The sequence below is a fragment of the Leiobunum rupestre genome, chromosome 1 (genome assembly GCF_980474605.1).
Source record: "Leiobunum rupestre chromosome 1, qqLeiRupe1.1.hap1, whole genome shotgun sequence".
In the NCBI taxonomy this organism is placed as follows: domain Eukaryota; kingdom Metazoa; phylum Arthropoda; class Arachnida; order Opiliones; family Sclerosomatidae; genus Leiobunum; species Leiobunum rupestre.
Genome location: NC_143384.1, coordinates 13,670,210 through 13,814,388, shown reverse-complemented (window position 1 = coordinate 13,814,388; position 144,179 = coordinate 13,670,210). Strand labels below are relative to the sequence as shown.

At 36.6% G+C, this 144,179-nt stretch overlaps 4 protein-coding genes and 1 long non-coding RNA gene across 8 annotated transcripts; 3 read left to right on the top strand and 2 right to left on the bottom strand.

Moving 5' to 3' along the window:
• Window positions 1-4,592: 4,592 nt before the first annotated feature.
• Window positions 4,593-6,537, top strand: LOC149961143 (uncharacterized). Its single transcript, XM_090168895.1, has 5 exons — window positions 4,593-4,718; window positions 5,376-5,399; window positions 5,526-5,546; window positions 6,180-6,203; window positions 6,260-6,537. Exons 1-5 carry the CDS (start codon window positions 4,650-4,652, stop codon window positions 6,473-6,475), a joined length of 354 nt encoding a protein of 117 aa, XP_090025021.1. The 5' UTR covers window positions 4,593-4,649; the 3' UTR covers window positions 6,476-6,537.
• Window positions 6,538-29,714: 23,177 nt separating this feature from the next.
• Window positions 29,715-93,893, top strand: LOC149961141 (uncharacterized). Of its 3 annotated transcripts, none has more exons than XM_090175073.1 (5): window positions 29,715-29,855; window positions 91,847-91,971; window positions 92,464-92,577; window positions 92,633-92,836; window positions 93,733-93,893. In XM_090175073.1, exons 1-5 carry the CDS (start codon window positions 29,798-29,800, stop codon window positions 93,835-93,837), a joined length of 606 nt encoding a protein of 201 aa, XP_090031199.1. In that variant the 5' UTR covers window positions 29,715-29,797; the 3' UTR covers window positions 93,838-93,893. The 3 variants fall into 3 exon arrangements, with proteins under 3 accessions (XP_090031199.1, XP_090031182.1, XP_090031191.1); XM_090175056.1 differs by lacking the exons at window positions 91,847-91,971; window positions 92,464-92,577; window positions 92,633-92,836; window positions 93,733-93,893 and adding exons at window positions 30,577-30,701; window positions 31,224-31,337; window positions 31,394-31,597; window positions 32,187-32,351 and having other exon boundaries at window positions 29,727-29,855; XM_090175065.1 differs by lacking the exon at window positions 29,715-29,855 and adding an exon at window positions 90,742-90,862.
• On the bottom strand, window positions 43,768-44,957 carry LOC149961142 (uncharacterized). Its single transcript, XR_016479899.1, has 4 exons — window positions 44,941-44,957; window positions 44,794-44,814; window positions 44,064-44,087; window positions 43,768-44,007 (listed from the first exon to the last, which is right to left on the bottom strand). It is a non-coding gene; the product is annotated as an uncharacterized LOC149961142 (long non-coding RNA).
• Window positions 93,894-96,084: 2,191 nt separating the features above from the next.
• LOC149961139 (uncharacterized) lies at window positions 96,085-121,368 on the bottom strand. 2 transcript variants are annotated; one of them, XM_090175098.1, is made up of 5 exons: window positions 121,242-121,368; window positions 120,361-120,466; window positions 119,725-119,838; window positions 119,466-119,669; window positions 96,085-96,195 (listed from the first exon to the last, which is right to left on the bottom strand). In XM_090175098.1, exons 2-5 carry the CDS (start codon window positions 120,379-120,381, stop codon window positions 96,103-96,105), a joined length of 432 nt encoding a protein of 143 aa, XP_090031224.1. In that variant the 5' UTR covers window positions 120,382-120,466; window positions 121,242-121,368; the 3' UTR covers window positions 96,085-96,102. The 2 variants fall into 2 exon arrangements, with proteins under 2 accessions (XP_090031224.1, XP_090031232.1); XM_090175106.1 differs by lacking the exon at window positions 96,085-96,195 and adding an exon at window positions 118,652-118,798 and having other exon boundaries at window positions 121,242-121,367.
• LOC149961140 (uncharacterized) lies at window positions 105,128-107,843 on the top strand. The gene is made up of 5 exons (XM_090175086.1): window positions 105,128-105,230; window positions 105,957-106,081; window positions 106,624-106,737; window positions 106,793-106,996; window positions 107,697-107,843. The coding sequence occupies exons 1-5, from the start codon at window positions 105,173-105,175 to the stop codon at window positions 107,781-107,783; spliced, it is 588 nt and encodes a 195-aa protein (XP_090031212.1). The 5' UTR covers window positions 105,128-105,172; the 3' UTR covers window positions 107,784-107,843.
• Window positions 121,369-144,179: the final 22,811 nt, after the last annotated feature.

Genomic DNA, 144,179 nt, shown 5'->3' with positions numbered 1-144,179 from the left:
AACATTTTTTTATATTTAATATTGGAATATTGGTCACATGGTAATTAAATATTATGTTTTGCAGGAAAGGCTAAAAAAGATGAAATTGCCAAGATATTGGGAGAATATTGCCCCGAGGAAGGGTGGCCCCTTGAAATTGCTATATGGTCTAATTAATTATTTCACAAAATGTTACAGAAACTCGCGCCAATGAAGGCAGGCTACGAGAAATGCGGTACCGACTTCAAAGTACGTAATTTAATTTATTGTAATTTGAAGTTATTACGATTTTAATTTAACGATTAACAAATTTTAAAGGTGGACAAGGACTTTAAAAAGGTTTAAAATTTAACCTCTTTAATTAATGACATAATTTAAGGACAAATAAACCGTTATCCTAAAACCTCTGAAGCCAAAAAAAAACCATAAGATAATACACATCCCAATTATACATTTTTCTATTTATTATTTCTTAACTAATATATTTTTGATATTTAAAAAGCTAAGAAATAACCGCTTAGATAAAATTTGTTCGGCGATTTGCCTAGAAGTAGTAATACAGAGAGCCAGGACATAATTGAAACTGCGTTATATTTTAAAGCGCGCGCCTCTTACTATTTCAATATAGAAGGGTTCGAACCATTTCGTACGCGCCCCCTGAAGGAAAAAACTGCGCGCACATAAACACGTGACATTTTTTATTCGGTGACTAGCGCATGCGCCTAGGGGTGGAAAGAAAAAGAGAGCGGAATTTATTGAAACGCCCATTGATTTCAGCTCTGATTGGAAACGGAAATATTTTTAAACGGAATTTCCTTTTTACAGAGGGATTGAAATTGGTCTAAGTTGAAGAAGAATTAAAATAAAATTGTATAACTTATAACAAATGGTTCCACAATAAACAGTGGCGTCCGAACGTTTTTAGACCTGGGGGGGGGGAAATTTACACATATCGGCCTCGCTCGCTTCTCTCGCTCGGCGGTGTGCGTGTATTCACGTAATTATCCTACGTTATCCAAAAATGTAAAATGTTGCTTTATTTGAACTTTTGAAATTTTTATGTATCGTACTTTTCGTTTATTTATTTTATTTAAAAGATTTTAATTATCGTAACGTTTAGGCATTTATTCACTTTTCCAGTGTTCCTGTGTTAAAACGGATTCGCTAGCAAAGTGTTCCCTTCCACCCACTTTTTATTACGGTCTTAAAGTATTCCGTAAGATGGCGCATTTTTAGTTGGCGATGATTTATACTTTCATATTGGTTTTTTCTCAGCAACCGTTTCTACTATATGTATAATAGAAAGTTACGTGTGTCGACGTCAAACAATCTTGTAGAGAGTTCGGCGGATAACTCGTCGTAAAATGCGATTTTTTTGCAATTCCCTAATTTCAAACTCTTCACAAGGATTATTGCCCAGTAAACACAAATACATTCTACAAACGTCTCCAGGACAAAGCATTGGATATTCATTATATCTCCAAGATGACCAAATATAAATAGTTTACAGTTCAATGATACATTCTGGATATCCAGATGTTACAGATTTGAACATCTCAAAATCATCTTAAAACACTCAAAATGAGCTGTTTGGAGAATATGTTTACATAATAAAGATATTTAATTGACATTCAAAACTTGACATTTCGTTATTAGGTTTATTTTAAATTTATTATTTTATAATTTTAGAAAATTCGCTATAAATATGATATTTGAAACGTAAGAAAAACGCAATAGGAACGTATGTTATACATGAATACTTTTTATTGGATATTTAAGAGGCATTTAGTTTTTTTATTTTCCGCCTTGATATCGACCTTTTGAAATTAGCTAAGGTATCCTACGTTAAGTGAGTATGTTTAAAAATATAGCAATATTATTTATGAAATTTATCGACAGTCGATGGTATTGATGTTTCTTCCGTTTCATACGAAAACGAAGGAAAAGGTTTACGAGTGCCATTGATATTTGAATTAATCATGAACATCTATAGAACGAACTATTTTGGATAATTAGATATATAATCTACCAGAGATCCTTGGACAAATACTTGATATCTAGGTAAAACTTTGCGCCTTGAATTTTTCGATCTTACCAAGAAAAGACTTTTAGTCCAAAATAAGATATACCTGTGTTTGCTGGCTGAAAGCTACGCTGTTTATAAACAGGACTTACCCGTTTTTTGTCAAAACAAATAAGTAACTCGAACAGGAAATCCGAGGGGGCGCTGCCCCTAGGATTTCATAGTCGAGGGGGTGATCGCCCCCCCTGCCCCCCCCCCGGTTCCGACGCCACGGACAATAAAAGTTAAATCTAGATATTGCGTTAACTCTTATCCGCTTTTGGCGATTGTAGTTTTAGCGAAATGAAAATTTCAAAGAACGCGTTTAAATTGCGAATGAAACTTATTATGCACATCAAAGATTCATATTGCATAGTTTGAGTTTATTTAATCACGACCTCCCAAATAAAATCAAAGAAAACAATAAGAATTACAATAACAATTTCCAATAAACATTGGTGTTACGTTTGTTTTGTGATTTGTTTCAAATGGTTTTTCGCCTTTGCAGGAAGATTTTTGGGGTCGATGAAAAAATGCATGAAAATGACAGTTAATAAAGTTTACCACTGAAGTAGTTTTATTAGTTATAATATGGAGAATTTATCCCCAAATTATTCGGGGAATTTTTCTTCAAATGCCCCTTGAGAAGATTTTCGGGGTCGATGACAAAATGGATGAAAGTTACAGCTAACTAAATTTACCACCGAATTAACAGGTCCAACCGGTACATATTTTACGAAACTTGCAATTTTTAGTTCAACTCCCTCCTAGTATCTAAATATTCGAAATTGATTTAATACCCAAAACGATAATGTACTATTCAGTTTCGATGCAAGTCTAAGTCAAAACTGGTGGCAAGTGTCATGTAAATGACTTAATGATACGTAAGTTATTAAATATGGCTAATGAAAAATAAAATAACACATTATTAAATAACCCTGTATCAACTATAGTAAAGAAATAAAATTTTATTTGTTCTTACAGTTAAAAACTAGTTAAAAGCGATGTTAATATTTAAGGTCAGACATTCACAATACAGAGAATATAGATTTTGCATAATCTTAAATTTTCGGAAAACTCACCAAAATGGAAACGGAAGATCTAAAGAAATGTCATCGTATCAACGGCCATCAATGCTTATATTAGGCTACTAATCAGTAATCTTCTATTTTATTTTAATTTTTTTTCTATAGGAACAAGATTTAGGGTGATTCAAGATACACCAAATTAAACTATTTTAATTAAAAATAATGGTGGTTTGCCGGATTTTTACCCCAATAATTAAGTTTATAAAGTAACGTAGCTTTCTTGTTTAGATGTGGTTCTTACGTCACAGTCTCTTACTTTTACAAGACGTGTCTTGTGACGTAAGAGCAACATTTTAACAAGTTGGGCAAGACCACTTTTTATTTTATGAAAACAACTATTTTAGTTGATTAATAATTTTGTACATATAATAATAAATTCCCAATATTTTTGTACAGATTAAAATTCTGTTAAATCAATAATTAAGAAATTAAAGATAGGAAAAACTCATTCAATTGGCCGCCTTTGCACGAACTTTCATTGTAAGTGGCGCCGTGAATATGCAACGAAGCATTGCATTTTATACACCATTGCATAGGCAATTACGAAATAAATAACATGGCTCTAAATAATAAACAGTGACGTACCTACGTAATCAATATAGTTAGAGCAAAAACCGCATATTTTGATTTATCGCCCAAAAGAGTGGAAAATCTAGAGTTAACATTACTTGATAACTTTAATTTCCCTCATTTTCACACTTGTGTGTTAATTTTATTTATTTCAAATTCAAATTGGTTTAAAGCTGAACAAAGGATTTATATATTTGACGTTAAGGGCCAAGTTAGCTTTCCGCTTATAACCCTTCCACACGTCATTAGAGTAAAAAGACTGCTTACCAAAAACATAATTTTTAAAGATTAAATAATTAAATAATAAACGAAATATAATTGAAAAACATATACCAAGAAAAGCGCCAAAGAAAATTATGTAATCCAAACAATTGAGGGTAGCTAAATTTTTATATTTTTGACAAACCAATGCAGCCTTTCATCTCGAAAATCGAAAGATTTCACCAATGTCGTTATTGTCCGAGGAAATGTTTTCGTGACAGCAAAAACCATTCTCCGTTTTACAATTCCTTAATATATTAAACTTGAAGCACTCATAAATATATTAAAAATGAAATTGAAAAGGTGAATATATCATAGATAAGAAACGCTCCAAAACCAAATCGAATGAGATGCAGAATGAATCTTCTTGGATGTTTAAAAGATATTTTCTGCCACAGACGTTGAAATAATTTACCTGCTCTACACTTTATTGTCGGCGACTACGAAAGCGAATCCTTTTCAACATAAATATTTGTGACATTTTATGACGAGACATTTCAAACGATCATAAAGATGCTAAATTTACAGCCTTTCATAGTGTTGTAGCTTCCAAAATAATATAAATGAAGAAGCAAAAACGTTGTTCAAAATGTTACTATAAAAAGAGCAACTGCCATTCTAGCAATTCACAAAACAAACTCTCTCTTCACCTAGTTCAAAAACTTAACTAGTTCCGAATAAACGAAACGATGAAATATTTTAAAGTATTTTTGTTCTTAGCCTTGCTAGTCGCTTACGTTCACGCTGACGATGAAGAAGTAAGTAGATGCTGAAAATTTCTCCAACTACCTTATGCTAGAAACATTAACGATATCTCAATAACGCAATTCCCAGTACCAGGAACATATTAAAGAACATTGAAAACAAATGAATCCAATTTAGTTGTTTTATAACGTCAACTATAAGTCTTCAAAACAAAAATTAATTTTTAATTACGACAAACAAAGCCCTCTCAAATTAAACTTGATTACAAAAGTATAAGAGCTTAAAAACATTTAATTTGGAGTAATTTTCAATTAATTGGTTGCAGTTGTGTGTGCCATAATCATCAAAAGAATAAGTTTGAATAAATAAATTTCCAAATATTTTTTCTATCAAACTAAGCATTGTAAGGAACCTTTTTAGGAATTCATAATCAGATCAATGTTTGTTCTTATAATATGCAAATTAAATGAAATAGTTTCATTCCTTTATGAAAATCATTTGTAGCTTTTCAAATTGTTCTCCAAAGAACATAAAGAAATATAATTTTCGATTTCAGTAATCTTAAATACGCTCTTCAATTACTAAAAACCCATAGAGTGCGTGAACGTTAACTTAGAACTCTAGTTTCATTACTTAAATGTGTCAAAATGTAACGAATGCCAGAGATTTCTTTCTGTACCGGCGATAATTATTGTGTTTAATTTTTTTAGATAGATGATATGGATTTCCAAGAAGTAAGTACAAAACAAATTTATGTTTGAGAAAACAATACATTCCTTTATTTTGACCAAATTGAATTAACTTATAAATATTTTCGTTTTAAACGAAACTTTTATTATTGTTCTTATTCGTTATTTAAGGCCTGCTTTAATTTCTACAAAGTAAGTTCAATTATAAAAGACTGGATTTTATTTTATGGAATCATAGAGTGCACGAATTTCGCGTACCCATTTAGGATGCTAGTTTTAACATTAGAACGCTCTGCTTAAAGGAGCGCCACCAAACAATTCAATTTGTTAAAGGGGATATAACCTCGGTTTTTTTTAGTGTGGAACACCAACACTTCGACCATTTACGGTCCCTCCTATGGCTTCAGATAAGAGCCACGTAGCGGGCAACCCGATAAGTTCCTAAACAACAAGATTTTCATCAACTAAGCGGACGTTTTACTATAACATGACAAAAAGGGTCTGCTTGTCAAAACGAAAATCCAGTAGTTGAAGAGCTTCTCACGTTGCCGTCTACGAAATCTGGATAAGAAAATTTCCATTTAAAAATTCTTGGGATTAGGTGGGGAGGATTCCAGGGATATAATCGGAAAGATTTGGTGTTATTTTTTTTAATTTGGCCGTTTGAAACAACAGCCATCTCAAAATGAGGACTCTCAATTAGTCATGTTTTTATTAAAAACTTAAAATTAAAATTTTTCACTCTTAATTTCGAAAATAATTTCTGGCGTTACAACAGCAAGCTTTCTTCAGAATGTCTCATACACGTTTTTGGCATTTTTTTAGATTATGGATTTACCACCAGTTGAAGTAAGTACGAATTGATTCGTGATTGAGAACACGGCTAACAATTCATTTTGACATAGTGCCACGATATGAAAAAGAGGCACGTTAGAAGTACGGATGGCAGCACTGAAAAACCGGACAACTTTTTTGAGAAATTTACCAAATTAATCCCTGCCATGGCTAGTTTAGCCAGTGACGGATGGAAAAACATAGGTCATATGGCCGGAAATGCGGCTAGACTTTTGCCCAACCAAATGAGCGATGCAATGTCAATGTGGGGCCGCAAGAAGAAATAACTTTCAAATTAAAATTAAATGTTAATCAAAGGAAAAATAAAATTATATGCATTTAAAAAACACTTAGTTGCATTAATAAATATATTAGAACGGATGTTTTTCGATCTTTAAATATTGATCTAAAAAGTCAATTTGTACGGCGTGGTTGGTCAAGCGCATCTATGGTTCGCTGACTATCTGAAAAACCGTATTAACATCTTGAAATGTAATGGCGCAACAACGGACATTCCATTTCTAACTACACGCGGAGTTCCTCAAGGAAGTTCCCTCGGACCGTTGTTATTTAACATCTATACCAACGATTTGCACACGGTAGTGAAGCATTCCAAACTTAAGCAGTTCGCCGACGACACGAAAATCTGCCGCGCGATAACGACCGCTAGTGACGGCCATCATTTACAGACGGACCTCGATCGAATCGCGGACTGGTGCGAATCCAACAACCTGTTTGTAAATAATTCCAAAAGTATGGTTATTACGTTGACCCGCGAAAAGTCAACACAACCATGTACTCTTATAGCTTAAACGATAAAGCCATATCACGGACGACCATCCCCAAGGACCTCGGAATTTTATTGGATGAGGGGTTGTTCTTTCGGGAGCAAATTTCGAATGTGGTTGGCCGGTCCCGACGATTATTATACGGAATATTGCGACTATCCCGTGACTTCGGGTCTATAAAATGCTTCAAAACAATATACTTGTCATTAGTGCGAACAAAACTCACATATGGTATGCTCTCGTGGGGCGGGTGCGCGGGCTACTTACTCCAGAATGTAGAAAACGTACAACGCAAATTCATAAAGCTTGCCCACACCTATTTTTTATACAAAAAGCCATATATTTATAAATATTTATTAAACCTCTTGAGCATGGATACCGTTTTACTTTTTTTAAGCAAACGTGAAATCTTGTTTTAAAAAAAAAAACATATCAAATTTAAAATGTATAGATTTAACTAGTTCTTTAATGTGTCACGTCCCCAATCATATTAGCCGACAAAAAATTACATTATCTAAAGACTCCATAATCTCTCCTATTCTACGTATGCAGAACACCTGTAACCACTACTCTGATACGTTAGACATTTTTAGCTGTAAAATTTCCGAAATTTTGAAACTTACAGAAAACAATTAATCATATTATACTACGATTCTCACATTATTAATTTTTCTATTTTGTATATTTCTTTATCAAAATTGTTATTTTATTTGAACACTTGTAACATTTTTTTTTACCAACTGTAATTCTTCATCGAAATTTTAAAGTGTGTAAATATGTTTTATTCAAGTATCATTCATGATGTATATTTCTTTAGAAAAGTGTATTTAACCATTGTATATATATTTCAACCTCTGTGTGTAACCTTGCTGGTGTAATTTGCACTGTTGTTATGCACATAAAAATAAATATTTCATTTCATTTCATTTCATATAAACAGTACTAATGAATTTATTATAAATTAAATTTATATAAATTTTAATTATAAATACACTTATAATTTGATATGTATTTTAAAATTTATTAATTATCTACGATACATTTAAATATAAATATTATTTTAACAATAGTTGATTATAGTTCAGAAACTTTACACAAGCCGGCGCTATAGGCACGAAGTAGAATTTTTCAAATTATCTAAACGCGGGAGTAGCTCATAAGCGTCCATCTCTGAGCCGAAGTAGTGTAACCTGTGTAAATATATAAACCGTGGTCAATCTAAGAAAAACTAGAAATATGCTGAAGCAGACGACGCTTAGTTTAAGCTAGAAGCAACAAACACAAGGAGAACTCAGCTAGCCTTTAAACACGCTAACGCAGTGTTGTGTAAAAATTTCATTGGCGGGGGAAGACAATTTCCGAATTTTACCTTTCCAAAATATAGCTCTCTCGGGAAAATTAGCCCTTGGGTGTATCAACTACTGGACACGGTACTCCATGATATTTCGCCATGGAAAGCGTAGTGGTGGTTCAATGGTAGAACACTCGCCTGTCAGGTTGGAGGGCTCGGGTTCGATACCCGCTCGATGCGATCGCGAAATGATGCTATGACGTATACCGTAAACATTTGGTGGAAACCCTGCCATTTGGAAGTTGAGACGTTTACTGAACCCTGAGCACTCGGTCCTTGCCAACAGTGAAGATTTTTCACGTATAATCACAATTCGCAACCGAAAATTGTAATACACCCAATGACAAAAAGAGGGCGCTTTTGGAAAAAACGTTTCCCTAATTCTAAGAAACTGCCTACGCAGCGATTGCACTTAGCTCCGACAAACAGACGGACCCACACACCCACAGACAGACACGGTGATTGTAAAAAAAACCCGAAAGATAATCCACATCTTAACTATACATTTTTCTATTTAGTAATTCTTAACTAATATATTTTTGAAATTCAGTTGATGGAAAACCAAGGAATATTTGCTTAAATAAAACCTGTTCAGCGATTTGCCTAGAAGTAGTAATACAGAGAGCCAGGACATACTTGTAACAACGTTATGTTTAAAAGCGCGCGCTTTTTTATATTTCAATATAGAAGGGTTCGATCCATTTCGCACGTGCCTCTTGAAGGAAAAAATGCGCGCACATAAACACGTGACTAGCGCAAGCGCCTTTAGGTGGAAAGTAAAAGAGAGCGGAATTTATTGAAGCGGCTATTGTGCGGTGTAAGACGATTTGAAGCTCTGATTTGAAACGGAAATATTTTTAAACGGAATTACCTTTTTACAGAGTAATTGCGATTGGTCTAAGTTGAAGAAGAATTAAAATAAAATTGTATTACTTATAACAAATGATTCCACAATAAAAGTTAAATCTAGATATTGTGTTAACTCTTATCCGCTTTTGGCGATTGTAGTTTTAGCGAAATGAAAATTTCAAAGAGCGCGCTTAAATTGCGAATGAAACTTATTATGCACATCCAGATTCATATTGCACAGTTTGAGTTTACCGCATCGTGACCTCCCAAATAAAATTAAACAAAAATAAAAGAAATAAAATAACAATTTCCAATTGATATGGGTTTTTACGTTTCGTTAGTGATTTCTTTTCCAACTGTCTTCCTAAATATTTGAAGCCTTTGCAAGAAGATTTTTGGGGTCGATGAAAAAATGCATGAAACTTACAGAGGGACTTTTCCACCCAAATTTTTCGGCCTATTAATCTTCAAATGCCCCTTGGCGTCACAGGCGCAACCGATACATAGGGTACGTTCAGCAGAGCTCATCGGACTCACCGATTACTAATCGGTGACATCGGTTTCCTACTGTACGCTTTGTATGAATTTTTACGGTACGGGGGTATATAAATCCATTAATCCATGTACGCTTTGCCGCGTTTCCGGTTTTGACGTCACGATAGTCATCGGTTACTCACCGAAGTCATCGGCTGGAGGAGTCGGTTTTTCCGATGACTGACGTCATTTCTGACGTAAAACTACTATAAATGCTACGACATTTTAAAAAACACCGATTGATGAACAAAAGCGTTCAGCAACTTACGACGTCATTATGACGAAAAAGCTCATCGGTGGAAAATATCAAATCCATCGGGTTTTTTTCCATTGACTGCTGCTGAACGTAGCCATGGTTTATGCCCCTTGTAAACAATATTTAGTTTAACTCGGATTGACTCCTCCAAGTATCTAAATATGCGAAAGGTGAAATTCATTTATACCAAGAACGATAATGTACTATTCAGTTTCGATGCAAGTCTAAGTCATAACTGGTGACTAGTATAGTGTCGGTGTGAAGAGAACAGAAAGTGTTATATTAATGACTTAATGTTACCTAAGTTATTAGATATTGCTTATGAAAAATAAAAATAATACATTATTAAATAAAACTTTATCAACAATAGTAAACAAATACAAGATTATTTAAACTTACACGTACCAGATAAAAGCGTTGATAATATTTAACGTCAGACATTCACAAAGCAATGCCACAACACAAGTTTCGGAAAACTCACCAAAATTTATTGGGAGATCTACAGAAATGTCATTGAATCAACAGAAACCAATGCTTCTACCGGGCAAATAATCATACACCTTTATTTTATTTGATAATAATGATTTTGCTATAAAATAACTTTCATAGTATTTCTAAAATCCCCCATTTTCAAATAAAAATAACGGTGGTAGCAGGATTTTTGGCACAATTTTAGAAAAATAAATTTTTTGTTACATATTAAAATAAAAGCGCAACATTTTTTGTAAAGATAAAAGCTCTGTAACATCAATAATGAACAAATTAATGAGAGGAAATTAAATTAAATTACCACCGTTGTGCGATATTTTCCTGAAGGCGACGTGAAAATTCAAAGAATTCTAGTATTTTATACACCATTGCATAATACGGATTTACATCAATAGAGAAAAAATCGAAATTAAGATATGTCGTTCAAAACAGTTTAAAAACTAGAGTTTTCAATACTTAACATTAATCACCCTTTATTTTCGCATTTGTGTGTTCATTTTTATTTATTTCAAATTCAAATTCGTTTAAATCAGACCTAGGGTATTATATATTTGACGTTAAGGGCCTGATTAAGTTCCAACTTATAGCCCTTCAACACATTATTACACTCTTAGAAAAAAGGTTCTAAAGACGCTTTTGGTAGAACTTCGATGTTCGCTTTAGAACTTTTAGGGATCTTTGCCATTGAAGTTGTTCTACATTGAACCTAACGGACCTTTATTGAACCTCCCTGACCTTTCAAAATTGACTTTAAGAATTCTTTTAGAAGTTTTGGATTAAAGTACTACTAAAGGTTAAAATTGAAGCTTTAAGGTTTATCAAGGAATCCCAAGGTAATCTACAATGAACCTATCGCATCTTTATTGAATCTTCCGGATCTCTATTGAATTAGTTTTATGTAGAGCCATAGGAACTTAAACTGAACTTAATGATTCTTTTTGGAGCTTTTGAATTAAAGGTAGAACTAGTAAAGGTTAAATTAGAAACATTAAGTTTAATCCAGGTATCCCACTGTACTCTACTAAACAACGGTATTTTTAAGTACTTTAAAAACTTAAAATAACTTCGAGTTTCATATAAAACCTCAGGTAGAACGTAAATAAGTTCTTATTTGACGTTAATTAGGTAGAATTTTAAATTGGGTTTTATTAAAATCCATGTTTTAAAAATAAGTCATGGATTTATAATACGTTTTCCTTTTTTTCAATGATAATTTTACCACAGTTTCCACGCGTATTTCCAAATCAATAATATCTGCCTTATCAGATGCAGCTTTATGTTTCTGCCAGTTGCGAAAGACTAGCGGGAGCTTCAAATTTACATCCCAAAACATGAAACATATAAACTTCGTGCGATAATATAGACAGCCAATCGACGATCTAATAAGATGTTTCTTTTTTGCGCGATTAGGCCAATATTCTTGTAACTTGGAATAATTACGCTTTTATACTATCCAGTCACAAATAGTTTGTATATGTTGTCTAATACTGTTTTAATATACTTTAGGGCGAAAGTGATGTCATCACGCAGTTATTTTTAAATTTCTAAAGCAGACGTTTTATAAATTCAATATTATATTTTTTAATTTTTTGCTAATTTTAATTTTTAATGTAATTTCGTTTTTTAATTTTTTTTAACAATTTAGTATTTGTTTTGCATTTAAGCGAACGGTTAGTTAGAAATTTCAGATTTACGCGATTTCCAAAGTTTGCCTCTCAACTAGCATCCTCATTTAAAAGTAAGTAATATTTATTATTGTTTATTATTTATTATTTTGTATTGGTTTAGTCTAAACATACCCAATTAACATGAAACGTCTATTAAGATTGCGTGAGTCGCGCATGGGGTGGTTGTGCTGAATACCTCTTGGCTTCAATCGACGGTGTGCAAGGGAAGTTTATCGAACTTGCACATACGTTTTTTCTAATAAAGAACCCTATGTATATAACCATCTATTAATCTGCCTTGGTATGGAACCTATTCGTAATTTCGTCAGAAAACGCGAAATTTTGTTCTTATGGCGGTTACTGAACATATCCAACTTACCGACACTTGTGCCATCAATGAACTTTCAATGAACTCGGCAAAATGTGACTTTTAATGTTAACGCCGTTGTTGCGAATGCAACGAACGTATACCGATACCGCAAATAAAATAGATCTCTTATCGTGTAAATACTCCAATATTATGAATCTAAAACAACTATAAATTTAAACCCCTTTTTTTATTGATGTAATTTAATTTTTGTATAATTGCAAAATTGTAGCGTACTGCCTTGTAGGTGCTACTCGAACTGTTGTTGTCCATTCTAAATAAAGATTTCATTTCATTTATTAAAATAAACTTTACTTTTCAATTTAGTGGCACGATTTTTGGCAATCACTGTGTAATGAAATTCCTTGTTTAATTGTATTTTTATTTTTATTTTTTTTTACAATCTGCTTTAATTTTTAGTAAGAAGAAATTATTCAGGGTGTAGATGATCGCAGTATTACAGCACATTCAGGGTGTTACGGATAAGAGTACCGAAACGGTTTTATTGTATTCTATGGGTCCCTATGAGTTTTAATGTCAAATGAACTATGGTCCTAAAAAGCCTCGTTTCAGAGTTACGAGCTCTCAAAAATCGGCCTAAAAAACATCGAAATCAACGCAAATGTGAAATCTTTATTCTTCCTTGACCCCAATTGTTTTCATAAATTTATATTGAAATTTATTGAAATATTGAAAATCAAGTTGAAGAAACACAAACCAGAAAAAGCTGTAATTAGTGAAAAAAATGGCCAAAAGGTTTCACTATCGGAATGTGTTTGAGAAAGGAAATATTTGTAAATCTAGAAACATTTCCAGCTTTGGAAAAATAAAATGAGGTTCCTATAATTTTCTTTGGTAATTCCTATTTCTTTAACTATTCCTATTAACTGTTATTGTACAGTTAATCGAAGATCTCGGTAGAATTTTTTGGAAAACATGACTCATTATAGAAACCAAATCATTGAATTGGCTCAAGAGCAACGATCATCTTCAAAGAAAATATTACATTTCTGATATTCTTTATATTAATCATATTTTATTCAACATAGCTAGAAGTAGATGCGTCCTTTTTACTTTTACGCAACCTATTTAAGAAAAAAACCGTAAAACTGGTCAGAATGGACCAAATTATTCCAACCCGACACAATTTTTTATGAAACCAATATTTTTATTTTCGATGTCGTATTGAAAATAAAGATGAGTTGTCTATGGGCTACCTATTACATTTTTAAGATCGATTATCCCAAAAGTCAAATTACCATTAATGTTTCACGATAAAATAAATATTTTTTTCCTAAACTTTGCCGATTATTTTTATGATAGTTAGAATGCCTCAATCTTAATTCTTATAAAACCCGTTAAGGTCCTAAAATGAATAAAAAAGGTTTAAAAACGAACCCTTGATGGTGTTCATAGAACTGGAACGAGTTGCTTATGAAACTAGATTAAGTTTTAAAAAGAACCCAAAATGAATTATAAGTGAACTGTCGATGATGTTGATAGACACATCACGGGTTTTTTTATCAAACCCATTAAGGATTCTACGTAGCACGATTATGGGTTCAAAATAAGGCACGTTGGCAAAGAACCCATGTTCCCGCCATGTAGAACCTTAGAACAAAAACATAATTATGAACAAAGAAATATTAAAACAATGAATGAAATATAATAAAAATAATTATATTAAAAAAAGCACTGACGAAAAAAAATATAGTCCAAACAATTGAAGGTAGCTAAGATTTTTATATTTTTCATCTCGAAAATCATAAAGATTTCACAATTTGTTTCGAGCTATTATCAATAGTTCTAAACCTATGTCGTTATTGTCCGAGGAAATGTTTTCGTGACAGCAACAACCATTCTCTGTTTTACATTTCATTAATATATTAAAATCGAGCTTCTCATAAATATACTGAAAATGAAATTGAAAAGGTGAATTCAACGTAACGCTCATATTTCATGGTTAAGAAACGCTCCAATTTGAAAACGATTGAGACGATGAAATAATTTTCAATTTATTGTCGGCAACAACGAAAGCGAATCCTTCAGAATTCAAAAATGTGTGACATTTCAAACGACCATAAAGATGCTAAATTTACAACCTTCCGTAGTGTTATAGCTTCCAAATCAAAATAAATGAAGAAAAACCCGCCATTCGTGCAGTTCACAAAACAAACTCTCCCTTCACCTGTTTCAAAAACTTATTAAGCTCAGAAGTAACGATAAGTTAAAAGAAACCACCTAAGGACCGCAATGCAGTCCATAGGTCACTAGGTGGTTCCTTTAACTTAACAATGCATATATACTTATAATCACCACTCTCCCCCTATTCGGCTTTCCGTTGCTATGCAACTCGTTTTGAATTTTTTAATGTTTAGGCTTAGTTTCTCTTTTCGGTGTTATAGTCTACCGTTGGAATTTCTGGCTATTTAATTTAGTTTTTCACTCGAAGATCTATTTGGTCCGAGTTTTGGGTCTTTTTGTTTGCTCGAAGACTTTTCGGTACAAGCTATTAGTAAGTTTTTAAATTTCTTCAAATTTGTTTAGGGTTTAGCTTTATTATCCCTTTTCATAATGGACTATTCTACTTGTTCATCCTTCAGAAGTAACGAAACGATGAAATGTTTCAAAGCATTTTTGTTCTTAGCCTTGCTAATAATTTACTCTCACGCTAACAATGTAGAGATAAGTAGATACTGAATGTTTATCAAATTACCTTATGCTGGACACCTTTTCGATTTTTCTATAAGTCAATCCCTGGTACCAGGAACGTATTTAAGAACATTGAGAACAAATTAATCCCTGCGTCTAATGAAAAAAAAAACAATTTAGTTGTTTTATAACTTCATCTATAGGTCTTCGAAACTAAAACTAAGTTTTAATTACCACTAACAAAGCCCTCTCAAATTAAACATGTACTGAACGATTCAAATGCAAAAGTACTTGAGTTAAAACGTCATTTAATTTGGAGTAATTTCCAATTATTTGGTTGCAGTTGTGTGTGTCATAATCATCAAAAGAATAAATTTTTATAAATAAATTTTTGTATTAAACTAAGCATTGCTAGGAACCTTCTTAGCAATTCTCATATCAATGTTTGTGTTAATAAAATGGCAATTAAATGAAATAGTTTCATTCCTTTAAGAAAATCAGTTGTAGCTTTTCAAATTGTACTTTAAAGAAGATTAAGAAATGGAAATCGCGATTTTAATAGCTTCTTGTACGTAAAACTAGTCTACTATAAATTTTCAATAATCTTTATTACGCTCCTGGTGGTTGTTCACTATGAAATTAATCTAAAAATTAATTTCCCCCATCTGACATTCTAGATAAACATGGTCATAAGTAAGGTAAGTACAACAGCCTTTGTTTTAAAAGACCAAAACAATTAAATTTTCAAATTACTAAATTCAATCTTCAATTACTAAAAACCCATAGAGTGCTTGTACGTTAACTTAAAATTATAGTTTTATTACTTAAATATGTCAAAATGTTAAGAATGTCAGGTATGTCTTTCTAAAACGGCGATAACTGTTGTGTTTATATTTTTAGAAAAATGATATGGATTCCCAAGAAGTAAGTAAAAACAAATTTATGTTTGAGAAAACGATAAATTCGGATATTTTGACCAAATGGAAAAAACCTACAAAATGTGTTCTTTTTAAATTAAACTTGCTAATTATTTTTCTTATTCGTCATTTAAGGCCTGCTTTTATATTTATAAAGTAAGTTCAATCGCTTTTATTATAAAAGAAAAATTGGTGACCACCTTCCACTTGCTTTCCATTGTGGCGTTCCAAAGGATAAATCTCAGTGCTTAACCGTCGTCGAGTTGATGAGGAAAAACTTAAGCCCCACCACAATATTTTACCACATTTTTGAATTGCGTCCAAACTGAGCTGTTTGTTTCCGTGGTCTCGTGTCTCCGCTATATCTACAAATGTATGATTTTAACGATTTAGACCTAAGCTATAGAACGCTTCGTCACGTTTCAATTAAAAATAGTATTTACGATTTTTTATTTCATACACATTCTCATACTATAATAAAAGCTTGTCATAATTCCCACTTTATTTATTTAGCTGAATAATTTGAATACATATTCAATATTATTTTTATTTAGCTGAATAATTTGAATATTCAATATTATTATTGAAATATTACAAGACGTGCCAGGTAAGAAATTGTAAAATGGTCAGCGTACTTTTAGAATCTCAAATCATACAATTTTCCCCTACACGTTTGTTGAGGGGGGGGGGTTAGCTGCAACTCTCTATAGTAGAAGGAAAGTAAGGGCGAGGCTCCGATCCCAGGTTCAGGTTTAGGTTCGGGATCGAGATCCGGGATTTAAGGGGTGAAATGGGGATAAAATCGTCGAAAAGTCAATGTATTTATGATATTTCTCGCGACGATTTGTTTTTTCGTATATCAACATATTGTGTCCAGGCCAACTTGTTCATTTATCTACGCTTATCTCGAAAGATACTTGAACGTATATCTTATCAAGTTTTATCGTACATAATAAGATAAAAAGATGTAAAAATTGATAACCTAGGCGACGCGTACGCAGATTCCCCGGGGGACGCGGTTAATTTGAATTTAAGATTGTTTTGACGTCATGGAATATTCGTTGTTAAAGTAGAATGGAAATATTTTTAAACTTCATTTTAATATCATTGTAGTACTTAAATATGCTTGGCACTTGAACCAATCTCACGAGTATTTCTTAAAACGAATATCTCGATCGCGTTTTATCGTACGAAATAAGTGGAAATTATGTAAGTTGTATGATACTTGATAACCTAGGCAAGAAGATAGCGCGCGCGTGCGCGGATTACCTGGGAGGCGCGGATTGCCCGGGCGCGCGGTTAATTTGAATTTAAAACATGGATTTCGTCTCCGAAATAATTCATGTACACCAAACTGGACCTATTAGCTTTATTGTACTGTTAAACTCCCATAGAGATTCCCCTAAAAAGAAAAAACTTGCGGTCCAATTTTGGGTACATGAATTATTTCGGAGACGAAATCCATGTTTTAAATTCAAATTTCACATTTCAGACGTCGACGGGGGCTCGGGGCACCGACGGGGCTGGCGCGGACGCTGGGGCACGGGCGCCACCCTCGTCTCAACGTCTGACTATCATCTGGCAGTTCCATACTGGGCTATTTGACCATCAACATGACCAAATACACGTATATTTGAACATTTCCTTGACTACATGACTGAAAAATTGTTTAAAGGTCCATCTACTTGGTTACAAAATTTGTTAAATACTTGGCTTTAAGGCCATCTAAATTAAAGTTAGAAGAAGCTAGACAAAGAGAAATTGTTCTGAAAAATAAAATTAAAGATATAAAAACTAACCAATAGTATTTCGAATACCAAATAATTCGACGTATTTGTTTTTGAAATAACTAAATAGTTTGCATATTTGTAAAAAAAAACTAAAAAAGTAATTGAAATTACTGTTAATTTTACTTGCAATAGTAAAATACTAAACCAAATGTATAATTTATATTTTATTTTATTTAATAAATTTAAACTATAATACTAAACATTTTCAAAAAAAAACTTTTACAAACAAAATTTAAAATACACATTTTTAAAATTTAACTACACCAGCTCCAAGTCAGCTAGCGACTATTCTTTTTTTAAGTAACTACTAACTACAATTAAAATCAAAGGATCGGCTATATTTTTCATGCTTTGAAAACAATTAATTAAAATCTCGAGTTTTTAAATATATGTAAAACACGAAGGTGCAGATCTTTTATCACAAATTTTCAAAAATTATATTTAATTTACTTTATAATAATATAGGGAACTCAAAAATCAAAAAACGAAAAATCAAAAAATTACTTCAACCTTTCTCCCAGTTATTAGTTTCGTTTTAAACTTGGTTTACGTTTTAGTTTTACTTTGCTATTCTAGAAAACTCCAAAATTCCTTTAGAGTTTATCAGTAAAACCACTTACTTTAAGTATTTTTAATCCGTTCGGTCTAATAGTAGATTACGCACCTATAATCCATGATGTTTTCATTTAAATTCAAATTATAACGAATTGAAAGTTTGAAGAAAATATTAATTTAGTTTGTAAATGAAATCCTTTTATAGTACTCTGAAGGGCTCTTAATACGTTTTGAACTTCCAAAATAAATTAATGTACTAAGTTACGTTTAAAAGAACCTTTTGTAACAATTCCAATATGTAATATAGGTAAAAGGATTGAAAAAATACTTAATTATCCACTCTAAAGTCCATTTTTCAGGTATTAGTAAGTATTTCATACAAACTAACTTCTAAGTTTTGAAAAAAAAAGTGGATTATATAGTGAATAAAAAATCCTTTTAAAGTACTTTGAAGGACTCTTTATACGTTTTGAACGTTTTGAACTTCTAAAATCAATTAATGTACTAAGTTACGTTTAAAAGAACCTTTTGTAACAATTCCAATATATATATATATATAAAAATAACCGTGATAAATAGTAAAACCCACTTATTTTTCAATAAATACATTTCAGATACACAAATTAATTAAATAAAAGTATTTAAATAAGAATTGCTTCACTAAATTATGCATTTGTACTTTAAATAATACCTGAATTTGAAATTATATTAGAATAATTATATTGTTTAACGTCTTTCATTTTTAAAAATGTAGTAGAAAATGAAAGATATTTTAATTAAAACAATTCTTAATTTCTTTATTACCTAAAAATATTTACAATATTTACAAATTTTTATATTGTTTAACTTCTTTCATTTTTAAAAATGTAATTGCTTGACTTAAATAAAGCGTGAAAATTATTAGTTTCAAATGATATTTACAAATCTTATCAACTCTAAAGTCCATTTTTCAGGTATTAGTAAGTATTTCATACAAACTAACTTCTAAAATATGGATTTAGTTTGTAAATGAAATCCTTTTATAGTACTCTGAAGGGCTCTTAAAACGTTTTGAACTTCCAAAATAAATTAATGTACTAAGTTACGTTTAAAAGAACCTTTTGTAACAATTCCAATATGTAAATATAGGTAAATGGATTGAAAAAATACTTAATTATCCACTCTAAAGTCCATTTTTCAGGTATTAGAAAGTATTTCATACAAACTAACTTCTAAGTTTGAAAAAAAAATATGGATTTAGTTCGTAAATAAAATCCTTTTAAAGTACTTTGAAGGACTCTTTATACGTTTTGAACTTTTATAGTATTTTTCTATGTATTTATTACTATAAATATCCCAATATTAAATGGGGACCATGTATGCGTAACAATTTCAATATTGCGACGACAAGTTTGGGTTTGATGATAAAAACCTTTATTTCAGTAACTATTTACAGCAGTAGTTTGGTTTATGGGTGCGTGGACGGAGAGAATACCGAGGACTTGATGCGTCAGTGATCGGCGGGGCTGGATCTAGTGGTAGCGGCGGGGTCGAGTCAGGAACGGTCAGTGGATCAGGAACGAGAGCTGGGCGAGGGTCTGGTCTGTCGCTGCAGCTGGTCTGTCCTTCGTCGGCTGCTGCCCCGGCATTTGTAGGCGGAGCGCGGCTCCCAGAGAAGCGGTCGTCCCACAATCCACCTCTGGGGGATGGGGGGTGAGCGCTGCCTCGGGGGGATGGGGGGAGAGCGTTGTCTCGGGGGACAACGCGAACCTCCGGGAACGAGTTGCTCCACAATCCAGTCGTTACAATGCCCCCTCCCTCCGGAAGACCCGCCTCGGGTCTAACTGCTTCGTGGTCGGGCTGGTGGTCGTCATGGTTGGGTCGGTGGTCGTCATGGTCGGGTTGGTGGTCGTCATGGTCGGGTCGGTGGTCGTCATGGTCGGGTTGGTGGTCGTCATGGTCGGGTTGGTGGTCGTCATGGTCGGGTTGGTGGTCGTCATGGTCGGGTCGGTGGTCGTCATGGTCGGGTTGGTGGTCGTCATGGTCGGGTCGGTGGTCGTCATGGTCGGGTTGGTGGTCGTCATGGTCGGGTTGGTGGTCGTCATGGTCGGGTTGGTGGTCGTCATGGTCGGGTTGGTGGTCGTCATGGTCGGGTTGGTGGTCGTCATGGTCGGGTTGGTGGTCGTCATGGTCGGGTTGGTGGTCGTCATGGTCGGGTTGGTGGTCGTCATGGTCGGGTTGGTGGTCGTCATGGTCGGGTTGGTGGTCGTGGTCTCGTAGATAGGCGGGCTTCATCCGAGTAACGTTGACGACCTCGGTGTGGCGGCGGCGGCCCGGGTTCGTTTTGACGGTGAAGGTAACTGGACCGGTGCGTTGGATGATCTGAAATGGTCCATGGAATTGATGGAGAAGTTTCTCCGCTCGTCCCCGCTTTCTCGTTGGCTTTTGGATGTACACCCACTGGCCGGGGGTGAAGCTGTCATCATGGCGGCGTTCGTCATAATGGGAGGCTTGTCGTGCCTGCGCGGTCTCGATGTTCGCTCGAGCACAGTCTCGGGTTTCCGCAACTGTGAGAGAGTCCTCGGCTATGCTGTCGGCGACTGGTAGGGTGCGATCGAGAGGCGTGAACGGGTCTCTTCCATACACCAGAGAAAATGGACTGGCTCGGGTTGATTCTTGTACCGCGGTATTATATGCGAAAGTGACGCCGGGTATAGCGTCGTCCCAGTTGCGGTGGTCTTCGTCGACATACATCGAGAGCATGTCGGCCAAAGTTTTATTGAGTCGCTCTGTGAGGCCGTTGGTCTGCGGATGATAGGCGGTGGTACGGAGATGGCGGGTTCCAATCTGCATCAAGACTTCCGTCGTCAGCTTGGCCATGAACTGTGATCCTCGGTCCGTCAATAGTTCCTTCGGGGCGCCGTGGCGAAATACCACTTGGTCCACGAAAAAGGCGGCAGCTTCGGCTGCGGTAGCTTCGGGTACCGCTCTGATTTCAGCCCACTTTGTCAAGTAGTCGGTGCATACCAAAATGAACGTGTTTCCTTGCCGCGACTTGGGAAATGGCCCGAGAAAGTCCATCCCGACTCGTTGAAATGGTTGGTCGGGGCAAGGCAAGGATTGAAGTCGTCCAACTGGGCCGGTCGTCGGCGTTTTGCGGGTCTGGCACAAGGAACAGGTGCGAATGTATTGTTCAACTGATTTCTGCAGTTTAGGCCAATAATAGCGCTCGGAAATGCGCCGAAATGTTTTGAAAAACCCCATGTGGCCAGCGGACGGTGGATCGTGAGCGGCTAGAAGTACATCAGAGCGTAAAGAGCTTGGAACCGCCAGTAAAGGCCGCTTCTGGGCTTTGCGGTAAAGAACGTCATTCGTCAGGAGGTACTTAGTGGCTCGGCGTTGCAAGGCTCTAGAAACTGGGTGGCTGCGTCAGTTTGGCTGTCAGCGTCTGGAAAGCTCGTGCTTGTGCCTGACCCCATTGAAATATGGCTTGCGGACTTGTGAGCTCGGTCAAAGGCCGGGCGATTGTTGAAAAATTCTTTACGAATCTGCGATAGTATGAGCAGAGCCCTAGGAATGACTGCAGGTCTTTTCGAGTGGTGGGAGCCGGAAAAGCGTCAACTGCTTGTGTTTTAGCTGGATCTGGTGAAACCCCTTTCTCTGATATGATGTGGCCTAGATACGACATGGAGCTGTCTGCAAAATGACATTTTTCGGCGTTGAGGGAAAGACCGGCTTCGCTGATTCTGCCCAGTACTTGCTTTAAACGAGTAATGTGGGCCTCGAATGTTTCGGAGAAGACTACTATGTCGTCAAGGTAGACTAGACAGGTATTCCACTTGAGGCCGGCAAGGACGACATCCATTGTCCGCTGGAAAGTGGCAGCGGCGTTGCTCAGCCCCATGGGTAGGACGTTGAATTCGAAGAGGCCGTCCGGTGTACAGAAGGCGGTCTTTTCTCTATCGTCGGCGGCGAGCGGAATCTGCCAGTATCCTTTAGCTAAGTCCATTGTGCTAAAATATTTTGCACCGTGGAGTCGATCCAGAGCGTCGTCAACTCTTGGCAACGGGTAAACGTCTCGCTTTGTCAGATCGTTGAGACGGCGGAAATCAATGCAAAAGCGGGGTGTGCCGTCTTGTTTGGCGACGAGTCGTACGCGTGAAGCCCATGGGCTAGTGGATGGACGGATTATCTTGTCTCGCATCATCTTACGGACCTCTTCGCAGATAATGTCTCGTTCGGCGAATGACGTGCGGCGTGGCGGTAGGTGAACGGGCAAATGTCCCTGGGTGTTGATAGTATGCGGCGGCAGCTTGGAGCGGCGGAGAGGATCTTCGGCCTTTTTGAAACAGTAGCCAAATTCGGCCAAAATGGATTCTACTCTGCGGCGTTCAGCATCGGATAAATCAGCGCCGATCGTGGAGCGTTGCCACGCGTGAGGGTCAGGAACTGTCATGTGATTGACGGTGGCAACGGTAGTTGTGGATATTGCCAGGTTTTCGATGGTACCGATCTGCATTCCAGGTTGCAAAATCTTATCGTCGAAGGAAAGATTGCCAACAGCGGCGGCGAGGTCGGTTTTTATCGGGAGAATAGCGAACGGCGCGGCGAGGCCCGACTTTCGACGTAATTCTCTGCTGGGTGTGAGGAGAGCGTCCGTGAAATCTGGAGAGCGGGAGAGCTTGATTGGGAGGAGTGTTTCCGTCCAAGGTTTAAGGGTCATCGGAGTCTCAATATCGAGAAAGGCGATGATCGGGGCCTCCTCGGGGTACGGCTGGTTTCCGGGAAGATCTTCAAGCATCGTTGCGTCAGGGTGGTCAGGACTGGACGGTGTATTCGGCAGTTGTAGAACGTCTGTGGAGCCGAAATTGAGGACGAGTTTCGTATCACGGCACCAGTCGATCCCCAGCAGAACGTCGGCGGGTAGATTTGGCAGTACAAGCGCGGAGAAAGTTGTTTTCGACCCTCCAATGCTTAGTTTGACTGGAACACGGCCCCGGGAAAAAATGATATGACCACTGGCGGACTTGATCGGCACCTCGCAGGGCTGGATTGAAAGTTGATGTGCGGAGACGAAATCTTGACTGATGGCTGAAACAGCAGCGCCGGGGTCGATGAGTGCGTGAGCGGGATGACCGTGAACACGGCATAATCGGCGGATTAAAGCGTCGTTGGCAGAGGGAATTTGTGACAAGGCTGCGATCGGACCCTCTGTCTTTATGACCGCTGCTGTCGGTTTCCCTGTACCGCAGAGTGAACGGAATGGACGGAACGGGAGTCGCAATGCTTGGCGACGTGGCCCACGCCTTGGCACAGAAAACAGATCGGACGACCCTCCGGAGTACGCATCTGATCGGCACGGCGAAGCGGACGTTGCGGCTGCTGCGGAGCGGGCGGGGGCGGCAGAGCGAACTGCCCGGGAATTGGCGTAACTGCTTGTCGAGGAGAAATAGCTGGTAGAGCAGGCGTCTGCGAAAATGAGCGAGGCTGGTACTGGATCAGCCGGGCGGCGTCGGGACGAGGTTGCGGCAGCTGAATCTGCCTTTCTACGGTCCGGCTACGGGTCGCGGCGTCTCTCGCGGTTGTCAGCAATGATATCGTAGCGGCGAGGTCAACCACAGACGTGGGTTCAGACTGCACCGCGTCTTGAACGAGATCGGAGCGAAGGCCACGCAAAAGACATCGAACCTTTTCTGCCTCTTCCACCGTGCGGCCCAACTGCTTGCAGAGGTGTAGAATATCGGCGCAGTATATCTCGAAAGGCTCGGCAGGGCCTTGGCGGCGAGTGAATAAGCGGTGTTCGATCTCGGCGATGTCGATTTCTTTTCCAAACGTGGCTTTAAGAAGAGCGGTGGCGGCGTCCCAATCGGGCGGAGGAGAGATTTCGAGGATATTCTCCCAATACGTTGATGCAGTACCTTCCAAGTTGAGAGCCAGGTACGTATTCCAATCGGCGGCTGGCCATTTAGAGAGCGTGGCGATTCGGGAAAAACGCCTGAGCCATACGGTGACGTCGTCGGAAGGAGCTCCGGTGAAAGGCGGTAGAGTGAGCGGCATGGTAACGCTGGGTTCGAAGCGGCGCCTCCACCAATGCGACGACAAGTTTGGGTTTGATGATAAAAACCTTTATTTCAGTAACTATTTACAGCAGTAGTTTGGTTTATGGGTGCGTGGACGGAGAGAATACCGAGGACTTGATGCGTCAGTGATCGGCGGGGCTGGATCTAGTGGTAGCGGCGGGGTCGAGTCAGGAACGGTCAGTGGATCAGGAACGAGAGCTGGGCGAGGGTCTGGTCTGTCGCTGCAGCTGGTCTGTCCTTCGTCGGCTGCTGCCCCGGCATTTGTAGGCGGAGCGTGGCTCCCAGAGAAGCGGTCGTCCCACAATCCACCTCTGGGGGATGGGGGGTGAGCGCTGCCTCGGGGGGATGGGGGGAGAGCGTTGTCTCGGGGGACAACGCGAACCTCCGGGAACGAGTTGCTCCACAATCCAGTCGTTACAATATGTAAATATAGGTATAAAAATATGATAATCAAATTTAAAACTTACGTGCTAATAATATTAAAATGAAGTTTAAAAATATTTCCATTCTACGTCATTTTAACAACGAATATTCCATGACGTCAAAACACTCAAATCCGTGTTTTAAATTCAAATTAACCGCGCCGCGAAAACCACGCCCCGAGTAATCCACGCACGCGCGCGTTATCTCTCACCCAGTGAAATACTCGTGAGATAGGTTCAAGTGCCAAGCGTACTACAATGATATTAAAATGAAGTTTAAAAAATATTTCCATTCTACTTTAACAACGAATATTCAATGACGTCAAAACACTCTTAAATTTAAATTAACCGCGCCACCCGGGGAATCTGCGCACGCGCCGCCTAGGTTAGCAATTTTTACATCATTTCAACTTATTCCGTACGATAAAACGTGATAAGATATACGTTCAAGTGTCTTTCGCGATAAGCAGAGATAAATGAACAAGCTGGCCTGGACACAATATGTTGATATACGAGAAAACAAATCGTCGCGAGAAATACCCTAAATACATTGACTTTTGGACGATTTTACCCTCATTTCACCCCTTAAATCCCGGACCCCGATCCCGAACCTGACCCCGACCCCGGGATCGGAGCCACACCCTCACTTTCCTTCTACTCTCTATTGTCTCAAAATTATTTAATTTGGGATGTGGAGGTCTTAGGATCAGATATCCAACCCGCAAAGAACATTCTCTCGCGTTGTCCAATTCTTTTCTATAGGTGCCAATTAAGTATTAGAGAGGTCTAGGTCCCAATTTCCCTAAGTGTCGGGATGATTGTTCGTAGTTTCTTATGGGAATTTGTGTTTTTTACAACTAAATTTCCCGACACAAATATGCTTATAACTATAGTATAATTTTAACTACAAATATACCGGGGTGGAATAGTGGTTAAGGTGGGGTGTTAGAGTGGTTAAAATTATCCAGGTCCTCTGCCCAACACAACGTCCTAATAACCCAGCCCTTGAACGTAGTGAAATCAAACCATGGACAAGGTCTTAAATTAGAAATATGGACTAGTTCTATATGGGCCTGTTCATAACTCTTGGTAAAGAAAAGCCCGCATATTACGCTACTTGACATCAAATACGCTAGACCTTGCGCGGATTTTTTTTCATGATTACAATAGATCTTGCAATTATTTAGGATTTGATATTTCGGGCGTGAAGCATTTTACTTTTCTACAATCTAGAGATTCGCTATCTGGCCTAGGATTGAAAGGTACTTTTGATCTTCAGGAAAAGTCTTTCCGAAGCTAAATCAACCTTGTTGCCTGTGCTAAGTAAGTTTCTGTTCTTTCGCGCCAGAACAATATACTCCTATTTGGTTTTCCAAAGTCTAACAGAAATGATGACTGGTCTGCTTTTAAATTTTTTCTGGTTAAATGAAGCAAACCCACATTTGTAGAAGATTTCCGACTGAGGTGGAAAACTCGCTCCGCGAATTCTCGCCTTCGCTCTAACAAAGTTATTCTCGAATTCCCCTATCAGATTATCAGCAGAACAAGAATTTCATACGCGCTAAGCAGCTGGGCAATGGAACCTAAATCTTGTCCCTGCTAGTACTAATATAACCTCTGATACCATGCTCAAAAATGTCCACTCCTCCATTCCTCCACATTCTCGTCTTTTCCGTACCACTGGTTATACACGACATCCTCCGTTTTTAGTTTCGCAACAATTTGGATCTCTGCGTAGTGTGCCGATTTTCGGATTCCTAAATGCTTTTCTCGTGATTCATATCTTCTTCAGCCTTTCCGATAAGTTCTCTTCTCTAAATGACCTTTCTCCCTCTGCATGGTGATACATAAACGTGCGGTGTTCTTAACTAGTTAACCATGGTCTACTCTCCAGTGTCTAGCCCGTGCACATTACTGACTCCTCCTATTACATCCAATGTCTCCTCTATTTTTTTTACTTATGCTAATGGTCAAACTCGTTAAAAACTTGATGAACTGTCCAAAACCGTCACTACTAAATGCGCATCGATAATTGCCATCACTGATTCATGGATAAACAATGATATGCCTGACTCTGAATTTCTTATCTCTGGTTTCATATTGTTTTCCCATGAATTTCGACCAACTTGTTCCCCATGGTTGGATTAAAAACCCTTATGGTTTTTATGCTCTTTTTTCAGATACCTTGAACGTTCGGTCCTTTAATTATACGGATATTGATTCGTCAGATTTTGTTCCTAATGTTTTTAAATATGTACTATTAAGAAATTAAAACAAAATATAATAGTTCAAAATTCTATGAAAGCAGGAAACTTTGTTGAAATTTAAACAATTTAATTGGAAAAATTTTACGAAGAAATTTATGTAAACATTATAATTTGGAAGATAAAAAACTAATATAACAATAACAACAATAACAATAACAACACCAATAATCAGCTAGGGTAATTCCCAAGGTACCACCTTAAGCCTAAGTCATCAAGCGACTTTTAAAGCCATTAATTCGGTGGTGGCCAGCCCTTCATGCCCAGAGATAGGCAAAAACCAAATTTCTGAGCTCGGGCTCTTCTCTTTTAGTACAAGAGTGGGAGCCCGCGCTCGCACTCTTTTAAGAGGAAGAGCTAAAGGTCGCGGTCTGCTCGTATTTTGAAGCGCCCTCTCTCAGAGGCCGATAGATTCTGGGAAATTTACATTCAGAAAAAGCACCACGTGATGTGATTCGTGAAGAAAGGCGGGAATCAATTGTTTTAAATTTTGCTCTCTAAGGGCGGCGCTGAAGGTCGCGCTCAAGCTCTTCTCTTTTATTCTTAGCCGCTGAGCTTGTGCTCGCGCTCTTCTCTTTTTTTCCCGAAGAGTGGAGCTCGCGCTCTTCTCTTTTTTTCCCGAAGAGTGGAGCTCGCGCTCTTCTCTTTTTTTCCCGAAGAGTGGAGCTCGCGCTCTTCTCTTTTTTTCCCGAAGAGTGGAGCTCGCGCTCTTCTCTTTTTTTCCCGAAGAGTGGAGCTCGCGCTCTTCTCTTTTTTTCCCGAAGAGTGGAGCTCGCGCTCTTCTCTTTTTTTCCCGAAGAGTGGAGCTCGCGCTCTTCTCTTTTTTTCCCGAAGAGTGGAGCTCGCGCTCTTCTCTTTTTTTCCCGAAGAGTGGAGCTCGCGCTCTTCTCTTTTTTTCCCGAAGAGTGGAGCTCGCGCTCTTCTCTTTTTTTCCCGAAGAGTGGAGCTCGCGCTCTTCTCTTTTTTTCCCGAAGAGTGGAGCTCGCGCTCTTCTCTTTTTTTCCCGAAGAGTGGAGCTCGCGCTCTTCTCTTTTTTTCCCGAAGAGTGGAGCTCGCGCTCTTCTCTTTTTTTCCCGAAGAGTGGAGCTCGCGCTCTTCTCTTTTTTTCCCGAAGAGTGGAGCTCGCGCTCTTCTCTTTTTTTCCCGAAGAGTGGAGCTCGCGCTCTTCTCTTTTTTTCCCGAAGAGTGGAGCTCGCGCTCTTCTCTTTTTTTCCCGAAGAGTGGAGCTCGCGCTCTTCTCTTTTTTTCCCGAAGAGTGGAGCTAGCGCTCTTCTCTTTTTTTCCCGAAGAGTGGAGCTCGCGCTCTTCTCTTTTTTTCCCGAAGAGTGGAGCTCGCGCTCTTCTCTTTTTTTCCCGAAGAGTGGAGCTCGCGCTCTTCTCTTTTTTTCCCGAAGAGTGGAGCTCGCGCTCTTCTCTTTTTTTCCCGAAGAGTGGAGCTCGCGCTCTTCTCTTTTTTTCCCGAAGAGTGGAGCTCGCGCTCTTCTCTTTTTTTCCCGAAGAGTGGAGCTCGCGCTCTTCTCTTTTTTTCCCGAAGAGTGGAGCTCGCGCTCTTCTCTTTTTTTCCCGAAGAGTGGAGCTCGCGCTCTTCTCTTTTTTTCCCGAAGAGTGGAGCTCGCGCTCTTCTCTTTTTTTCCCGAAGAGTGGAGCTCGCGCTATTCTCTTTTTTTCCCGAAGAGTGGAGCTCGCGCTCTTCTCTTTTTTTCCCGAAGAGTGGAGCTCGCGCTCTTCTCTTTTTTTCCCGAAGAGTGGAGCTCGCGCTCTTCTCTTTTTTTCCCGAAGAGTGGAGCTCGCGCTCTTCTTTTTTTTTCCCGAAGAGTGGAGCTCGCGCTCTTCTCTTTTTTTCCAGAAGAGTTGAGCTCGCGTCCAAAAATAGCTCTCGGACTCTTTAGAGCCCAGAGCCCGCCGATCTCTGATCATGCCACGCGAGCCAACAGCTCCCTACACTATCTATTTCCGTTAATCTCAACAAGTTTTTAAGGAAGGGGAAACCCGTGGGGAGAGAACTTGCAAACTTAACGCAGAAGGAGTTGTTCCGAGTATTTCACCCAGTGCCACAAGTTGGGATCGAACCGGGCGCTCTTGCTGCGAGGCGAAAGTGCTAACCACTCCGCCACCCCACATAAAGTCGTTTCGTCTATGATTAGATTTCATACCATAATAAAACTAATACACGATTGCAATAAGAGTTAATTTGGTTTTCAAAATAATCTAGTAGCAACTAGTTGGAAACGTTTTTGGCCAAACTAAATGGCTCTTAAAAGTTGTAAAGTCTGAACGCCATTTAAATGGAAAACTAAGTTGAAGAATAGGCTTAAACTGCAATGACAAGTATACGTGACAGCGATTCAACGATAATGATTAATTCACTTTTATTTCCCTCCAACAAAGAAAAATATTATTTATCGTTCAGAATTATAGAGCATAGTGGACACATAAAGGATAATGGGAAATCGGTCACTGTCAAAAAATTTGATACGATTATTATTCGTTAAATTGGAAAATATGTCCAACACTATTTCAGACAATTCGTTTGAAATATAAAGACCTTGAATTAAATTGCTATATAAGGGGATGGCAGAGTTTGATTAATTCAATCAAGCAATTGGAAACCAAGAGGTATTAGAAGTTATCTTTGCAAAATCCACAATCATGATGATCAGTGTCGCTGTATTTCTGGCCGTAGTATCTGTGCTGGCCACAGGAGGAGGTAAGTTACTCTCAATTTTAATCAGTTAAGGGGAGTTCAGACTATTCTCTTTTAGGGACCAATTAGTTGGCCACAAAAATTGTACAACTACTACTTTCGGGTAGGTGATCAATTTTAGGGTGTACAATTTGTTTGGTTTTACAAATATTTGAAAATCATCCAATAAAGTTAAGGGACTCCCTGACGTCATGAAAATTTGTCCAGTCGTCTGCTTACCATTTAAGGTTGCTTTAATCGAAAAAGCAGACATGATAGGTTTTAATTTCTAACTTTCATACAGTAGAACATTAAAATAAAGTCTCGACCATTGAAATCATAGCAGACGATAATTAAAAATAGTGATATTTCATTGGGGAACCCGTTAGCCCTCTTGTGAGCAATTGTCGTACAATTGCGATCCACAAAAATTTAATAGAGGCCTCTATTGGTGGAACAGCGTAAAATTATCAATTAACTGGGACATCGGATATAAACCACTAATATGACTCCAATAAAATTGCATAGTCTGAACAGTACTTTATTCACCGTAACTGAGAATACGGAGGCGCTACTTTCGCAATTCACCGAAAATATTATCCGCCTACGGGGGAAAGGTGAGCCTACTCCTACGAGGGCAGCGGTGGGTCTTCAAAATCACGAGGTGAGCAGGGTGGTGCCTTATATTCTCACTTTACGGTAATTAATTCCTTGTAACAAACGCGTAACAACCTCTAAAATATAGTTGGACAAAATCCACCAGTCCTTAAATTGACCAACAAACCTGAAATTGCCGAGCAGTGCAAGAAGAGCACAAACTATGCCCTCAAAACCGCAGTCGCGCAAGGGATGAAAATTGAGGGAGATGTGGTAAATATTATAAGCGTTTTCATACTTATGCCAGGGTTATTCGACTTTAAGGAGGCTGTTTACGACGCTATTCCAGAAAGAGAGAAATAAGTCAAATTTCATTTTTATCGCCTGGGTGAAAGAGGGGATTCAATGTTGATTTGTCAACAGTAATATCTATAAACAGAATCTCATGAAAAATATTAAAAAAAAAACCATAGTATAAAAATAAATAACATAATTTATTTACAATTATAAGTTTTAAAATATCTAAATGTTTTCAGGAAAAATTTAAATTTAAATTATTTTTACTAATTGTAATTAAAAAAGAGAATAACTAGGTTACATACATAGCATTCTTAGTCCATAACTATAAAAGGGGCTGGGATCTTACTTATGTTAGTTATTTAAAAGATTACGTGCTAAAACCTCCAAATATTGAATAGCCCTGATAAATCTTCCCTTGTAGATTTGCTGAAATAGCAAATACGAGTGTGTTAGGACAAAGGTGAATTTGAACTTAGCAATATTAACATCCAACAGTCGGATCTAGACCAGTGTAAAATCGACTGTTTGATAACTGATGAAAAGAACAACAAAAAGACCAAGATTCCTAACTTGCCGAGGGACGACTTTGATGCTTGCGAAGGTGGACAGGTATGCGAATCCAAAACGAGTCGAATAAATAGCCCTTCTAATTGAGAAAAACGCAGGGTTGCTTGAAGGGAAAATGCGTCGCGACAGACGATGACGCCGTGAAGGCTTGTAAAACTTTGTACAGCGGTTCAGCCGTTATAGGTGAGCCGGATTCTACCTACGCCACTAACTGCAAGGCCAAATGCACCATCAAGGGTGTCGACGCCCAGAAAACTTGCGGAAAGCCTAATTTAGCCGAAGGCACCCCCTGCAATACCAAAGTAAGTGTTCCACCGGAAGCAGCTCGTCCTGTATGAATGTTGCCACTCGTAATCGAGGAACTACGAAATAGTCCCCTCTGCAAAGTCCATCTCAAACATTCTTCCTATCGCCATAACTTGATAAGATATGTCTTACTTGCATATTATCAAGCTAGGCCTTTAAAATGAATAAAGTTCCTTTACAGCCTTGATGCACTTTATATTAGGTGTACATTTTTTACCAAACCGCGGATTTGTACTTCGCATTAAGCTTAGAATTTACCGCTTGTTAAATTTTTAAATTACACTCGTTAAGAATATTTATATGAAAAACCTATTTTGTCGATAAAACGTTAGTATAAAGTTTCTTATGTTTGCCCCGCACTAATTTTTTTACCGAAAGGTCTTTTAGACGTCTGCAAAGAAGCATGTTTCAAGCGAATAACATTAGTCCGATATGAAGAGATTGACATTTCTCCTGTAGTAGATTTATTAAACGCTTTTGTTACGGCTAATGGGGCAATGCCCTCAGACACTCGTTAATTTTTCGAAATCATTGTTGTTCTTGAAACCCAAACTATGAACTCATTGCTTTGTATTACTTTTTTAGAGCGCTTCCGGCTTCACGTGCCAAAGTGGTCAATGTTCAAACAAGCCTACTACCGCAGCAGCCACCTCAACCGCAGCAGCCACCACAACTGCAGCAACAACTTGAAATTAATATAGTATCACTAAGAAATTTCTGATCTATTTCAATAAAACACGAAGTACTTCACCTTTTTTTATTTTTTACAATTATTTTAAAACTATCTACATATGTTTCTTAAATTGATATTAATAAAATTATTCCCCGAGGACGAACAGTTTATTAGTGAGGGCCCTTCTCTGTCCCAATAGTCAACAAAGATTTACATAATTTTCCCTCATTTTATTTTTATTATTATTACACAAATAAAAACTTGCAAATATAAAAACTGATAAAATTTCAATGCCGTCAGAAAAGAGAATTGAATACGAGACGTTCCAGTTCACAAAAGCGTACGCAACGGAACGTGCGTCACCATGCGTCAATAAATCTCTTCCACAACAGTTATACAGTGGATAAAAATATTAGCGAAAAAGTAGATTAAGATCCCATTATGAAAAGGGATAAAAAAGCTAAACCCTAAACAAATTTGAAGAAATTTAAAAACTTACAAATAGCTCGCACCGATAGGTCTTCGAGCAAAACAAAAGACGCGAAACTCGGACCAAATAGATTTTCGAGTGCAAAACTAAATAAAATTAAATAAATTAGCCAGAAATTCCAACGGTAGACCGGTTTCGTCCTATTTGGGACTCGTCAGTACCGTTCGGGAAATCTGGATTGCGACTATTAAACCGAAAAGAGAAACTAAACCTAAACATAAAAAACAGTTATACAGTAGCACGGTAAATCTCTGTTGTACCTCAATTTGTCTGAGCTTAGCGGATTATTATTTATTGTTATTATTTCTTCATTTCGAAGGGTTTATTATAGATTTCTGACATGTTATTTTTAGGTTGAGGGGCATTAATGAAATGTCGATGAGTCAATTTCCGGGTTGTCGGGTTTCATACGTATTTCAATAACAAGGGAAAAACCAGTAGATATTTAAGATACCGATTAAAAAAATACAAAACCTGGAGCTAGAATTGTTTTTAGCCCAGGACATATAAAACACACCGAAATTTTAATAGATGTTTTAATGAAAATGTTACCTACCTTGATAAATATTGTAGTTATAGTTCCAACGCTGTTCCACAGCGGGTTTCCGTAACTAATATGTAGTATTATACAATAAACATACAATATTTATAATCATGCCTTCTACCTATAAAACACTTTCGCCTCGCAGCAGGTGTAGCCGGGTTCGATCCCAGCTTGTGGCACTGGGTTAAAAGTCAGAACAGCTACATCTACGTTGAATTTGCAAGCTCTCTCCCCACTGGTTTCCCCTTCCTTGAAAACTTGTCGAGGTTAACGGTAATAGTTAGTGTAGGTAGCTGTTGGCTCGCGTGGCCAGAAGGGCTTGCTACCACCCTCCTACGCATTGTAACCGAGCCATAATGGCTTTAAAAGTCGTTTGATGACTTAGACCTAAGGTGGTGCCTTTGGTGCCAGCTGATTATTATATCTTAATCTTTGCACTAATATTAATAACTTCTTCTTGTACATTTTCAGGTATTATTTCAACGTTTGATTCTTCCATTTTCCACATCCATCTATAGCTTTATCTACTATGCTTTTGTTAACAAAACATTCGAGAAACTGTTTTTTTTTATGCGCTCCAACACCGACCTTTTAGATAGGTTACTGAAAGTTGATTTTCCAAGGGTAGGTATATTATCTTCGGGTATAGTTGTACAATAAGAATATTCAGGAGTGGTTGAATGTTCATGGTTTCCATTAGACCGTTTCTTAGTTAAATAAAATACCATTGAAGCTTTCTCGGCTAGGTCTGGTTTTGCGTAACGAATATTAGTTGTGCTTCGCTTTTTTACAGTAGAAAAAATCTCTTCTGCTTTTCAACGAGCTCGTAGTGTGGAGTCTTCGTTGTTGGAATATGCATATCTGTAGGATTATTTTGAATATTTGTTGCCGCAGTATTACTATCCAACCCATCCATTTTGGATTTACTACTCTCAATGTGAGTTGATTTAGAAATTTGTATATCCAGTAAAGATTGAGATGCCATTACTTGTTCTTCAACTGTATTTAAAATATCTCCGTTTTGGCAGTTCCTAATTGCGCCAATTAATGCTTAAACTTTTGAAATAAAAGATTCTTACTCATTCTCTAGAAATTGCTTTCTGTTACAATCAGATAACACTTTTTGTAAGAAGGCAACATCAGTTTAGTTGGTCACATTTGTAGCAGTTTCATGAGTTTCTTGGCATTCCATAGAATTGGTTAATTGTGCCATGTTAGTTGGGTTATTTATTGTTTTTCACTTTCAACGATATTGACTAGATGAATGTGTTTACATAAGTTGGAATTAATAAAGCGATCTAGGCATGTGCATGAAAATTTATGAATGCATAATTTACATATTGCGCAAGATGCGTGACAATTGTTACAAATATTGGTCTTCTTTGTGACAATATACTTAATGTTATCATACGCATCAGTGTATGTGTCTTTCCAAGATTCTTCACTAAATACTTGCCATGGATCTTCAGAAATTTTTTCAACTAAAGAAATAGGCATTTCAATGGCATGTTTGTGTCGTTTGAAGTTTTTTGATGATTTCCAAGTTTTTTTCCCTTTAAAAGTTTAATGGTGTGTCTGGGTATGATAGTAATTAAACATGGTTGCCAAACATTTATCAACTCGTTTATTTGGCTTTCCCTCAAGATACTGATGTTTGAAAACTTTGTGTAATGCTTCCAAGTACATATTTGTATTTATATCACTATCTTCTCTGTAGCATGCATCAACACTGTTCTGCCCTTAAACACTTGTGAAGAATCTTCTTTTTTAGGAATTATTGGTAAATTCTTTTGTATATCGTGGTAAACATGCTATTTACATTTTTGACTTTCTTCTCCAAACACATTGCACCAGCTTGAATAATATTATGGGGCTCTGTCTGATATTATTAGTTTCGCTTTTATATCCTCAACGTTCTTAATTTCTTGAAGAAAAATCATCAACACTTCTCCGTCTTCTCTATTTGAGATCAACCAACCAACTGGTATTCCTTTTTCAAATTCATCTATTACCAAAACAGTTATCAATTTGAAACTGTAGGCGTCAAAACAAATGATTTTTTCTCCAAATTGTTTTAGCATGTTTCGTTGAAATGTGGTTTAAGATCTACATAATGTGTATTATCAGGAATTTTATTTCTGTCCTCATGTTGCTTTTTGTAAAGTAGTATGGTTTTATTATTACTGGCAACTTTCTCGCAAACATACGCATCAACGCTTAGATGGTCTTCCGCGTGGCGTTCTGTGATATTCAAACCAAATGATTTTCCAATATTATTAGATCTTTGGGAACTGTAAGATGCGTCCTTTGCAAATGGTCTACATTACTCTCATGTAAGTCATCCGGAACTCTTTCCTGTCTCACACCTTGATCAGCTTAGCCGCAATAATTTGCCTATCTGATTTCGCTATTCTAATATGACATAGTTCCACATTATGACCATAGTGAGTGTTACAAGAGTAGAGAATAACTTTTCCATTTCCAAGTTGAATATACACTTTTAGCCCATTGATTTTAGAAGTTCCCATAGCTTTTGATTGTCGCTGCCCTAGTGTAGTTTTCCTGTAATGTCCAGCTCTGTTACAGTACCAATACTCAACGTTTTCAGTCTTAATTAGAGCCTGAGAAGATCGTTGTTTTCAAAAGTCCAATCCTTCCATGATCACTCGGTTCGAATTCAATCCGTCCGTGAACTGTTTATGTCTGATACGATCCGTAAACGTTGCATCCGTAAGTAATTTAATCCAATCCAGCCAACTAAATAATACAGTTAGTGAAAAAATCCAATCCGTGGGATTACGGATGAATGTTACCGAATAATTGGACGGAGTTGTCGATTACGGATTTTCCTCTCTTAATAATGTACCGATTGGATTTGGATTGGATGAATCCGATACTGAACGGATTCGGGTTCTCCAATTCCGATCCGTCCGTGGTCCGTTCACTTCGGATCCAATCCGTAATTTAAAATAATTCAATCTGTGAAAAAATATAATCCGTAGGATAACGGATGAATATATCCGAATAATTGGACGGATTGGTCAGTTACGGATTACAATTTTACGGTTTGGATTTGGTGGAATGAAACCGAGACCGTCACTAAACGGATTTGGGTTTTAAAAAATGTAATCCATTCGTGACCATTGGCTACGAATTGGGGAGTTTCGCATTTTACTTATCCTTCCACATATTAAATTTTCTTAAATGGATTGATGTGTCAACAAATTAAGCGGCTACGGATTCGAGGTGTTACAGAGTAAGGCTTTTCTGTGAATACGTTGACGACGAGATAAACGTTTAAATTTAATGTATTACATTAAATACAACTTATGATTGTACGATATTCACTTTTAAGTTTAACACACATTTCGCACCACCAATACCCCCATTATGCACCCATGTGGTTCGGAAGGAATTAACAACTTTAAAGGGGGTAACTTTACCCTAGCCACCCCACTTTGTACTTTTCACATTAACATGTTAACCAATCAAACGTGCAAATTACGCGCAATAATGCACCTCAGTCTTAATATTACGCATCAGAATAGTTAATTATAACATTTAATTGTAAAAATTTTGCTTTTCCTTTTGCATTCCTAGAGGGTCACGACTAAATCAGTTTTATTCTAGCTATTTGAAATACTTGGGTTTTGTTTTTCCCGCTTTGGGGCTGTTCACAAATTACGTAACGCAAAAAATATACCTTTTGAACTCCCCCTACCCCTCGTAACTAAGACTAATTGTCTTTTAATTACAATAGCTATTAGTTTAAAAAATAATAATAATTGAAGTTAATATTTTATCTGTGAAGTTAAAGCGGCTAAATACGCATTAAGCTTTAAAATAGTGTTATTCAAAATTGAACGTCAAATTCCAGGAAGTTGCTTGAGATTATTATTCCATGGGGCCGCTACCAAGTAGCGCTATTTCGGAATTTTTTTGGCATCACCGTGAAGAAAGGATGTACTTAAATATTTTCATCGCAATGACCATCACCAATTTAGCTAATCACCAAAAAACAATAACAACAATCGAAAATTCGATCTTTAAAAGGCTCTACTTCCTAACAGTAAAATGACAGCTTTGCGAATTATAATTTACAGTTTACTTACTTTTAAAAATTACGACAAAATGGTAATCAACTAAATTATTGATGACTTTTAACAATATTCTCCTATTCGAGGCCCGATGGTTCATTATTAATCACACTGACAACGGAACTTTTTAACGTGTGGGACAGTTCAGTCCTCTCGTCCATCTGAATAATCAGGGTGAGATATGTGTAGCTGCCACGCCAACGGGGGGATACGTGGGAACAGGGGTGGGGACACCCGTGGCGGAAGTTGGGGGATTAGTGGTCGTCCACGGCCATTCACAAACTCTGACTCCCAGACGCTTGACAACGTAACTGCAACGTCGTTTACTGGGAATGTTGCCGAGGGTGGCAGGTAATTGCCTGATGACCTCATTGGGAAACTATAACCCGAAAAAAGACACAAATGGCAACGATACGACTTGAGAAAAAGTAACAACATTTCGCGCTCCTTTCTCAGCCCTCTCACGAACAAAAACCCCATTAATTTCCAATCTATATCCGTAGTTGTTTCGGTTCTAAAAGTTCTAAAATATAATTTACTTGATAAATAATAAATAAAAAATAAATGAAATTCAATAAAAATTATTTATATCAAATAAAATTGGGTAAAAACCTTTTAAAAATTAAATATTAGGATTAAATTGGATAAACCTTTGAAAATAAGTTATTTGTAATAAAATTGGGTTAAATTCATTAAAAATAATTTATATCAAATCAAATTGGGTTAAATTCATTAAATTGTGTGAAATAAAGAAATTACGCTAAAATTGACCCAAATTGGAAAATAATACTTAAGAAAATTCGCCTAAATATTTATAATTTTAAATTATACTTGAGAAAACCATCGAATAAGTTACTTTTAATTAAATTCACAATTGTTAGTAGAAAATCATGTTGGAACGGAAATGACGAACTAAATTCTTTCCTATATAGCATTATATTACTGTATATAAATATGTTTTTTGTAAATATAGCGTACTTAAAAAGGTAAAATATGAGAAAACAAATGATAAGACAAATCAAGAAACGTTTAATAACAACGAATAAAACAATTTTGCATTACACTGTTTCTCAAAATTATCAATAATAATAATAATAATAATTTTAAAATGTTGCTAATTTTGTTCTATTATTTTCCAAATTTGCAAAATAATTTAAAAAAAGCAATTTATCTATATAAATAAATTTCCATAAATTCCTATCAATTTTGATAATTAATTATAGGGGAATAATTTTAGTAACCATTAATAAATAATTACCTATACGTCCATATGAACCCGCAGGTACCCTAATGCTTATATCCGTTTCAACTAAAATTATCTCTCCGGCGGGTTCATATGGACGTATAGGTAATTATTTATTAATGGTTACTAATATTATTTCCCTTTAATTTATTCTATAGTACATGTATCTTTAGCTCCACGTTCAGGTCTAGCAATACGCAACGGCATCGTCGTTATGGCCTAAAGTCCATTTTTCAGGTATTAGTAAGTATTTCATACAAACTAACTTGTAAGTTTGAAGAAAATATGAATTTAGTTTGTACTAAAGGACTCTTTATACGTTTTGAACTTGAATAAAATTAAAAACAATAATCTAAGATACCCTTTAAAGTTAAATTCCTTTAGAGTTTATCAGTAAAACCACTTACTTTAAGTATTTTTTAATCCGTTCGGTCTAATAGTAGATTACGCACCTATAATCCATGATGTTTTCATTTAAATTCAAATTATAACGAATTGAAAGTTTGAAGAAAATATGAATTTAGTTCGTAAATAAAATCCTTTTATAGTACTTTGAAGGACTCTTAATACGTTTTGAACTTGAATAAAATTAAAAACAATAATCTAAGATACCCTTTAAAGTTAAATTCCTTTAGAGTTTATCAGTAAAACCACTTACTTTAAGTATTTTTTCAATCCTTTTACCTATATTTTCATATTGGAATTGTTACAAAAGGTTCTTTTAAACGTAACTTAGTACATTAATTAAGTATTTTGAATTTACCGTAATTAAAATATAGGTAAGTGGTTTTTATCGTATTTTTATACCTATATTTACATATTGGAATTGTTACGCATACGCGGTTCCTATTTAATATTGGAATATTTATAGTAATAAAAGGTAACTATTGTAGAAAATAAAAGAGATTTTAATTAAAACATTTCTTAATTTCTTTATTGTCTAAAAATATTAACAATATTTCAAAAAATATATTTTGTTTAACGTCTTTCATTTTTAAAAATGTAATTGCTTTGCTTAAATAAAGCGTTAAAATTATTAGTTTCAAAATGATATTTACAAATCTTATCCACACAAATTTTATTTTATTTTCATTTGTGTTTTTATAGTATCTTTTCAACTATATTTGTGTATAAGAATTGTATTTTACCGTATTTAAAATAAAGGTAAGTTGTTTTTATCGTATTTTTATACCTATATTTACATATTGAAATTGTTACAAAAGGTTCTTTTAAACGTAACTTAGTACATTAATTAGGTATTTTTAAATATTTTAATATCGGAATTGTATTTTGTTGCATTAAAAGTAGAGATTAGATAATTTTGTGGTATTTTTCTATGTATTTGCATATCTGAAATATATTTTATCCGATTTAAAGTAGAGTTAAGATGTTTAAATAGTATCTTTCTACCTATATTTGCGTATCTGAAAAGTATTTTAACGTATTGAACGCCAAGTTAATGTGTTTTTGTATATTTGTATATCGGAATGTAATTTAACGTATTCGTATACCCATTTGAAATGAGCTAGTCGAGAGCTTTTTTATTTTCATTAACCCCTCACACGTCTTGTAACTAAAAATGGACCAAAATGAACCGAAAGTACCCTAAAAGCGACCAAAGTCACCATTACCGGCCCTATGTACCCTATTTCGAACCATAAGTACCCTAAACTGGACCCATTAGCTTTATTGTAATGTTAAACTCTCATATAGATTCACCTAAAGGAAAAAAACGTGCGGTCCAATTTTGGGTACATGAATTATTTCGGAGATGGAACCCTCACTACCGCGATAGGCGCAAATTTGTTGCATTAAAAGCCCAGGTTATCAAGTATCATAACATAATTTAAACTTATTCCGTACGATAAAACGCGAGATAAACAAGCCGTTCAAGTACCTAGTGTCACTCGAGATAAGCGGAGATAAAGAAACAAGCCGGTCCTGAACACAATATGTTGATTTGAGAAAAAACAAATCGTCGCGAGAAATATCATAAATACATTGACTTTTCGACGATTTTACCCCCATTTCACCCCTTAAATCCCGGATCCCGACGATCCCGACGATCCCGATCCCGGGATCGGAGCCTCGCCCTCACTTTCCTTCAGCTATCAACATCGCTCCAAAGACTCTCCGAATTCCTCAGTTATAATTTGAGCCCGGGAAGCACTGCCAATATCGTCACATCAAAACAACCCTAAATAATAGCGATATCTCACGTTCAGGACTAATGCAGAGTATCGTGAATCATTGACTATTCGACAAGGAACAAATTCAGTCTACACTCCGCTAATTAATCAAATCCATTAAAGTTCAGATTCATACCGAAAAATCCATTCGTATAACGAGTAAGAAGTCAAAATCCGTAACTAACCAAGCAATTCTTTTATTGGGATATATTATATTTACTACGCATAAAACGCTTACGGTTACATACGAAGTGAACGGACCACGGACGGATTTAATTAGGAAAACCCAGGGTCGGATTAATCCAATCAAAATCCAATCCGTTAATTTTTAAAAGGTGAAAAACCGTAACCGACCACACCGTCCAATTATTGGTAAACATTCATCCGTAATCCTACGGATTGGGTTTTTTCTGAATAGTACATTATCGTTCTTGGTAATAATGAATTTCACCTTTCGCATATTTAGATACTTGGAGGGGTTACTCCAAATTAAACTAAATATTGTTTGCGAAAGGCATAATCCATGTATCGGTTGCGCCTGTGACGCCAAGGGGCATTTGAAGATTAATCGGCCGAAAAATTTGGGTGGAAAAATCCCTTTGTAATTTTCATGCATTTTTTCATCGACCCGAAAAATCTTTTCGCAAAGGCTTCAAATATTTAGGAAGACAGTTGGAAAAGAAATTACCTACGAAACGTAAAAACCCATATCAATTGGAAATTTTTATTTGTTTCTTTTATTTTTGTTTGATTTTATTTGGGAGGTCACGATGCAGTAAACTCAAACTGTGCGATATGAATCTGGATGTGCATAATAAGTTTCATTCCCGACTTAAGCGCGCTCTTGGAAATTTGCATTTCGCTAAACTTCACCAGTTTTCGACTGCAAGAACATACAAGCGCCGAAAGCCGATAAGAGTTAATACCATATCTAGATTTAACTTTTATTGTGAAATCATTTGTTATAAGTAATACAATTTTATTTTAATTCATCTTCAATTTGGACCAATCGAAATCTTTCTAGAACAAAGGAAACTCAGTTTAAAAATAATTCCGTTTCAAATCAGAGCTTTAAATCGTCTTACACCGCACAATGGGCGCTTCAAGAAATTCCGCTCTCTTTTACTTTCTACCCAAAGGCGCTTGCGCTAGTCACGTGCTTATGTGCGCGCATTTTTTCCTTCAGGAGGCGCGTGCGAAAAGGATCGAACCCTTCTATATTGAAATATAAAGAAGCGCACGCCTTTAAACATAACGTTGTTACAAGTATGTCCTGGCACTCTGTATTACTACTTCTAGGCAAATCGCTGAACATGTTATATTTAAGCAAATACTCCTTGGTTTTCCATCAATTGAATTTCAAAAATATATTAGTTAAGAATTACTAAATAGAAAAATTTATAGTTAAGATGTGGATTATCTTACGGCTTTTTTTACCTCTCCGAGGGAACATAGTCCCTAGGAGGGATATTACAATCACCGGGTCTGTCTGTGGGTGTGTGGGTCCGTCTGTTTGTCGGAGCAAGTTAAATCGCTGCGTACGCAGTTTCTTAGAATTAGGGAAACGTTTTTTCCAAAAGCGCCCTCTTTTTGTCATTGGGTGTATTACAATTTTCGGTTGCGAATTGTGATTATACGTGAAAAATCTTCACTGTTGGCACAGACCGAGTGCTCAGGGTTCAGTAAACGTCTCAAATTCCAAATGGCAGGGTTTCCACCAAATGTATAGGTCATAGCATCATTTTGTGATTGCATCGGGCGGGTATGGAACCCGAGCCCTCCGGCATGACAGGCGAGTGGTTTTTTTTCTACCATTGAACCACCAATGAAATTTTTACACAACACTGCGTTAGCGTGTTTAAAGGCTAGCTGAGTTCTCCTTGTGTTTGTTGCTTCTAGCTTAAACGAAGCGTCGTCTGCTTCAGAATATTTCTAGTTTTTCTTAGATTGACCACGGTTTATATATTTACACCGGTTAGACTACTTCGGCTCAGAGATGGACGCTAATGAGCTACTCCCGCGTTTAGAGAATTTGAAAAATTCTACTTCGTGCCTATAGCGCCGGCTTGTGTAAAGTTTCTGAACTATAATCAACTATTGTTAAAATAATATTTATATTTAAATGTATCGTAGATAATTAATACATTTTAAAATAAATATTATCAAATTATAAATACGGTAGCTCATAAGTGTATTTATAATTAAAATTTATAAAAATTTAATTTATAATAAATTAATTAGTACTGTTTATATACATTAGAGGGCGTACCAGTAACATAGTAGAAAACAGGGTTGCCTGTCAGAAGAACTTAAGAGGTTCGAAACGCTAGCACGTATGAAGGTACAAGTAGTCTAACCTGTGTAAACATATAAACCGTGGATGGACCATTGCCTCCTTCTGGCCAGAAAACCTATATGTTTTGAATGCATTATTAACTTGTCGTCTATATAACCGACCAAAACTTGACGCTATTCAATTAATTATAAATTAATTAAGTTAATATAATTAATTTATTTAATATAATTAATTTAATTAATATAATTAATATAATTAATATTATTAATTTAATTAATATTATTAATTTAATTAATATTATTAATTTAATTAATATAATTAATATAATTAATTTAATTTAATTAAAATTGACTTTTTAGATCAATATTTAAAGATCGAAAAACATCCGTTGTTGGCCTTTGTTTTTCTTTTCTTGTTTACTTGTTTATTTTTTGTGTTATTATATACCTTTTGTAATATGTTAAATTATTGTCTAATATTGCAAGAGGGCTATAAGTCGCCAGTTGACTTGGCCCTCTAACTAAAAGGAAAAAAAGGCTAGAAATAAAACATTTTATGAATTTTGAATTTTTGAATTTTATATTTATTTACGTAACTGAGTGTTTTTTAAATGCATATAATTTTTTTCCTTTGATTAACATTTCTAGTTATTTGAAAGTTATTTCTTCTTGAGGCCCCACATTGACATAAAATCGATCATTTGATTGGGAACCAAACTAGCCGTTTTTGCGGCCATATTACCTATGTTTTTCATTCCGTCCCCGGTTAAACCAACGACGGCGGGGATTAACTTGGAAAATTTCTCAAAAAAGTTTTCCGGTTTTTCAGTGCTGCCTTCCGTACTTCTAGCGTGCCTCTTTTTCATATCGTGGCACTATGTCAAAATGAATTGTTAGCCGTGTTCTCAATCTCGAATCAATTCGTACTTACTTCAACTGGTGGTAAATCCATAATCTAAAAAAATACAAAAAACGTGTATGAGACATTCTGAAGAAAGCTGGCTGTTGTAACGCCGGAAATTATTTTCGAAATTAAGAGTGAAAAATTTTCATTTTAAGTTTTTAATAAAAACATGACTAATTGAGAGTCCTCATTTTGAGATGGCTGCCCCACCACTGTCGTTTCAAGTGGCCAAATTAAAAAAAATAACACAAAATCTTTCCGATTATATCCCTGGAATCCTTCCCGCCAAATCCCAAGATATTTTAAATGGAAATTTTCTTTTCCAGATTTCGTAGACGGCAACGTGAGAAGCTCTTCAACTACTGGATTTTCGTTTTGACAAGCAGACCCTTTTTGTCATGTTATAGTAAAACGTCCGCTTAGTCGAAGAAAATCTGGTTGTTAGTTAAAGGGAATATAACCTCAAATCTTTTCTTAGGTTTCTTATGTTTTTTTATGTTAACAATTTTTGGCGGGAAATCACTAACCAGCGCCAAAAATATCTGAAGCCATAGGAGGGACCGTAAATGGTCGAAGTGTTGGTGTTCCACACCAAAAAAACCTGAGGTTATATTCCCTTTAACAAATTGAATTGTTTGGTGGCGCTCCTTTAAGCAGAGCGTTCTAATGTTAAAACTAGCATCCTAAATGGGTACGCGAAATTCGTTCACTCTATGATTCCATAAAATAAAATCCAGTCTTTTATAATTGAACTTACTTTGTAGAAATTAAAGCAGGCCTTAAATAACGAATAAGAACAATAATAAAAGTTTCGTTTAAAACGAAAATATTTATAAGTTAATTCAATTTAGTCAAAATAAAGGAATGTATTGTTTTCTCAAACATAAATTTGTTTTGTACTTACTTCTTGGAAATCCATATCATCTATCTAAAAAAATTAAACACAATAATTATCGCCGGTACAGAAAGAAATCTCTGGCATTCGTTACATTTTGACACATTTAAGTAATGAAGCTAGAGTTCTAAGTTAACGTTCACGCACTCTATGGGTATTTAGTAATTGAAGAGCGTATTTAAGATTACTGAAATCGAAAATTCTATTTCTTTATGTTCTTTGGAGTACAATTTGAAAAGCTACAAATGATTTTCATAAAGGAATGAAACTATTTCGTTTAATTTGCATATTATAAGAACAAACATTGATCTGATTATGAATTGCTAAAAAGGTTCCTAGTAATGCTTAGTTTGATAGAAAAAATATTTGGAAATTTATTTATTCAAATTTATTCTTTTGATGATTATGGCACACACAACTGCAACCAATTAATTGAAAATTACTCCAAATTAAATGTTTTTAAGCTCTTATACTTTTGTAATCAAGTTTAATCTGAGAGGGCTTTGTTTGTCGTAATTAAAAATTAATTTTTGTTTTAAAGACTTATAGTTGACGTTATAAAACAACTAAATTGGATTCATTTGTTCTCAATGTTCTTTAATATGTTCCTCTTACCGGGAATTGCGTTATTGAGAAATCGTTAATGTTTCTAGCATAAGGTAGTTTGAGAAATTTTCAGCATCTACTTACTTCTTCATCGTCAGCGTGAACGTAAACGACTAGCAAGGCTAAGAACAAAAATACTTTAAAATATTTCATCGTTTCGTTTATTCGGAACTCGTTAAGTTTTTGAACAAGGTGAAGAGAGAGTTTGTTTTGTGAATTGTAAGAATGGCGGTTGCTCTTTTTATAGTAACATTTTGAACCACGTTTTTGCTTCTTCATTTATATTATTTTGGAAGCTACAACACTATGAAAGGCTGTAAATTTAGCATCTTTATGATCGTTTGAAATGTCTCTTCATAAAATGTCACACATTTTTATGTTGAAAAGGATTCACTTTCGTTGTCGCCGACAATAAATTGTAGCGTAGGTAAATTATTTCAACGTGTGTGGTAAAAAATATCTTTTAAACATCCAAGTAGATTCATTCTCCATCTCATTCGATTTGGTTTTGGAGCGTTTCTTAACTATGAAATATTCACCTTTACAATTTCATTTTTAATATATTTATGAGAGGCTCGAGTTTAATATATTAAGGAATTGTAAAACGGAGAATGGTTTTTGCTGTCACGAAAATATTTCCTCGGACAATAACGACATGGGTGAAATCTTTCGATTTTAGAGATGAAAGGCTGCATTGGTTTGTCAAAAATTAAAGAAATAAGCTACCCTCAATGGTTTGGATTAAATAATTTCCTTTGGCGCTTTTCTTGGTATATGTTTTTCAATTATATTTCGGTTATTATTTAATTATTTAATCGTTTAAAATGTTTTTTTTTGTTTATCTAATAACGTGTAGAAGGGCTATAAGCTGAAAGTTAACTTGGCCCTTTACGTCAAATATATAAATCCTTTGTTCAGATTTAAACCAATTTGAATTTGAAATAAATGAAATGAACACGCAAATGTGAAAACGAGGGAAAATTAAAGGGATGAAGTTCTGTTTTTTTTTCAACTCTTTTGGGCGATAAATCAAAATTTGCGGTTTTTTCTCTAATTATGTTGATTCCGTAGGTACGTCACTGTTTATTATTTAGAGCCATGTTATTTATTTCGTAATTGCCTATGCAATGGTGAATAAAATGCAATGCTTCTTTGCATATTCATGGCGCCACTTACAATGAAAGTTCGTGAAACGGCGGCCAATTGAATGAGTTTTTTCCTATCTTTAATTTCTTAAATATTGATTTAAAGAATTTTAATCTGTACAAAAAATATTGAGCATTTATTATAATATGTACAAACATCAACTAAAATAGTAGATTTTATAAAATAAAAAGTGGGCTTGCCCAACTTGTTAAAATGTTACTCTTACGTCGCATGACACGGCTTTATTATTGTATTCTTCGCACGAGCGATTTGCACGCGCGCTAGAAAAACCTATAATTGTCTGGCGACTATAGCGCGCGCTCGTAGCCTTGTAAAAGTAAGAGCCTGTGACGTTAGAACCACATTTAACCATAAGGCCACGTTACTTTATAAAAATAACTATTGCGTTAAAAATCCTGCTGCCACCGTTATTTTATTTACAATCGCTGAATTTGGTGCCACTTGAATCACCATAAATCTTTTTCCTATAAAAAAATATTTTAAAATAAAATAGAAGATTAATGATTAGTAGCCCAATATAAGCATTGATTTCAGTTGATACGATGACAATTCTTTAAATCTTCCTCTTCCATTTTGGGGAGTTTTCCGAAATTTTAAGAATATGCAAAATCTTTATCATCTGTATTGTGAATGTCTGACGTTAAATATTATGTAGCGACCAATTTTAGTAATGTATTAATGTTAGTTAATTTAGAAGCCCGATTTAATTTTGATTCTGTAATAATGTTTTCTTAGCCTTGACTGTTCTCATTGAAGTGACCGCGCCGCGCTTCGGACGGTCACTATGTGAGGGGGGGGGGCGTTGAAAAAGGTGACCTTGTGGCCAGAGGTAGCCTAAATTCCCCCTTCGGTATTTTATCTCTCTCCGTACATCCATCTTCGGGATTAGCGAGTCCCCCTATTATACGAACAATTCACCGCGAACCCCCTAAAACCCTTTCTCTTTTTCCCTGTAGTTTCTTTTACAACAAGTCGGAATTGAGGGTTGCCAATTATCTTATTCGGAGTATTTCGACTTTTTGTGTTATATTTTTAAAAGTAGCTTTAAGTGAAGTGTGATACATGCCTGGCGTCTTGATGGCGCCTGGCTTGACATAATTGCAAACCATGATTTATTGGGGACGCTACGGCTGACCCTTTGAGGTGTCCCGCTCGTGGGAACAGAAAAATTAAAATTAGCGTGATAACGCTTTTCTGGCGATTGGTTGGGTCCGGCCACGACTTAAGGTCCGGCTCCTCTGATTGGAGTGAATGAGCGCCCCTCGTGAGCCACGTTACTTTGGCCACGAACAAAACCAGGGTGTTCGCGCCCTTTTGGTCAGAACTGGCTTGGGTCTCACCTTTATTCCATAAGGTCGAAGACACTCTAAGTTGTCCCGGGATCGGCCTTTAAAAATGCGAAGTTGCGGTGGCGGGAATCAGTGAAGCCGCGAGATTCTCGACCGCGAAGTGCGGGTACCGTTACGGTCTCGCGTAACTAGAGAAGTTCTCGGTCAGCAATGAAAAAATAAAGCTTCGATTAGTTGTTCCCAATTACGGGGAAGCTACCGCGTATGTGTGCGTGATCATGAACAGCAAGAGGTGCGGTTAAGGACTCCGACCAACATGACCGCCAATCCAGACCGTCAAAATAAGTATTGTGAAATAAGGAGGATGGCTGTGGCCATCAGGTGTTATGTAAATTTCATTCTTTCATAAGTGTCATATTGTTAAAAGTGTTTTACTTAGATTGGTTACCTTGGTAATCTGTAGCGCTCAGTATGTGTTTAGTTATTGTAATTATTTTCTTGTTTTTATTGGTTTACCTTCTTTAATTAAATGTTAATTATTAATTTTGAATTTCGTGTAATGGCAACTCTCAATTTAACGTTTAATATCCCCTAGACATCCCTTTTCAAACTCACTAACCCCGAAGGTTACGCGGGAGGGAGGATCAAACTCACCATTGTAGGCTTGGTCGCTGGGTCTCCTTTAGGCTAGGAGGGCGACGCAAGGTTTTGAGTATAAAACCCCTACATTTAACAACGCTTCTAACTAGTACGTGTAAGTTTAAATAATATTTTATTAGTTTACTATAGTTGGTACAGGGTTATTTAAAAATGTATTATTTTATTTTTCATTAGCAATATCTAATAACTTATGTAACATTAATACATTAATATGACACTTTCTTTCTCTTCAATCGAATGTTTTTTCGCCACCTTTTTGGACGAAAATGGAAGTTGTTATTTTAATTCTTTTTTTTTGTTTTATTTTAGTTGGGAGGTCACGATGCAGTAAACTCAAACTGTGCAATTTGAATCTGGATGTGCACAATAAGTTTCATTCGCAATTTAAGCGCGCTCTTTGAAATTTTCATTTCGCTAAACTACAATCGCCAAAAGCGGATTAGAGTTAACACAATATCTAGATTTAACTTTTATTGTGGAATCATTTGTTATAAGTTATACAATTTTATTTTAATTCTTCTTGGACCAATCGCAATCCCTCTGTGAAATCAAATCAGAGCTTTAAATTGTCTTACACCGCACAATAGCCGCTTCAATAAATTCCGCTCTCGTTTTCTTTCCACCACTACGCGCATGCACTAGTCACTGAATAAAAAATGTCGCGTGCAAAATTGATCGAACCCATCTATATTGAAATATTAAGAAGCGAGCGCTTTAAAATGTAACGCTTTTACAAGTATGTCCTGGCTCTCTGTATTACTACTTCTAGGCAAATCGCTGAACAGATTTAATTTAAGTGTCTATTCCTTGGCTTTTCCCATCATCTGAATTTCCAAAATTTATTAGTTTTGAAATAATTAATAAATAGAAAAATGTATAGTTAAGATGTGGGTTATATTATGGTTATTTTAGCTTCACATGCCTTTAGGAAAATTTATATTTATTTTTCCATAAATTATGTCATTAATGAAAGAGGTTAATTTTTGATGTTATATTTTAAACCTTTTTGAAATCCTTGTCGATATTTAAAATTTGTTTATTGTTAAATAAAAGTCGTAACAACTTTAATTAAGTTAATTAGTAATATAGAAATAATATCAAGTACGAAAGTAGGAGCTATACTATATTCTTCGAAAAAGGTGACCAAATCTGCACTAATTGTCAGTTAAAAGGTCATACAGCTGACCGATGTTATAAAGCGAAAAATCACGCGGAAAGAATGACGTCAGAAAGCGAAACAATTAACCCGGAAGCGGGATGTTCGGCAAATTCTGTTGAAAATAATATTGAACTAACATCACCCAAGACACCAATAAATACTAAGCCTAACGGAAATTCGTACGCCGATAAAGTAAAATCGCCATCTCCCGAAAACCTAGAAAATGTGCCGGAAACTTTTTCGAGTTTAGTACCTAAACAAAGCTTACAGACTTTCGATCAAAAGTTTTCGTTTAGTCTAACAGAGAACGCAAATCTTTTTAACCACGATAAAACTAGACCAGAGCGAGAAAAAATAACTGGAGATTCTCAACCATTAGATAAAAACCCTCTTTCTAACGCTTCCCTCCCCTGACCACGCCGAATCAAACGAAAAAACCTCTCATGAGAGCGTGAATATTCAAAACGACACGGAAGATTCCACAAAATTACGTCTTACACTTATTTGTTACTTTGGGTCATATTAGAACGGCCTTGAAAAATGCCAGAGAAATTCGCGTATAGTCTCTATAACCACTCGTGTTTCCAATGTTGGAAGTGGTGGGGGTATGTTATGTATACGCTGCCCAAAAATCCTAACTTAGAAATAAAATTAAACAACGTAATTGCAATTCTAGGTTATATGGAAACCACAGCTATTCAAAAATATAACTTTTATGAAAATCGGACTTAAATTAAGGAACGTTATGCCGATTTTCAGGCGGAAATTTAAGTGTCACACTTATTTGTTTCCTTTGGTCATATTTAAACGGCCTCCGATAAGTGTCACACTTATTTGTTACTTCTGGTCATACATTGTAAGCATCGCGTATTACTCCGATAAGTGTCACACTTATTTGTTACTTTTGGTCATATTAGAACGGTTTCCGATAAGTGTCACACTTATTTGTTACTTTTGGTAATATTAGAACGGTTTCCGATAAGTGTCACACTTATTTGTTACTTTGGGTCATATTAGAACGGCCTTGGAAAATGCCAGAGATAAATTCGCGTATGGTCTCTATAACCATGCGTGTTTCCAATGTTGGAAGTTGAGGGGGTACGTTTACGCTTCCCAAAAAACCTTACTTTGAATTAAAATTAAGCAACGTAATTGCAATTCGAGGTTATATGGAAACCACAGCTATTCAAAAATATAACTTTCATGAAAATCGGACTTAAATTAAGGAACGTTATGTCGACTTTCAGGCGGAAATATAAAACCACGAACATTGGGGTCCCTTAAATTACCCCGAAAACCATACTTAGCATTAATATTTACTGATATAACCGAAGGGATAGTTCTGCAAAATCCTAACCTCTCCAATATAATTTTTTTAACGTTACCGGACTTAATTTTTAACAAAATATCAACCAAACAAAGCTAAACTACCGAAAACGGTAAATTGGGCAAATGCCCAACTTCTTGGACTTCGATTTAAAAAATGTATGAAAAGGTATCAATGGCGATATATGTACACTCGAACGAGATATCATTGACTTTTCTAACCCTAACCGTTGAAGAGATATGCCTGACACGGCGGCATCGGCAACGGCTACACTGTACGTGAAACTAATACACACAAATCCTTAGGATTGTGTGTAAAAACCGTCAACAGCCAAAGTAAACAAAGCGCCTCCGATTTTAAAGAATTATTCGAAGATATTCCCACAGAAAAATCAATCGCAGTTTCGCAAAATGTGCGGATTGTAAAAAATGGAATTTTGAATGATACTGAGATAGTAATTAACGCCGATGGTAAAGACGACAGCTTCTTCAAGTCTCTTTTCGAAGTCGAAGCACCTGAAATTAAACTCCTTACTCGCTCGAGTAACATTTTACTGGGTGCCCCGCTATCAGACGAAGCCATTTCGACTTGTCTATCTTCTAAATCCGCTGTTCTCACAATCATGGCCAAAAACCTTGAGCAGATATCCGCTCACTGTGGGTTTTTCCTGTTGAAGAATTCTCTCTCGATTCCAAAACTGGCGTATCTCTTACTCTGTTCCCCAACTTGGCGGCGGGATAAAGATCTCGTGACTTTTGACGACGTTTTGCGCCAGAGCGTACAGACCATCACTAATACTCAGATGGACGGAGTATCTTGGGAACAAGTGGATCTCCCTGTCCCTAAGGGCGGTTTGGGAATTCGTCACGCTTCGAAACTTGCCTGCCTTTCTAGCCTCGACTTCCAGTGTGGAATCTTTGGTGCAGGCAATTCTTCCGACATCTTTATTGAATTGCAATGACGTGCACTACGACGACGGGCTTGTTAAGTGGCTTGAGCTTACTGAACAAGAGCTTCCTTCCCGGGATCACCACGACACGCAACGCGCCTGGGAGCACCCGCTGATAGAAACGGCTATTTCCCCTCTGATGGATTTAACGTCCGATAACCGGGATAAAGCCCGTTTACTCTATCACGTCTAAAGAGTCGGGAGCCTGGTTAAACGCCTTGCCATCTTCCTCTCTTGGCACCTTACTAGACGACAACTCCTTTAGGATAGCTGTCGGATTGCGCTTGGGTGATAAAATATGTGTCCCTCAAACCTGTAAATGTGACTCTATGGTGGATTCTTTGGGTACGCGTGGTTTAAGTTGTAAACGTAGCACCGGTCATTTGTCTCTACACGGAGCCGTTAATGACATTCTAAAGCGTGCTCTAATTTACGCTGGTTTACCTTCCATGTTGGAACCCCCCGGTCTGTCCAGGGATGACGGCAAACGTCCTGATGGTATGTCTCTGGTGCCTTGGGCCGGTAGTAAATCACTCGTGTGGGATTTTAACTGCACGGACCCTCTCGCGCCTTCGTATTTGGAATCTTCTTCGTCAGCCCCTCTCTGGGCCGCTTCCCAGGCTGAATCGAGGAAGAGGGCAAAGTATGTCGGCCTCGAGAACCGATTTAATTTTTACGCCGTTGCAGTCGAAACCCTGGGTTCATTTGGCAAGGAGGGTCTCGGTTTGGTTCATGCCATCGGTCGGAAGATTCGTCATTTGACAAATTAAATAGCATAATTAAAGAGGACGGCAACGAAACTTCAAATAAATTCGAAATTCTTGCTGAAATTAGAACATTTTACCAAACCTTTTCGGTCATAAATCGGCAGTTTCAGAAGACGACCACTACCACGAAATTCTTCCGCAACTTAAGCAAGAGGATAAATCCACCCGCGAGAAACCTTTGGAAAAAAATGAATTGACGACGTCATTAGAAACTTACCCGAACGCAAATCTCCAGGCCGCGACGGCTTAACCAACGAATTTTATCGACACTTCTGGCCTATAATTGGTGAAACTTTTTTCTACACAGAAAAAACAATGTTTAAATTCTAGACGTTTTTCTAAACGGGAACATGCAACGCTCTCACAGACATATACTATACCAACACGCGTTGAGTAGAAGAAACGTTAAGTCTTTTTGCGCGTCGAATTACAAAACGTTTTCGGTTAAAGCACGTTAAGTTCTAGAAATGATTGTTTTGTGCGTGTTGAGGTCTTGTAGTGCTTAAAATGTAAACTCGTGTATTTGACGAAACGTTTAATTTTCAAACGCGTCGAGTTCTTGACACGTGTAATATTCAAACGCGTCGAGTTCTCCAATCGTTTAAGTTTCAAACGCGTCGAAATCTGGAAGCGTTTAAGTTTCAAACGCGTCGAAATCTGGAAGCGTTTAAGTTTCAAACGCGTCGAGTTGTCGCAATGTTTAAGTTTCAAACGCGTCGAGTTGTCGAATCGTTTAAGATTCAAACGCGTCGAGTTCTTGAAACGTTTAAGATTCAAACGCATCGAGTTGTCGAATCGTTTAAGTTTCAAACGCGTCGAGTTCTTGAAACGTTTAAGATTCAAACGCGTCGAGTTCTTGAAACGTTTAAGATTCAAACGCGTCGAGTTCTTGAAACGTTTAAGATTCAAACGCGTCGAGTTCTTGAAACGTTTAATATTCAAACGCGTCGAGTTCTTGAAACGTTTAAGATTCAAACGCGGCAAGTTCCCGCAACATTAGAATTCCAAACGTATCGAGTTCTTGAGACATTTCGGATTATTCAAAGAAAAAATTGATTCTAAAGAAAATTTTTATTTGCAAAAAATATTTTATTGATTATCAAACATTTTATATCAATATGATGTTCTTCCACAAATTTTAAATATTTGGTGGTTTTAACAAATGACGATTTTGGGGACCGATTATTAAGTACGTACTCTCGCTCTGCTCAGCAGCGCTCCCCAGTGGCCAAGGGGAAATAAAATCGTGCAAAAACGGACACAACCGTCTCTTAAAAATAAAAAGGGTCTCATATCGGCCTCGTTACAAAAATATGGTCTCAGCTCGGACTCGTAGTAGTACATTATATTGGACTCCGCTAAGGGTCACTGCAATTTACTATATTTTAATGGTCTCATCTCGAGCTCACAAATATACGCTATATTAAAATAATTTCAGTTCGAGCACACAAAAATACGCTATAATATAAAGGTCTCATCTCGGGCTCAAATTAAATGACCACAACGTTTTGGTCTCTTCTCGGACTCGTATCATTTTCATAAAAAGACTGAGCAAAGCTTCAAATTGAGCTCGGGCTCTTGGTGTGAGACGAGCCCGTTCAGCTATGTTCTTTCCTAAAACTTCATTTTTTGTTTTTCTTTATTATTTGACCCAACCAAACTGATGTGAAGTGAAGTAGAGCTCATAAAGAAGCTTTTGAGATGCGTGGACAATATTTAGTAAGTTGTGTGTCTACAACGAAAGATGCCCAAGAACCATTTAGACGATAAATTTGCGTGTTTACATATAACACTTTAGATTCGTAGCGCCAAGTATACGATTTCGTTCTGTGACGTAAATAGAGGTTTTGGCGCCCTGGGCTAACATTTAATTTGGCCGGCAGTTACAATACCAACATACAGGGCCGTTCTTAAGGGGGGGGGGGCGAGCAGGACGGTCGCCCAGGGCCTCTAAAATTTTACCATAGGGATGTATATACCGGAGGGCCTCTACACTCAGTTTCGCCCATGCATTTCGCCCTGGGACACGAGCGCTCTAAGAACGGTCCTTATTGGAGTTTCTAAACACCAATGTTAACAGCAAAGCCTGCACTACACTAAACTGATGAAACTAATAAGAAGTCATAATACTTTAATTAAAATAACAAACGTTTATTAATTAAAACATATTAAGAGTGAATACTGTACAAGATGGTATGACAGAATATAATGCTACTATAAACGCTGTTGAGCGGATATATATATATATATATTAGGTTAAAAAATAGTAAACAAGATTAGCAATAATTAAAAAGAATATCTTATTTACATTTAACATTTTAACCTGTTAAAAAATACGAAACGGGAAAAAGCCGATAACGTTTCTTATCTTCAACATTCCTGTACCAACGCAAAATACGTTGAAAATGACATTGCCTCACGTTAAAAATGCAGCCCAGATCAAACCGCCCCCTCCGCAATGGTACTAACTTTATTTATTACCACCATCGGTTTTTCGACAATAGGAGTCAGGTGGTCAAGTTAGTAAGAATTTTGTCTAAACCACATTGCATGCATCCATGAGTTCTACTTCACTTCAATAATATCAATTTGCCAATAATTATATTCTAAGCTTAATTTCTAGACTGACCCCTTCCTACTTTTAACCTCTTCGCTAGTTTAACTTGTAAGGTTTTTTAAGGAATTCGTCATAGATTTTATGGACGGAAATATTCCTAACCCTTGCTCATAGATTTTAATTCACCAAGGCGGGGGGAAGATGGCGACAAAATGCGAGTCGTGGCCTTATCGTGGAGTGAATTAAATCTGAGAGAGGGGGGTTACATACAGGGAAAAGAAAAAAAATAAAAAAAGAGGGGGAGATTCGAATTCAGAATGGAAACCCTTTGTCGTTAATCAATCACAAAATCTTTATTTAACACTCAAATTTATAAATAACACTAAAATACAAAAACAATGAACAAAATTGCGGGGGGAACTGAGGGGATAATCTTACTTCGCTTCTAGTGATGGTTAGGCCATCTCTACTATGGTTCTTTTAGCTTTTTCCAATATAAGAGGGGAATTTAAACACTAATAATACACTCTTTGACCTTAAATTTGTTAATGAAACTATCTCTTACTATTTTCTATGGGATCAGTTCCGGTATCCCTACTCTCAGGCATCTTGGTTTCGAAGGATGGAGGGGGCAGAAACAAATATACACTTACACTAAATAATAATAAACACTACAATTAAATACTACAATTAAAGATTCTACAATTAAACAATGACAATAATTAACTCAAAATAATAACAACGGCGAGGGCACAACGCGAACGGAAAAAGTAATCCGAACTGTATAAATACAAGAAGCAGAATGAACTCTCAACCTCGAGGGGACCTGTCTTAAATCCTTTTCTCGGACAATAGCGAGGGATTAAGCTTTCTTTTCTAAAACTTTTTCTCTACTTTTCACTGGCTACTTCGTATTTCGACCCTGGGTACTCTACAAGGGGGGGGGGGGGGGTTATGATGGAAATTCTACTCATCACTTGGTTTCGGTGTCCTCCGCTACGTTGTCGTCTCTCCGTTTACGGGTTTTCTCTTTCCTCGGCTTACGTAAGATGCCCGACACACGCACTTCACAGAACGGGACGTCTTTGGGGATTGCTTGTTTATGCGTTTCTTTATTCACACTTTTCTTTAATTCTCTTTATTTACTCGTCTACGGTTTGGCGGCCGGATTGCGGGTTTCTTCCTATATTCTTTTACTTCACAAGCTGACGGGGGCGTAGGTACTTCGGGTTTCGGTCTGAAATGTCCGGCTAGGCTAGGGAATCGGTCTCGGTCATCTGGCTGTCTTCTCTCGGAATGGCTAGATATTGGGTGATCAACAGGTGATTCGAGGGTGTAGAGGGCATAACGCTTCTCAGACTCATTACTGTTCGGCTTATACTCTTCCGGTCGGAATGTCCTGGCTGTGGGTCATCTAGGCAATCAGTGAGGGTTGTTCCGATCATGTGGTTTGCATTGAGGGTTAATTAATATTTAAGCGCGACTTCATCGCACATTATTTTATATTTATTTCGACATGGTTCTTCTCTTGCCCGAGAAGCAGAGTTCTATCCAGTTCTGTCAAGGTCTGCCAAAGCTCTCTCAACTTCTCTCAACTTCTCTCAACTTCTCTCTTTGGGGCCCTGTCTCTTGGTTTTGTTCGGATTATGGGGGGGCGGGGTTGAAACAAAAAGCAACTGGTGACCTCCCATTTTACCTAGGTCATTGGTGTATTTAAGACTCGTGTCTAGTCATGCGGTGGTGACGTTGTCCGATTTACGAAAGTTCGCTTGGGATTGCGGGGGGGAAATGCCAGAGAGTCTCGAGGTTCCCGATTTTCTGTCTCCAAGCGGAAACGTCCGGGCGCCCTCTTGACCCTATGACAGCAACCTTGGAAAACGTCCGCTTTTCTTGGGATCTTGCTACCTGATAGTTAATATGAAGCTTGTGGACTTAAAATGACTTCATGGGATCGCTGTAAGCTGAGGGAGCTTTACTGGTTTAGTTCGGAAAGTTTTAGGGAAATCTGGGCTGGGAAAGTTTGCTTAATGTATTGCACCATGGTCTTGTGACCGAAATAAAAACACTTTAATTAGCGAGGGATTAATTTTAGCGTTGCCGAAGGCAGGGATTTAGTTTATAATTTATATTGAGAGAATGGTTTAATTAATTATCTTAATTTTATATTTTATCGTGGGGTTTGATCGAGTTCTATAAGGCTTATAAACACTAATTAATTTGTATGTATGGTTCAAAAGTTATTTAAGTTTTTAGTTTATCATTAAATTAAATTTATATTTAACACGGGGATTAGTTTCATTAAATAGAGCTCGGAATTCTAAGAAATTTGATGTATGGGGCTTTACGAATACTTAACAAAAACTGTAAATTTAGAGGGTCAAGAGTGCGGGGAAAACGTAATAACAAAAGTAAATAAAACACAGAAAAAGTAAAAAAAAATAAGTATACGGGGGAAAATGAACCTGAAGGGTTACAAACTTTACCTCCAGCATTTATAATTATTGTCTTCCCTAAATTGTAATAACATTGTTGAATTTCATATTAATTTTTTGAACGAATTAATAATTAGCTTAGAACTAAAATGTTTAAGTTTTTATTTACTAATCGTTTAGCTATAGATTTCATTAGGCAGACTAGCACTGGTATTCATGATAATAGTACAATACTACATCCAAGCTTAACTTAGGCCTAAATTTTCGTTACGCAGATATTTGGAATTACATTAATATACAAGAAGAAGCAACTCTTCTATTTTGCAAGTAATTGTTAATCAGAAATAAAATCATCTCTCACGTAGACTTACTTTCAAAGAAAAACGTGAGTAGCGCGGAATCGTCTTGAAATGGAAGTCAAGCACAAATAACGCGACTATGCGAATATTTCCAAGGAACAGCGTTGCCAGATGTTCAAAACATATTTAACGTAACTAAAGCCCAGTTCACACTATACAGTTAATTGGCCACTTAATTGTATCCAACTAATTGTAAGCAAGAAAATTGTATAGTGTGAGCCACTTTTTCTGTTTATACTATCACGACCCTTTAACTTTCGGGAGTGATCATCTTGTTATTTTTCTACTTTTTATCGTTTTTTCCTCAGTATAGCCATCTAGGAACCACTCATATATTGTTTTTTGTTTCATTTCGTTTCTCTGGCCTATTCTGGCAGCCCCGTAGCTTTTTTTAGTTATTTACACATCCCGATAAGATAAGGGGTCATCTATTTATCTAGTATATAAAGCCAAGTCAGCTTTGGACAAAAATTGGGTTTTTCTTTAGTTTTGTTTCAATTGTGTCTTCAAGGTTTTATTGATCAGGATGTGGTATACAGTATCCGGTGACGCGGTTCGACGTGAAGGTTAAAGTGCACGGTATGTGCGGGTATTTCGCGTCGGATTCGTGGTTTTTCCTGATAATTCTTGGTGAAGAGAATTATGTGCGGTTCGTTCCTTGGTTTAAGGACGGTTACTTGAAGAACGATAAGTACTTTTTAAACTATTGTTATTTTTCCATTCTATTGTTTTTCTGAAGTGTATTTTGTATAAATTTAACTTAAAGATTCGGCCAACCATAGCCAATCTATTTAATTAGCTATCAATCCAAAGTTACTCCTGCTATATTCATTGTACACCCCTAAGAGCCCACCATAGCCATTAAGCATTAATCATCTCCAAATAATTACCAATGTTTATATAATTACCATAATTGAATCTGTTGTTACCAAGTCCAATAATAAACGAAGACTTATATTTTTGCATAACTACCATTGATTTCATTTACCTGCTCTGTGACAATACCGGGGAAATAAGTATTTAAATTTCCCTCGAGTTTAATGCGTGGGTCAGATTCTCAAGGTTACATTTGGAACTTTTTGAATCTTCCCTCTTTACTGATCTCCACGACTCTCCCCTAACCCCCCTGAAAGTTAGTGTCGTAATATCTGGCGCAGTCGACAGGATCCTTAGATTAACAGTCACATTGTTACATGGTCGGCTGAGTGAAGTCAAATAATAATTGTGTAAAATAAATTTTGGTATTATGAACTCTGAGTGGACGCTTCCCAGGGGAGCGACTAATTGTCCATCTTCCGAGGAAGATCTTAATGAGGCTCAAACAGCCATGAATAGAGATAAGGCAGAGAGAATAAGAGAAACAACCGAATTTCTAGAAAGAATAGACCCTTTAATTCGGAGTTCATAAACCAGTTCGCACAATGGAAGTTAGCTAACTCTCAAGTAAATAGCGACCCCGTACCTAAACGAATCTCTGAGTTACGACCAACCAATCCCAATAGGTCCCCTCAAAATAATCGCGGTGACATACCGTCAATATTCGAGTCAACTAGGGTAGAGCAGGGAATTGAACCCACGGCTACCAATGTACACTGTAATTGGTGGTCTCCAATATTTTCCCAACCTTCTCTGGTTACTAATGTATATACAACCCCAAGAACTACGGGACCGATATTTTCAACCACAATGCAAAATACTACTCCCAGACTCAGTACGCAAAGTGTTAACAATAACTTAACTGGTTCTAGTGGAAATGGAATCCCTCTTTGGCAGAGTCCTTATGACTATTCTCAGTGTGTGGTATCACAACCAACGTTAAGACTACCCGATATTCCCCAAGGTTTTTTCAATGCGTCTCAAAATCAGCCATTTACTTACAGTTATGGGAATCAAATCCCCAAGGTGTCTAGTACTACACCACTAAATTTAAGTTATGTTAGGCATAGTCTACCAACAGTACCACCACCTGTACTTAGCCAGGGTTTTAATGTGTCTAATGTACTTAGCCAGGGTTTTAATGTGTCTAATGTATCTAATCAACCAGGGCAAGTTAGCCAAAATCCAGTAGGGTCTTACTATCCCTATTACATTCCACCACCACCTGGGTATTCCTATCCTAACCTCTCTCAGGGTTCCATCCCATATGTACCAGCACCAATGCATTACTCACCCATGCAACCTTAATATCGCCATAATCCTATCAAAGTTCCACCCATTCGATTCAGTGGAGAAGATGATGAGAGTCCTAAAGACTTTAAAGACTCAATCCTTGAATACCAACGGGCAATGCAACTGTCGAATGATGAACTTTTAACCCTTTTACCATTAATGTTAGAAGGCCAAGCAAAGTATTGGTACCGACAACATGCATTCCTGGGCAGAATTCGAAAGACTATTTGATCTGAAGTTTCTAGACAGTACGTATACAGACAAAATCTGGCTCCAGATACAGGAGTGTAAACAGGGAGAATCTGAAGCACCTGATAAGTATGTCAGTAGGATGCTCCATCTCTTCAATAAATTAGACGTCACAGAACGACCACGTGAAAACATTATGGTACGGCAAATTAAAAACGGGTTACTTCCAAACTTTGACGCAATGTTATCCTTCCATCGAGTCCCAACTACAAGAGACTTGCAGGCAATCATACCTCAATTAATACCATTTCACAAAGTTTTACAGAGAGAACGGCACGATGCTGCGGTTCGTCATGTCAAATTTCACCTACCACCAACCCAAGGAGTATATCGCTGTTTCGGATGTGGCTCTTCCCATCATCACAAGCGAGATTGTCCCAGAGTTCCATACTCACCTCCTAATCAAACAGAGGTAACAGGTCCAAAGACACCCGTATCATCCGTAAGGACAACTCAAGAAGAACCAGACAACGCGGGTCACCCTCAAATGGTTACCCTGGATTCTTCAGGAAATGTGTATCCTACACCTACTCCTAATTTGCATCATTTAAATACCATTACTCAAGTTACCAGTGCGCCGACGAAGGACTGCCCGACCCCAAGTCTCTTAGCATTCACAGAAACAACTGGTCCTCACCAAGAGGAGGTCAGCCACTATCCCGACGATTCGACAACTCAGCCACAAGTTAAGGACGTCCAGGAAGGCGTCAATAAGTTGGGTCTCGTGTTTCTGAAGGTTCTATGGAATGGACAATGGATCGCAGCTATGATCGATTCTGGGGCTGAGTATTCCTCTTTCAATAAAAACACTTTTCTCCAGAGTCATCCGGACTATCCTATCGAATCTCTTGTAGTAGACCAGGTGCAGTTGGCTGCAGAAGGGCATATCATGACACAACACGGCCCCATAGAACAGACGCTTCGCCATCAGTCTTCGACAGGTCCGAATGTAAAGTTTCAATTTCATCTATTGGAAGGACTCGTGGCACCTATTATTTTGGGATCGGACTGGCTTTTCCACATGAGAGCTAGTATCGACTACAATAAACAGTTATTGACTCTTACATACAACGGGTACACCTGGACTGAACCTATCGCGGATGGTAACGTAACCAGAACAAAACCCGACGTCCTCGACACTTCCGTTCTGAGGTTACGGTCACTGATCGATCGAAAGGTAAATCCATTTGAAATTCAGAACAGAAAATCAAGTGTAACCGTGGTCAAACAAAGCACGGGTGTAACAACTATTCCCAAGAACAGCCAAGGACGAAACAATCCTCCCAAGATAGACGTAGAGGAAACAACCAACCATAGTATACTATCCAGTACAATTAATCCATTTCTAATGACTTTTTCGCATTACGAAGTCCAATGCAACGGCTACCTTCATTCGTGGAGTACCAGAAGATCCATGTCTGACGGCCCTAAACAAGCAACCGTGGCCAGCATCAGAACCAGGACCACGCCCAATACGAGATGAAGGACGAGTTTTGACACCAGTCACAGTTTCAATTTCCGACTCCACCCCGGAACCAATGCCAACTATAGAACAAGGTGAAAGAAGGGGAATACCATCAACCCGCTCCACCATCATGGACATCCAGGGAAAAATTCCGATCTCCCTGGAGAATTCAGCAAGAGCGTCCACTACCGCATTACTAACCCTAGGAAGTCTTGAACAAAGAATCGCTCACACAGACATCCTAATCATGAAGCACGAGCCCGAGAAGAAACAAACCTTTGGTACCTCGGACCACACCATCAGCATCAATCCCACGCCATCTCTCCAGATTCTGCATGCTCCAATCATTCCGGTCATAAAGACCATCAATTATTCATCACCCAAGAAACAGCGACGACTTTTTCCGTACAAACGCAAAAGAAAAAAAAAGTAATAAACCGTTAACGACCGAAACCACGAGACGGACCCAATCCCTGAATTCATTTTTGAACAATGTAGACAATTACTTCCAGAACTTTTTTCTCTCATTAGTCGTATGTGTTTATTATTGAGATTCAAGTATTTGTTATATATCAGTACACCCCTCAAGTTAATTTTTTTTTGTTCGAGGACGAACAAGGCTTTAAAGTGGGGGGAGATATCACGACCCTTTAACTTTCGGGAGTGATCATCTTGTTATTTTTCTACATTTTATCGTTTTTTCCTCAGTATAGCCATCTAGGAACCACTCATATGTTGTTTTTTGTTTCATTTCGTTTCTCTGGCCTATTCTGGCAGCCCCGTAGCTTTTTTTAGTTATTTACACATCCCGATAAGATAAGGGGTCATCTATTTATCTAGTATATAAAGCCAAGTCAGCAATAATAAAGAAGACTTATAGTATTATTACGACACTATAAGTCGTAATATATGTCACCACTTTTTCTGTTTATACTATATGTCACCACTTTTTCTGTTTATACTACATGTCACCACTTTTTCTGTTCACACTGTACAATGTTCTTGCTTACAATTAGTTGGATACAATTAAGTGGCCCAATTAATTGTTTAGTGTGAACTGGGCTTAAGTAGTAAAATTTGTAACACATCAGACTATCAGTAACGCTAGATTTCGCTCTCATCTAGGGTAGGAAGACAGCGTTTAAGAAACAGCTTAAAAACTATTTTTTAATTTAATATGAGGCCCCTGGTGGCCTGCTACCCCCGTTCAATTGATTTATTTTAAGGGGCCCCTGATTTTTTTAAGGGCCATTGGCCCCAGGACTACCGCTGTTTCCAAGTCTTCTAGCAACTATAATAATTAGGAGCCATGCAGACATCAGAGCCGCACCCATTAATTATATTTTGTAAATGTAGGGAATATTAAAAAAGAGCACCTTGTGATGATGAAGGAATTAGTTTTTCAGATAGGTTGATTTTTATTCCTTGGCCTAAGACCTTGGCCATTGGAATATTGAAATTAATTAAACTATTTAAAATACATGACAGCGATGATAATCTAGTGATATTTACTAATTTAAGTAATTGGAATGATATACAGGAAAGTAATGTATAGAGTAATGGCAGTGTGACGTCACGGCACGTCACCCATGCTTTTTCCGATAGATAAAAAATGGCGACCATGGTCAAAACTACGGAGTGCCGGCCATTACTCTATTGTCAGAAATTACAAATCATTTATAAAACATATATAAACTTAGCAGACGACTTGACTATTTTGGCGAGTAAAATTCCGTATATTTGTTTAAAAACCGAACGATAGATGGCGTGAAGAACTAAGTAGTTTCCGAATTGAATCACCAAATTTCAAGCCGGGGGACGCGGGGGTGGCTTGTAAACGAACGTTTTCACGAGAGGTATAATAAAATATACGACTGCAAACCGTCCCTATAGCTCAACGGCAAAATTCGCCTCAACTTGCAATTTGGCCTACTTTAAGGATGATGAGTCCGCAGCGATGCGGGGTGGCGAACATAGTTTTTGGGGGGTGGGGCAAAGTAGGCAATAGGGGGCAGTTGGCCCCGAAATTTGCTTTCAACGAATTGGACCGAGTTTGGTATTGTGCCCGATGATAATTTTCACGCTGAGTCGAATGAGACCAACCACAGGTCTGTACGATGAACTGTTTCCGAGTAATTTGTACTGAATTACGTGGTCGTTTTTCTCTGATATGAAAAAACCTTTTAAATTTAGAACTCTGGTCGAGTTGGGTATCGTTCTGTAGTATGTGTTAACGCGGGTCGCTAGTACTAATACACACTCATCCCTTACTGTCAAAACAATAGTAAATACTACGGTTTAAATAAAAGCATGCTGCTGTTTTGGAAAATATACAACATTAACAGTATTTTATACAACATTAGGCTGTTTTATGCAATCACAGTATGTAGCACTCAAAAGTACTTCTACATACTGTTATTTTAAAAGTTATGGGTTCTCAAAACACAATAGTTTGTGGTTTGCGATACTTTATTGCAACTTGCAGTTAAATTCACAATGCATTAGTGTTTTTTGAGAGAAAAAATAGTTGCTGTAATAATAACAGTAACCTTTTAGGAAAATAACAATATAATGGTATAAAAATAAACATTACACTACTCCCTTTGGAACAGTAAATTGCTACAAGATACACCAAACGTTGCCTTAAACGAAACAGTATGTTGCTAGAACAAAACAGTTTGTTGCCTTAAACGAAACAGTACGTTGCCTCAAATTGAGCCTCAAACGAAACAGTACGTTGCCTCAAATTGAACTTCAAGCGAAAGAGTACCTCGCAGCCAAAGCAACAGCACGTTACTTCAAACTAAATATAACGTTGCCTCAATAAAATAGGCATACGATAAAATAAAAGAGCGCGATTTAAAAACTATTTCAAATAAGTCACGAGCTTTATTGGTTAGTAAAAAATTACTGTAACTATAACATTTCTCAAAAAAACACCTAGCATTTAAAATGTCAGCGCGATATTTATTAAATCTTGGCGCGATATTTCAATATTCGGCACAAGATTTATTAAATAACCGCACGATATTTATGTATTTAAATTTTTAGGTGCCCCTATAGATTTCCGCAGGTTCCAAAAATCACTACTAGGTGGCGCGAAACGTTAATAGGAATAAAAAGCGATGCAGATTTACCTAACAGCGAACCTTACTTCGCGGAATGATAGAAAAATCAGCACTAATTAAACAGATAGCTTAGACTAGGCTTCAAGAGACCGACGAGTTCATGCTTTATAACCAAGTATTACAGTGTTGGTGTGGTTTGAATGAAAAAACTTTATTTAGTTTACACGATCCTTGTTTTTGATAATTGCAACTGTACAAAGTTTCCTAAAAATGTACTTAATACGTGTCAAAAATTTTACTTTTCTATCATAAATTTACAAAATGTACTAAATACGTATTCAAAATCTAAAAATGTTTTAAAAAAGTACAAATGTACCGCCCGGAACATCAGTGATGCAGTGACAACTTAATTTAATTCTTTTACTTTTGCCGTTGAATAGCTATCTTTTAAACCTTGAAAATATTTTATAGGGTGCGTCATAGGCCTACGGCGTTATTTGTTGTTTCATTTTTGAGATAAATCTTTCGGGAAGTTGACATCGAGTGCAAGCATTGAACTTTGTTCACGGGACACTGTCAGACTGCCGTGTCGGGCTCTCGGCTTAGGTCGGAGAGATGATAAATTCTATTTTGGAAACTGGAAGAGACGTTTAAAACCGATCGCTGTGGTTCATAGTCGCTCTCGTTACCTACTTTCGGACGTAAATAAAGTTTTGCTTCGATAGACTTGGTATTACACGATGAACATAGAGTACCCGGAAGAGTGCAAATGCACATTGGAATTCCTTCAGAGGTAAAGTTATGCTTTAATTGTAAACAGTATTTTTGGGAAGTGTTATAAACTTCTCACAATTGCATGTTGTTAATATATTTAAACTATGATTTTAAAATATGCGGTAGTGACTGATTTGGAATGAGCCCAGCTAAAGAAAGACCTGGCCAGTGTTTCAACATGGGCGGATAATCACGGAATGTCATTTAACGTCAAGAAAAGTGGTGTCAACCATCTGGGCACCAACAACCCCCGCGAGCGTTATCGCGTAGATGGCTCCCCCCTTCTTAAGCCTGACGCTCCCATTCGCGATTAAGGACTATGGATAGATCCCTCCTTAACCACACAACACGTGTTGTCAAAAAACTTAATCACCGGCCTGACACGTAGAACGTTTTTCTTTCGCTCCCTGAAACTTATCCGCACGCTATACAACTCCTTGGTGCTTGAGCAAATTAACTATGCCACCCGCCGCTGCTAGGCGACCAAACTCGACTAACGAAGGCACATAATCGCTTCACCAAATTAACTAAAGGTCTTGCCACTCTACCACCAGACGAACGGGATACGTGCCTTGGCCTTGATGCCCAGCTACTTCGCCACGCAATTAACGACGTTGTGCAAATCTGGAGCATGTGGTCTGGTGAATCTGCGCTAACCGCCTCAACTCTCTTCCAGTTCTCTACTCTCCACAAGACACTGGGCCATCGCGCTAAGATTTTTAAGCCACGTGTCAAGACTAATGTCCGCCGTTGGCACCTTGCGTTTCGTGCTGTCGAAAGGTGGAACTCACTGCCCCCAAGTGCCCTTGACTGTGTCACGCGCTCATTGTTATCTCCGTCTTAGTGTCACAACTTTTGGGTTCACTATTTGTATGTAAATATCCTTTTGTATATATCTTTCTGGTACCCTATGGTCACAGAATGTTTCCTGTAAGGCTACACACAAGCTATAACTAGCTTCTTAACCATATTCTTTTATTTCAAATAAATAAATAAAAACCGAATGAATAATGGAAGGGATTTAAAAAGCCACCTCCAACAAACCCAAAGGTCTTTCTCTAATAACAATAATAGGGAACTACGACTCAACCAATGAAAAGTGTGTTAATCATAAACATGTCATAATTATCTGATAAAATCACTAATATACTTTATTCTAATTTCCAGAAATTTAGAAGATGACTAAATTTTTGTAAGAAAATCTAATAAAATTTCAAAACGACTGTTCTGTTTTTATATTTGAATTTTTAAAAACGCTAGATTTTTCTTATTTATAATATAACTATTTAAAAGCAGCCCCTCTAAAACAGTCTGCAGACTGTTTTAGAGGGGCTGCTTACTGTAATGGTCAGTAGTAACAAATTTGCATTCAACAGTTTTAAGAACGGTAGTTATCGTTAATTGGGCAATAAACTGTTTTGAAAACAGCAGACAACGGTCAATAAACATTGAATAATTAGTTACAATAGTAACAATCTACTGTTCTTAAAACAGCAAACAGCTCCAAGAATAGAGGTCGGGGATGGTTAACTTTTTTTCAATAGATAAAGCTCTCAAAATTATTCGTAAAACGTTTTGATCAAGTAATTTATATTTCTGAATTATCCGATTATTTTTTTGATAAATTTGTAAAATTAAACGGAAAAATGATGTTTTTTTCGATAAAAAGCTCAAATTTTCCGAATAAGACATGTTTTTTAATTATTTTCCGAAATATTAACCGGAAAATTTCTTTGTTTACATCTTTTTCCCGATAAAAATCAATTTAATCATGGATAATGATTAACCATTCCCGACCTCTATCCAAGAAAAAGTGAGCATTGTAAATAATGAAGCTATCGGTAGAGATCGGGGATGGTTAACTTTTATTCAATAGATAAAGATCTCAAAATTAATCGTAAAACGTTTTGATCAAGTAATTTATATTTCTGTATTATCCGAAATATTAACCGGTAAATTTCTTTGTTTACATTTTTTTCCCGAAAAAAATCAATTTAAACATGGATAATGATTAACCGTCCCCGACCTCTAGCTATCGGTATTTAAAAAAACAGTAATTGACAGTTAACTAAACACCAGCTAACACCATTAGAATAGTATACACCATTGAAACAGTATATGCAACGGTTTATTGAACTGCAGGTGATGTTATAATCCAGCATAAAGCTGTTATAAAAACTGCAAGGTATTTAGAAAACAAAACAGTAACCGACAGTTAACCATACAGCAGCAAACACCATAGGAACAGTATATTCAACCGTTTATTATACGGCATATGATGTTACAAATGTACCAAAAAACAGTTGTAACAACAGCGATGTATTTAAAAAAAACCAGTAATCGACAGTTAACCAAACAGCAGCAAACATCATTGGAACCATATATGCAACCGTCTATTATTCTGAATTTGATGTTAAAAATGTACCAAAAAGCTGTTGTAACAACAGCGAGTTATTTAAAAAAAAAACCAGTAATCGACAGTTAACCAAACAGCAGCAAACATCATTGGAACCATATATGCAACCGTCTATTATTCTGAATTTGATGTTAAAAATGTACCAAAAAGCTGTTGTAACAACAGCGAGTTATTTAAAAAAAAAACAGTAATCGACAGTTAACCAAACAGCAGCAAACATCATTGGAACCATATATGCAACCGTCTATTATTCTGAATTTGATGTTAAAAATGTACCAAAAAGCTGTTGTAACAACAGCGAGTTATTTTAAAAAAAAAACAGTAATCGGCAGTTAACCAAACAGCAGCAAACATCATTGGAACCATATATGCAACCGTCTATTATTCTGAATTTGATGTTAAAAATGTACCAAAAAGCTGTTGTAACAACAGCGAGTTATTTTAAAAAAAAACCAGTAATCGACAGTTAACCAAACAGCAGCAAACATCATTGGAACCATATATGCAACCGTCTATTATTCTGAATTTGATGTTAAAAATGTACCAAAAAGCTGTTGTAACAACAGCGAGTTATTTTTAAAAAAAAACCAGTAATCGACAGTTAACCAAACAGCAGCAAACATCATTGGAACCATATACGCAACCGTCTATTATTCTGAATTTGATGTTAAAAATGTACCAAAAAGCTGTTGTAACAACAGCGAGTTATTTAAAAAAAAAACCAGTAATCGACAGTTAACCAAACAGCAGCAAACATCATTGGAACCATATATGCAACCGTCTATTATTCTGAATTTGATGTTAAAAATGTACCAAAAAGCTGTTGTAACAACAGCGAGTTATTTTTAAAAAAAAACCAGTAATCGACAGTTAACCAAACAGCAGCAAACATCATTGGAACCATATATGCAACCGTCTATTATTCTGAATTTGATGTTAAAAATGTACCAAAAAGCTGTTGTAACAACAGCGAGTTATTTTTAAAAAAAACCAGTAATCGACAGTTAACCAAACAGCAGCAAACATCATTGGAACCATATATGCAACCGTCTATTATTCTGAATTTGATGTTAAAAATGTACCAAAAAGCTGTTGTAACAACAGCGAGTTATTTTAAAAAAAAACAGTAATCGACAGTTAACCAAACAGCAGCAAACATCATTGGAACCATATATGCAACCGTCTATTATTCTGAATTTGATGTTAAAAATGTACCAAAAAGCTGTTGTAACAACAGCGAGTTATTTTTTAAAAAAAAACAGTAATCGACAGTTAAGCAAACCGCAGCAAACACCATTGGAACCATATATGCAACCGTCTATTATTCTGAATTTGATGTTAAAAATGTACCAAAAAGCTGTTGTAACAACAGCGAGTTATTTAAAAAAAAAAAACAGTAATCGACAGTTAATCAAACAGCAGCAAACATCATTGGAACCATATATGCAACCGTCTATTATTCTGAATTTGATGTTAAAAATGTACCAAAAAGCTGTTGTAACAACAGCGAGTTATTTAAAAAAAAAAACAGTAATCGACAGTTAACCAAACAGCAGCAAACATCATTGGAACCATATATGCAACCGTCTATTATTCTGAATTTGATGTTAAAAATGTACCAAAAAGCTGTTGTAACAACAGCGAGTTATTTTAAAAAAAAAACCCCAGTAATCGACAGTTAAAAAAACAGCAGCAAACATCATTGGAACCATATATGCAACCGTCTATTATTCTGAATTTGATGTTAAAAATGTACCAAAAAGCTGTTGTAACCACAGCGAGTTATTTAAAAAAAAAAACAGTAATCGACAGTTAACCAAACAGCAGCAAACATCATTGGAACCATATATGCAACCGTCTATTATTCTGAATTTGATGTTAAAAATGTACCAAAAAGCTGTTGTAACAACAGCGAGTTATTTTAAAAAAAAAAACCAGTAATCGACAGTTAACCAAACAGCAGCAAACATCATTGGAACCATATATGCAACCGTCTATTATTCTGAATTTGATGTTAAAAATGTACCAAAAAGCTGTTGTAACAACAGCTAGTTATTTTAAAAAAAAACCAGTAATCGACAGTTAACCAAACAGCAGCAAACATCATTGGAACCATATATGCAACCGTCTATTATTCTGAATTTGATGTTAAAAATGTACCAAAAAGCTGTTGTAACAACAGCGAGTTATTTTAAAAAAAAACCAGTAATCGACAGTTAACCAAACAGCAGCAAACATCATTGGAACCATATATGCAACCGTCTATTATTCTGAATTTGATGTTAAAAATGTACCAAAAAGCTGTTGTAACAACAGCGAGTTATTTAAAAAAAACCAGTAATCGACAGTTAACCAAACAGCAGCAAACATCATTGGAACCATATATGCAACCGTCTATTATTCTGAATTTGATGTTAAAAATGTACCAAAAAGCTGTTGTAACAACAGCGAGTTATTTTTAAAAAAACCAGTAATCGACAGTTAACCAAACAGCAGCAAACATCATTGGAACCATATATGCAACCGTCTATTATTCTGAATTTGATGTTAAAAATGTACCAAAAAGCTGTTGTAACAACAGCGAGTTATTTAAAAAAAAAACCAGTAATCGACAGCTAACCAAACAGCAGCAAACATCATTGGAACCATATATGCAACCGTCTATTATTCTGAATTTGTTGTTAAAAATGTACCAAAAAGCTGTTGTAACAACAGCGAGTTATTTTTAAAAAAAAAACCAGTAATCGACAGTTAACCAACTAGCAGCAAACATCATTGGAACCATATATGCAACCGTCTATTATTCTGAATTTGATGTTAAAAATGTACCAAAAAGCTGTTGTAACAACAGCGAGTTATTTAAAAAAAAACCAGTAATCGACAGTTAACCAAACAGCAGCAAACATCATTGGAACCATATATGCAACCGTCTATTATTCTGAATTTGATGTTAAAAATGTACCAAAAAGCTGTTGTAACAACAGCGAGTTATTTAAAAAAAAACCAGTAATCGACAGTTAACCAAACAGCAGCAAACATCATTGGAACCATATATGCAACCGTCTATTATTCTGAATTTGATGTTAAAAATGTACCAAAAAGCTGTTATAACAACAGCGAGTTATTTTTTAAAAAAAAACAGTAATCGACAGTTAACCAAACAGCAGCAAACATCATTGGAACCATATATGCAACCGTCTATTATTCTGAATTTGATGTTAAAAATGTACCAAAAAGCTGTTGTAACAACAGCTAGTTATTTTAAAAAAAACCAGTAATCGACAGTTAACCAAACAGCAGCAAACATCATTGGAACCATATATGCAACCGTCTATTATTCTGAATTTGATGTTAAAAATGTACCAAAAAGCTGTTGTAACAACAGCGAGTTATTTTAAAAAAAAAACCAGTAATCGACAGTTAACCAAACAGCAGCAAACATCATTGGAACCATATATGCAACCGTCTATTATTCTGAATTTGATGTTAAAAATGTACCAAAAAGCTGTTGTAACAACAGCGAGTTATTTAAAAAAAAACCAGTAATCGACAGTTAACCAAACAGCAGCAAACATCATTGGAACCATATATGCAACCGTCTATTATTCTGAATTTGATGTTAAAAATGTACCAAAAAGCTGTTGTAACAACAGCGAGTTATTTTAAAAAAAAACCAGTAATCGACAGTTAACCAAACAGCAGCAAACATCATTGGAACCATATATGCAACCGTCTATTATTCTGAATTTGATGTTAAAAATGTACCAAAAAGCTGTTGTAACAACAGCGAGTTATTTAAAAAAAAACCAGTAATCGACAGCTAACCAAACAGCAGCAAACATCATTGGAACCATATATGCAACCGTCTATTATTCTGAATTTGATGTTAAAAATGTACCAAAAAGCTGTTGTAACAACAGCGAGTTATTTTTAAAAAAAAACCCAGTAATCGATAGTTAACCAAACAGCAGCAAACATCATTGGAACCATATATGCAACCGTCTATTATTCTGAATTTGATGTTAAAAATGTACCAAAAAGCTGTTGTAACAACAGCGAGTTATTTTTAAAAAAAACCAGTAATCGACAGTTAACCAAACAGCAGCAAACATCATTGGAACCATATATGCAACCGTCTATTATTCTGAATTTGATGTTAAAAATGTACCAAAAAGCTGTTGTAACAACAGCGAGTTATTTAAAAAAAAACCAGTAATCGACAGTTAACCAAACAGCAGCAAACATCATTGGAACCATATATGCAACCGTCTATTATTCTGAATTTGATGTTAAAAATGTACCAAAAAGCTGTTGTAACAACAGCGAGTTATTTAAAAAAAAAACCAGTAATCGACAGTTAACCAAACAGCAGCAAACATCATTGGAACCATATATGCAACCGTCTATTATTCTGAATTTGATGTTAAAAATGTACCAAAAAGCTGTTGTAACAACAGCGAGTTATTTTTTAAAAAAAACCAGTAATCGACAGTTAACCAAACAGCAGCAAACATCATTGGAACCATATATGCAACCGTCTATTATTCTGAATTTGATGTTAAAAATGTACCAAAAAGCTGTTGTAACAACAGCGAGTTATTTAAAAAAAAAACAGTAATCGACAGTTAACCAAACAGCAGCAAACATCATTGGAACCATATATGCAACCGTCTATTATTCTGAATTTGATGTTAAAAATGTACCAAAAAGCTGTTGTAACAACAGCGAGTTATTTAAAAAAAAAAACCAGTAATCGACAGTTAACCAAACAGCAGCAAACATCATTGGAACCATATATGCAACCGTCTATTATTCTGAATTTGATGTTAAAAATGTACCAAAAAGCTGTTGTAACAACAGCGAGTTATTTAAAAAAAAACCAGTAATCGACAGTTAACCAAACAGCAGCAAACATCATTGGAACCATATATGCAACCGTCTATTATTCTGAATTTGATGTTAAAAATGTACCAAAAAGCTGTTGTAACAACAGCGAGTTATTTAAAAAAAAACCAGTAATCGACAGTTAACCAAACAGCAGCAAACATCATTGGAACCATATATGCAACCGTCTATTATTCTGAATTTGATGTTAAAAATGTACCAAAAAGCTGTTGTAACAACAGCGAGTTATTTTTTAAAAAAAACCAGTAATCGACAGTTAACCAAACAGCAGCAAACATCATTGGAACCATATATGCAACCGTCTATTATTCTGAATTTGATGTTAAAAATGTACCAAAAAGCTGTTGTAACAACAGCGAGTTATTTAAAAAAAAAAACAGTAATCGACAGTTAACCAAACAGCAGCAAACATCATTGGAACCATATATGCAACCGTCTATTATTCTGAATTTGATGTTAAAAATGTACCAAAAAGCTGTTGTAACAACATCGAGTTATTTTAAAAAAAAAAACCAGTAATCGACAGTTAACCAAACAGCAGCAAACATCATTGGAACCATATATGCAAACCGTCTATTATTCTGAATTTGATGTTAAAAATGTACCAAAAAGCTGTTGTAACAACAGCGAGTTATTTAAAAAAAAACAGTAATCGACAGTTAACCAAACAGCAGCAAACATCATTGGAACCATATATGCAACCGTCTATTATTCTGAATTTGATGTTAAAAATGTACCAAAAAGCTGTTGTAACAACAGCGAGTTATTTTAAAAAAAAAACCAGTAATCGACAGTTAACCAAAAAGCAGCAAACATCATTGGAACCATATATGCAACCGTCTATTATTCTGAATTTGATGTTAAAAATGTACCAAAAAGCTGCTGTAACAACAGCGAGTTATTTAAAAAAAAAACCAGTAATCGACAGTTAACCAAACAGCAGCAAACATCATTGGAACCATATATGCAACCGTCTATTATTCTGAATTTGATGTTAAAAATGTACCAAAAAGCTGTTGTAACAACAGCGAGTTATTTAAAAAAAAACCAGTAATCGACAGTTAACCAAACAGCAGCAAACATCATTGGAACCATATATGCAACCGTCTATTATTCTGAATTTGATGTTAAAAATGTACCAAAGAGCTGTTGTAACAACAGCGAGTTATTTAAAAAAAAAACCAGTAATCGACAGTTAACCAAACAGCAGCAAACATCATTGGAACCATATATGCAACCGTCTATTATTCTGAATTTGATGTTAAAAATGTACCAAAAAGCTGTTGTAACAACAGCGAGTTATTTTAAAAAAAACCAGTAATCGACAGTTAACCAAACAGCAGCAAACATCATTGGAACCATATATGCAACCGTCTATTATTCTGAATTTGATGTTAAAAATGTACCAAAAAGCTGTTGTAACAACAGCGAGTTATTTTAAAAAAAAACCAGTAATCGACAGTTAACCAAACAGCAGCAAACATCATTGGAACCATATATGCAACCGTCTATTATTCTGAATTTGATGTTAAAAATGTACCAAAAAGCTGTTGTAACAACAGCGAGTTATTTAAAAAAAAAAACAGTAATCGGCAGTTAACCAAACAGCAGCAAACATCATTGGAACCATATATGCAACCGTCTATTATTCTGAATTTGATGTTAAAAATGTACCAAAAAGCTGTTGTAACAACAGCGAGTTATTTAAAAAAAAAACCAGTAATCGACAGTTAACCAAACAGCAGCAAACATCATTGGAACCATATACGCAACCGTCTATTATTCTGAATTTGATGTTAAAAATGTACCAAAAAGCTGTTGTAACAACAGCGAGTTATTTTAAAAAAAAACCAGTAATCGACAGTTAACCAAACAGCAGCAAACATCATTGGAACCATATATGCAACCGTCTATTATTCTGAATTTGATGTTAAAAATGTACCAAAAAGCTGTTGTAACAACAGCGAGTTATTTAAAAAAAAACAGTAATCGACAGTTAACCAAACAGCAGCAAACATCATTGGAACCATATATGCAACCGTCTATTATTCTGAATTTGATGTTAAAAATGTACCAAAAAGCTGTTGTAACAACAGCGAGTTATTTAAAAAAAAACAGTAATCGACAGTTAACCAAACAGCAGCAAACATCATTGGAACCATATATGCAACCGTCTATTATTCTGAATTTGATGTTAAAAATGTACCAAAAAGCTGTTGTAACAACAGCGAGTTATTTTAAAAAAAAACCCAGTAATCGACAGTTAACCAAACAGCAGCAAACATCTTTGGAACCATATATGCAACCGTCTATTATTCTGAATTTGATGTTAAAAATGTACCAAAAAGCTGTTGTAACAACAGCGAGTTATTTTTTAAAAAAAACCAGTAATCGACAGTTAACCAAACAGCAGCAAACATCATTGGAACCATATATGCAACCGTCTATTATTCTGAATTTGATGTTAAAAATGTACCAAAAAGCTGTTGTATTAACAGCGAGTTATTTAAAAAAAAAACCAGTAATCGACAGTTAACCAAACAGCAGCAAACATCATTGGAACCATATATGCAACCGTCTATTATTCTGAATTTGATGTTAAAAATGTACCAAAAAGCTGTTGTAACAACAGCGAGTTATTTAAAAAAAAAACAGTAATCGACAGTTAACCAAACAGCAGCAAACATCATTGGAACCATATATGCAACCGTCTATTATTCTGAATTTGATGTTAAAAATGTACCAAAAAGCTGTTGTAACAACAGCGAGTTATTTTTAAAAAAAACCAGTAATCGACAGTTAACCAAACAGCAGCAAACATCATTGGAACCATATATGCAACCGTCTATTATTCTGAATTTGATGTTAAAAATGTACCAAAAAGCTGTTGTAACAACAGCGAGTTATTTTAAAAAAAAAAACAGTAATCGACAGTTAAGCAAACCGCAGCAAACACCATTGGAACCATATATGCAACCGTCTATTATTCTGAATTTGATGTTAAAAATGTACCAAAAAGCTGTTGTAACAACAGCGAGTTATTTTAAAAAAAAAACAGTAATCGACAGTTAACCAAACAGCAGCAAACATCATTGGAACCATATATGCAACCGTCTATTATTCTGAATTTGATGTTAAAAATGTACCAAAAAGCTGTTGTAACAACAGCGAGTTATTTAAAAAAAAAACAGTAATCGACAGTTAACCAAACAGCAGCAAACATCATTGGAACCATATATGCAACCGTCTATTATTCTGAATTTGATGTTAAAAATGTACTAAAAAGCTGTTGTAACAACAGCGAGTTATTTAAAAAAAAAACAGTAATCGACAGTTAACCAAACAGCAGCAAACATCATTGGAACCATATATGCAACCGTCTATTATTCTGAATTTGATGTTAAAAATGTACCAAAAAGCTGTTGTAACAACAGCGAGTTATTTAAAAAAAAACAGTAATCGACAGTTAACCAAACAGCAGCAAACATCATTGGAACCATATATGCAACCGTCTATTATTCTGAATTTGATGTTAAAAATGTACCAAAAAGCTGTTGTAACAACAGCGAGTTATTTTAAAAAAAAACCAGTAATCGACAGTTAACCAAACAGCAGCAAACATCATTGGAACCATATATGCAAACGTCTATTATTCTGAATTTGATGTTAAAAATGTACCAAAAAGCTGTTGTAACAACAGCGAGTTATTTAAAAAAAAAACAGTAATCGACAGTTAAGCAAACCGCAGCAAACACCATTGGAACCATATATGCAACCGTCTATTATTCTGAATTTGATGTTAAAAATGTACCAAAAACCTGTTGTAACAACAGCGAGTTATTTTTAAAAAAAAACAGTAATCGACAGTTAACCAAACAGCAGCAAACATCATTGGAACCATATATGCAACCGTCTATTATTCTGAATTTGATGTTTAAAATGTACCAAAAAGCTGTTGTAACAACAGCGAGTTATTTTTAAAAAAAAACCAGTAATCGACAGTTAACCAAACAGCAGCAAACATCATTGGAACCATATATGCAACCGTCTATTATTCTGAATTTGATGTTAAAAATGTACCAAAAAGCTGTTGTATTAACAGCGAGTTATTTAAAAAAAAAACCAGTAATCGACAGTTAACCAAACAGCAGCAAACATCATTGGAACCATATATGCAACCGTCTATTATTCTGAATTTGATGTTAAAAATGTACCAAAAAGCTGTTGTAACAACAGCGAGTTATTTAAAAAAAAAACAGTAATCGACAGTTAACCAAACAGCAGCAAACATCATTGGAACCATATATGCAACCGTCTATTATTCTGAATTTGATGTTAAAAATGTACCAAAAAGCTGTTGTAACAACAGCGAGTTATTTAAAAAAAAAACCAGTAATCGACAGTTAACCAAACAGCAGCAAACATCATTGGAACCATATATGCAACCGTCTATTATTCTGAATTTGATGTTAAAAATGTACCAAAAAGCTGTTGTAACAACAGCGAGTTATTTTTAAAAAAAACCAGTAATCGACAGTTAACCAAACAGCAGCAAACATCATTGGAACCATATATGCAACCGTCTATTATTCTGAATTTGATGTTAAAAATGTACCAAAAAGCTGTTGTAACAACAGCGAGTTATTTTTAAAAAAAAAAACAGTAATCGACAGTTAAGCAAACCGCAGCAAACACCATTGGAACCATATATGCAACCGTCTATTATTCTGAATTTGATGTTAAAAATGTACCAAAAAGCTGTTGTAACAACAGCGAGTTATTTAAAAAAAAAACAGTAATCGACAGTTAACCAAACAGCAGCAAACATCATTGGAACCATATATGCAACCGTCTATTATTCTGAATTTGATGTTAAAAATGTACCAAAAAGCTGTTGTAACAACAGCGAGTTATTTAAAAAAAAACAGTAATCGACAGTTAACCAAACAGCAGCAAACATCATTGGAACCATATATGCAACCGTCTATTATTCTGAATTTGATGTTAAAAATGTACTAAAAAGCTGTTGTAACAACAGCGAGTTATTTAAAAAAAAAACAGTAATCGACAGTTAACCAAACAGCAGCAAACATCATTGGAACCATATATGCAACCGTCTATTATTCTGAATTTGATGTTAAAAATGTACCAAAAAGCTGTTGTAACAACAGCGAGTTATTTAAAAAAAAACAGTAATCGACAGTTAACCAAACAGCAGCAAACATCATTGGAACCATATATGCAACCGTCTATTATTCTGAATTTGATGTTAAAAATGTACCAAAAAGCTGTTGTAACAACAGCGAGTTATTTTAAAAAAAAACCAGTAATCGACAGTTAACCAAACAGCAGCAAACATCATTGGAACCATATATGCAAACGTCTATTATTCTGAATTTGATGTTAAAAATGTACCAAAAAGCTGTTGTAACAACAGCGAGTTATTTAAAAAAAAAACAGTAATCGACAGTTAAGCAAACCGCAGCAAACACCATTGGAACCATATATGCAACCGTCTATTATTCTGAATTTGATGTTAAAAATGTACCAAAAACCTGTTGTAACAACAGCGAGTTATTTTTAAAAAAAAACAGTAATCGACAGTTAACCAAACAGCAGCAAACATCATTGGAACCATATATGCAACCGTCTATTATTCTGAATTTGATGTTTAAAATGTACCAAAAAGCTGTTGTAACAACAGCGAGTTATTTTTAAAAAAAAACCAGTAATCGACAGTTAACCAAACAGCAGCAAACATCATTGGAACCATATATGCAACCGTCTATTATTCTGAATTTGATGTTAAAAATGTACCAAAAAGCTGTTGTAACAACAGCGAGTTATTTAAAAAAAAAACAGTAATCGACAGTTAAGCAAACCGCAGCAAACACCATTGGAACAGTATATGTAACCGTTTATTTTACTGCATTTGATGTTAAAAATCTACCAAAATGCTGTTGCAAAAACAGCGAGGTTGTTTAAAAATAAACTGTCATTTTCTCTGTAATTTTAACAATGTCGATTCACTGTTATAAAAACAGCACATTACTGGCATCTACGGACGCCACTACCTTGCTCTGTGTGTAGTTTCCGAGTTATGACCAAAAAAACACTCAAAAACGTGATTTTCTCGAAATTTCACTAAATATTGGACAATACCAACCATACTTTCGGATGTTACGTATTGTTTAGTGCCGAATTTCACCGACCGCAAATCCGTAGGATAACTCGTTTACGAATTATAACTAAATCTGTGAGGAACATTAGAATTTGAAAGAAGCAAAATAAACGGTTACATCGGCGCAGTCGGATCTAACGCGTTATTAGCGGAAACTTTGGCTTTTATAACAGAAGCCGTTTCAAATCTATATCCCAGAGGAACCATTTTGAACACTTTAAAACACATGTGTTTAGGTTTATGCTAATTTTGTTAATCGTCTAGGTTTCAAACGTGTTTCTATAGATTTTCGATTCCTTCTCGTGTTTAGTTGTTTAGCCATTTGGTCCGTTTACATCTATAACGCGTTACATTGCAATTCAAGTGTTTAAAAGCTAAACGTTGTTTTTTCTGAGTGGATCCGTTTTGAACACTTTAAAATACAGATGTTTAGGTTTATGTTGATTTTGTTAAACGCCTAGGTTTTTTACGCGTTTTTATAGATTTTCGCTTGCTTCTCGTGTTTAGTCGTTTAGCCATTTTGGATTTAAACACTTTGGTGTTTAGTGAATCAACGGCAAAAGTATCCATTTACATTTATAACGCGTTAAATTGCAATTCAAATGTTGAAAAGCTAAACGTTGTTTTTTCTGTGTACTCTTTCGCTCTATAGTAAACCACTACATTGTCATGCGGGCTAGACGGCCTCACGGCCCTTTGACCACACCGGCCCATCGGGCATTTACCCGATCTGCCCTATGGCCAGTCCGGGCCTGCATTGTACTGATTTTCAAAAGGTCATACGAAACTGGCGCCCTACATCTCTCCTTAACGCTGATCATAAGAGTTTGGCCAAGGTCCTAGCAAATCGGATTCGAAAAGTTATAGGGAATTTAATTCACGAGGATCAAACGTCCAGCATTCCTAGCCGCACTATTAGTTCAAATATCGCCATTGTACGTGATGTTATCCAGTATTTCCCACGGCACAAAGAACCTCTGGCCATTGTTTCGCTCGATCAAACGAAGCCTTTCGACCGAGTTAATCACGGCTACTTATTTAAAATCTTGGAAATATTATCACTGGATTTATAAAGGCAACATACCAATCAGCGAAAGCCAGGGCGAAGTTGAATAATGTACTTACATCCAAGATAAAAAATTTCAATGGCATAAGACAGGGAGACCCTTTATCGTCGTATCTCTTTAATTTGTCACTTGAGCCTTTTCTGTGTCACTTAAGAGAAAAAAAAAGAGGTCACTCTCGAGACCTTAGTCCATTTCGTCTTTCGCGTATGATACAAATAGCTTCGTAACATCAAACAGCGAGTTTTCAATCATTAAAACCGAATTTATTCGATATGGAAAGTCTAGTAACGCCTGAAAAAAAGCAGTGGTTTCTGGCTAGGAGCGTGGAAGAACAGCACAGATGCTCCTTTGGAAATCTGTTGGAGCAACAAGAAGATAAAAATTTTGGGACTAATTTTTACTCCAAACGTAAATTGGTGGAACGAGCAGGTTACAAAAATTACGCAGGTTATATCTACGTCTTTAGAAAATGTCAAAACTTTATTCTTAAACTTGTCATACAAAGGACGTGCCCAACTTTGCAATTCATTCTTAGGCACATCTTCTTATTTGCTACCCCACATAGGCAACCCGGTTAAGATGTCTTCTCAAATAATTCAGAAATGTATCGACGTCATTTGGAATAGCGACAACAAACATTGGTGCTCCGCTAAAGACACGACGCAAAAAATAAGAGATGGTGGCCTCGGTCTTCAAAAAATTGAAATTCAGTGGCAAAAATTCGCCTTTGTCAAGCTAAAAAAATGAAAAGAAGGTCAAAGTCATTCAGTTGAAATAGATTTGATTAAACACTACTTAAAATACACAAACAGCATGAACTTCGATTTCGTCGTTTTGAGCTATCGCGAGTTTGACCTCGCTCTCAACGAATTGCCAAAATTCTATCAGGATCTTTTCTATTTCTGGAAGTCGTTACCTGTCCAGTGAAAAAAGCCGTCAAATCTTCCTAGCCTATTGACTTTCCCAATACGGAAATGTCCATTCTTAAATTTAACTTTGTTTCATCCAAAGTGGAAAGCGAAAGGCTTTAGATACTTTCGGGACATTTTTGACCCGGGAGGCCAAACGTTTTCAAATCCAGTAGTGGGTAAAGAACTCAGCGCAGCAACAACCAGAGCGATATCTCGCCAGTTCACAAAGATCCAGTGCTTGTTATATAGATAATTATCAGTCGAATTCTTACCGCTGGAGACGTTTTGAGCGTCAATTTACACTTAGAGCTTAATCTTAATAATAAGAACCAGGAGCTATTAATTGATACTGATAAACTCGAAAGTGAAAAGTATTTGAATCCAGTGTCTTCTAATTACAAATTAAGGCCATTAAAAATCTTTTGTGACAACTGACAAGATAGATGAAATCAACGATATCGCGATAAATTGTAAAGTGTGTAGGCTTAGCTCGTTAAACCATCACGAAAACAATGTCTTGTGGCGTTTAATGTATAGTTTCGTTATAACTTCGAAATTGGATTTCAAACTGTATTGTATATTGGCTGTATAATGAAAATAGCTAAGGTCATATAAATTGAATTTTGTATCCATGGTTAAAAATTGATAATAAAATTAAAATAACACAACTGATACTTCATGGCTTTAAAAACATTATTTTAATGTTATAAACATTAAACGTTTAAAACATTAAAATAATGTTTTTAAAGCCATGAAGTATCAGTTGTGTTATTTTAATTTTATTATGAAAATAGCCAACCATTTTGTAACGTGACAAATGCTATAAGTAAGCTCGCTGTATACTTCTCTTACAATAGGAAAATGAACGATTGCTTAGACAATAGTTCAAAATTAATAGAAAACCACTTTGTAACAAGACTGTGCACTTTTGTGGAGATGGAAAACCATAGCTATGAAAAATACAAAACTCAATTGTTTAACGAGTTTTTGGCAAGCGGGATTGTTGAACAAAATTCAAATGATGTATCACTAAAACATTTTGTTTAAGTTTTTTTAATTTTAATTTTTAGTAATCTGAAATTTCTCAATTGAGGCCATCAATAAGAATATCAAATGTTTTCTTTTTAAATTGTATTGTACTTTTTTGAAGGATACAATAAACGCAAGCTCCTTGATGGGTTGACTTAAAATAAATATATATAATATAACATAACGTAACTAATGTAATAAAAATACGTATATTAAAAAAAGCACTGACGAAAAAAATTTAGTCCAAACAATTGAAGGTAGCTAAGATTTTTATATTTTTAATCTCGAAAATCATAAAGATTTCATAATTTGTTTCAAGCCATTATCAAAAGATCTAAACCTCTGTCGTTATTGTCCGAGGAAATGTTTTCGGGACCGCAACAACCATTCTCTGTTTTACATTTCATTAATATATTAAACTCGAGCTTCTCATAAATATACTGAAAATGAAATTGAAAAGGTGAATTCAACGTAACGCTCATATTTCATGGTTAAGAAACGCTCCAATTTGAAAACGCTTGAGTTTTTGAAATAATTTACCTACAATTCGCTACAATTTACCTACGCTACAATTTATTGTCGGCAACAACGAAAGCGAATCCTTTTGAACATAAAAATTTGTGACATTTTATGAAGAGACATTTCAAACGATCATAAAGATGCTAAATTTACAGCCTTTCATAGTGTTATAGCTTCCAAAATAATATAAATGAAGAAGCAAAAACGTTGTTCAAAATGTTACTATAAAAAGAGCTACCGCCATTCTAGCAGTTCACAAAACAAACTTTCTCTTCAAAAACTTATTAAGTTCAGAATTAACGAAACGATGAAATATTTCAATGTATTTTTGTTCTTAGCCTTGCTAATCATTTACTCTCACGCTAACAATGTAGAGATAAGTAGATGCTGAATGTTTCTCAAACTATAATATGCGGGACACCTTTTCGATTTTTCTATAACTCAATCCCTGGTACCAGGAACGTATTTAAGAACATTGAGAACAAATGAATCCCTGCCTCAAATGAAAAAAAAAAAACAATTTAGTTGTTTTATAACTACATCTATAAGTCTTCGAAAGTAATATTAATTTTAAATTACGACGAACAAAGCCCCCTCAAATTAAACTTTAATACAAAAGTACTAGAGCTAAAAAACAATTAATTTGGAGTAATTTTCAATTATTTGGTTGCAGTTGTGTGTGCCATAATCATCAAAAGAATAAATTTTCATAAATAAATTTACAAATATTTTTTGTATTAAATTAAGCATTACTAGAAACCTTATTAGCAATTCATTATCAGATCAATGTTTGTGTTAATAAAATGCAAATTAAACGAAATAGTTTCATTCCATAATGAAAATTAGTAGTAAATTTCAAATTGTACTTCAAAGAAGATAAAGAAATACAAATCGCGATTCTAATAGCTTCTTGTAGGTAAAACTAGTCTATTACTAAATTTTCAATATTCTTTAATACGCTCCTGGTGGTTGTTCACTATGAAATTAATCTAAAAATTGTTAATTTCCCCCCTTCTAACATTCTAGATGAACATGGTCATAAGTACGGTAAGTACAACAGCCTTTGTTTTTAAAGACCAAAACAGTTAATTTTAAAATTACTAAATACAATCTTCCATTTCTAAAAACCCATAGAGTGCATAAACGTTAACTTAAAATTCTTGTTTTATTACCGTAAAAATGTTAAGAATGTCAGGCATGTCTTTCTTTACCGGTGATAATGAATAATGATATGGATTCCCAAGAAGTACAAAACAAATTTTTGTTTGAGAAAACGAAACATTCGTGTATTTTTACCAAATTGATTTATCCTACAAAGTTTTAAAATATAATGATTATAATTTAAAAAAAATAATATTGTTAAAACAAATAAACACCAGGGGTAATGTTGTCTTCGAAAAACGTAAAATGTAAAATTATAATCATGATGTATGTAGCGGCTGACGAAGGACCACGGCCCAAAAGCTCCCAATATTTTAATTAAAATAAATATTTTAAAATTCCATGGAGTAGCAGTTCTTTTTATCATAAGTCTTTTTAAACCATTTTAAAATAGAACCATGGATCAAAATTTTAAAATTGAAGAACCTACAAAATGTTTTCTTTTTAAGCGAAACTTTCTAATTATTTTTCTTATTCGTCATTAAAGGCCCGCTTTTATATATATAAAGTAAGTTCAATCGCCTTTATTATAAAAGACTGAATGAATTTCGCGTACCCATTTAGGATGCTAGTTTTTACATTAGCAGACTTTGCTTAAAGGAGCGCCACTAAACAACTCAATTTGTTTACTAACGTTTTCTTGCGTTACAACATGCAAGCTTTCTTTAGAATGTCTCATACACGCTTTTTGTACATTTTTAGATTATGGATTTACCACCAGTTGAAGTAAATATGAAATGATTGGTGATTGAGAACACTAACAATTCATTTTTACATAGTGCCACAATATAAAAATATTGGTCTGTAAAAATCAATTTGAAGTTATATTTCAATGGATAGCGTCAAGTTTTGATTGGTAATATAGGCTTTCAGTTACTAATTCATACAAAACACAGGTTTTCTAGCTAGTAGAAAACAATCGTCAGTCAAAACTCGAAATTTGATGAAGCAAATGACTCTTCGTTTAAGTAATTTCATTCATGTACCAAAATCTATTTGCTTAACGATTCTTGGAGCTGAAGTCCTCGTCAAAAACATAATAAAAACTAAAGAGACGTTGGCTTTTGTAAATTTTCGTGAGATGCAGAAACTAGAAAAATGGATACAGACCATGAGATTTGTTTAAGATTTCCGTTATTTTTTCCTTTACGCTTATAATTTAATAAAAAATATGAGTAAATATATAAATCTTTGAAAATATTTTGTTAGAAACATTTTTTTAATTAAGTATTTGAAAAGCAAGCTTTCGGGTTGGTGCCCTTTTTCAAAATCCACAAAACACACAACAGGATACACAAACAATTCGCTTTTACATCAATGATCCAATTATAACCTCAAGCTGCACCATGAAATTGATAAACAATGCTTCGGGAAAGGGACAGAACGAAGTAAATCGAAACAAGTTAGTACTCTTTTAAGCGGTGCCTGGAGCTTCAACGTCTGCTGACTACGTCAACATATAATTAGGATTTTATCTTTCGGGCTGGAAGCATTTTAATTTTCTACAATCTAGAGATTCGCTAACTTGCCTAGGATTGAAAAGTCCTTTTGATCTTCAGCCAAAGTCTTTTCGAAGCTAAATCAACCCTGTTGGCTGTGCTGAGTTAGTTTCTGTTCTTTCGCGCCAGAATAATATAATCCTATTTGGTTTTCCAAAGTCTAACAGAAATGATAACTTATCTGCTTTTCAAATTTTTCTGGTTAAATGAAGCAGACCCACATTTGTAAGAGTTTTCCAACTGAGGCGAACAACTCCCTCTGAGAATTATCGCCTTCGCTCTAACAAAGTTAGTTTAGAACTCCCCTATCAGAATAATAATAATAATCAGCTACGCTAATACCCAAAGCACCACCTTAGGCCTAAGTCATCAAGCGACTTTTAAAGGAATTAATCCAGGTGGCTGGATTACAATGCGTAGGAGGGTGGTGGCAAGCCCTTCATGCCTCGTGAGCCAACAGCTCCCTACACTTACTATTACCGTTAACCTCTACAAGTTTTTAAAATTTTCATACGCGCTCAGCAGATGCCTAATGGAACCTAAATATTGTCTCTGTCTACGCTTGTGCTACTATATCCACTGATACCATGCTCAAAAATTTCCATTCCTTCATTCCACCACGTTTTCAAGACTCATCAACAGGTTCATTATCGACTGCTAGACCTTTCCGTTCCTCTGGTTATACCTGACCTCCTCCTTTTTTGGTTTCGCAACAACTTGGATCTTTGTGTTTTGTGTGGATTCTCGTAAAAAAATGTTGTCCAATTTTGGATGAAACAGGATCCAAATGACTGACTCTGTGAGAGCACATATTTCGGTCCAAATTTGGATATATTAGAGTCCAAATGTGGATCTAGCTAACCAAATTTAAACAGTTATCAATCCGTTTATGGCTTTTAATTTAACCAAAATTAGACGAGTTGTCTTGCATTTTGGGAGGTATTGGTTCAGATTTGGACCAAAAGTGGTTCAGTTTTGAACTCTATTTAATCCATCATTAGACGTCAAGGGTCCCCCATTGGATGGGCAAGAGTCCCCCTTTGGATGGGCAAGGGTCCCCTTTCGGACGGGTAAGAGTCCCCTTTCGGACGGGTAAGAGTCCCTTTCGGACGGGAAGGTTTCAAGAATAGTTTGGTTACGCGCATCGAGTGTGTCAGAATTTATAGCCCGGTGTACCTAGTAACAAAGACCATACCACCGGAGGCCTAACGTCATAGTGCCCTACGCCAGCGTCCCCCTAGCCCGGACAGGTGACAAATCCAGCATGGGTAGCGAACCCTACTACTGATGGTCTCACCTTAGACGCAAGCCACTCAACCCAGCAGAAGGTGCAGCAACGGGTGGACCAATCCCCACTTCGCACACAGCAGTGGGATTAAGAATGGATGCTGTAGCAACTCCAGCCGACACCCCACCTATGGAGGCAGGGAGTCAAGCCCTTTGGAAAGAGCTCCTAAAGGGGGACGACGAGCACACAGCAGCCCAAGTAACCCGGCACAGCTGGCACCGGAGATCCCGGTGTGAGCCCAAAAGGCTGGGAAACAGGACCGCCGTGCCCTCATACGGAGGCCCGCCCCCCCCCACAGCAGGCTACCCAATCCGCCAAGGCGGCCAGTTTGCACGGACCCTCTCCGTTAGCCTAAGCCGAAGCTCAGTATCCAGCCCATACCTGACCGAAGTCGGAGGTGGAGATAGGACCATTTGATCAGAGCTAACATCTCCCAGTGCGCCACCGCCCTTATGGGTTACAAGAGCCGGACCCCGACTCCCCGGTAAAGCCACCAGTTATTGCACACTCTAACCCATTTAGGGCCACGCGCATCGAGTGTCGACTTGACGATTTTCGTTTACCTAGCTCTAGGAGCATTTAGGTTTCAGTCAGATATGACGGTATGCGAGCAACTAGCTGTGCGCCACACTCTCAATAAGGGGGTAGTATGTTCTCGACGCGAAGGCTTCCGCGTACAATGACCACTGGCAGTGGCGTAAATAGCGCCCCCGCAGACCCCGCGGCGCGTGGGGGGGGGGGCTCAAACGTTTATGATTAAAATCGGTGCTATTTAAAAGGGCCTGGAGTCGTTTTTCGCGGTCGGGGGCCCGGAGTTCCTAGTTACGCCACTGACCACTGGAATGTCCCCCTTCACAACCTTTCACGAAAAAGAGGGAAACTTGAGCCGCCACGAACAAACTTTCTCGCTACAGCATAAACTAAACAGGTTTCTCGGACCTGTCTTTTATGAATATTGTTACAATATGGCAGAATTTTAAATTTTTTTCAGTAACCCGAAATACTTACCTTAAAACGGTCGTTTCCAATAAAGTGCTGGTTGAACGCGCTACCTCTCGAATAAGATTAGAGAGAGAGAGAGTTTTTTTGTTTCAAAAATGGCCTTTAGTGGCGACGATTATACAAATTACAAATTATAAATTACAGAAGTAAATATAAAGTAAAGTAAAATGAAAAACCCCTTAGTGCAAAGAAACGTTCGGAAAGCCAGGCTGAGCGACTTCGTCAGATTAAAATAACGTCGTCGCACAGCCAGCTCACCGTCTGGGCAGTATTCGATGAAGAGCTGTCTGGCCTGTTCCACTGGCAGATCAGCCACATCATCTAGAAATTCAAGGATGGTGTCCATAGAGTAGGCAGGGGTAAAAGGACCGTGTCCATCACACCAAGTTCCAGTAGCGGCGTCATACACATACGTCGGTTGCGCGGATGGGTCAACGAGAGACCGTTTAACGGAGCGGCGCGGAGAAGGAATGATAAAACCTTCATCCTGCTATGAGGTTTCCATGGGAGCGTCGACAACGGGCGTCGGATCCCGAGAGAGAGTGGCGGGAGATTCCATGGAAGCGGATGGGGTTTTGACACTGGTCAAAGACTCCGAGCGAGTAAGCTTGGTGGTTGGCGGAAAATGGGTATTGAATGCCGCAGTAGTAGCGGAAACGGCTTGACGGATAGGCGCAGCGGAGGGTTTCCGCTTGCGGATCCTTTTGTTCTTGGAAGGCGGTGGAGGTGGTTGAGAGGGACGTACCTTAGGACAAGCTTGCACGCTGTGACCCGGGTCACCGCACCTAAAACACACGAGCGGAGCGATGACGCGGAAAGTGTACGGATGGCCGTTCATTTCTACGTCAATGGTGGCGGGGAGGTTGGCGTAGTCGTCGGGCGTAGCGAAGGACACATACGCGACACGGCGGTTACTGCGAACGGGCCCATACGGGGCATGGTTGGAGACCGAAGCCGGTAGAGTATGAACCCTGCCGTGAATCGTCCCGAACAACGACAAGGTAGCGGAGACGACTGAGTCCGGAGTAAAAGAAGGCAACTCGGACAAAATAATGCGGTGTGGAGCAACTCTAACATTAAGGACGTCAAGGCGTTGACCTCGGAAAAGGAGACCATCCGCCATAAATTTCAGTGCCCAAGTACGGGTGCTAAAATAAACATGCACAGGCGGGCCGATGCGAGATGCGTCGGTTATGCAGTTTGCGGGAGCGCCGGAAGCGACGATGGCATCGAGATAGTCACGCACTGTGACATTTTTAGCGTGAGCCAAGATGGTTATCCCACAGTCCATAGGCACGGGACATGCATCGGCAGGAACAGAATAAGATAGCGAATACGTCTTCTGTCCATTAGCATCAGTTTCAATGTGTGGCGGACGAGTGGCCGTCGCTTGACGACGTGATCCAGCGGAGGAAGGAGTCGGAACGGGAACAGGGTTGCCAGAAGTAACGCCGGCGTAGGAAAGCGGGGTTTTAAGAGGGCAAATTTGGATTTCATTTACTCGTATGATCCAAAGTTGAACTATTTTGCATAATTTTGGACAAACATTGGATCCTTTTCCTAAGAGTGTAAATGCTTTTCTCGTGATTCATATCTTCTTCAGTCTTTTCGATAAGGTCTCTTCTCTAATTTTCGGGGGCTGACCTTTCTCCCTCTGGTGATACATAAACATGCTGTGTTCTTAACTAGTTAACCATGGTCTACTCCCCAGTGTCTAGCCCGTGCACATTACTGACTACACCTATTACATCCAATGTCTCTTCAATTTTTTTTACTTATGCTAATGGTCAAACTCGTTACAAACTTGATAAACTGTCCAAACCGTAACTACTAAATGCGCATCTATAATTGCCATCACTGATACATGGATAAACAATGATATGCCTGACTCTGAATTTCTTATGTCTGTTTACCTATGGTTTGGCCATGAATGTCGACCTACTTGATCCCCATGGTTGTGTTAAAATCCCTTATGGTGGTTGTGCTCTTTTTTTATAATACCTTGAACGTTCGGCCCTTATCCGTATATTGATCGGTGAGATTTAGTTCCTAATTTTTTTTAAATATGCACTATTTAGTATTTAAAACCAATTATAATATTCCCATATTCTATAAAAGCAGGAAACATTTTTGATTTTGAAATTTAAATAATTTATGTAATAAAAATCTGGAAGTTCAGAAACTAATATCAAGTCATTCCATCTATTACTAGATTTAGGACCAAAATAAAACTAATACACAATTGCAATATGAGTTAATTTGGATTTCATAAAAATTATAATTTAGTTGCAATTAGTTGTAAACGGGGCTAGATGAATAATAATAATAATAATAATCAGCTAGGCTAATACCCAAGGCACCACCTTAGGCCTAAGTCACCATGCGACTTTTGAAGCCCTAATTCAGGTGGCCGGGTTACAATGCGTAGGAGGGTGGTGGCAAGCCCTGCATGCCACGAGATCGAGCCAACAGCTCCCTACACTAACTATTACCGTTAACCTAGACAAATTCTATATCCAATATTTAACTAAGTGGTGTGGTGGAAAACTAAGTAGAAGAACAAACGGCAATGGCAAGTATACGTAACCACGATACAACGACAATGATTAATTCACTTTTATTTCCCTCCAACAAAGAAACATATTATTTTTCGATCAGAATTATAGACAATCGTGGCAGCATAATGGATAATCGAGAAATCTGTCACCTTCAAAAAATATGATACGACTTTTATACGTAAAATTGGAAAATATGTACACCACTTTTTCAAACACTTCGTTTGAAATATAATGACCTCGAATAAAATTGTTATATAAGGGGACAGCCGAGTTTGCTTAGTTCATTCAAACAGTTGGAAACCAAGAGGTATTAGAAGATATCTTTGCAAAATCAACATTCATGATGATGAGTGTTGTTGTATTTCTGGCCGTAGTATCTGTGTTGGCCACAGGAGGAGGTAAGTTCCTTTGCATATAAATCAGTTAAGGTTCGTTTAGAACGAGGGGCTGATCCCTTGTCGTAATCGGTGTACAAGCCTGTAGCTTTGACTGTACTAAAATGATTACGTAACTGATTACAGATTTAGCACTACCAAAGCCTGTACTCATTTTTGTACTCTCGTAATCGGTGTACAGATTTTTAGGAAGTGGTTAGCCCCTCGGTTCAGACTATACTCTTTTAGGGACCAATTGGTTTTGCCACCAAAATTGTACAACTACTTGGCAGTGAATTAAGCAGTGTGAACAGCACACTTTTTGGCGAACCAAAAAGTAGGTGAACTATTTTTGGGTGTACAATTTGTTTGGATTTACAATTATTAGAAAATCATCCAATGAAGTTAAGGTTCTCCAGGACGTCGTGAAACTTCAACCAATCGTATGCTTACAATTAAAGTTGCTATTATCGAAAAAGCAGACATGGCAGGCTCAAAATTCTAATTTTAATATACACCACAGTAAAACATAAAAATAGAGACTCAACCATTGAAAACATAGCAGACAATAATACGAAATACTGATATTTCATTAGGGGAACCCAAATCGTTAACCCTCTTGTGAGCAATTGTCGTACTATTGCGATTAACAAAAATTGAATATAAGGCCTTTATTCGTGGAAAGATGTTAACAGCGTACAATTACCAATTAACTGGTACATCGGATATGAACAACTAATATGACACCAATAAAATTGCATAGTCTGGACGGTACTTTATTCACCGTAACTGAGAATACGCAGGCGCTACTTTCGTGATAGTATCCGCCAACGGGGGGAAGGGAGAGCCTGCTCCTACGAGAGGAGCGGTGGGTCTTCAACCCTTTAGCTGCGAAAGAGTTGTGGGTTTTCTTCGGAAAATCACGAGGTGAACAGGGTGGTGCCTTATATTCTCACTTTACGGTAATTAATTCCTTGTAACACACACGTAACAACCTTTAAAATATAGTTGGACAAAAACCACCAGTCATTAAATTGACCAACAAGCCTGAAATTGCTGAACAGTGCAAGAGAAGCACAAACGGGGCCCTCAAAACCGCAGTCGCGCAAGGGATGAAAATTGAGGGAGATGTGGTAAATATTATTAGCTTTTTCATACTTTGCCAGGGTTATTCGACTTTTAGGAGGCTAGATAACGACGTTATTCCGTTAAGAGAATACAAGTCAAAGGAGAGGGTTTTTATGTTGATTTGTCAACAGTAATATCTATTGCGGATAAACAGAATCTCGTGAAAAATATAAGAAAACAATGGTAGGGTTGAATGGGTTTAAAAATAAATTACCAATTTTTTTAACACATTGAAAATAACTAAATGTTTTCAGTAAAAATGTAAAACTATAATAATAAAAGAAGTGTTAGCTAGGTAACGTACATGGCCTTCTCAGTCAATATATATTAAAGAGGCTGGGATCTGACTTATGGGAGCTATTTAAATGTTAATGTAATATAACCTCCGAATATTGAATAACCCCGATAAATCTTTCCTTGTAGATTTTCTGAATTAGCAAATACGAGTGTGTTAGGACAAAGGTGAATTTGAACTTAACCATTTTCACATCCAACAGTCCGATCTAGACCAGTGTAAAATCGACTGTTTGATTACGGATGAAAAGAACAACAAGAAGACCAAAATCTCTGACTTGCCGAGGGATGACTTTGATGCTTGCGAAGGTGGACAGGTATGCGAGTCCAAACGAGTCGAATAAGTAGCCCTTCTAATTGAGAAAAACGCAGGGTTGCCTGAAAGGAAAATGCGTAGCGACAGACGATGATGCCGTGAAAGCTTGCAAAACTCTGTACAGCGGTTCACCCGTTATAGGCGAGCCGGATTCTACCGCCCCCACTAACTGCAAGGCCAAATGCACCATCAAGGGTGTCGACGCCCAGAAAACTTGCGGAAAGCCCAATTTCGCCGAGGGCACCCCGTGCAACACTAAAGTAAGTGTTCCACGGGAAGCAGTTCGTCGTGTATGAATGTATCCAGTGGCGAATTAACTAGCCCCCTGCCCTTGTCTTGAGCTGTATTATTTCCCCTTGACCCTCAACTGGCCTCGTTTAGGAGCCCCCTATCTCTTTGCAAGTTCCAAGTTGCAAGGCATAATTTTACACAACCTATTGGTTAATCTGCCAAGGAATGTCTTAGTTTCGAAGTGGTGACGTAATCGAGGAACTACGAAATACACATAAACTTGGTAGAAATAACCGTTATTTTAATAAGAGAAAACCGCGGTACTTCGGCAATATATGCCTTCAAGGCGGGTACAAGATTTAACACTAATATTTGAAATATTTCGACCGTTGGTGGCTTCTCATGTTGAACTACGAAATAGTCCTCTCTGCAAAGTCCACCTCAAAATTTTTTCCAATCGCCTTAACTTGATAAGATATCTCTTACTCGCAAAGTCTCCAGCTAGGCCTTTAAAATGAAAGAAGTTCCTTTGCAGATTCGATGCACTTCACAGTAGCTGTACATTTTATATTTAACCGCGGATTTGTACACCGCATTAAGGCTTAGAATTTACCGCTTGGGAAATGCCAAAATTACACTCCTTAGGTATATTTATATCAAAAAGCTTTTTTATCGATAAAAAGTTAGAAGAAAGTTTCTTATGTTTGCCACTGACTCATTATTTACCGAAAGGTCTTAAGGACGTCTGCAAAGATATATGTTTCCAGCGACTAACATTAGCCGGATATGAAGAGATTGACATTTCGCCTGTAGTAGATAAATTAAACGCTTTTGCTACGGCTAATGGGGAAATACCCTCAGACACTCGAAATCAGTGTTACTCTTTTAACCTAAACTATGAACTCATTGCTTTGTATTTTTTTAGGGCGCTTCCGGCTTCACGTGCCAAAGTGGCCAATGCTCAAACAAGCCTACTACCACAGCAGCCACCTCAACTGCAGCAGCCACCACAACTGCAGCAACAACTTGAAATGTAGCATCACTCAGAAATTTCTGATATATTTCAATAAAACACGTACTTCATCTCTTTTTTTTTTGATTTTTTTGAACAAAATACTATCTGCATTTGTTTCTTAAATTGTTATTAGTAAAATTTTTTCCCGAGGTCCTACAGTTTATTAATGAGGACCTTTCTCTGTCCAAATAGTCAACAAAGCTTGACATATGATTTTCCCTAATTTTTATCAGAGGTTTTAAACTCAATCACTTGTCATATTTCAAATCGCGATATTTCGAATATGGGTTTTATTTGTTCAAAGGGTAGTTATTGAGTCTCTTTTGGGTTTTCATTAGCTGCGATCCGACGAATGCCATCTCCGTACTCTCTCCGTGAAAGCTGGTCAGAGTCAGTGCGTGGGCCATGGGTGGAGGCAAAGTATGCTATGGCCTACCCTGAAATTTTAAAGGTAGCCAGCAAATACTTACAAGAAGCCCCCAAAAATTTAAATAAATGAAAACGTTTGGAAGTTAACTTCATTTCGTAAAATTCCACCGAAAATTATTCCAAGAAAGAAAAAGATTTAAATCCACATATTTTGTTCACTTTGGGAAATAATAAGGGGCCCAAAAATTAAACATATGAGGCCTTTTCCTATATTTGATCTACCTTACCCAAATATCCAGGAGTTCGCCAATTTTCAGAGTTACCTTCTTAATTATTCTGCAAAGAATCGAATGTTGTACTGAAGTTAAGCACATGGATTTTTTAGATGGTCAGCACTTTCGAATCGCAGCAAGAAGAGCTGGGTTCGATCCCTGCTTGTGGCACTAGGTGGCAAGTTCTCTCATTGGGATTTCCTCTGCTTCTCTTTTTCGTAAAAAATTGTAGAGGTTAACGGTAATAGTAAGTGTAGGAAGCTGTTGGCTCGCGTGGCATGAAAGGGCTTGCCACCATCCTCCTACGCATTGTAACCCGGCCACCTGTTTTAAGGGTTAAAAGTCACTAGATGACTTGAACCTAAGTTGGTGCCTTGGGTATTAGCCAAGTTGATTATTATTGTTATTTTCGTGTACAATCAGGTATGATTAATATTCTGGTTAAACGAAAAAGGTCCGTTCACTTTGGTACGAGCAAGCCTTAGCCGTTCGTTCAATGGGTGGGACTCGCTAACCTGCCTCGAACGGCTAGCTGCAGTACGAACAAAACTTCTGAATTAATATTCAGAAATTCCCCTTATTTTGACATTTAGGCTATTTGATTTGTTGGATTCTTACCCAAATTTTTAAACGTCCGACTTTTAGGAACGTTATTGATAAGCATGTTTTTATTACACAAATAAAGAACTTGCAAATAGAGAAAGTTGGCAAGCTAAAATATACCTCTCCTCGGAAGAATCGTCCCTAGTGGTATTAATTTATCGAGATGATCCTTGAATATATATCTCAGCAAGTTATTTATTAAAAACGTAATCCCCGTTCAATCCCGCCCGGTATAAAATTTTAATTATAAATAAAATAATTGAGACGAACAACCGAGTTTAAATTATTCAGAATATTATAAATTAAGTAATTACAACAGTTAGTTAGACGTACTAACAAAATGCACAATTTAATTTACACCTAATTACAGTACAAATTTATCAGTTGAATATAATACGAAGCAAATTTTTGTGAAAGAAATATCTACAGAGGGTATTTGTATTTTTCTCGCTTACGAAATACTTGCCGCATCTTTAACGCTCATTTTATTTCAACACTCGCCCTTGATGAAGATACCGTAGAATAGCTATATTCGACAGCTGGTAGTGGACGACTCGTAGACTTCCTGTTGACGTTGTGACACATACCGCATAAAAAAGACCAATGCCGTCCAATTTCCAATATCATATAATGACTCTCACACCCAGGAAATCAGTGACTGCATTAGGAATCGTAGATATCCAAATATCCACTTCAAAAGTATTACCAAGAAGCAAAAACCTTACCATCAACAAGGCACAGAGAGCCACATGACTAAACGGCAGCTCTTATATCAATAATCGTTAAATAAACGCATTAGCGTTATTACAACTATATTTAAGACGATAATAAAACCCGTAAATAAATAACAAAAAACTAACAAAGTGCTAGAAAAATAATTAATTGCTCAAGGATTTTTGCGAAGATTTTTTGTGTTTCCATAAATTTTGGTCTAAAGAAACAAATGTAGATAGTATGAGGTTCCAAAAAATCAAAAATAAGATTGCTGTTTTCTTGTTTTATTGAAATAGATCAGAAATTTCTGAGTGATGCTACATTAATTTAAAGTTGTTGCTTTAGTTATGGTGGCTGTTGCGGTAGTAGGCTTGTTTGAGCATTGACCACTTTGGCACGTGAAGCCGGAAGCGCTCTAAAAAGACATACAAAGCAATGAATTCATTGTTTAAGTTTAAAAAGCAGTAATTAATTCGAAGAATATACGAGTGTCTGAGGGCATTGCCCCTTTAGCCGAAGCAAAAGCGTTCAATTTATATACTACCTGAGAAATGTTAATCTCTTCATATCGGTCTAATGTTATTCGCTTGAAACATGCTTCTTTGCAGACGTCCAAAAGACCTTTCGGTAAAAAGTGAGTGCAGGGCAAACATAAGGAATTTATAAAACATTTTTTATACAAATTTTCTCAAGGAATGTAATTTTGATATTCAACAAGCGGTAAATTCTAAGCCTTAATGCGGTGTGCAAATCCTCGGTTTCATAAAAAATATACACCTAATGGAAAGTGCATCGAATCTGCAAAGGAACTTCTTTCATTTTAATGACCTAGCTGGATACTTTGCAAGTAAGAGATATCTAATCATAATCAGATCAATGTTTATGTTTATAAAATGCAAATCAAACGAAATAGTTTCATTCCATAATGAAAATTAGTAGTAGCTTTTCAAATTGTACTCCAAAGAAGATAAAGAAATGGAAATCACGATTCTAATAGCTTCTTGTACGTAAAACTAGTCTACTACTAAATTTTCAATAAGCTTTAATACACTTCTAGTGTGGTTGTTCACTATCAAATTAATCTATTTTTTTTTTAATTTTCCCCCTTCTGACATTCCAGATGAACATGATCATAAGTAAGGTAAGTACAACAGCCTTTGTTTTAAAAGACCAAAACAATTAAATTTAAAAAGAACTAAATACAATCTTCCATTACTAAAAACCCATAGAGTGCATGTACAATAACTTAAATTTCTAGTTTTATTACTTAAATATGTCAAAATGTTAAGAATGTCTTTCTAAAACGGCGATAATTTTTGTGTTTATATTTTTAGAAAAATGATATGGGTTCCCAAGAAGTACAAAACAAATTTATGTTTGAAAAAACGATACATTCGTGTATTCTAACCAAATTGAATTAACCTACAAATATTTTTCTTTTTAAGAGAAACTTGCTAATTATTTTTCTTATTCGTCATTTAAGGCCTGATTTTATATCTATAAAGAAAGTTCAATCGCCTTTAATATAAAAGACTTGGATTATCGATTTCATTTCATTGAATCATAGAGTGAACGAATTTCGCGTACCCATTTAGGATGCTAGTTTCAATAGAAGGCTTTGCTTAAAGGAGTGCAACCAAACAATTCATTTTGTTTACTAAAGATTTTCAGTTTAAAAAGAGGCTCGTAGTGGGCAACGCGAGAAGTTCATACCCAACCAGATTTTCGTCAACTAAGCAGACGATTTACTATAACATGACAAAAAGGGTCTGCTTGTCAAACGAAAATCCAGCAGTTGAAGAGCTTCTCAAGTTACCGTCTACGAAATCTGAAAAAGAAAATTTACATTTACCAATTCTTAGGATTAGGTGGTAAGATTCCAGGGAGATAATCGGAAGGATTTTGGGTTATTTTTTTAATTTGGCCACTTGAAACAACAGTGGTGGGGCAGCCATCTCAAAATGAGGACTCTCAATTAGTCATGTTTTTATTAAAAACTTAAAATGAAAATTTTTCACTCTTAATTTCGGAATTATTTTACGGCATGCAAGCTTTCTTCTGAATGTCTCATACAAGCTTTTTGAGCTTTTTTAGATTATGGATTTACCACCAGTTGAAGTAAGTACAAATTGATTTATGATTGAGAACACGGCTAATAATTCATCTGGATAGAGTGCCACAATATGAAAAAGAGGCACGTTAGAAGTACGGACGGCAGCACCGACGATGGCATACCATTTCCTGCTTAGGAAAAAATTCGCCTACTTAATCAACCTGGTCGGTGACGGGTCCAAAAATGTAGGAGAAATGGCCGGAAGAGCGGCTAAAATTTTGCACAGCGAAATCGGCAAATTAATTTCATTATCGGGCTGCAAGAAGAAATAACTGTTAAATAACAAAAAATGTACTAAACAAAGGAAAAAAATATTTGAATTTAAAAAAAAATCTCGGAACTTTGCGTAAATAAATATATTAGAATGGTGGTTTTTTGATCTTGAAATATTGGTCTGTAAAAATCAATTTGAAGTTATAATTCAATGGATAGCGTCAAGATTTGATTGGTAATATAGGCTTTCAGTTACTAATTCATACAAAACACAGGTTTTCTAGCTAGTAGAAAACAATCGTCAGTCAAAACTCGAAATTTGCTGAAGCAGACGACTCTTCGTTCAAGTAATTTCGTTCATGTTCCAGAATCTATTTGCTTAACGATTCTTGGAGCTGAAGTCATCAAAGAAACATAATAAAAACCAAAATACGTTGGCTTCGGTAAATTTTCGTGGGATGCAGAAACTAGACCAATGGATACCGACAATGAGTTTTGGTAGATTTCCGTTATTTTTTCCTTAATGGTTATAATTTAATAAAATTATAAGTAAATTTATAAATCGTTGGAATCATTATGGTAGTAACATTTTTAAATTAAGTATTTAAAATGCAAGCTTTCGGCCTCCACAAAACACTCAAAAGGATACACAAGGACAAATTCATTTTACATCAATGATCCAATTATAACCTCCAGCTGCACTACGAAATTGATAAACAATGCTTCGGGAAATGCTTTTTCAAGCCAAGGGACACAACGAAGTTAGCCGAAACAAGTCAGTACTCTTTTAAGCGGTGCCTGGAGCTTCAACGTCTGCTGACAACGACAACAATTATTTAGGATTTTATATTTCGGGCTGTAAGCATTTTCCTTTTCTACAAACTAGAGATTCGCTTACTTGCCTAGGATTGAAAGGTCCTTTTGATCTTCAGCCAAAATCTTTTCGAAGCTAAATCAACCCTGTTGGCTGTACTGAGTCAGTTTATGTTCGTTCACGCCAGGACAATATACCCTTTTTGGTTTTCCAGAGTGTAACAGTAATGATGACTTGTCTGCTTTTAAAATTTTTCTGGCTAAATGAAACAAACCCACATTTGCATTAGTTTTCCGACTGAGGCGAACAACTCCCTCTGAGAATTCTCGACTTCGCTCTAACAAAGTTAGTTTAGAATTCCCTTATCAGAATAATTTTCATACGCGCTCAGCAGATGGCTAATGTAACCTAAACCTTGTCTCTGTCTCTGCTAGTGCTACTATATCCACTGATACCATGCTCAAAAATTTCAACTCCTTCATTCCACCGCGTTTTCAAGACCCTTGAACAGGTTCATCATACACTGCTAGTCTTTTCCGTTCTTCTGTTTATATACGATCTCCTCCAATTTTTGTTTCGCAACAACTTGGATCTCTGTGTTTTTTGTGGATTCTCGGATTCCTAAATGCTTCTCTCGTTATTCTTCAGACTTTTCGATAAAGTCTCTTCTTTAATTTTTTGGGTGCCACTTTCGGTGACTCTAGTGATACATACATGCGCTGTGTTCTTAAATATTTAATCATTGATTACTCCTCAGTGTCTAGCCCATGCACATTACTGACTTTTCCTAATACATCCAATGTCTCCTCCTATTTTTACTTATGCTTATGGCCTCACTCGTTACAAACTTGATGAACTGTCCCAAGCCGTTAATACTGCGCATCTATAATTTCCATCACTGATACATGGATAAACCATGATATGCCTGACTCTGAATTTCTTATGTCTGTTTACCTATGGTTTGGCCATGAATGTCGACCTACTTGATCCCCATGGTTGTGTTAAAAACCCTTATGGTGGTTGTGCTCTTTTTTTTTCAGATACCTTGAACGTTCGCCCTTATCCGGATATTGATCGGTGAGATTTAGTCGAGGGGTCGGTCATTTGGCCAAATCCCGTACAAAATTTGGAAAAAAATCCACAAATCTAAAACCCAAGAATTTTGCTCCCATAGACTTTGTATGACAAATCCACAATAAAAAATCCGGGATTTTTTAAAAATCTAAAATCCCGTACACAAAACAGGCAAATGTCCGACCCCTCGGATTTAGTTCCTAATTTTTTAAATATGTACTATTTAGTATTTAAAACAAAATATAATATTCGCATATTATATGAAAGCAAGAAACGTTGTTGATTTTGAAATTTAAATAATTTATGTAACAAATATAATTTGGAAGTTTAAAAACTAATATCAAGTCATTTCATCTATGACTAGATTTAGGACCAATATAAAACTAATACACAATTGCAATAAGAGTTAATTTGGACATAGAATATACATCCCCAGGAATGGAAAGTGTAGCTCCCTCTAGTGTAAATTGTTTGTCTCTAGACTCCAAATGCAAGGTTGACTAAGTCATTTCCGGTTCGATTTGTTCCCGCCGAGAATCGTCTGCTTCGCAGGTTCTTTAGCTGAGGCTTAATCGATAAGTTCAAAATGTCTTAAAATTATGATAGTTTGATTTATTATCTGTTGTATTAATTATTACTATAATTATTATTATTACGTAATTATATTTAATTTTGAGTTACAATTACTATAATTGATATCACTTCAGTAACTTTCAAAAGGTGAGCATTAATTATATAGAAATTTACAAATTTTAACTTCAGGCTTATACACTTATATTTTGTGTTATTTACAGATTGATATTAAAATGGTGAAAACGTGCTATTACGGGCCATGCAATTCTAGGGAGAATCCAAAAACTAAGAAGGTAAATGGAGCCCCAGGAATTTTTTTTGTGAAGTTTCTTTCACCTAAAACAGACAGCGAGAGGTGCAAACAGTGGGTTTTGGCCTGTGGCAGAAAAGACTTATCGCTCGCTAAAATAAATAAATGGAGTCATATCTGCTCAAGACATTTCCATGGGCTTCAAGGTCCAACCCCTGACTTCCCTGATCCAATTCCTTTCCTTGATGTGATGTCTCCAACATATTTTATAACTCCAACCAATAGTTTTAAAGACACAACTGCAGCGTCCATCCAAAATGTTAACGCAACACCCAAGAATAAATCTATTCCATTACAACGGAAAGAACTTTTTACAGAACAGTACACCAATAATATGAATGACACTGTAAAGGTAATATACAACTGGGATTATTACCTTAGCTTTAATAAATATTTAACTGTTATGTTAAAATTTAAAGGTACCAGCGTGACAACTTCCAAATTATTACCGCCTCCTGGTTGGGCAATGCAAATAGAGAATACAGCTGTTATATTTTCCAAACATCAGAATGATTTTAAAGCGGTTGAATGCATCATTGATATTGGAGCAACCTTTCAATTTCGCCTCAAAATTTTGGGTGAAACATTTCCTATTGAAAATATATGCTCAGAATTCAGTATTAAATGCAACGATGATGTTATGAAGCTTTTAAACAAGATTGAAGAATTTCAATTGTGCCTGGGAAATACAGACAAAGATTTGATAGATTCCTTTAAAATAAATAGTTCCGTTCGTACTCTAGTTTGCAGAAAGAAAGGCTACTACAGTGAGAAGCTTAAATCTATACATAGTATTAGGTGTGTACGATTTATGAAATTCAAGAAACCCCAAAAACGATGCTCTCACTGTTCAATTTATCGAGCAACCTTAAGAAAAATGAGACTACGTGCTGCTATCGCAAAGCAAAAATCTATGAATACTGTCAAGCGTTCGACCAAGAAAATCATAGAAATGAAACGTACAGCAAGAAATAGGCAGATGATAGAGACGTTATGCAAGGCCAAACTTAAAGAAGAGGGGGATAATGATTCATTTACTTCAATAATTCTCAGAGAACAAATCAAGGCCATGACTACATCGAAATATGGAATGAGATGGGATCGCGTTTTTCTAAATTGGTGTTGCTATATGAAAAATAAATCTAAAGCTGCCTATGAAATCTTACGAAAGTCCAAGATCATACCTATGCCCACCACTAGAACTATATACAATCATAGTCACAATTTGGACAATTCCAGTGGGTTTAATAATGAAAAGTTAATCCAAATGATTAAGGAAACTAATCTCCACATGCTGGAAGAACACCAGAAATATTTTGTGTTGTTTTTAGATGAGCTCGATGTTAAACCAGATTTGGTCACCCACAAAAATACAGGATTGCTGACAGGATTTAAAGATATATCTCCGGAACACAACAAACTAGATGATATCGTGCACCAAGAGAACGGATCTTCGACTCCCCCACTTGCGACACATATTCTACAACTAATGCTTAGAGGTATTACCACCAGTTTCAAAATTCCGTTTGCTCACTTCCCTACAACTACCGCTACATCCAGCGCTTTGTATACCATAATCTGGGAAGCGATTAGAAGGCTAGAAGCTCATGGTTTTAGAATTCTTGGAGTGGTTAGTGATGGTGCTTCTACAAACAGAAAATTTTTTCGTGTGAGTCAAACAAATTTTGGGGAAGAAAATAAGGATGTGCCTTATTTTACTAAAAATCTATACTCGCTTGATGAAGATCGACAAATTTTTTTTATATCAGATGCTCCTCATCTAATGAAGACTATAAGAAATGCTTTGCTTTCTTTTACGAGAATGATGTGGAAAAACGGAGAATTTATTAACGCAAAATCATTTTTAAATTGTACTATAAGCTACTTAGTGACAAAGGTGAATTTAAACATGTACCAAAATTGACCTACTCCCATGTTTTCCTGACTAGTCAAGCCAAAATGAAGGTAACGGTAATGTAAAAAAATTATACTAAATCTGAAACTAATATTACTGTTCTACACTTCTTTAGGTATCCTACGCGACACAAGTTTTGAGTCAAACCGTTGCTGCTGCAATAGAATTAGTGTTTAAAGACGAAATGGCGAAGTATAAGGAAACTGTAGCATTTATCAGAGTCTTCAACAAATTTTTGGATCTGTGTAATGTGAAAAACTGCACCGAAGCATCTCGATATATTAAACCAAACAAATCACCCTATAGTTCGTTGGATGATGAACGATTAAAGTTTTTTTTTTCAAATTAACGTACTTAATAACATTTTATCAGTTAATGATGTTTTCCCTCCATCACTCTCTTAGTGGTTGGAAGTTGACTTAATGGCTTATTTAAACGATTGGGAAAAAGAAGTCATGAACAGACCTGGTGAATTTTCAAAATCTGAGAGATTAAACATGTTGCTCACACGAGAAACGATAGAGGGACTCAAAATGACTGGTATGTTTAATACCTAAAAAAATTATATTATTTTTTCAATTTCAATTTATAGCTTTATCAACATCTGCAATCGTGAAGTTCCTACTGAAAAAAGGAGCGTCATACGTATTAACTCAGCACCTCTTAATTGAGATACATTGTAATGATAAAAGTTATCGCAAATTATTTTCATTTTCTGAAACAACTGAAAACATCCTTCTGTTACGATTAACAATTTTCCTCTATCGAGGGTACGAGTCCAGTCTTCATAATCGTCTGTAACATTTGCTTTATCACAGTTTGAATTTTTATTCTTGAGCAAAGCACCCATAATACTTTTGGAACATTCCTTTTGAGTCAACCTATGCATTATGAATCCAGCAACGTAATGCAAGGTATCCAAATTTTTCTTTGGTTTCACATTATCATCAATAAAATTTTCATTTAATGGCAAATTGAGTTCTTCGCACAATTTCAGTTCCTTTTTTTTTCTTTTTTTTTCTTTTAATACACAGTCTGCCACACCAATTCTCAGATCGAACATTAACTTTTGGAAAAAATCTTGGAAAAATAAGCTCATTGCAAATTTTTGTAACGTGCAAGGCAACTGCTTAAAAGAATCAAAAACTTGAAAAATTGCTTTAAACTTTTCATTGACTGTTGAATCTAAGCATATTTTGTGGGTTTTACAGCAATAATCTTCGTGGGTTTTACTATTTTTTACATCTTGAGAAATAATTTCACTAAGATTATCACTAATAACAGTGAATTGTTCATCATTTAAATTATGTAAGTCATTTACGAAGCTACAGATATCTAAATGTGAATAGTCATTCATGTGTGAAACCATGCTAGCTAAGCTGCATTTCAAAGCAGACACAATTGAATCTATTAAAAAAAGACACTAATGTAGTACCTAAATATCACAAAATAAAACAAAAATAACGCGTTTACCTTTTGACATCTTTTTTTAAATTGTTATCCCTCAGAAAGAAATGGAGCAACGAAAAACTAGGCCTACCTAATCTACTAGATTCTAATGAAAGCAGATTCCTGTCCCTGGAATGGGCTTAAAAATTAAAATTATAGCGAAATGCTAAAACTTTATAAACAAATACTAAATTCTTGAAAAATTAAATGGTTTTATTAAAATAGGTTCAAAATAAAACTATTTTGTTTCATTATTTAAGTAGAACAACACTTTCAATATGATAGACGAAAATATTATTCCTAAGTGGGTTTCAAATAGCTTGTTCAAAAACTTACAGGAAAATAAAATAAAAATATAATATTTGAATCGCGCGCCTTTAGTTAGAGCAGACGACGTTTTCATTTGCTGGAAGTTCTTTGGTCAACTGAAGAGCAGAGAACAAAAAGTTCCTACTTTCCGTTCCTGGGGATGCATATTCTATGATTTGGTATTCAAAAAAATAATAATTTAGTGGCAATTAGTTTTAAACGGGGCTAGATGAACAAATTCTATATCCGATATTTAACAAAGTGGCGTGGTGGAAAACTAAGTAGAAGAATAAAATGCAAGTATACGTAACCACGATAGAACGACAATGATTAATTCAGTTTTATTTCCCTCCAACAAAGAAACATATTCTTTTTCGCTCAGAATTATAGACAATCGTGCCAACATAATGGATAATCGAGAAATCTGTTACTGTCAAAAAATATGATACGACTATTATACGTAAAATTGGAAAATATGTCCAACACTATTTCAAACACTTCGTTTGAAATATAACGACCTCGACTAAAATTGCTATATAAGGGGACGGCCGAGTTTGCTTAATTCATTGAAGCAATTGGAAACCAAGAGGTATAAAAAGATATATTTGCAAAATCCACAATCATGATGATCAGTGTCGCTGTATTGCTGGCCGTAGTATCTGTGCTGGCCACAGGAGGAGGTAAGTAACTTTGCATATAAATCAGTTAAGGGCTGTTCAGACCACACTCTTTTAGGGACCAATTGGTTTTGCCACCAAAATTGTACAACTACTTGGCAGTGAATTAAGCAGAGTGAACAGCACACTTTTTGGCGAACCAAAAAGTAGGTGAACTATTTTTGGGTGTACAATTTGTTTGGATTTACAACTATTTGACGTCATGAAACTGTGACCGGTCGTCGGCTTACAATTAAAGTTGCTCTTATCGAAAAATTCTAATTTTAATATACACCACAGTAAAATACTGATGTTTCATTGGTTGAACCCAAATCGTTAGCACTCTTGTGAGCAATTGTCGTACTATTGCGATAAACAAAACTTGAATATAAGGCCTTTATTTGTGGAAAGATGTGAACAGCGTACAATTACCAATTAACTGGTACATCGGATATCAACAATATGACACCAATAAAATTTCCTAGTCTGAACGGTACTTTATTCACCGTAACTGAGAATACGCAGGCGCTACTTTCGTGATTTAACGAAAACATCATCCGCCTACTGGAGCAAGGAAGAACCAGTTCCTTCGCGGGGAGCGGTGGGTCTTCAACCCTTTAGCTCCGGAAAATAAAGAAGCGTGGTTGTCTTTGGAAAATCACGAGATGTACAGGGTGGTGCCTTATATTCTCACTTCACGGTAATTAATTCTGACCTGGTAACACACGCGTAACAACCTTTAAAATATAGTTGGACAAAAACCACCAGTCATTAAATTGACCAACAAGCCTGAAATTGCCGAGCAGTGCAAGAAAAGCACGAACGGGGCCCTCAAAACCGCAGTCGCGCAAGGGATGAAAATTGAGGGAGATGTGGTAAATATTATTAGCTTTTTCATACTTGGTAAGGGTTATTCGACTTTTAGGAGGCTAGATTACGACGCTATTCCAGAAAGAGAGAAAGAAGTCAAATTTAACTTTCCTCGCCTGGGTGAAGGAGGGGGATTTTATGTTTATTTGTCAACAGTAATATCTATGGCGTATAAATAGAATCACGTGAAAAATATAAGAAAACAATGGTAGGGTCGAATGGGTTTAAAAATAAATTACGAATTTATTTACTTTTATAACTTTGTAAAAAATAACTAAATGTTTTCAGTAAAAATGTAAAACTATAGTAATAAAAGAAGTGTTAGCTAGGTAACGAAGTAAGCATTCTCAATCTATATATATATATATATATATATATAAAAGAGGCTGGGATCTGACTTATGGGTGCTATTTAAATGCTTGTGAAATATAACCTCCAAATATTGAATAACCCTAATAAATCGTTCCTTGTAGATTTGCTGAAATAGCAAATACGAGTGTGTTAGGACAAAGGTGAATTTGAATGTAACTATTTTAATATCCAACAGTCGGATCTAGACCAGTGTAAAATCGACTGTTTGATTACGGACGAAAAGAACAACAAGAAGACCAAAATCTCTGACTTGCCAAGGGATGACTTTGATGCTTGCGAAGGTGGACAGGTATGCGAGTCCAAACGATTCGAATAAGTAGCCCTTCTAATTGAGAAAAACGCAGGGTTGCTTGAAGGGAAAATGCGTAGCGACAGACGATGACGCCGTGAAGGCTTGCAAAACTCTGTACAGCGGTTCACCCGTTATAGGCGAGCCGGATTCTACCGCCCCCACTAACTGCAAGGCCAAATGCACCATCAAGGGTGTCGACGCTCAGAAAACTTGCGGAAAGCCCAATCTTGCTGAAGGCACCCCGTGCAATACTAAAGTAAGTGTTCCACCGAAAGGATCTCGTCATGTATGAACGTGTCCAGTGGCGCATTAATATAATAATAATTCTCTTAACAAGTTCCAAGTTGCAAGGCATAAACTTACACAACCTATTGGTTAATCTGCCAAGGAATGTCTTAGTTTCGAAGTGGTGACGTTATCGAGGAACTAAAAAAAAGTCCCCTCTGCAAAGTCCATCTCAAAATTTTTTCCAATCGCCTTAACTTGATAAGATATCTCTTACTCGCAGAGTCTCCAGCTAGGCCTTTAAAATGAAAGAAGTTCCTTTGCATATTCGATGCACTTTACATTAGGTGTACATTTTCTACTTAACCGCGGATTTGTACACCGCATTAAGGCTTAGAATTTACCGCTTGGGAAATGCCAAAATTACACTCCTTAGGTATATTTATATCAAAAAGCTTTTTTATCGATAAAAAGTTAGAATAAAGTTTCTTATGTTTGCCAGGCACTCATTTTTTACCGAAAGGTCTTTAGGACGTCTGCAAAGAAGCATGTTTCAAGCGAATAACATTAGCCCCATATGAAGAGATTGACATTTCGCCTGTAGTAGATAAATTAAACGCTTTCGCTACGGCTAATGGGGCAATGCCCTCAGACACACGTATATACTTAGAAATCATTGCCCCTTTCGAAACTTAAACTATGAACTCATTGCGTTGTATTTGTTTTTTTAGAGCGCTTCCGGCTTCACGTGCCAAAGTGGCCAATGCTCAAACAAGCCTACAACCGCAGCAGCCACCTCAACTGCAGCAACAACTTGAAATTAATGTAGCATCATTCAGAAATTTCTGATCTATTTCAATAAAACACGAAGTACTTAATTTTTTTGGATTTTTTAGAACAAAATACTATCTACATTTGTTTCTTAAATTGTTATTAGTAAATTTTTCCCCCGAGGACCTACAGTTTATTAAGGAGGACCCTCCTCGGTTCCAATAGTCAACAAAGCTTCACATACTTTTCCCTAATTTTTATTTAAGGTTTTAAACTCAATCAATTGTCGTATTTGAAATCGCGATAGTTTTTTTTGTTCAAAGGGTAGTTATTGAGTCTCTTCTGGGTTTTCATTAGCTCCGATCCGACGAAAGCCATCTCCGTACTCTCTCCGTGAAAGCTGGTCAGAGTCAGTGCGTGGGCCATGGGTGGAGGCAAAGTATGCTATGGCCTACCCTGAAATTTTAAAGGTAGCCAGCAAATACTTACAAGAAGCCCCCAAAAATTTAAATAAATGAAAACGTTTGGAAGTTAACTTCATTTCGTAAAATTCCACCGAAAATTATTCCAAGAAAGAAAAAGATTTAAATCCACATATTTTGTTCACTTTGGGAAATAATAAGGGGCCCAAAAATTAAATATATGAGGCCTTTTCCTATATTTGATCTACCTTACCCAAATATCCAGGAGTTCGCCAATTTTCAGAGTTACCTTCTTAATTATTCTGCAAAGAATCGAATGTTGTACTGAAGTTAAGCACATGGATTTTTTAGAATCGCAGCAAGAAGAGCTGGGTTCGATCCCTGCTTGTGGCACTAGGTGGCAAGTTCTCTCATTGGGATTTCTTCGGCTTCTCTTTTTCGTAAAAAATTGTAGAGGTTAACGGTAATAGAAAGTGTAGGGAGCTGTTGGCTCGCGTGGCATGAAAGGGCTTACCACCATCCTCCTACGCATTGTAACCCGGCCACCTGTTTTAAGGGTTAAAAGTCACTAGATGACTTGAACCTAAGTTGGTGCCTTGGGTATTAGCCAAGTTGATTATTATTGTTATTTTCGTGTACAATCAGGTATGATTACTATTCTGGTTAAACGAAAAAGGTCCTTTCACTTTGGTACGAGCAAGCCTTAGCCGTTCGTTCAATGGGTGGGACTCGCTAACCTGCCTCGAACGGCTAGCTGCAGTACGAACAAAACTTCTGAATTAATATTCAGAAATTCCCCTTATTTTGAATTTTAAGCTATTTGATTTGTTGGATTCTTCCCCAAATTTTTAAACGTCCGACTTTTAGGAACGTTATTGATAAGCATGTTTTTATTACACAAATAAAGAACTTGCAAATAGAGAAAGTTGGCAAGCTAAAATATACCTATCCTCGGAAGAATCGTCCCTAGTGGTATTAATTTATCGAGATGATCCTTGAATATATATCTCAGTAATTCAGAGTTATTTATTAAAAACGTAATCCCCGTTCAATCCCGCCCGGTATAAAATTTTAATTATAATTAAAATAATTGAGACGAAACAACCGAGTTTAAATTATTCAGAATATTAAAAATTAAGTAATTACAACAGTGAGTTAGACGTACTAACAAAATGCACAATTGAATTTACACCTAATTACAGTACAAATTTATCAGTTAAATTTAATACGAAGCAAATTTTTGTGAAAGAAATATCTACAGAGGGTATTTGTATTTTTCTCGCTTACGAAATACTTGCCGCATCTTTAACGCTCATTTTATTTCAACACTCGCCCTTGATGAAGATACCGTAGAATAGCTATATTCGACAGCTGGTAGTGGACGACTCGTAGACTTCCTGTTGACGTTGTGACACATACCGCATAAAAAAGACTAATGCCGTCCAATTTCCAATATCATATAATGACTCGCACAGCCAGGAAATCAGTGACTGCATTAGGAAACGTAGATAGACAAATATCCAAACCAAATGTATTAACAAGAAGCGAAAACCTTACCATTAACAAAGCACAGAAAGCCCATTGACTAAACGCCACCGCATTAATTCAACTATCACCCGTATTCTGCGCTTAAGGTAAGTAAGAGCTTTCATTGGGCGGGACGCTGACGACCACCGCGTTTCACCCCTTTGACTAAGCGACAGGATTAGCGGGATCAGAGTGAGTCGAGTGACGTAAATCGCAACTTCCGTCATGTTTCCATGGACTCTCAACAGTACTCGAAAGATTGAAATTTATTTAGTCTTTGCTCTTTTCCGCCATTTTACCCATTATTTCCCAAAATGCCTCGTGCTGGAGCTGTTGCTGTTATAGATGCTGTTGTGAAATTTGGCAAAGAGGATAACGAAATGTATAGGAGGCAGTGATCAGATCCGTTCGAACTGCCAAATAGAGAGTTTTTAGCACAATATCGAGTGGGGAAAGACGATGTAAGTAACTTGTGTGAAATATTAAGGCCTCATTTAGAAATGGACAAGCAGTTTGTAGGCATGTACGTGATAACTGTTGAACAGGAAGTTCTAGCTGCTCTGATGTTTTATGGCTCTGGTTCGTTTCAACGTGTAGTAGCAAGTAGCTACGAAAATGGGATGAGCCAACCATCTGTCAGTAGGGCAATAGGAAGAGTAAGTGAAGCCATTATAGCTAGAATGTGTGCATTTCCCACACAACTAGAGTACGCTGAAGAAACCAAGGTACGTACAAATGACTTTATTCAACATATAATACACTAATTCTGAGTTTTACTTTTCAGAGATGCGTGTTACCACACGTTCTTGGAGCGTTGAACTGTACACATGTCAATATAAAAGCACCGAAAGAAATAGCATCTGAGTACCTTGACCGCAAGAACAATTATACCATCAATGTACAAATAGTCTGCGATAATCATCTGAAAATTACAAACCTTGTTGCTGGCTGGCCAGGCTGCATCCATGACTCATTTATTTGGCGTATGTTCCGAGATTTCGTGTAAAATAGGATGCCTGTGGGATATCTGCTGGGAGATAACGGATATCCCTTGCGACCCTGTGTTATGACTTCATTTCTTAACCCTAACACTCCAAACGAGGTTGAATTTAACATACGTGACAAGCGAGGTATTCCATAACTTTCGCCAAAATAGTTCCCAAACATTTATGTCATTTATTAAAGGGAGGGACGTCATTGAACGTTAGAATGGTGTCCTTAAATCCAGATTTCAATGCCTAGATGAGAGCGGAGGGTATCTGTGCTATGAGCCACGAAAAGCCGGCCGGATCATTACAGCTTGCTGCTATTTGCATAATTATTGCATAAGCAGCAACAACGTCCAACATCCAGACGCACCTGGTAAAAAAACACAATTAATATCCAAAACAATTAAGTTAATAATTTTTTTCACCTGTAAATATATCAATGCTGATGTACTAAGGATTGCGGCTGCACATGTAATGCCACAAGAATTTGTTGAGAGAGCAGAAGGCAATAATTACCTGGATATGGGGAGACTACTTAGACAGCAACTGGTGGAATTGTGCATTAGAAGACCAAGGGTAACTTACCACCTTTCAAAGCGAAATCCATTTGAGTTATTTCATTTCCACGCCACCCCGGAGGTAGAAATAATGGCGCATTTTTGATAACAGGGTAATCCATCCCGCCAATTGCATGAAATGACACAATAGCGTTCAGGCCTAAGTCCCCGGGCATTATAACCAGAAAACATTTTTATGGAGTAGGTTGCTGAGAAGGCTGCACCGGAACACCAGTAATTGCGGCAACTAGTTGACAGAAGGCATCTGTCTTCCTAGTGTCGTTATCAAGAAATCTCTCAAAAGCATCAACTATTCGCGTGGAGCATTAGTTTCCACCAAATGCTGTGAAATGTGAGCAAATTGAGGTGATTCCTATCTCGAGGTGTATGCCATCGTAGCAAGCAAATCCTTGATTTCTCCAACATCTTGACAAATATGCTTCTCGACTTCCACAAAGTCGTCCATCACACTGCCCAGCATTTGTTTCAGGGGAAGTTTCTTTGATGGTGGCTCTGGAAGTAGGAAATGGTTAAGCTTCAAGTGGAAGTTTCCCTACCCCCAAGGGATGAAGGCCAAGCTGCCAGAAACTGATTTGAGGAAAGGGTTCTAAAATCAGCCTTGAGGTGGTTATCAATATCGTTTCATCTTAGCAGGTAGTTATCATGAACAAATGGCAATAGATATTTGTTACTAATGTATTTCAACTTACCAGTAGACGCTGCTTCTTTGTTGATTGGAAGAGGACTTGGAATCGTCTCTCCATCGTGATCAAAGATAATAGATGCAATGGAGCTCTGATGACTTTCTTCACCTTATTCGTTCAAAGCAGTATCAGCGGAAGGAACAACCTCACTGGACCCGAATTGGCAACTTATATCACGGGCCACAGCATTAAACAAATCCAGGAAGTTGGTGACTGAATAACCAAAGCTGTCCCCGGATAAAGATGTTTTGTCAATTAAGTACTGTACATTCGAAGTGCAAGGAAGAACTTCAACTCGAATACGTACCGAGTTGGAAAATCCCCAAACTGCGCAGGGATGGTGTAACTCCTGTGATTATTATTATTACTTCTTTTCGAAGGGTTTATTATAGATTTCTGATACATTATATTTTAAGACGAGGGGAATTAATGAAATGGAAAGTTATCACGCGATGGCGATGAGTTGATTGCTGGGTTGTCGGGTTTCGTTCGTATTTCAATAATAAGTGAAAAACCAGTATATTATTAAGATACCGATTAAAATAGTACAAATCCTGGAGCTAGAATTGTTTTTAGCCCAGGACATATAAAACACACCGAAATTTTAATAGATGTTTTAATGAAAATGTTACCTACCTTGATAAATATTGTAGTTATAGATCCAACACTGTTCCACAGCGGGTTTCCGTAACTAATACGTAGTATTATCCAATAAACATACCATATTTATAATCATGTCTTCTACCTTTTCCTTATATTATATTATAACCTGGATTAAAATAATTGATTTTATTAACCTAACATAGGAACGAAATAGCCTTCAACGAGTTGCAACCTTCATATATTTCCCGATTAAGATATTCTAACAAAAACCTTTTCCTTTTGGGCATTCCTAATACCAGAGTTTGCAAGAAGCAGCCAGGCTGGTTTAAACCACCACTTTTGGTTTATAAAAAAAATATTGAGAAATTAATTAGAAATATTGAAAATCTTAAATACTATGTATTTCAAATAAAAATACAGAATATAAACCTATGCATATTTTGTATTTCAAAATGAAACTAAAACTTCACCTTCACTTTTGGTCGTCTGCTACGTTGTCTTACGAAGTAATGAGCGCTAGATATAAGTCATTGGGGGAATCTTAAAATTCATTTTGCACGTGAAAATACGCCGCCATGTTAGGGTATTATAAAAGCATGTAAATAAGCCTGTTATACCTCACAGTGTAATGGTACTGTCACGCGCAAAAACGCAATTTTGAAATCGGTCAATTTGACCATTTTAGTAATAAGCAATTTGAGCATTTTTTTATTAGTGGTTACAACCGGTTATAACTTTTATACAATACTGGGTTTGTTAAATTTAAAAAAAAAACTTTTTTTTTCCCAACCCTGCCTAATTCTCGCTCCGAAAGAAAACTTTCCACATATATGACTACAATCACGCCTTCATACAGCTTGATTAATTGATTTTTGGGAAAAAAAAGATATTTTAAGTGCATAGGTTTGGTCAAGTTAAAATGAAAGCGTGTATATTTACATGGATAAATCGCGGTCTTTTTTAGAGTGTAGAAATCCCTCATGAATTCTTCATAAACTGTTTTTCGCCATTAACGAACTCCTAATTTGTTTGTGTGATATTTTGCATGCTGATTTCTATCTGGTCGCTATTGGCTTTATGTACAGCCCCTATTGTTATGTCCAGATTCCAGAACATGTTTAGCAGACGATGTTATAGACAGATACTCATGTAAAATGCTAGTTCGCGTTATTAAAGTTGGTTTTATAAGTAACTTTGACGTACTCATTATTAATAACGAATAAAATACTTTGGTCGATGATTTCAATTTTTTTTCTGTTAAGGTTACAGCTTCAATGCCTCTATTCGACCAATTAGGTTACTTTCTGGGGCGTGAGCTGCTTGATACGTTTATTGGTAACTGCATAATGGTAAATAGTTGTATCCATCTTGCCGTTTTTGTATCAGAATATTTTGAAAGGTGTTGATCATGGATCGAGCGTCATTTTAGGTTAAATTAAATTATTAATTTTTTACTTTTGAAATGGTTATGGAGATAAAATAAATAGAAGTCGCTTCTAAATTTTTACACCAATGAAAATAAATAAATGGAAATCCCAATTCTAATAGCTTCTTGTACATAAAAACTAGTCTTCTACTAAATTTTCAGTAAGCATTAATCTATAAATTGTTAATTTCCCCCTTCTGCATTCCAAACGTTTTCTTTTATTTTTTTTTGGTCCCTTGGATCGCAGCTAATTAAACCAGAGCCTGAACAGATTGCGGATACTCCGTGAAAAATCCGATTCGTCCAATCCGTACGGTTCGGTTAAGTAATCCGTAGCAATGGACAAATTGGTCGGTTGTGGATATTTACGTATTAAAATTTTACGGATTGGATTTTGCTTGGATTAACCTGATCCTAAACGAATTTAGATTTTCAAAACACAATGCGTCCGTGATCCGTACACTTAGGGATCCAATCTATCCGCGGTCGTTTCTCTTCGGATATAATCCGTAAGCGTTCAAATCGTAAGAAATTTAATCCGAACCGTCCGATCCGACAATTTATATAATACAGTTGGTCAAAAAATCCAATCCGTAGGATTACGGATGAATGTATCCGAATAATTTAACGGAGTGGTCGGTTACGGTTTTTCACCTCTTGAAAATTAACGGATTGGATTTTAATTGGATTAATCCGACCCTGGATGGATTCGAGTTTTCCAAATTTAATCCGTCCGTGGTCCGTTCACTTCGGATGTAACCGTAAGCGTTTTATACGTAGTAAATATAATTCGAACAGTCCAATCCGAAGATAAAAACGCTTAAATTTGTAGGAATACGGACTAATATATACGAATAAAAGGATTGCTTGGTTAGTTACGGAATTTGACTTCTTACTTATTATACGAATGGATTTTTCGGTATGAATCTGAACTTGAATGGATTTGATTAATTAGCGGAGTGTAGACTGAATTTGTTCCTTGTCGAATAGTAAATGATTCACGATACTCTGCATTAGTCCTGAACGTTAGATATCGCTATTATTTAGAGCCACCGAGGGTTGTTTTGATGTGACGATAATGGCAGTGCTTGCCGGGTCCAAATTATAACCGAGGAATTCGGAGAGTCTTTGGAGCGGTGTTGATATCAATTTATTCTTTTTACGTTTGAGATGCGTCCCTGTTTGCTCTTCAGATGGTATTCGACTCAACTTAGCTTAGAAATGCCGATGCGATCCTATTTTCCAAGAGAAAACATCACGACCTTTGAGATTTTTGCCTAAAAACCATTGTTCGCCTGTGATGTTTCTGGAAAAACATCGTGTTCTTCATGGTTTACGGGAGAAAGCATCGAGGCAAGCATTATTTAGGACTGAAAACATCGTGGTCATCATAGTTTACGATAGAATACATTTTGTTCATAGAGCCTTACGAGGTATAATAATCTTGAACGCAGTATTTAACACGAGAAAACATCATTATATTTGCGGGTTACGAGATATATCACTGTGGTAACTGTACTTTAAGAAATAAATGTCGTTGATATCGCTGTTTAAGATAGAAAACTAAGTGTTTATTATGGATTACGAAAGGAAATATCGTTGTCATCGAGGTTTATAAAAGAAAATATTGTGGTCAGCGTGGTTTAAAACATAAAATATCGTTGTCACTATCATTTAGGAGAACATACATAGTGGTAATCCTGGTGAACGTGATAGTATGTCGTGGTCAGCGTGGATTACGATAGAAACCCTCAAGGTAATCGTGGCTTACGATAGAACCCTCTAGGTCATCATGGTTTACGAGACTAAACATTCTGGTCATCGTGGTTTACGATATTATGTATCACGGACATATATATATATATATATATAAGAGTAAAAATCGAGGGAGAAGGGGGGGGGGTTCAATTTGAAAGTGTTGAAGGTCAAAATGACACTGCGCCGAGTCTACAATCGCAGAAACGAAACAATTTGCAGAACGGTATTCACCAGAGAACACACCATGAGTTCTTACCCTACTTAGAAGTCCCGGCAGTTGGCCCCTGTTGTTGGAGTTGCTACTAAGAATTTCCCTTTCCACCTTCGCCCTGGGTCCCGCGGAGTTTTCCCCGCTTACTACGCTGATTAACCCTGGATGTATAATTTGAAAGCCCTTATTTTAGGAGGTGACGTTTTGACTAATTTATAAAATGCCAATTTCAGAAGATTTTGTGTATACTAACTTTTTGGTCTAAAACCCCGTTCACACTACAAGTAAATGGGTTACTTAATTGTATCCAATTAATTGAACGCAAGAACACTGTATTGTGTACCAGAAAAATTTAAACAATAGTTATCACACTTTACAGTTTTCTGGAGTACAATAAGATGCATAATGCACACGTTTTCCCCTTCTATAAAACTTGTTGAGGTTAGCGATAATAGTTAGTGTAGGGAGCTGTTGGTTCGCGTGGCATGAAGGGTTGGCCACCACCCTCCTACGCAGTGTAACCCGACCACCTGAATTAAAGGCTATAAAAGTCGCTTGATGACTTAGGCCTAAGGTGGATCCTTGGGTATTAGCCTAGCTGATTATTATTGTTTTGGCCGTGAGAGGCTGAGAGGGGAGCGCGAAATGTTGTTACTTTTTATCAAGTCGTATCGTTGCCATTTGTGTCTTTTTTCGGGTTATAGTGTCTCAATTCGCTCATCCGGCAATTGTCTGACACCCTAGATAACATTCCCAGTAAACGTCGTTGCAGTTACGTTGTCAGTGGGATTAATAATGAACCATCATGCCTCGAAGAGGATAATATTGTTAAAAGTCATTAATAATTTATATGATTACCGTTTGTCGTAATTTGTAAAAGTAAGTAAATTGTAAATTATAATTCACAAAGGTTTCATTTTACTGTTGGGAAGTAGAGCCTTTTTTAAGATCGAATTTTTGGCTATTTGCAAAATTTGTGATGGTCATTGCGATGAGTAACAACATGAGTAACATAATACAACTATGAGAATAATTTCGAAATAGCGCTACTCGGTAGCGGCACCATGGACTAATAATCTCAAGCAACTTCCGGAATTTGTCGTTCAATTTTGAATAACGCTATTTTTAAGCTTAATGCGTATTTAGCCGCTTTAACTTCACGGATGATATATTAACTTCAATTATTATTATTTTTTGAAACTAATAGATATTTTAATTAATAAAATTACTCTTAGTTACGACGGGAAGGGGGAGTTCAAAAAGTGTATTTTTTTTCGTTACGTAATTTGTGGGAACAACAAAACCAAAGTATTTCAATTAGCTAGTATAAAACTGAGGTAATCCTGACCCTCTATGAATGCAAAAGGAAAAGCAACATTTTAACAATTAAATGTTACCATTAACTATTCTGATGCGTAATATTAAGACTGAGGTGCATAATTGTGCGTTATTTGTGCGTTTGATTGGTTAACATGTTAATGTGAAAAGTGCAAAGTAGGGTGGCTAGGGCAAAGTTACCCCCTTTAAAGTTGTTAGTTCCTTCCGAACCCCATGGGTGCATAATGGTGGTGGTTGTGGTTCGAAATGTGTGTTTAACTTAAAAGTGAAAATCGTACAATCATAAGTTGTATTTAATGTAATACATTAGATTTAAACGTTTATCTCATCTTCAAAGTATTCTCAGATAACCCTTACTCTGTAACACCTCGAATTCGTAGCCCCTTAATTTGTTGACACTTCAATCCGTTTAAGAAAATATAATATGTGGAAGGATAAGTAAAATGCGAAACTCTCCAATTCGTAGCCAATGTTCACGGATGGATTAAAACCCAAATCCGTTCAGTGACAGTCTCGGTTTCATTCCACCAAATCCAAACCGTAAAATTGTAATCCGTAACTGACCAATCCGTCCAATAATTCGGATATATTCATCCGTAATCCTACGGATTATATTTTTTCACAGATTGGATTATTTTAAATTAAGGATTGGATCCGAAGAGACCGAACCACGAACGGATTGGATCCGAAGTGAACGGACCACGGACGGATTGGATCAGAAGAGACCGAACCATGAACGGATTGGATCCGAAGTGAACGGACCACGGACGGATTGGATCCGAAGTGAACGGACCACACACGGATAAGAATTGGAGAACCTGAATCCGTTCAGTATCGGATTCATCAAATCCAAATCCAAGCGGTACATTTTTAAGAGAAGAAAATCCGTAACCGACCACTCCGTCCAATTATTCGGATACATTCATCCGTAATCCTACGGATTGGATTTTTCACAGATTGGATTATTTTGTTTGTCGGATCGGACAGTTTGGATTAAATTACTTACGGATGCAACGTATACGGATCGTATCCGACATAAACAGTTCTAGGACGGATTGAATTTGAACCGAGTGATCATGGACGGATTGGATTTTTGTAAACAACGATCCGTTCAGCCTCTAAATTAAACCCCAGAAGATACTCAATTACTAAACTTCGAACACCGCAAACCCATATTCGAACTCTCACGATTTCAAATACGATAAGTGATTGAGTTTAATACCTTAAATAAAAATTTGAGAAAAGTATGTTAAGCTTTGTTGACTATTGGAACAGAGGAGGGCCCTTATTAAACTTTACCTCCTCGCGGCATAATTTTGTAAATATAAATTTAAGAAACAAATGTAGATAGTATAAAGTTCTAAAAAATGCAAAATGAGATTGCTGTTTCCGTATTTTATTGAAATAGATCAGAATTTTCAGAGTGATGCTACATTATTTTCATGTTGTTGCTTTAGTTGTGATGGCTGCTGCGGTAGTAGGCTTGTTTGAGCATTGGCCACTTTGGCACGTGAAGCCGGAAGCGCTCTAAATAAACAAACAAAGCAATGAGTTCATTGTTTAAGTTTAAAAAGCAGTAATTAATTCGAAGAATATACGTGTGTCTAAGGGCATTGCCCATTAGCCGAAGCCAAAGCGATTAATAAATCTACTACAAGAGAAATGGCCATCTCGCTATCGGGCTAATTTTATTTGTTTGAAATATGTTTCTTTGCAGACGTCCGCTGATTTTCCCAAAAGTGCGGGCAAAATATAAGAAACTATATAACTTTATAAATTTTCTCAAGAAGTGTAATTTTGATATCGCGAAAAAAGGTTTTTGATATAAATTTTCTCAAGGAAAGTAATTTTGATATCTAACAAGCAGTACATTCTAAGCGGTGTATAAATACCCCGTTTGGTAGAAAACGTATACCTTATCTAGTATGCAAAGGAACTTCTTTCATTTTAAAGGCCTAGCTTCATACTATGCAAGTAAGAGATATCTTATCAAGTTATGTCGATTGGAAAAATGTTTGAGATGGACTTTGCAGAGGGGACTATTTCGTAGTTCCTCTATTACGTCACCACTTCGAAACTAAGATATTCCTTGGCAGATTAACCAATAAGTTTATGCCTTGCAACTTGAAACTTGCCAAGAGAAAGGGATTGGCGACATTCATACAGGACTAGCTGCTTTCGGTGGAACACTTACTTTAGTATTGCATGGGGTGCCTTCGGCGAAATTGGGCTTTCCGCAGGTTTTCTGGGCGTCGACACCCTTGATGGTACATTTGGCCTTGCAGTTAGTGGGGGCGGTAGAATCTGGCTCGCCTATAACGGGTGAACCACTGTACAGAGATTTGCAAGCCTTCACGGCGTCATCGTCTGTCGCGACGCATTTTCCCTTCAGGCAACCCTGCGTTTTTCTCAATTAGAAGGGCTACTTATTCGACTCGTTTGGACTCGCATACCTGTCCACCTTCGCAAGCATCGAAGTCATCCCTCGGCAAGTCAGAGATCTTGGTCTTCTTGTTCTTCTTTTCGTCCGTAATCAAACAGTCGATTTTACACTGGTCTAGATCCGACTGTTGGATATTAAAATAGTTAATTTTAATTTCACGTTTGACCTAACACGCTCTTATGTGCTATTTCAGCAAATCTACATTTAAAGATTTATTAGGATTATTCAATTTTGGGAGGTTTTATCAGATAAGCCTTTAAATAGCTCACAGAAGTCAGATCCCAGAATCTTTTATAGTTTTTGACGGGCATTATCTTGGTAACCTAGTTATTCACTTTTTAAATAACATTCAGTAAAATAATTATAATTTTAAATTTTTCTGAAAACATTTAGATATTTTCAAACTTATAAATGTAAATAAATTTGATAATTTATTTTCATACCCATTCGAACCTACTATTGTTTTCTTATATTTTCAACGATATTTTTATTATTACTGTTGACAAATCACGATAAAATCACCGAACTTCACCCAGGCGAGAAAAAGGAATTTTGACTTTTTTTCTCTTAAAGGAATAAATTCGTAATCTAGCCTCCTAAAAGTCGAATAACCCTGGCAAAGTATGAAAAAGCTAAAAATATTTACCACATCTCCCTCAATTTTCATCCCTTGCGCGACTGCGGTTTTGAGGGCCCCGTTCGTGCTTTTCTTGCACTGCTCGGCAATTTAAGGACTGGTGGTTTTTGTCCAACTATATTTCAAAGGATGTTACGCGTGTGTTACCAGGAATTAATTACCGTGAAGTGAGAATATAAGTCACCACCCTGTTCATCTCGTGATTTTCCAAAGACAACCACGCTTCTTTATTTTCCGGAGCTAAAGGGCTGAAGACCCACCGCTCCCCGCGAAGGAACTGGTTCTTCCATGCTCCAGTAGGCGGATGATATTTTCGGTAAATCGTGAAAGTAGCGGCTGCGTATTCTCAGTTACGGTGAATAAAGTGCCGTTCAGACTATCCAATTTTATTTGTGTTAAATTAGTAGTCGATATCCGATGTACCAGTTAGATGGTAATTTACACCTTTTCACCAATAATGGCCTTATATACAATTTTTGTTGATCGCAATAGTACGACAATTGTTCACAAGATGCCTAACGGTTTGGGTTCCAACAGTGGGATTATCTATATATTTTTTTAAAGGTCTGCTTCAATGGTTTAGTCTTTATCTTTATGTTTCACTGTGTTTTATATTAAAATTAGAAATTAGAGCCTGTCATGTCTGCTTTTTCGATAAAAGCAATCTTAGATTGTAAACAGACGACTGGTCAAACTTTAATGACGTCATGGAGTACTTCATTGGATGAATTTTAAATAGTTGTAAACCCGGAACAATCCGAAAAAAGTGTGCTGTTCACACTGCTTTATTCACTGCCAAATAGTTGTACAATTTTGGTGGCCAATTTATTGGTCCCTAAAAGAGTATAGTCTGAACGCCCCTCAACTGTTTAAAATTCAAAGTGACTTACCTCCTCCTGTGGCCAGCACAGATACTACGACCAGAAATACAGCGACACTGATCATCATGATTGTGGATTTTGCAATGATATCTTCTAATACCTCGTGCTTTCCAAATGCTTGGATGAGATAAGCAAACTCAGCCGTCCCCTTTTATAGCAATTTTATTTAAGGTAATTATATTTGAAACGCATTGATCGAAAGTGTGTTGGACATATTTTCCAATTTTACTTATAATAATCGTAACATATTTTTTGACAGTGACGTTTCGATTATCCGTTATGTTGCCACGATTCTCCATAATTTTGAGCAAAAATAATATTTTTCTTTGTTGGAGGGAATTACAACTAAAGTAAGCAGCGTTGTTGGTTCGCTGTCACGTATACTTGTCATCGAAGTTTATGGATATTCTGCCACTTAGTTTTCACCCCGCCACTTTGATTTCCTTTAGTATAAAATTGGATTTTATCTTATTAAAATAATAATTTACCCTGAAATAAAGAGAACATGCAACTTTATCGTTATTAAGACTTAAGTAAGCCACGTTTAAATTATTTTTGAGACAATTTAACACACTTAACGAAGATTTAACTGTTAAAACTTAATGATTTTTAGAGTTTTATCTAAGTCTAGCTTAAGTTTGAAATAAGTTTTAATTAGGGCAATAAGATTTTATTTAGGATAAAAATGTGTTTTCTAAAAATGAAACGAAAGAATTGTATTTTGTACCGAGGCATTTTTCATCTTTATTTAAAACGGTTCTAAGAATATTTAACACAAGATATTTTTCGTTCATTTAGGGCTACTTAGTTTCTTTTTAGCCTCTTTCTCTAGTATAGAGGAAAGAGGCTATTATTTTCGCTCCTGATCTAAGCGGTGGTAGTGGTGATGCTGAAGGTGAATAATACAGTGGTCCGTATAGCCTATAGCTCCGTATAGGTCCCCGGAATCGACGAATTCTCTTCAACGCGCTCGATATAAATTAATTTCAGGAGTCATTCGATTGGTATTAGTTCTCTCTATCTACCTATGCCAGTGCTGAGCCACGGTTTCTAATCAAAGGGGTAAAATCAAGAGTGTTGGGAGGAAGAGGCTACTATTGTGGCTGGGCCATCTTGTTTAAAGAATATTTTTGAAAGAATAATTTTCATCTGCACTTCTAATAGACATTTTATTCCAAATTCACTCTAATTGTTGACTTAGTTTAAGCTTAAATTAAATTGATCTAAACTTATATGTAATGGTAAAAATATTATTAACATAAGGATAGTTAAAACGATATTTTTATTCCAGCTAAGGCTACTTAGTCTGTATTTTTAACCGTATTTTGAAAACAAAATTTAATCGTATTGCAGCCATGTATTAATTACGTTTATTTTTATTTAAATTTAGTCACAGAAGACTCGATTTTATTATATTTAAAAGTTACAAAAATTCTAAATAAAAGTTTTCGAAATAAAATATTTATATTCCCAATTCAAAGGGCACGGGCTAGACACTGGAGAGTAGACCATGGTTAACTGGTTAAGACCACAGCGCATTTTTGTATCACAACGATTCACTAGAGGGACGAAAGGTCGCAACCGTAACGTTTAAAGAAGAAACTTTATCGAAAAGTCTGAGGTGGATAGCGCATTGATTAATCCGAGAATTCACATTAAACAAGTCGGCCCAGGCCGTAATATTAGTTCCACATCAGTGTATTCGAGTGGGCAACCCATACACCCTTAGTAGACACAGGTAGGCAAACTAATACAAAAACTGTTGAGGCTACTTGATTTCTTATCGTTTGATATATAAATTGCCATTCTAAGTTAAAGAGTGGGTGCCGCCCACCCTCAGGATACCCGGGTGGGCAAACCAATACAAAAGCTGTTGAGGCCATGTGAGTTCCTATCATTTGATATATAATTTACCATCCTATGTTAAAGAGTGGCCACCGCCTACCCTCAGGATACCCGGGTGGGCAAACCAATACAAAAGCTGTTGAGGCCATATGATTTTCTAGCGTTTGATATATAATTTGCCATCCTATGTTAAAGAGTGGCCACCGCCCACCCTCAGGATACCCGGGTGGGCAAACTAATACAAAAGCTGTTCAGGCCATGTGATTTTATATTATCTCGGTGATTAAATTTTTTAAATAATTAAACCTGATGTTTGCGGTTATTGCTACCCTTGTCAGATATTTTTTATAACCTTTTTAATGTTTACGATGAATAAAATATAGATTTTCATTTGTTAAGTTTATCGTTTTCCTTCAATACACATATAACATTGGCGACGTCGTGAGCTACAAACTGAAAGAACTTTATTGTTTATTTATTTATTTATTTAAATAAGAAAATAAGTATCTCGGTGTTGGGCTTTTAGAGCATTTATAAGTACATATGGGGAAGAGGGCATTTAAAATTTTCGAGCTCGTTTATTCGAGTACTCACTTTCGAGAGAGGCATCTTAAGCGAGTGTGCCCACCTACCACTGCTCACCACCCGAACATTCAAAATTTTCGAGCTCGTTTATTCGAGTACTCACTTTCGAGCGAGGCATCTTAAGCGAGTGTGCCCACCTACCACAGCCACCACCCGAACATTTAAAATTTTCGAGCTCGTTTATTCGAGTACTCACTTTCGAGCGAGGCATCTTAAGCGAGTGTGCCCACCTACCACTGCTCACCACCCGAACATTTAAAATTTTCGAGCTCGTTTATTCGAGTACTCACTTTCGAGTGAGGCATCTTAAGCGAGGGTGCCCACCACCCACCACCCGACGCGAAGTTTGAGGTTCACTTGACCTTAAACTCCGAAAATATAAGTAAAATAAGGCGTAAAAAGGGACCAGAATTTCGACAACTTAACTAGCCAACTCCCCCCGCGTCGCTAAAACTAACGAGAATACAGGAGAAGTACCGAACAATAAGGTAAGCTTCCAGTGGCCGGGAGCGTAGAGGCGTCGTGATTTTAAGTTTTTGACTAGCCGTTTGAGAGTTCGAATCCCGGGTTCGCCAAAACTGCAAATTATTTTCGCAGCGCCATCTGCCGTGTCGTTGCTTTCCACACCAAACAAACAAACACACAAACAAACAAACACACAACACTTAACGACAATCCGTCCATAGCAATAGTCCCACTTCGATATATATATCTCTCGATGTGGAACTAAAAACTGAGATCCAAGTTGTTAGGGACCAAAAATAGAGGAGGTCGTGTATACACTCTTTTACGGGCGTATCGCCCCCTTTTTTTTTAAATCTCCCACGTGGTGGCCGCCATCACCGTACTACCTATGCCTCCACTCTTGAAATTTATTTTTCCTCACGGGTCCCCTCGCCAGGTATAGTCAAGCTACGGATTCCCCCACGAATATTCGCCGTAAAAGAATTTATAACCAGAGGCACTAAGAAGACTTCTGGAGAACGGCGGACCTGTGAGAGGGGCGCAGTGTCGTCGCCAGGGTGTTTTAGGCAGCACTTGAGCCACCTGAAACATTTCTGAAGCGCCCCCTAAAATTTCTTAATAGCGACTCTTAAAATTCCAGGAAAGCTCCTAGTAAAAGTTTGTCGAATATTATAGTACTTGTTAAAACTGTTAGTAGATTTTTAAAAGTGAATGATTATTGATCTCATGGTTTCGATTAGACAAATAAAACGGTTCCTATATTAATAAATTAATTCGAAAATGTTTTCTTTTATACCTTAAATTCGCAGTTCTTTTTCTAAAGCCCCGTTTTCAATTACGATACTTTTCAGGCTTTTCGATTTTGCTTTTTGACGCGCTTTTATTTCAAAAGAAGCCTATGTAAAATCCATTTAGATATCTGCTTCTCGCGACAAAAAGCCGATAGAGAAGCTTCTCGCGGTTGGTTTTGACGCTAAAGCGTGATTTTTGTTCGGAAAAATCGTCATTGAAAACGGGGCTTTAGCCGATAAAAATATTAACCTTTTTGGATATTGGGAACTCCATTTAGGTTATCGGCTTAAGCGCCCTCAAATTTAAAATCCTGGTGACGCCACTGGAGGGGCGGAATGAAGTCTGGTAAATGTGGAGGAATGGAGGAGTTGAAGTTATTGCGTACGGTACCAGTGAATAAAGGGGGGGATCGTGTCATGCGTTACTTTAAATTAATTATTTTTTTATATAATTAAAGTAATGAAGTAATATATTTACAAAATTCTATATTTAAAAAAAAAGGCTACGTAGGCTGTATTATTAACCGTAATGAAGTAATTAAGTAATGAAGTAAACATCAATATATATTTATAAGATACTATTATTTAGAAACTAATTTTAAGAATTTGAATGTAATTTATTTATTGCGTCATTGAGGAAGACCCGCAATAGTATCGCATATGTTTGTAACACTCACCATTTAATTAACTCCGTCGCGATCAGAATTAAAATAAAATTATCTGATCGAGTCAAAATAAATATTTACTTTCATAGCGCATAATCTTTATTTCCAGTTCGGACAACCATAAATCTATCACTTTCCCAAACAACTTAACCGAGAGTATAAAGTGTTTTGAAAATGTGGTAATAGCTGTGAGCCAATTGTTAAGTTTCAAATTAACATTTATCACTCAGCAATATCGGCACTTCGGTATATACCGATAGAAGGTTTCAACCAGTTTAGACATTTAGTTATTTGGCAGAAAAAAAGCTTATTCATACTGTTAAAACAATCAACAGCTCTTCTAGAGGGTAAATTGATTCACCATCAAACGTTCTACTTTATAATAAATATTTCCTTAAAAGTAGTTCAATTTCGATTGAAAACGGCTTAAAATAGGTCAGGTATTAGTATTACCCCTTTTGTGTTGTATGATAAAATGAAGTGGAACACGGTGTTTATTTCAAAATATATGTTTTATAATAAAAAAAATTATTTTCGAAAATCCAACAAACTCCCCGGTCAATTGTCGCTCTCCTTTTTCAGAAAAATGGAGTCTTCTAACATTTTAAACAAATCCTTAAACCCCTGGTTGTGGCGCAATTCAGTTGTTGCGAGTCCTTTCAGGTAGTAGAAATCGTCATCGGAAGTTACGGTGTAAGAAAATACGTAAGACAAAAAATTGAAATAAGGATAAAGGTCCAAACTGTGTCTTCTTTCAAATAGTTGGCCGCAGAGTTCTCTGCGCCTTGTGGCAGGCAGTTTTTCCAGCAATAGATTAACGCTCTGAAATTGATTCGATTTGAAAAGCTGGGCTAATATTTGTAAAATGCCAATATTGCCGTCAATCGGTAGATTCACAACGTAGGTTCGGTACGATTCTGGGACTTCATTCAACCAGATGTTTTGAAAAATATCGTTCCAGTTCATTTCGTAAGGCGAGATAAAGCTGTCCTTTAAGGTCATATTTTGTTTAGAAAGGGCCAAAAGAACGTTGACAAATCGTTGCTCATCGATGAATGATTTGAAATACCTAAAAAATCGCAGGAATAATTCGGAAGGCAGATTTACGAACATACCAAAGATGTTATTTTTTTTCGCTAATATATTTACTGCGGTTTTTGGATCCAGCAAGGAACAATAAACAAATTCAAAGTCACTTATGTAGGGACAAAAGTAAAACCTACAAGATTTAATTACGCCTTCTTTGTGTTGCTCATCGCACCTTTTAGCGAAATATTGGGCGCAATAAGATTTCTTACTATACAAAGCATATGCGAAACCATATATATAAACGCACTGCCTTTGCGATATATCGAGCTGACGAACACAGTTGTCTAAAAAATCATCATCACTGTCGTCATCATCATTATCACTGTCGTCGTCATCATCATCATCATCATAATTATTTCTTGATATTTCCAGTTGCTCTTTTATATATTTGAATATTTGAGCATCGGGCAATGCCATCATTTCAAAAGACCAGAACACGACTTCGAAATTTTCCTTAAATTTTATAGTTTTTGTTACAAAACTAACTTCATTACCATGCTGGTATTCAAGTGGCATCTCCCTCCAAAGCCGACGAACCAAATCTTCCAAGTAAAACGTGCAGGCGAGTCTATACCGATAATACAAACTCAGTATGTCAGCGGTTACGAAATTCCGAGCCGTTCGCTCCATATGTATTTTTCCGCGCCCTGTCCAGGCTATATTCGCAAAGAACTGATTGGTAAGTCGAATATCTTTAAATGTCCAACCGCAAGTGTATTCAAATTCCAAATACCAAGAGCGAACATTTAAAAAAACGAACATCAAGTAGTTACGTAAATACGCTTTGAATTGTTCTGGGATTTTTATAAACTTGATATTATTAAATAATCCACCTTTTAGAAATGTAAAGCCAATACTGAGATTATTAGCCAATTTATTTGCACGTACGTTCTCGAGGCTAGAATTTAATATGGAAATTGCAATTTTTGCATAGCAAAGATGAGTCAGGGATGCTGGTGGCAAGATGCAGTTCAGAGTATCATCCATTCTGTAGAAAATTAAGTTACGTATTATTTATATATCTATTTCATACTTAAACAAGGAAACCAAATTAAATTTTTGTAATATGAATCGTGTACCCGTGTGTAGGTGCTGGTTTGCTCAGATTGTTTATTGTTAATAGTTATTTAAGTTTAAAGAGTGTAATTAAATATTTTTAACAATAAAATTAAATAGTATTAAAATAATTATAAGTGAAAAATACAGCAATTACAAAATTCTTAGTTATTTTTTTGTAATGAGATGGCGTTGGGAGCCCAAAATGAGTTAAAGTGACAAGAGAATGAATTCGAGGAATTTAAGTAATATTATTCGAGGAATTTCAGTAATACAAATTATTTGATATAAAAAACAGATAAAATGTTCAAACTCAAAGTAAAATTAAAAGGAAAAAATCTAAGAAAAACATTTGCGGAAGCGAGATTCGAACTCACGCCCGACAGCTTTAAAGAGCGCGTCCTTAATCATGAAACCAGTCTCTTCGCTGTAAATATTGTTCAAAAACCAAAATACGTATATAAATAAAAGCATCCAAGTCTTAACGATGAATTGAGAACGAAATAGCCAGAAATAACCAAATTACAATTACATACAGGTCAAATCGCTAATTATTTTATTGCACAAACTCAATTTGCAACTATATTTTGAATTATTTATCAATTATCTTTAATTTTGACTAGAAATTAAACCCGTTTTGCCTGAATGCTCGTATTTTCTCGCCGACGTTCGGCCATCTTTTTATAGTTAGAAGAAACAACCTATGGACTGTGAGAAGGATGATAAAGTACGCGAAAAAGTGGATTAGTCCATAATTAAAAGGGATAATATAGTTAAATCCTAAACAAATTTGAAGAAATTAAAAAAACTTACTATAGTCAGTTGCAGGCTAAGAAAGACAAAATATATAGTACAGTCGGCGCAAGGATACCTCAGACCATTTCCGGCCAGTCGACCGCGCGTAATTTAAATTTGACCACTTTACGGTAAATTTAAAATTTCGTGAGTTTCATCGTTTTTTCGCGCCATCTAGGAACCGAAATTGGAATCTATTTTTTAAATTCATGTTGTCATTAGTTTAATTACTGAATGCAGCTAAAGATGGTTCGATAATTGAAGCTCCAAATATTTTAAATAGCCCAAGATGTTACTATAAAAAGCATGATAATGGTTTATTGTTAACAAGTAAAGAGAAAAATATAATTTTAAACGTCTATAGCTCATTAAGACAACGTTACCCCCAAGAAAGCGTGGTAACTATTTTAAAAGAAACTGCCGATTTAACTGGTAATAGGTAGAAATAAATTTACAAAATTAAATAAGTATACATTCTATTTTAAATTTAAGAATGATAGGAATGCCTTATCTTTTAAATTTGCTCGCCACCACAATTACGAAATTAAAAATAAAGATTCCAATTTCGGTCTCTAGATGGCGCTAAAAGACGACAAAAAGAGCAAAATTTGAATTTGACCGTAAAATGGCCAAATTCAAATTTCGCGCGGTGGAATGACCGGAAACGATCTGAGGCATCCTTGCGCCGATTGTACTATATATTTTGTCTTTCTTAGCCTGCAACTCACTATAATAACTCGTACCAATAGGTCTTCGAGCAAAAAACGCGAAACTCGGATCAAATAGATCTTCGAGTAATAAACTAAATTAAAATTAAGTAAAACAGCCAGAAATTCTCAAAGATTACGCGTCATCTCATTAGTACAGTCAAAGGTACGGGCTTGTACACCGATTACGCGTACTCAACACTGATAAAGGTACAGACTCAAATATTACGCGTCATATCATTAGTACAGTCAAAGGTACGGGCTTGTACACCGATAACGTGTACTCAACACTGATAAAGGTACAGACTCAAAGATTACGCGTCATCTCATTAGTACAGTCAAAGGTACGGGCTTGTACACCGATTACGTGTACTCAACACTGATAAAGGTACAGACTCAAAGATTACGCGTCATCTCATTAGTACAGTCAAAGGTACGGGCTTGTACACCGATTACGCGTACTCAACACTGATAAAGGTACAGACTCTAAAGATTACGCGTCATCTCATTAGTACAGTCAAAGGTACGGGATTGTACACCGATTACCTGTACTCAACACTGATAAAGGTACAGACTCTAAAGATTACGCGTCATCTCATTAGTACAGTCAAAGGTACGGGCTTGTACACCGTTTACGCGTACTCAACACTGATAAAGGTACAAACTCAAAGATTACGCATCATTTCATTAGTACAGTCAAAGGTACGGGCTTGTACACCGATTACGCGTACTCAACACTGATAAAGGTACAGTTTCTAAAGATTACGCGTCATCTCATTATTACATACAAAGGTACGGGCTTGTACACCGATTACGCGTACTCAACACTGATAAAGGTACAGACTCAAATATTACGCGTCATATCATTAGTACAGTCAAAGGTACGGGCTTGTACACCGATTACGCGTACTCGACACTGATAAAGGTACAGACTCTATAGATTACTCGTCATCTCATTAGTACAGTCAAAGGTACGGGCTTGTACACCGATTACGCGTACTCAACACTGATAAAGGTACAGACTTAAAGATTACACGTCATCTCATTAGTACAGTCAAAGGTACGGGCTTGTACACCGATTACGCGTACTCAACACTGATAAAGGTACAGACTCTAAAGATTACGCGTCATCTCATTAGTACAGTCAAAGGTACGAGCTTGTACACTGATTACGCGTACTCAACACTGATAAAGGTACAGACTCTAAAGATTACGTGTCATCTCATTAGTACAGTCAAAGGTACGGGCTTGTACACCGATTACGCGTACTCAACACTGATAAAGGTACAGACTTAAAGATTACGCGTCATCTCATTAGTACAGTCAAAGGTACGGGCTTGTACACCGATTACGCGTACTCAACACTGATAAAGGTACAGACTCTAAAGATTACGCGTCATCTCATTAGTACAGTCAAAGGTACGGGCTTGTACACCGATTACGCGTACTCAACACTGATAAAGGTACAGACTCTAAAGATTACGCGTCATCTCATTAGTACAGTCAAAGGTACGAGCTTGTACACTGATTACGCGTACTCAACACTGATAAAGGTACAGACTCTAAAGATTACTCGTCATCTCATTAGTACAGTCAAAGGTACGGGCTTGTACACCGATTACGCGTACTCAACACTGATAAAGGTACAGACTCAAAGATTACGCGTCATCTCATAAGTACAGTCAAAGGTACGGGCTTGTACACCGATTACGCGTACTCAACACTGATAAAGGTACAGACTTAAAGATTACGCATCATCTCATTAGTACAGTCAAAGGTACGGGCTTGTACACCGATTACGCGTACTTAACACTGATAAAGGTACAGACTCAAAGATTACGCGTCATCTCATTAGTACAGTCAAAGGTACGGGTTTGTACACCGATTACGCGTACTCAACACTGATAAAGGTACAGACTCAAATATTACGCGTCATATCATTAGTACAGTCAAAGGTACGGGCTTGTACACCGATTACGTGTACTCAACACTGATAAAGGTACAGACTCAAAGATTACGCGTCATCTCATTAGTACAGTCACAGGTACGGGCTTGTACACCGATTACGCGTACTCAACACTGATAAAGGTACAGACTGTAAAGATTACGCGTCATCTCATTAGTACAGTCAAAGGTACGGGCTTGTACACCGATTACGCGTACTCAACACTGATAAAGGTACAGACTCTAAAGATTACGCTACATCTCATTAGTACAGTCAAAGGTACGGGCTTGTACACCGATTACGCGTACTCAACACTGATAAAGATACAGACTCTAAAGATTACGCGTCATCTCATTAGTACAGTCAAAGGTACGGGCTTGTACACCGATTACGCGTACTCAACACTGATAAAGGTACAAACTCAAAGATGACGCATCATCTCATTAGTACAGTCAAAGGTACGGGCTTGTACACCGATTACGCGTACTCAACACTGATAAAGGTACAGACTCTAAAGATTACGCGTCATCTCATTAGTACAGTCAAAGGTACGGGCTTGTACACCGATTACGCGTACTCAACACTGATAAAGGTACAGACTCAAAGATTACGCATCATCTCATTAGTACAGTCAAAGGTACGGGCTTGTACACCGATTACGCGTACTCAACACTGATAAAGGTACAGACTCAAATATTACGCGTCATATCATTAGTACAGTCAAAGGTACGGGCTTGTACACCGATTACGTGTACTCAACACTGATAAAGGTACAGACTCAAAGATTACGCGTCATCTCATTAGTACAGTCAAAGGTACGGGCTTGTACACCGATTACGTGTACTCAACACTGATAAAGGTACAGACTCAAAGATTACGCGTCATCTCATTAGTACAGTCAAAGGTACGGGCTTGTACACCGATTACGCGTACTCAACACTGATAAAGGTACAGACTCAAAGATTACGCGTCATCTCATTAGTACAGTCACAGGTACGGGCTTGTACACCGATTACGCGTACTCAACACTGATAAAGGTACAGACTGTAAAGATTACGCGTCATCTCATTAGTACAGTCAAAGGTACGGGCTTGTACACCGATTACGCGTACTCAACACTGATAAAGGTACAGACTCTAAAGATTACGCGTCATCTCATTAGTACAGTCAAAGGTACGGGCTTGTACACCGATTACGCGTACTCAACACTGATAAAGGTACAGACTCTAAAGATTACGCGTCATCTCATTAGTACAGTCAAAGGTACGGGCTTGTACACCGATTACGCGTACTCAACACTGATAAAGGTACAAACTCAAAGATTACGCATTATCTCATTAGTACAGTCAAAGGTACGGGCTTGTACACCGATTACGCGTACTCAACACTGATAAAGGTACAGACTCTAAAGATTACGCGTCATCTCATTAGTACAGTCAAAGGTACGGGCTTGTACACCGATTACGCGTACTCAACACTGATAAAGGTACAGACTCAAATATTACGCGTCATATCATTAGTACAGTCAAAGGTACGGGCTTGTACACCGATTACGCGTACTCAGCACTGATAAAGGTACAGACTCAAAGATTACGCGTCATCTCATTAGTACAGTCACAGGTACGGGCTTGTACACCGATTACGCGTACTCAACACTGATTAAGGTACATACTCTAAAGATTACGCGTCATCTCATTAGTACAGTCAAAGGTACGGGCTTGTACACCGATTACGCGTACTCAACACTGATAAAGGTACAGACTCAAAGATTACGCGTCATCTCATTAGTACAGTCACAGGTACGGACTTGTACACCGATTACGCGTACTCAACACTGATAAAGGTACAGACTCAAATATTACGCGTCATATCATTAGTACAGTCAAAGGTACGGGCTTGTACACCGATAACGTGTACTCAACACTGATAAAGGTACAGACTCAAAGATTACGCGTCATCTCATTAGTACAGTCAAAGGTACGGGCTTGTACACCGATTACGTGTACTCAACACTGATAAAGGTACAGACTCAAAGATTACGCGTCATCTTATTAGTACAGTCAAAGGTACGGGCTTGTACACCGATTACGCGTACTCAACACTGATAAAGGTACAGACTCAAAGATTACGCGTCATCTCATTAGTACAGTCAAAGGTACGGGCTTGTACACCGATTACGCGTACTCAACACTGATAAAGGTACAGACTCTAAAGATTACGCGTCATCTCATTAGTACAGTCAAAGGTACGGGCTTGTACACCGATTACCTGTACTCAACACTGATAAAGGTACAGACTCTAAAGATTACGCGTCATCTCATTAGTACAGTCAAAGGTACGGGCTTGTACACCGATTACGCGTACTCAACACTGATAAAGGTACAAACTCAAAGATTACGCATCATCTCATTAGTACAGTCAAAGGTACGGGCTTGTACACCGATTACGCGTACTCAACACTGATAAAGGTACAGACTCTAAAGATTACGCGTCATCTCATTAGTACAGTCAAAGGTACGGGCTCTATTAAATAAAAGAGATGAAATGCATCGTGGAGCGGGACCACCATTTACCAAGGAGACGGCCAAGGCTTGTCCAATAAGGAAATATAATTCGTCATTGATAGCACTTTGAACGCAGGCCAGGTTCAGACTATCGGGTGGGCCTTCAAAAATTTGGCACGCAAAAAAGTCTAGGGTCAACAAACGAAAAAATTCGCAAGTTGGTCCACTCGTATCTATGGCACCCCCGAGAATAGCTTCGTCGCTAAATTGCACCACCACTTTATGGTTTGGCTGGAACTTCTTTCTTTTGAAAACAATTAGAGCGTGCTTCAAAACATTTTTTCGATTTATGAAAAATCTTGAAAATTGGTTTTCAACAATTTTCGATTTTAAATCCATCAGGATACACTGTATTGTTGTTTGTGCTTCCTCCGAATTATCTGTGTGGATATCGATATCATTTTGCTCTTGTGTCATATTATCGTCAATAACAATCTCTTCAAAAAATTCCACTTCGCGCATTTTCCTCTGAAAACCTTGATCTTCGTCTTCGTCGAGGAGTATTGATAGGTAGTGGTTATAGTTGGACTGATGAGAAGTTGAACAATGTGGTAATTCTATAAAAAAAATTTAGGAGGAGCTGGTTATTTTAGAATGGCGCCAATCTGTATAGTTTTATCCTGGAAGGACGGCTACATACGTCCTTCCAGGCTTTCTCAGTGTTTTGAAATTAGTAAAATCACCTTATGTAACCATGCACTCCATAATTTACCGAAGTGTCCAGTGGCATAGATAAGGCCTCTGGCGTCAAGGGGACCCCGAATTGGCTTTTTGAGTTAAGTAAAGGAGGCCCCGAAAAAGTTTAGTGGGGGGGGGGCGCCACGCCTTTAGCTACTCCACTGAAAGTGGCAGCGTAAAAAGGGAGTGGGCGGGTTAGATGTGGTTTGTCCCAGTTACCAGGGTAGCTAGAGTTGCCATTATGCTTCTGGACTCCCTCTCCCCTCGTAAAGAAACCAAAAACATCAGCAGTGAAAATATAAACCTCTTTTCACTTATTTTCAATTGGGGAATGAGGATAAAAAGTGCCGTTATACCCCCTTCACACGGGGCTTATAAAACTGGGGGTTTAGTCATGGTTTAGTAAACTATTGTTTATTTTTTATACAGAAATATGTATAAACAAGTTGGCAAGCCAAAATATACCTCTCCTCGGAAGAATTGTCCCTAGCGGTATTAATTTTTCGAGATGACTTTTAAAGATATATCTCCGCAATTCCGAGTTATTTACTAAAAACGTAATCCCGGTTCAATCCCGCCCGGTATAAAATTTTAATTATAATTAAAATAATTGAGACGAAACAACCGAGTATAATTTATTCAGAATATTATAAATTAAGTAGTTACAACAGCGAGTTAGATGTACTAAAACAATGCACAATTGAATTTAACCCTATTTACGGTACAAGTTTATCAGTTAAATATAATACGAAGCCAATTTTAATGAAAGAAATATCTACAGAGGGTATTTGTATTTTTCTCGCTTATGAATTACTTGCCGCAACTTTAACGCTCATTTTATTTCAAATCAAACATCTTAATCAGTCGAGAAAACGTTTAAAATAAATAACGAAGTAATGACGACCCAGTTAAAAACCAGACCAACATAAGTGTAAGCGCACGATGTATATAACTCGATAAAAATATACGACTAAAAAAACAAATAAAACGAAAGATATTTAAAATTAAAAAAACTGATCCTAATAAAACGTAAAAATACCCTCCACATCACGCACATTCGAAATACGCAGAATTAACGTTATACTATATCCAGTTTAAAATATTAGAGTATCAAAAATAAAAATAACGAATAAAAAATACACAATAACAACCCAATCAATCAGAAAAATATTATAACGCAGTCAAGCAATCAGACTTCAGAATCAAAATAATTCATAGAAAAATATTATAACGCAGTCAAGCAATAAATTAGATCAAATATTTAGAAATCAAGCAATAGAAAATATAATATCAAGAGGCGCAACACCTTACCATTCACAAGTACGATTTTTCACGTTATTATAATGAAACCGGATAAGCTTTTGGGCATGACTTATGCTCTGAAAGGTTCCTCTAAGACTGGACGATTTTGCGGAAAAAAGGAAATAAACTTAAAGAATAGTAGATACAAATATAAGACAGAAAAAAACCAACAATACCAAAGATTAGACAAAAAAGAACGTAATCGGGATCAGTTAAAAACACAACAAAAAAGCGTATCCGAAACAAGATTTCATCTTTAAAATTTCATACGTAAAAAATGTAGACTTTAAAAACCATTAATATACTCTTCCGATAAGCTGAGTTTATAATTTTCAAAGAAGAGTAACATGTATCAGTGGTTCTGTGGTAGAACAATCGCCTGTCACGCTGGAGGGCTCGGGTTCGAAACCTGGGCGGCGCTTTCGTTTTTAATCAACAGAGAATACGCTACATTAGAATTACTTCGATGCAATAATTTAAATGGAACACGAAATTTCGTTCTATTTAGTAACAACCAAAATTTAATACTCTGTTAATTTGTAATAAACGCTTCCGATAAAGCTGACGGTCTAATTTTCGATTAAGCGTTATAAGTGTCGGTGGTTCTGTGGTAGAACGTCCGACTGTCAAACAGGCGGTCTCGGATTCAAATCCCGCCTGATGCGATCGCAAATTGATATTAAGACGAATACCGGAAACAGCTGGTGGAAACCCTGCCATTTGGACGTTGAGACGTTTATCGTTACCCTCAGCACTCGGTCCGTCCCAAAAAGTCAATAAGAAGAAGTTGGAGAACAAAGACGCATATGGAAATCTCACAACCGCCATTACACAAACTCAACACTCACAACCGTCATAACAAACAAACTCAACATTCCTACATACACATAAACATTGCAACAAATTCCCATTACAACTGAGCCGAAACCGAAACGACGGCGAGCGTTAACGAAAAAAACGATTAAACCGCACCCTACGCAACCGCACCTTTACCCGTTAACGCTCACCGTCAAACGGTGGTTTTGCCAACCTTTAACAACGATTTCACAACTATTGGACTTTGCCCCCGGTAACGCGTTTTGGACTTTGCCCCCGGTAACGCGTTTTGGACTTTGCCCCCGGTAACGCGTTCGCACACACACACAGAGACACACAGACAGACACACACACAGACACGATGATTGTAAAACCCCTTTGTCCCCTCGGAGAGGTAAAAATTATCTTTGGTTTACTAAATAAATGACTAGGTACCATTATTTGCATTAATTGTGACAGTATGTAATCCGTTGTTAGAAACATCAGGAACTTCGTCTTTTAGTACTTGGCTCGAAGGTTGTGAGGAAATGGCCGAAGAAATATCCGGCAACTCACTGTCGCTTGAACTATTTGAACTACTCGATGATGGTAAAAGATTTCTTTTCGGTCTTTTCGTTGAATTTTCTGTCATTCCAGAAAACAAAAATCTTAACTGTTTTATATCGTTTTCTGGTCGAATGTAAACTTTAGTTTTTCCCCAAGTTTTGTTCAAAACTTTCCCTGTAAGTGGCTCGTTTATTTTCGGGTTTATCAAATCGGTACAACACGCACGTAAAATTTCAAACCTGGATGACAATATAAACATTTTGTTACAACACAAACCCCAAATTTGAAATTGTAGGCTTAAGTAATTCTCCGACAAGCTCTCATTTGAAAAAAGGTATTGCAAACGATAGAGATATTTCAGAGCCCACGTAACCTACGTCACTAATGCTTTTTATCATAGAGAAAGTGAGAAACCCACTAACAAGGCTAGACTGAGCAGAAGATGTGATACATCTCTAAAGTAATGTAATACTTATCGAAAAAAATTATTAACTTATGATCTATTTGAGTTCAAAACAAGATATTTAAAGGCACTTACGGCGTATCAGCTCCAAGAAATTTTGAGTAAAGGTTCACGTTTTTACTTCTGATGGCCGTTAATGGAGTGCAATTTTTTTGAAATTGCACTCCATTGATTACCACCCCAGCATCGTGAAAATCTTTTTTATTGACTGACAAGAGGTCGAGTGAAGAAGTGTGTATAGGACAGTGGGTCAGTAGATAAAGAATGTTCTTTCTACTCAAGGTCACATCACGCTTCTCGGAAGAAGAAGAAAAGAGACGAAAGCAGCTGCTGCAATATATACATGTAGCTATTTTACCGTTGTTTCGCATAGTTTCCCACCTCCAAAATATACACGCCTATCCACTGCGTCTTCAAACGCTTTCGGTCAAAAAATGGCCATTTCACTTTTCCCAAGAAAAAGCAAGACATTCTGATAATTTTACTTTATGCTTTAGTAAAGGTCAGATTAAACTAATTTTTAATGAATCTGTGACGTAGACATTTGTCTACAATCCATAACGATGAGCTATCACAAAATTGGCTGTGACAAAACCCGCAAATATAACGTGTTTTTATGTATGCAGGTGCTTACTTCGCGTTCTTACTCCACGGAGCCACTTAGCAACTATGCATTTTAAAGGGAAGAGTATAGGGAGTGGGTTTTTTTGGTCATTTGGGACCGATTCGGCCGCTGTTATCTACTTTTGGTTCCTAAAACTGTCAGCTTCAAATATTTTCCCCCAATGGGGGACCCCCATGTTACTGGAATTTTACAAAGTAAAAGTCACAGAAAATATTCCGCAAAATCACAGCAGTATATCGTTTAAATTACTTAGTTACTTCGTTATACGGTTAATATGTATCGTCAATTCACTTTAATAGTTGTCGTGATTCTAATCATTTTATCGGGTTATTGCGCGTGTGCTAATGATATTTTGGATTATTTCGAAGAGTTATTGTCGTATTCCGACACTTTGCATAGATATAGATTTACCGATGACCTAAATATAATAGAAATTCACCATAGAAGAATACAAGGACATTGCCGTATCATTGCCGCCTTTTTAACTGTTCAAGCAAGAAGTTATGGTGTCTCAATACATTTGATACATATTTTGACAACTGTCTACAACAGTTTAACACATTACTTTGAAGAATTTCAAAATGTTTTCAGTAGGCAACTTGATATCTTGAATGACCCCTATTATTGTCCAGTAGTTCGAAGAGGTAAAGTTGGCCGCCCCCAGTTTTAACTAACAAGAGAACAAATTGCATGGTGTCGTGAAACACTAAATTTGTCATGGACCAGAACATCAGAGGTTTTATATTAACAATATCTACAAGGACTTTTCAAAGACATCGTAGAGGTCTAAATATACAACCACCGGCTGATATTACTAACGAGGAACTTGACAATCTGATATTTAATTTTTTTTATTTAATGATAAGACACGATACTTCATGAATGGTTTTTAAAATTTTTATTTTACAATATATAAACAAGAATGTATTTATTTATATTTAGGAAGAATAATTATGTTGCGACAATCGCCGGGCCGTTGAACGCCTTTCCCTCGTCTCGCGCGGGGGGAAAGACATAACGTCACCGGTGTTTGATTACCATCGCGTTAGGTGACGTAAATTTTAAGCAGCCAATGAAATACTGGGACTATTCATTTTATTTTAAGCGGAGAAGTGTACTGGGGGGACCAACGCACAGTGTTTCGAAAAGCCCTAAATGCGGCAGAAATTGAAAAAATTACCAGACACATATAATATTTACATATTTGTTACCAGGAAGTCAACAGGAATAACGTAGCACCAAAATATTAATGCTGCGCCCCCTAGCGACGAAGTTAGCTTCCCCCTAGGAACACAGCGTTAACGTTGGTGGCATTTGATAGCCCTTAAAGAGTTTAGAGAGTTGACAAAAATTCACGGTCGTAAGTCTTACCGTATACTAATAAAATTAAGTTTTAGGGTTGGAAAAGTCCATTTTAGAGCATGTTCACCCGAGATTTCTTCCGAAACACGCAAGTGGATACCCAATATATTTCGAACGTTTTCTAGTAAACGTTCTATTATATCCATTCCATAAATATTTCCGGTTTCCCTTCGCGACCGTGGATGAAAATTGACTTGGAAGGTTTGTAGAATATTACTGTAAATCTAGGCTGAAACCGCCATATTTGGCTATAAATTTCATCAGCGGGTAAAGCAACTTATGCATAACAATTTGGGTAATACTATTTTGCAGATGTCAATTAAAAGTAAATATCGTTGGCTGAAAGCCAAAATCGCGTAATATTCTGACCGCTTTTTTGATGAGGTTCAAATCTGTTATCAACGCTATAAATCAATTTCTTATTGCAATATAGTAAAATTGCATTACACTTCCTGAATTTTTCTTAAAAATTTAGCGATCTTAAATAGAATAAAATATTAAGGTACATTTTTTGTAAAAAGACGATATCAATTTGAATATTTGTACTAAAGAGCCGGTTATCCCACAAGTATCGCTATTTATGTAGAAGTTCAATGACTATTTAAAATCATTACCGAACATTTTGGTATGTCGTAGTTGCTTTCTGAAGAAGAAAACAAATTGAAGCAAGATAACAATATTTAAAGCGCCAAAATGTGTTTTTTTTTAAAACCGAAAGTTACTTATTTGAATAACGTGTTTGTTCAAATATGGTTAACCCACAAATTCAAATTGTTAGCAATGTTCGCAACGACCGCTCTTTCAACGCAACAATAACAAACGACGCCCCATTCAGTAGTAATATTTTACCTTCTTTAAGTTCTTCGCCAACCAATAGTAATTCAATTGATAAGAGCAACCCAAGAGTTCCCATTACTAAAAGGGAATTGGTTGGAATTTTCAAAGAACACAATTTCGAGTATCCGAATCTTACTTTTAAATCAAATAAAGGAAAACCTTTCGAAGTTTCAAATGGAAATTCTACGGAGAGCGATTGAGAGCGAAAAAAAAACGTTTAACCGTTGGTGGAAATAAGCTGGTAGAGTGATGGCTAACTTTGAGAGGAAGCACCACGTCTGGTTGCAGACAGCTTTTAAAATTCCTGAAATTCTTCTTACTAATTCTGATCCAAATACGCCCTTAGGAGTTCCTGATGTAGGAAGGCCAATTATCGAATTTTCAGTTGCATCTGCTCGCGCAAAACGAGTTCACGTTAGTGAGTTAGCATCCTTATTGGAAGACGATCCCGCTGAGAAAATCATAAAAGCAGCAGCAGTAGCGGTTGAACGGAAAGGATAAACTGGATTGACCTTGGGTTTACAAGAACTGATGAACCGTTCGAATTCAGCATCAGCTGTACCCGAAAGAATGTCCAAGGACGTGCCAACGTCTGGTTCTGACACAGAAGCTCTCGCGTTGATTTTAGATGGAGATTTATTTATAATATGATCGGGCAAACTGCTTTATCTCATGGCTCTTCTCTCTTCCCATCTTACTATAAAGTTCTTCAGGCCGGCTCTTGTGAATGTATCTGAAACGGTAGCGTTCGTTTCTCTTCAAAATCTTTGAGACCACACTGTACACCAGCTTTTAAATCTTCAAGGAGAATTTATCATCAGGTACACAAAGGACATTTATCAAGAAAGTTTACATCTAACTCTTTCAGTCTCTTGGGGCTTTGATGGAAGCACCGGTCAATCGCGGTATAAACAGAGCTTCGGTAGCTCTATAGACTCTAGTGATGCCTGCCTTTTTTAACCACAATTATTCCTTTAAGCCTAAGATCAGAATATGGACATAGCGTCTGGAAAAACAGAACCCCACAGTCATTACGCTTTTGTCGGCCCCTAAGAATGCAATTTATTAAAGAATCCAAGGAATCTATATTAGCAGAAAGTGATTGGATAAAACAACAAATTGAACAACTGCAGATATTCACTTCAAACATTTCGGGCATATCTGTGTCAGTCGCGTACAGTCTTGATTTTACTGTAATCGACGGCAAAGTGCTTAGTATTTTATCAGGTGCTTCGTCTCAGCAATGCTGCCCAATCTGCGGGGCAACACCTACCCAATTTAACGACATTCATCGTCAAAACTTTTTACCGAAAGATGGAACGCTGTTACGATATGGACTGAGTCCATTGCACACCTGGATACGGTTTATGGAGTTTTGCTTACATTTGGGGTACCGCAACTTAGATGGATTAAAGACCTGGCGCATTAAGGGGGGAGCTAAGAATCCAACCTTTATTAAAAGAAAACAAGATATTCAACGTTGGATGTGGGAGAAGTTATCATTAAGGGTAGACTTTCCTAATCCCGGTGGGTCTGGCACGAGCCACGATGGAAACAAGGCCAGAAGGGCTTTTTCGCCTTCAAATCAAGAAATATTTGCAGAAATTCTTTCCATTGAACGTTGGCTTGTGGAGGGGTTGCACGTAATTTTATGTGCCATATCCTCAAATTTTCCCATTGATTCAGAAAAATTTGGCCAGTATTGTCTAGAATTAAGTAAAAAGTACGTTGACAATTATAAGTGGTTTAATTTGCCTTCAACCCTACATAAAATCCTTGTTCATGGTGAAATAATTATTCAGCAGTCCACTTTACCTATAGGAGTTCTAAGTGAACAGGCGGGTGAGTCCCATAATAAATTATACCGTCGAGACAGCGAAATGCATTCTAGGAAAACATCTAGAATGGAAAATTTACGGGACATATTTAATCAAGCCCTGGATTCGAGTGATCCCATTATTTCGAACATTTCCCCCAGCAAAAGAATAGCAAAGCAAAAACAAATTCCACTTCCGAGAGCCGTTATGGATTTACTTAAAGAACCTAATGAATCACCTTATCCAGTCAGTTTAAATAATTCTGAACACGAGATAGAATTGTGTAATGAAAACCACAAATATTTTCTGAACAATATGCGTTTAGCAACTGAAAATATTGAATAGCTATGTTTGCTTCATATATTTTAAAACAAATAAGCAATTAAGATATTTGTTAACATAATTTTTGTATATTATCAAGTGATGTTTTGCCTGATTAAACTGTTTTCTATAATATAATTTTTGCAAATTAGTATAAGCTAGGGGAATACTAATTTGCATAACGGTAGGGCTTTTCTACTGTTATTCGTCTTAGCCAAATTTTGGCTAGGAATTTTATTACTAATTTCTAAATAATAAAACTCAACTTTCTTCAACGGTCGCGAAGGGAAACCGGAAATATATATGGAATGGATATAATGAAACGTTTACTAGAAAACGTTCGAAAAATATTGGGTATCCACTTGCGTGTTTCGGAAGAAATCTCGGGTGAACATGCTCTAAAATGGACTTTTCCAACCCTAAAACTTAATTTTATTAGTATATGGTAAGACTTACGACCGTGAATTTTTGTCAACTCTCTAAACTCTTTAAGGGCTATCAAATGCCACCAACGTTAAAGCTGTGTACCTAGGGGGAAGCTAACTTCGTCGCTAGGGGGCGCAGCATTAATATTTTGGTGCTACGTTATTCCTGTTGACTTCCTGGTAACAAATATGTAAATATTATATGTGTCTGGTAATTTTTTAATTTCTGCCGCATTTAGGGCTTTTCGAAACACTATGCAACGGGTGGATTGAGAGAAAGGCTAAAAACCGTCTCGACATAGACATTCTCCCTAGGTATAAATAAATACATTCTTGATATAAATAAAAACATTTAAAAGCGGACAAGCTTTTCAATTAAAGATAAGATAAAAAAAAGAGTCTTGAAAATGGAATAGCATGCCATTTAAAAAATAATTGTAACCATATAATTGAATGGGAAAAATCAAAAATATTGACACTCGAAAATAATTGGTTAAAAAGGAATTTTAAAGAATCAGTGTACATTAAAAATAGAGGGAAGCTAAATTTAGATAGAGGGCCATTAGACATAAAAAATTGGGGAGATTTTAAAATTAAACAGTAAGATTAGTTAAAAAATTTGTTAAAAAAATAAAATTAAAAATGGATGTCGGTTTTTATATATAAAAAAAAATGTAGAAATTTTAACAAGATTGTAAGATGTAATCAGAATGATTTTTGGAACCTGAGGAGGAACTACGGTTCGAAAGATTGTCCGCTTTTAAATGTTTTTATTTTATATATTATAAAATAAAAATTTTATTATAACCAGTCATGAAGTATCGTGTCTTATCATTAAATAATTTTTTTAAATATCTTAAAAATAACCATGACTAAAAGTCTTAAAATAAATAGCTAGCTGATTATTATTTATTATTATTTTTTCTTCAATTCGAAGGGTTCATTATAGATTTTTTAAGCCGAGGGGCATTAATGAAATGGGAAGTTAAGTTATCCGTTATATCACGCGATGTCGATGAGTCAATTTCCGGGTTTCGTACGTATTTCAATAACAAGGGAAAAACCAGGAGATATTTAAAAAACGATTAAAAAATATAAATCCTAAAGCTCGAATTGTTTTAAGCCGAGGACAAATAAAACACACCGAAATTTTAATAGATGTTTTAATGTTACCTACCTTGATAAATATTGTAGTTATAGATCCAACACTGTTCCACAGCGGGTTTCCGTAACTAATACGTAGTATTA

Bases quoted from the DNA above. Each gene is read 5' to 3' on its own strand.
- LOC149961140 (XM_090175086.1), top strand. From the start codon at position 105,173: ATGATGATCAGTGTCGCTGTATTGCTGGCCGTAGTATCTGTGCTGGCC. The intron at 105,231-105,956 runs GTAAGTAACTTT...TTTAAAATATAG, and splicing joins TGTGCTGGCCACAGGAGGAG to TTGGACAAAAACCACCAGTC. The intron at 106,997-107,696 runs GTAAGTGTTCCA...TTGTTTTTTTAG, and splicing joins GCACCCCGTGCAATACTAAA to AGCGCTTCCGGCTTCACGTG.
- LOC149961141 (XM_090175073.1), top strand. From the start codon at position 29,798: ATGATGATCAGTGTCGCTGTATTTCTGGCCGTAGTATCTGTGCTGGCC. The intron at 92,578-92,632 runs GTATGCGAGTCC...AGAAAAACGCAG, and splicing joins ATGCTTGCGAAGGTGGACAG to GGTTGCCTGAAAGGAAAATG. The intron at 92,837-93,732 runs GTAAGTGTTCCA...GTATTTTTTTAG, and splicing joins GCACCCCGTGCAACACTAAA to GGCGCTTCCGGCTTCACGTG.
- LOC149961139 (XM_090175098.1), bottom strand. From the start codon at position 120,381: ATGAAAATTGAGGGAGATGTG. The intron at 119,670-119,724 runs GTATGCGAGTCC...AGAAAAACGCAG, and splicing joins ATGCTTGCGAAGGTGGACAG to GGTTGCCTGAAGGGAAAATG. The intron at 96,196-119,465 runs GTAAGTGTTCCA...ATGTCTTTTTAG, and splicing joins GCACCCCATGCAATACTAAA to AGCGCTTCCGGCTTCACGTG.
- LOC149961143 (XM_090168895.1), top strand. From the start codon at position 4,650: ATGAAATATTTTAAAGTATTTTTGTTCTTAGCCTTGCTAGTCGCTTAC. The intron at 4,719-5,375 runs GTAAGTAGATGC...TAATTTTTTTAG, and splicing joins TTCACGCTGACGATGAAGAA to ATAGATGATATGGATTTCCA. The intron at 5,547-6,179 runs GTAAGTTCAATT...GCATTTTTTTAG, and splicing joins CCTGCTTTAATTTCTACAAA to ATTATGGATTTACCACCAGT.